Source organism: Cetorhinus maximus, chromosome 13 (genome assembly GCF_964194155.1).
Source record: "Cetorhinus maximus chromosome 13, sCetMax3.hap1.1, whole genome shotgun sequence".
In the NCBI taxonomy this organism is placed as follows: Eukaryota; Metazoa; Chordata; class Chondrichthyes; order Lamniformes; family Cetorhinidae; genus Cetorhinus; species Cetorhinus maximus.
Window position 1 is genome coordinate 66,837,842 of NC_135891.1, and position 144,179 is coordinate 66,982,020.

Here is a 144,179-nt window from a genome sequence, read left to right on the forward strand (position 1 = left end):
AGGTATAGGCTGTAATTTAATTGAGGGGTTCAGATGTTTTTTATATATGGAATAAAAGATTCCCAGGCATTTTATAGACTGGAATCTAATCAAGGGTTTTGAATGGGCTGTAATGTGATGGAATATATGGTTTCAAAGCTTGTGGTTTTGGGGTCAAACCCTAGCTGAAAGGGAAACTGAAGCTTTGGATTTCTGGGGAAACTAAAACTAAAACTGAAGCTGAATCTGAAACAGAAAATTCAGGTTTCTGGGAAACTGAAGCTGGTTGAAACCAGAAAAAAAGACACAGAGCCATCTGCACTCAGATCCCGGTGCTACAGCACAGACAGGCTGCAGGAACTCAAAGGCTGGACCTGGGAGCAGAGGTAAAGGAAAATAAGGTTACTGCCACTACAGTTTTTTAATTAATTCATGGGATGTGGGCTTCACTGGCTGGGCCAGCATTTATTGCTCATCCCTAGTTGTACTTAAGAAGGTGGTGATGAGTTGCCTTCTTGAACCGCTGCAGTCCTTGTGGTGTAGGTACTCCCACAGTGCTGTTAGGGAGGGAGTTTCAGGACTTTGACCCAGCAACATTGAAGGAACAGTGATATATTTCCAAATCAGGATGGTAAGTGGCTTGGAGGGGAACTTCCAGGCGGCGGTGTTCCCATCTATCTGCTGCCCCTGTCCTTCTAGATGGTAGTGGTCATGGGCTTGGAAGGTGCTGTCTAAGGAGCCTTGGTGAATTCCTGCAGTGCATCTTGTAGATGGTACACACTGCTGCTACTGTGCGTCAGTGGTGGAGGGAGTGAATATTTGTGGAATGGGTGCCAATCAAGTGGGCTGCTTTGTCCTGGACGTTGTCAAGCATCTTGAGTGTTGTTGGAGCTGCACTCATCCAGGCAAATGGAGAGTATTCCATCACACTCCTGACCTGTGCCTTGTAGACAGTGGACAGGCTTTGGGGAGTCAGGAGGTGAGTTACTCGCCGCAGTATTCCTAGCCTCTGACCTGGTCTTGTAACCACAGTATTTATATGGCTAGTCCAATTCAGTTTCTAGTCAATGGTAACCCCCGGGATGTTGATAATGGGGGATTCAGTGATGGTAATGCCATTGAACATCAAGGGCTGATAGTTAGATTCTCTCTTGTTGGAGATGGTCATTGCCTGGCACTTGTGTGGTATGCATGTTACTTTCCACTTGTCAGCCCAAGCTTGGATATTGTCCAGGTCTTGTTACTTCAGATATTTTCAAGGAACCAATTGATCAGAGCCGGCCATACATTGCACCAGATGTTACTGAGGGTTTGCATAAGGGTGTTTCTGGTGGGTCCACACCATCAAGATTGGTGTGAGCTGAGCTGAGGAAGTTCTGTGAATTGTGCCATTTTGGTGAAGGCTGACCCGTGGAACTCGTATTGGTTGGGAGCTGCTGTTGGAAATGGATCAGTGACTAAATCATTGAAGGAAAAGAGCTAGAATCCTTCCTAAGGAAGCTCAGAGCTTTGGAGGACTTTGTGGCTGAAATTGGAGCCATTTAACTGGACTCCCCAGTAAATCTATGAGATTTATCTTAGTTGTATCAGTTATTTAACCTGTAATTTATAGTTTATATTGATCGCAATTTGCCTGTTAATTCATGTTTAATTTATATTGATTTTGGTTCAATTGTTAAAGTAAAAGTTATAAAATCTTGTTCATTGGTTTTCTCATTGGTGTCATTCGATAAATTTGTCCTTTTAGCCTGTTGATATCCACTGAGGCCATAACAAAATTTGGGTCTCATCTGGGATCATGCTGAACAAGGCTGTGTAATGGGTTTACTGGAACTTTCCAGAATTTAAACGAACAAGATTTCACATTTAATTTTGCCGTATTCATTGGGGCATCAACATCTGCAGCATTGATGCTCAGGCCTTTGTGGAGAGGGAGGATTTGTCTCTCAGCGCCTTAGAACAGTCGAGAAATGATGATTTGAAGGCTAAACTAGAGAAAATGGGGGTCAGCTTAAAATCAGGAGCTCAGAAGGAGAGCTCATTGAAGAATTGTCTCAGCACATGAAACTTGAGGAAGAAGAATGTTTCTGACAGTACTCAATTAAAACTGCCAATTAGATAAAGAAAAGTTAGAATTTGGAGGGAAGTCTGTCCTTAACAGACACACGGCTTCAAGCGTGTAGCAAGCACACGGTCTCGAGTGTGTAACAGACACAGGGACCTGAGTGTGTAACAGACACACAGCCTCGAGTGTGTAACAAACACATGGCCTCGAGTGTGTAATAGACACAGGGACCTGCATATGTAACAGACACATGGCCTTGAGTGTGTAATAGACACAGGGGCCTTGAGTGTGTAACAAACACACGGCCTCGAGTGTGTAATAGACACAGGGACCTGAATGTATAACAGATACATGGCCTTGAGTGTGTAACAGACACAGGGACCTGAGTGTGTAACAGACACACAGCCTCGAGTCTGTAACAAACACACGGCCTCGAGTGTGTAATAGAAACAGGGACCTGCGTATGTAACAGACACACAGCCTTGAGTCTGTAACAAACACACGACCTTGAGTGTGTAACAAGCACACGGTCTCGAGCGTGTAACAGACACACGGCCTTGAGTGTGTAATAGACACAGGGGCCTGAGTGTGTAACAGACACATCCTCGAGTGTGTAACAGACATATGGCCCTGAATGTGCAACAGACACATGATTTTGAGTGTGTATGGGACACATGGCCAGATTGTGTAACAAACATGTGGCCTCGAGTGTGTAACAAACACATGGCCTCTGTAGCATAAGGGTACCTTGCATAGCAAGGGTCAATGTGGGACTGGGTACAGTACTGCCCATAGGGTGATGTAAAGAGACACATGGCCTGAGACTAGAGTAAGTTGTGGACCGGACAGAGACCTGTGTAGAAGCAAGCATGGAGTTAGCTTCTAGCTTGGACTATACCCTGTATATATGTGTTATCAATAAGCAGTTAATGTTCAACCGTACAAGATTCAGAACCTCTTTGTGAGACCTACTGAGCATACAACAATAGCCTCCAGTGTGTAATAGACACACGGCCTTGCGCGTGTAACACACACATGGCCTTGAGTGTGTAAAAGACATACGTTCTCGAGTGCTGCACTGTTGGAGATGGTGTCTTTTTAGATGAGATGTTAATCTGACACCTTGTCTGCCCTGGCAATTAGATATAAAAGATCCCTGGCACTATTTTGAAGTAGAGCAGAGATGTCATGCCTGGTGTCCTCAATCACTCAATCAACATTACAGAAACAGATGATCTCATTATTATCACATTGCTGTTTGTGGGAGTTTTCTGTGTGCGAATTGTCTGTCACATTTTCCTACTTTATAACAGTGGATACACTTCAAAAGTACTTAATTAGCTGTATCAACATCTTGTGGGTTACCATTGACCAGAAACTGAACTGGACCAGCCAAGTATGCGGCTTCGAGAGCAGGGCTGTCTTGTAATATGCCTTTAAGGGATAGCAGCATGCCATCACTAGAAGGGAAGTGTGACATGTGATCCAGCCTCAGTTTCACTTTGGCCTATGAGCAGAAAACAGCACACACAACTCTGCTGCTGATGTCTTCAAACTTTCTACTTTAGTATAAATGTTCCTATGTGCCTTGTTTAAATAAATGAACTCACAATGTGTTTACCAAATTCCTTATGAGTGATTGGTGCCTATGATATCATTATAATAACACAACATGGTGATCAGCGATGGTGAAAGACGGGTGGCAGCAGGGTTAAGTACAGGTACAATATGGTGAACAGCCTTGGATCATGCTATATGACATGGGACAACTCTCAACGTTCTAATCAGACCACAATGAGTTTGCAACATCAGAGAGTGTTGAAATTGCAGCATTGTAACTGCACAGAAAAGACACAGTGAGATAGTGCTCAAGTAAGCAGGCGGGTCCCTCGTGGTGAGATTACAGCACGTAGCCTGTCAGTTCCGTGAGTGGGATAAAGCATCGAGAGGGCCAGCACCGGGTTAGCTCAGTCAGGGAACGTGACTGACCAGGGTGTGGGCTGGATTGATAGCGCGTGAGGGAGAATCAAACAAAAAAACAACAAACAAAGCTGTCATAAAAAGCTGGCCAGAGAAGATTGTGACGGGTGGCTTCAGGAGTTCCAGAACAATAAATTGCAATAAAAAGGAGGAAAGTCAAAGGGATATTGCCAAAATGTCCACAAAATTCCCCAGTTTGAATTGGGATGCAGCTGACCCCCTATCCACATTCAACATTTTTATACAGCATACAGAGCTATGGTTTCTTGATTCCGATGTGTCTGAACCAGACAAGCAAACCATAAAAATCCACTTAGCAATTGAAGGATTAAAAGTAAAAGAGCTAAAGGAGCCCCAAAAGGTATGGACTACATTGAAAGGCCGGTTCAGAATCAGGTTAAACTTCCCTATTCATCGACCAGAGTTCATGTCATTTCGACAACAGCCTACAGAATCCTTCATCAGCAGATACAGATAAAAGGGCACATGCTGTGATTTTTCAAATACAGAGCTAGCAGACAAAACTGTTGAGTTGGCGATTGCATCCACTCTACTGGAAGTGTTCCAGAAAGATTTGCTAGATAAGCCCAAAACCTATAGCAGCAAAGAACTATGCAACAATGGACATAAGTATGAAGTGATCCTCGGAGGTCGATGAAGCTTACAGGTGCTAAGTACAACCCCAATTGTTGAGACACTCAGTAGAACAGCCAAACCTAGCAAGACATGCGGGAAGTGTGGCCTTCTGCATGCACCAAGGAAATGCCCAGCTTGCCATCAATTCTGAAAGGTATGTGGCAGAAGGGGTCATTAACAGTGGCAGTGTACTGGAGTAAAGGCTGATGCAGCTACAAAGATCTGTGCACTAATCCAAACAGGCCGGGTACGTTCAAGCAATAAAAATTACCACCCGGTATCCTGTAAGAAACACATACATGAGGTGGTTGACAAACAGAGAATGACAATAACGTGCGTGAGATGAAACAGCACTGATCCCTGTGGCACTCCACTAATTATAGGTTGCCATCCTGAAAATTCCCCCTGTATCCCAACTCTCTGTCTTCTATTAGTTAGCCAGTCCTCTATCCATGCTAACATATTACCTTCAACACCATGGGCTCTTATCTTATTAAGTAGCCTTATGTGTGGTACCTTATCGAACACCTTTTGGAAATCCAAATATATTACATCTACTGGTTCCCCTTTATCTATCCTGCTTGTTACCCTCTCAAAGAATTCTAATAAAATTATCAGGCATGATTTCCCCTTCATGAAGCCATGCTGACTCTGCTTGATTATATTATGCATTTCTAAATGCTCTGCTATTACATCCTTTATAATAGACTATAACATTTTCCCAATGACAGATGTTAAGCTAACTATAATTAGTTGACAGGCCTATAGTTACCTGTTTTTTGTCTCCTTCCATTTTAGAATAAGGGTGTTACATTGGGCGTTCTCCAATCCACTGGGACTTTTCCAGAATCTAAGGATTCTTGGAAGATTACTACCAGTGCATCCACTATCTCTCAAGCTAATTCCTTTAATATCCTAGGATGTAACCCATCTGGTCCAGGTGACTTATCAGCCTTTAGCCCCATTAGTTACCCTAGTACTTTTTCTCCAGTGATAGTTATTGTACTTATTTCCTTTCCCCCTCCAGCTTTTGCCCCTTGGTTATTTAGTATTTTTGGAATGCTATTAGTATCTTCTACCGTGAAGACTGATGCAATGTCTTTATTTAACTCTTCTGCCATTTCCTGGTTCTCCATTGTTATTTCCCCAGCCTCATTCTCTAAGGGGCCTATATTGACTTTGGCCTCTCTCTTCTTTTTTAAGTATTTAAAGATGCTCTCGCCGTTCATTTTTATATTACTTGCTAGTTTACCATCGAAGTTTATTTTCTCCCTCTTTATTATTCTTTTGGTAATCTCCTGTTGGTTTTTAAAACTTCACCAATCCTCTAGCTTACCATTAATTTTTGCCACATTGTATGTTTTTTTCTTTCACTTTGATATTATCCTTAACTTCCTTGGTTAACCATAGTTGGTTTATACCTTTCCTATAATCCTTCTTCCTCACTGGGATATATCTTTGTTGCAAGTCATGAAATATTTTTTAAAATGTCTGCCATTGTTCATCAACCGTTTTTTCTGCTAAACTGCTTTCCCAGTCCACTCCAGCCAACTCTGCTCTCATTCCTTTGTAATTGCCCTTATTTAAGTTTAGCAAAGTTGTTTCTGACCTAAGTTTCTCACTCTCAAACTAAACGTTAAATTCCACCATGTTATGGTCACTGTTTCCTAGGGGATCTTTTACTCTGAGTTCATTTATTAAACCTGCCTCATTGCACATTACCAGATCCAAAATAGCCTGATCCCTGGTTGGGTCCAGAACATATTGTTCTAGGAAATAGTCCCAAATACACTCCATGACTTCTTGCTCATGGCTACCTCTGCCAATTTGATTTTCCCAATCTACATGAAGATTAAAGTCACCCATGATTAATGTACTGCCTTTTTTACATGCCCTCATTATCTCCTAATTTATTCTCTGTCCTACAGTACAGCCACTGTTAGGGGGCCTATAGACTACTCCCACCAGTGTCTTCTTCCCCTTGTTATTTCTTACTTCCACCCATATGGATTCTACATCTTCCGATCCAAGATCATTTCTTGCTATTGTACTTATTCTATCTCATACTAACAAAGCTACCCCGCCACCCTTTCCTTCCTGCCTGTCCTTTCAAAAATTCACATACCCCTGAATATTTAGTTCCCAGCTTTGATCTCCTTGTAACCATGTCTCTGTAATGACTATAAGATTATGCCCATTAGCCTCTATTTGTGGCGTTAATTCATTTATTTTGTTCTGAATACCACGTGCATTTAAGTAAAGAGCTATTAATTATGCCTTTTTACCATTTTTTTCCCCCTTTGACCCAATTTGCTACTTTTATGAGATGAAGTCCCACCTTCACATTGAGGATACCCTCCATTATGTTGTGTGGCACTACCACCATGCTAAATGGGATAGATTTCAAACAGGTCTAGCAACTCAAGGCTAGGCATCCATGAGGGGCTGTGGGTCATCAGCAAAATTGCACTCAAACGCAATCTGTAACCTCATGGCCCGGCATATCCGCCACGCTACTATTACCATCAAGCCAGGGGATCAACCCTGGTTCAATGAAGGGTGCAGGAGGGCATGCCAGGAGCAGCACCAGACACACCTAAAAATGAGGTGTCAACCTGGTGAAGCTATAACACAGGACTACTTGCATGTCAAACAGCATAAGCAGAAGTGATAGACAGGGATAAGCGATCCCACAACCAACGGATCAGATCTAAGCTCTGCAATCCTGTCATATCCAGTCGTGAATGGTGGTGGATAATTAAACAACTCACTGGAAGAGAAGGCTCCACAAATATCCCCATCCTCAATGATGGAGGGGCCCAGCACATCATTGCAAAAGATGAGGCTGAAGCATTTTCTACAATCTTCAGAAGTGCCGAGCGGATGATCCATCTCAACTTCCTCCAGCGGTCCCCAGCATCACTGATACCAGTCTTCAGCAAATTCGATTCACTCCACGTGATATCAAGAAACAGCTGAAGATACTGGGTACTGCAAAGGCTATTGGCCCTGACAATATTTCGGCAATAGTACTGAAGACTTGTGCTCCAGAACGCGCCGCACCCCTAGCCAAGCAGTTCCAATGCAGCTACAACCCTGGCATCTACCCAGCTATGTGGAAAATTGCCCAGGTGTGTCCTGTACACAAAAAGCAGGACAAATCCAACCTGGCCAATTACCGCCCCATCATTCTACTCTCCATCATTAGTAAAGTAATGGAAGGGGTCATCAACAATGCTATCAAGCAGCACTTGCTTAGCAATAACCTGCTCACTGACACCCAGTTTGGATTCCTCCAAGGTCACTCGCTCCTGACTTCATTACAGCTTTGATTCAAACATGGACAAAGATGCTGAACTCCCCAAGGTGAGGTGAGAGTGGCTGCCCTTGACATCAAGGCAACATTTGACCGAGTGTGGCATTAAGGAGCCCTAGCAAAACTGGTGTCAATAGGAATCAGGGGGAAAACTCTCTGCTGGTTGGAGTCATAACTAGCACAAAGGAAGATGGTTGTGGTTGTGGGAGATCAGTCACCTCAGTTCCAGGACATCACTGCGGAGTTCCTCAGGGTAGTGTCCTCGGCCCAAGGATCTTCAGCTGCTTCATCAATGAACTTCCTTCCATCATAAGGTCAGAAGTGGGGATGTTCACTGATGATTGCACAATGTTTAGCACCATTCACAACTCCTCAGATACTGAAGCAGTCTGTGTCCAAATTCAGCAAGACCTGGACAATATCCAGGCTTGGGCTGACAAGTGGCAAGTAACATTCGCACCACACGAGTGTCAGGCAATGACCATCTCCAACAAGAGAGAATCCAACCATTGCCCCTTGATGTTCAATGGCAGTACCATCATTGAATCCCCCATTATCATCATCATTGGGGTTACCATTGACCAGAAACTGAACTGGACTAGCCATATAAATACAGTGGCTACAAGAGCAGGCCAGAGACTAGGAATCCTGCAGTGAGTAACTCACCTCTTGACTCCCCAAAGCCTGTCCACCATCTACAAGGCACAAGTCAGGAGTGTGATGGAATACTCCCTACTTGCCTGAATGAGTGGAGCTCCCATAACACTCAAGAAGCTTGACACCATCCAGGACAAAGCTTGATTGGCACCACATCCACAAACATTCACTCCCTCCACCACTGACGCACAGTAGCAGCAGTGTGTACCATCTACAAGATATACTGCAGGAATTCACCAAAGATCCTTTGACAGCACCATCCAAACCCACAACCACTAATATCTAGAAGGATAAGGGCAGCAGATAGATGGAATACCACCACCTGGAAGTTCCCCTCCAAGTCACTTACCATCCTGACTTGGAAATATATTGTCATTTCTTCATTGTCGCTGGGTCAAAATACTGGAACTCCCTTCTTAACAGCATTGTGGGTATACCTACACTACATAGGCTGCAGCGTTCAAAAAGGCAGCTCACCACCACCTTCTCAAGGGCAATTAGGGAAGGGTAATAAATGCTGGCCCAGCCAGTGAGGCCCACATCCTATGAATGATAAAAAAAAGTCCAGAATGCTTCAACTAAATTTCAGATTCAAGGGAGATGCAACATTACACTTGAAGGAGAATGCAAGTCCATCAATTGATCCACCACGTAAATGCAGCATCCACTTATAAGACAAATTAAAGGTCGAACTGGACAAAATGGAGAAAGGCAGTATCATTAGAAGAGTACAAGAGCACACTGATTGCTGCAGCTCAATTACTTGTCATAAAGAAGGACAGATCATTGAGAATATGCCTTGACCCATGACATTTAAATGCAGCTTTGAAACATTGCCCTCACAAAATACATTAAATCCAAAATTTGGATGTACAATATTCTTCTCAAAGCTTGATGTCAAGCATGGCTATGGGTCAGTACATCTTGTGGAGAAATTCCAAGAAGTTACTACATTTCGTACCACATTTGGACAATACTGTTCTCAACTACTTCCTTTTGGGCTATCTGTTAACCAGGATCTCTTTCAAGCTCACATGGACGACTTTACATGCATTGTACAAGGATGCTGTTGTGGGAAGAACAAATCAAGAACATGACCATAATCTGCACTTATTAATGCATGTGGTAAGTAATGAAGGATTGATTGTCAACAGTCTGAAATATGTCATAAACATGCAGCAGATCAATTTCTTTAGTTCTATTTATTTCAGAGCTGGCACATGTCCCAATATGAATAAGATAGAGGATATTAAAGCCATGCCAATTCCTGAAGGTAAGGATGGTTTTTGAAGATGTCTAGGTCTCTTTAATTTCTTGTCTCCTTATATTACCCATTTCACTCATAAATCTTCATCACTAAGGGAATTGTTGAGAAAGGATGCATCTTTCCTGTGGCACGAAGACCACCAATACCTTTTCGAAGCACTGAACAGTCATTATCAGAGGCATCAACATTGCAATTTTATGATCCTAGGGAGACAACTACCCTGGAGATAAATGCCTCACTGAAAGGTCAGTGAGCACACATACTACAAAAGAGGCAAACCGATTGCATTTGCTTCAAAATCTCTGTCCGTAAAACAATCCAAATACTCCAATATCGAGTAGGAAACATTTGGTGTTTGGAATCATGCGTCTACATACCTATCTATTTGGCAAATGATTTGTGGTAGAGACCATACACAAGCCCCTGGAGGTGATTTGGTGAAAACCATTGACCCGGTGCACCGCCAAGACTACAGTGTCTCTTTCTAAATATTCACAGTTACGACTGTGAGATCAGGTACAAGCCTGGGAACCCGATGGTCACATCAGATACACTTAGCAGATTACCTAACCCAGTGAAAAACAGAAGATATATCCTTAGATCAACAAGTTGGCTTCAATGATATTGGACTTGAAGATGCTCTCCAAATTAATCTGGTACATTTTGCACACACTAATCCCAGCAGCTACAAGAAGAAATGGCAAAAGATTCCACATCACAGAAGCTGTGGAAAGCCATCATCAAAGAATAGCCTAATTCAATTTAGTATGTCCACAAACACATGAGACCATTTTGGCCTTCTCAGGACGAGCTAGGCATCTCCCGGGGAGTCGTTTTTAAAGGCAGGCAGATCATCATACCGGAACCTTCATTACCTGATCGTTATGACACAGCAGTTGGTAAAGGCTGTTATTTAAAATCCCAGAGGGAAACTTTAAACAACTGTCATAACCTATATTTTAAGTGGTATGTTTGAGATGCAGCTCTAAATTCAGGAATCAGACCACCAGTTCTCGAGAGGTTTTTATATCAAACTACATGAGACATTTATTAATTTACACAAGTTAAACATATACACATGGCTACAAATTACTCCTATCATAACTTTTTAACAAATTCTCAAACTAATTTCCACTAAGGTAACAGCAACCCATAGAACTTTAAGCAGACACCAGGCAAAGCATTTTCACCTTACAAATTCAAAATGAGGTTCCTTTCACTTTGGTTCTATTGCAGACTGTTGTAGGCTTACAGCTGCTTTCATGTTACATTGCTTCTGCTCTGCACACATAAAACTGCTTTCTGTTATACCCAACACTTCTCTTTGAATATAAATTCTAATTGTATCACCAGGCCTTTTGAACTCCACCTCTTCTAACAATAAAACCCGTTTCATAGTACCAATTTTATTAGTAATATAAACATTGTTTAGTGTCTCCTAGCTAGGTGCAAGATTTCACTTTTGAATGCTCTATCCAACAAAATGCAAATGTACTCTACTTTACTGTTTACATCTCAAAACTACTATACATCAAAGCACCCAGCTGTCTTTAATCCAATTAAAACACACAGACACATCCACAGGCTAAACCTCTATTTTAAAAAAATAATTTCCAATAACATTATATACATTAATAGCTTCATGACACTGATATTCTTCAACAACTTGATCACTCATACATGGGCATAGACCAGGTGAGAAAACTCACAAGAGAGACAGTCTATTGGCTGGATATGAACAATGACATTGAAATTGTCATCAAGAAGTGTGAGGCATAGCAAGAGCGTATGCCAAGTCAGCACAAAGAACTACTGATTCCACATGAAGTTGCTACCCATGCTTGATCCAAAATATTATCTGTCCTCTTTCATGTCCATGGCACTGACTTCATCGTCACCATCGACTACTTTACCAAGTACCCCATTATTCAACAATTGCATAATGCGTCAAGCAGAACTATCGCGCACACTCTAAGTGCTATTTTCAGTCTATTTGGTGTGCCTTGAGAGATAATTATGGATAACGGTCCACAATTTATTGATAAGCCATTTCAGAGTATGTGTGAGAAGTGGAATATTGATCACGCTACTTCTTCTCCTCACTACCCTAGACCTAACGGCCTAGCTGAATAAATGATTTGCATGGTGAAATCCCTAATTCTCAAATGTAGACAGACCAAGCAAGATCTATACATTGCAGTATTACATCTGAGAGCGACACCTTTAAGTGCAACTATTCCATCACTGGCAGAGCTTATATTCAGCAAACCAGTGCATACCAATCTACCTATTCTTATCCATTCTACTTTCTCAGAAACTAGAAAGCAACTTTTAAAACTGCAAGAGAAGGTGACCAACATCCACAATAAAAATGCAGGCACAGAATCTCCAAGTTTATAGTTGGGTCAAGTTCACTTCCAGGATCCCACAGAAGGTACATGACAATTAATCAATGTGACAAGGATTTGTTCAGAACCAAGGTCCAATGAAGTCATTAAACACAAAGGTGCAACAGTGGGACGTAACTGAGGACAAATCAGATCCATTCCAGCTCCTCAACCACAAGATCCCAAATGCAATCAGGAACAAAATCCAAGGATGATAATCCCACAGATCACTGTGAGCAATTAAAGAAACCTCCAGACAAGGTTACCATTATATGATCTGGGCATACCAGCAGTTAACCTCTACGCTTTAGAGGCTCATTAATTCACCAGTCCTATACACTTATGTAATGGCAACTAAATATGTGCATGTATTGTAAATAGTTATACTTCTTTGTAAGGGGGAAAGTATCTTTAAAAAGAAAGGGGAATGTTGTAATATTCCTTTAAGGGGTAGCAGAATGCCATCACTAGAAGGGAAGTGTGTCATGTCATGTGATCCAGGCACAGTTTCACTTTGGCCTGTGAGCAGGACACAGCACACACAGCCCTGCTGCTGATGTCTTCAAGCTTTCTACCTTTGTATAAATGTTCTTATATGCCCAGGCGCCTTTATAACATTATAAAAACTAAACAGGCAGAGGCTAGGAATTCTGCAATGAGTAACTCACCTCCTGACTCCCTAAAGCCTGTCCACCATCTATAAGGCACAAGACAGGAGTGTGATGGAATAGTCCCCACTTGCCTGGATGAGTGAAACCCCAACAACACTCAAAAGGCTTGACACCATCCAGGACAAAGCAGCTGCTTGATTGGCACCACATCCACAAACATTCACTCCCTCCACCAATGACGCACAGTAGCAGCAGTATGTACCATCTACAAGATGCACTGCAGCAATTCACCTTTGATAGCACCTTCCAAACCCACAACCACTACCATCTAGAAGGGCAAGGGCAGCAGATAAATGGGAACACCACCACCTGGAAGTTCCCCTCCAAATCACACACCATCCTGACTTCGAAATACATCGCTGTTCCTTCGCTGTCGCTGGAGCTCTCTTTCCAACAGCACTGTCGGTGTTCTTACAGCATATGGACTGCAGCGGCTCAAGAAGAAAGCTCACCACCACCTTCTCAAGGGCAGCTAGGGATGGGTGATAAATGCTGGCCCAGCCAGTGACGCTCACATCCTGTGAATGAATAAAAAAAATTGCTTTGAGATGTCCAGTGGTCATGAAAGGATAGAAATATAAATTATATAAATGCAAATCTCTCTCAGGTGTACTTAAAAGATCCCATTGCACAATTTTGAAGAAGGGGTCCCTCCCAATGTCCTAGCCAATATTTATATCTTAACCAAGTAAAAACACTTGCCTTGTCATTATCTGATTGCTGTTCCTGGGTGCTTGTTGGGTGCAAAATGTCTGTGTCATTTCAAACATTACAACATTAACTGCATTGAAAATGTACTTAATTGGCTGTAAAGTGCTTTGGGACATCCTCAAGTTGTGAAAGGTGCTAAATGAATGCAAGTTCTTTCTTCCTCTTTGTGTGTGGGGGTAGTTCTTTAATCAGTCAGCATGAATCAATTTTAACACTATGGAATGACAAAATATACGTAAACAAATGTATTTGAAAATGAAATGAATGTGGGAGAAAGTTAAATTGCTCGCGTTATTAACAGGGGACTGGAAATTTGTTTATTGGTGTCATCTTTCAACTCAAATTTCCTTAAAGCCACCAGCTTCCTGGAATACTTGTAACCTTAATTAGCAAACCTACTGAATCACAACTTCACCAATTCCTCCAGTGTCCTTGTGGAAGTACATTGGCCAGGTGGAGTCAGTCATCAACAGAGATAGTGACCTAGGTTAAGGATATAAGTTTTTTAATGTATTGCTCTTGTGTTACAGAGTTTACAGCAAATGTCGGCTGTATGAACCCTAGCAAGGTTCTTCCTCCTTTAGGCCAGATGTTTTACAAATATAGCCAGGGCTCTTGTGATGTGACATTGCTGGAGATAAGTTTCAGGATTACTCACTAAATTATCATCACTGGGTTCTTGGTGCCCAGCTCACTGCCAGGAGAATGTGTTGCAAACCAACTAATGCCCTTACTTCAACTGGCCCCTCCTGGCAGCAATACTAACCAATGGAACTTGTAGAATAATGCCAATGAAACTTCATTATCATCCCATCCCTTTCCCTGCCCACAACAGTTTTCTCTTCTCCTCTCCCGAAGCTGCCAACTCATGTTGGGGATAGTTCTTCAGTTCTTTGCAATCTCTTCCAATTATCCACTGGGCCGAAATGAGGCCACCTCTTGCTGATTCTTGCTGATCCTTCCATCGACACACCAACACTTATCCACATCACAAAATCCTGGCCAGCAATCAGGATCAAGAAAACCAGCTTCCTTCACACTCCATCCCAGGGCATCCATGCACAGGGACCCATTCTCCACAAACAAAAGGAATATGTTCAAACCTTGCAAACTGTTTTGAATTATCCGGGTGCTTGGGGAGTCCATGGTTCCCTGTTGCTTTCTCCATAACAGCACCTCAGCATATCAGAATCAACTTGCCAACCAATCAGTACCCTTTTCTCCTGTAGTGTAAATTGTGATTGTATGAAATTTGGCATTCTTGCATTTGTCCTGATGAGTGCAAGATGAAAAGCTTTAGCAACATGTCTCTCTTTTCAACAATATAGATAGAAAGTCTGGAATATTCCTGGCTACTACAAGTAGCTTGCATTTTTAAAGCATTCTTCTTGACACACCAAAATGCTTCACAGCGAATGAATTATTGTGAAGAGTAGGGAGTATTGGAATGTAGTCATTTCATACACAACAAGGTCCCAAAAACAGCTCTGAGATAGTTTGTGGTAGTATTGATTTAGCAACAAATGTTGGCCCTTTAGGCCAATCAGATTGGCACTACCTTCCCACTCCTGCCACGTATCCCTACATTATATCAGGGGCTACATTTCAAATATATTTCACTGGCTGTGACGCACTTAAAAACATCCAGGTGTCGTGAAAGTTACTGAATAAATAGGATCTTCAAGTCAAAGATTTCTAACATAATAAAGGTGTGACCCTCTCACACTTTCCTCTATCCACTGGGAGACACTGGGAGGAAATTTGAAAATCAAAGAAGCCTGTCCAAACAGCCCATAAAAAGTCAGAGGAACATCTCTGGCAAGACTGAGCACAGCTCGGGGAATCTGGGTGGATTGTCAGACACATTAGTGTATCTGCTGGGGTGTCTAGACTCCATGGGTGATTGTAGTTTTGTCATGTGAAGGATCTACCCCATGGAAGGGTGATATGTTGTATTACAGGATTACAGGATTTCTAACTACGTTGACATGAGGAGACCTCAAGCTATGATTTTTAGCTCCTGCCGGGACCAGGAATGGAGGTGGAAGACTGTTAAAAAATTGGCACTGTCCTGGGGGGTGGCAGGGCTACATGCCTGTATACCGCCGTTGCCAATTACACTAATTAATAGACACTTACGGTTAGTGAAGGAGGCAGACTGGGATTTTCCAGTCAGTCTCCATGTTCCCAAAGGTGGCAGAGGGTAGTTTAGTTGCCTGGAGGTGGTTTTCCAGTGACAGACTGGGGTCCACCATTACTCCAGGCAGGTTTGGAGGCCCCCCCTACCTGACTGGGTGCAGCAGCAGCCATCCTGTTGAAGCGTTCCACCCCCCCACTCCCCTCACAGTATGGCCTGGTCTCAAGGCCAATTATTTATTTCAAATTTTAAGAAGTTGGAGAAAGGGTGCCTCAATTTTGAAGCACCCGCTCCCTCCCCTAACTGCCATGGCACCTTGTGGCTGCTCTCAAGCTGCCATATCTGAACTCACACCAAGCCTCTTCACCCCTTACCCCTGTGCGCACTGACCCACATTAGTCCCTGGTCCCACAATGTTTCGATTGTCATTCTTGTTTTCAAACCTCTCCATCCTCACACCTTCATATCTTTGTAATCTCCCCTAATCTTACAGCCCTTGAGATCTCTGCATTCCTTTATTTCTGGCCTCTTCTCTATTCCCCATTTCCTTTGGCCCATCATTGGCAGCCATGCCTTCAGCTTCCAATGACATAAAGCTCTGAAATTCCCTCCCTAAACCTATGTCTCTCGTCTTCTTAAATCACTCTTTCAACACTTAATGGTCAAGTGTTTGATCACCCGTCCTAATATCTCCTCACATAGTTCAGGGTCAATTTTTGCTTGATAATGCTCCTGTGAAGCAGCTTGGGACATCCTGCTATGTCAAAGGCACTGTGCAAATGCAAGTTGTTGTTGTTGTTGTTGTAGATATTAGGCCGCGGAAGTCAGCTCTTGAATGTAGCAGCGATGTGACCACATGTGGCAGTGACTGGCATCACTGAAGATGAGCAGGTCAATACTGTGCTGCATTTGTCACAGATAAAAGTCAACCATACAAATCCGAATGTTTGGTTATCCAATTGTGGGAAAGTTTTAAAAAGTAAGAAGGAATTGAAGGAAATTAATATTACTAAAAATAATAGTGCTGGAGAAATTAATAGGTCTGAAAGCCTATAAATCCCCAGTGCCTAATAATCTATATCCCAGGGGGCTAAAGGAGGTGGCCATGGAAATAGTGAATGCGCTGGTTGTCATCTTCCAAAGTTCTGTAGACTCTGGAACAGTGCCGGCAGATTTAAGGGTGGAAAATGTGACCCCACTATTTAAAAAAGGAGGGAGGGAGGAAACAGCAAATTACAGGCCGGTTAGCCTAACATCAGTAGTAAGGAAAATGCTAGAGTCTATTATAAAGGATGTTATAACAGGACACTTAGAAAATATAAACAGGATTAGATAAAGTCAACATGGATTTATGAAAGGGAAATCATGTTTGACAAACCTACTGGAGTTTTTTGAGGACGTAACTAGCAGAATAGATAAGGGAGAACCAGTGGATGTGATGTATTTGGATTTTCAGAAAGCTTTTGATAAAGTCTCACATAAGAGGTTAGTGTGCAAAATTAAGGCTCATAGGATTGGGGTTAATATATTGGCATGGATTGGAAATTGGTTAGCAGACAGCAAACAGAGAGTAGGAATAAATGGGTCTTTTTCAGAGTAGGAGGCGGTGGCTAGTGGGGTACCGCAGGGATCAGTGCTTGGGTCCCAGCTATTCACAATACACATCAATGATTTGGAAGCGGGAACCAAATGTAATAATTCCACGTTTGCTGATGAGATGAAACTTGGTGGGAATGTGAGCAATGAAGAAGGTGTTAAGAGGCTTCAAGGCGATTTAGACAGGTTGAGTGAGTGGGCAAATACATGACAGATGCAACATAATGTGGATAAGTGTGAAGTTATCCAATTTGGTAGGCAAAACAGAATGGCAGAGTATTATTTAAATGGTGATAGATTGGGAAATGTTGATGTACAAAGGGACCTGGGTGTCCTTGTACAACAATCACTGAAAGCAAGCATGCAGGTGCAGCAAGCAGTTAAGAAGGCAAATGTTGGTCTTCATTGCGAGAGGACTTGAGTACAGGAGCAAGGATGTCTTACTGCAGCTGTACAGGGCCTTGGTGAGACCACAGCTGGAGCAGTGTGTGCCGTTTTTATTTCCTTACCTAAGAAAGAATATACTCACCATAGGGGGAGTGCAGCGAAGGTTCACCAGACTGCTTCCTGGGTTGGCAGGATTTTCATATGTCAAATGGGCCGACTAGGCCTGTGCTCACTGGAGCTTGAAAAATGAGAGGAGATCTCATTGAAACATGTAAAATTCTGACAGGGATGGGCAGACTGGATGCAGGGACAAGGGGTCACAGTCTCAGGATATGAGATAGACCATTTAGGACTGAGATGAGGAGAAACTTCTTCACACAGAGGGTAGTGAACCTGTGGAATTCTCTACCACAGAAGGATGTGGAGGCCAAGTCATTGAATATATTTAAGAAGGAAATAGATTTCTGGACTCTAAAGGTGTTAAGAGCTATGGCGAGGGTGTAGGAGTAAGGCACTGAGATAGAGGATCAGCCATGAACATATTGAATGGCGGAGCTGCTTGAAGGGCTGAATGACCTACTCCTGCTCCTATTTTCTATGATTCTATGTTTCTAATCCGTACTGAAAGACTCAGCCATAGTCTGGGCTTCTGAAAGGGGCAGCTGTAATGAAGAGAGAGGTAATTGTATTGCTGCCTAAGGTGCCAGGGCAGGTTGGCCTAGAGATAGGTCCAAGTATATATCCAATGTAGAGGTTCATTCTGGAGCTAAAGGCCCCTGTTGAACTGTAGTTCACTTTAAAAATACTTCATTGGCAAGTCATGGTGCTCTGAGGGAGAGAACACATTGACCAATTAGCCCTGGAGCTTAGGAACAGGAGGAAGCCATTCAGCCATGTCCCATCATGCAATTAGATCTGTATTTTAACTCTGTCAACCCACCCGATATCTTGATCAACATTCAGTCTATCACCAACAGCATAATCATTCCGTCTCATTGTTGTTTATGCAATGTTGCCAGTGTAAATTGTCTGCCAAGTTTGCTTACTCACTAGGCATCAGGCTTGCTCCAGCAGGTAGCACTATCACCTCTACGTCAGAAGGTTGTGGTTTCAAATCCCACTCTAGAGGCTTGAGCACCAAATTCATGCTGCGAGAGTGCTGCACTGCCAGAGGTGCTGTCTTTCAGATGAAACATTAAAACAAGTTCAACCTCTCAAGTAGATATAAAATGTTCCATGACACTATTTTGAAGAATAGCAGAGGAATTTGCCCTGGTACCTTGGTCAATATTTTCCCCTCAGCCAAATTCATTAAAATAGATGATCTAGTCACCATAATGTTGTTATTTCTGGGAGCTTGCTGTACACAAATTGGTTGCTGCATTTCCTACATTCCAACAGGACTTATGAAAGTACTTCATCAGCTGTAGAGCTGAGATTGTGAAAGGTACTATAGAAATGCAATTATCTTCTTGCACCAAATGCATTGGAAAGATATTTTTGAGCCCACAAGGCAGGATATAAATGAAGTTTTATTAGGAAAGCTGGAGAAACAAGATTCAAAAACCTATCTGCCACCTCTTAGCAATACAGTTGAAGTTTTTGTGTTTTACTGATCTTTAAAAGCAAATATTTGATAGACATTTTGAAGACATTTTGGAGGTCTTGTGGCACAGTGGGTAGTGTCCCTGCCTCAGAACCAGAAGCTCTGGGTTCAAGTCCCACTCCAGTACTGATGGCCAAGCAAGGTGTGTTCATAATGCAGCCAAACAGGGTTAAGTATCAATCTGCAAATCCTTCCAACACACACCAATGGCAGGCGGCAAGAGCCAGAGAGATTCCTGGTCAGCCATGTGACAGAAAGAAATTGGAGTCTCTACCATCCCTTTTCACAGCCCCAGACTACATCTCGTATGTAAAAATGTATGTGGCCACCAACTTGGATTTATTGTGGGGGCTGATTGGCTCATTTGGCTGGATGGCCAGTGTGGATCAGATTGGTGCCACCAGCACGGAGTTTTATCCCCGTTCCAGCTGGGCTAGATTGGGGTCCTGCCTCCTTGCCCAACCAGTGATGGTGGTCATGGCGCTGTGGGTCAGGCCTGCCTTCAGGCACAGAACTGAAGAAAAAGGTCATTTTGTGGGAATAGGTTAAAGTGATTGATCAAAAATTTGTTTATGACGGTACAAATGTGGACTTCTCTCGTAGTGCATTTGGTGCAATCACATTAACACTGCTGAGTCTTACACAGCAGGCATGACCTTTGATCTGTTCAGCTTATGTATACAGCAAGGGGCACTCAAACTGGAGTGTCCCTAAGGTCAGAGAGGGTAAATACCAGATTGTGTCTCAATGATCCCTGTGCCAAGACTCTGCACTTGGATGGAACTTAATAATTGATCTTAATCTGATTAGTGATATAGGCAATTGCACAGAGTCATAGCCAGACCTCATCAGGAGTACTGTATCCAGGGCACCATTTCTCAAGAAGGGTGTATTCGAGTTGGAGGGGGTGCAGCACAGATTCTCCAGAATATTACCAAGGTTTAGAGGGTTGAATTATGAGGGCAGTTGGTGCAAACCTGGTCTTTATAAGGGTTGAAGGGTAATTTGGCTGAGGTATTTAAAGAATTTGATAGGGTATATGGATAGAAGCAATTTCTGCTGGCGAGGGAATTAAGGGCAAAGAAGACATTATCTTAAAATTGGAGCTAGACAGCTTATGGAATGAAATCAGGAAACACTTTCACATGAAGGGTAATAGAAATCCAGAATTCTGTTCTCCAAAAAGCTGGGGTCAATCAGAGTTCAAGGCTGAGATTGATAGATTGTTGTTAGGTCAAGGAACATGAAGCAAAGGTGGGTAAAACAGAGTTGGTATAGGTCAGCCATGGTCTAATAAATGGCACAGTAGGTTTGAGGGGCTGAATGGCCTCCTGTTGTTCTTATGATTGTTTCCCCTCTTTGCCCAAATAGCCTCCTTTCTCTCTTCCTTACGACTCAGATGTGAAGATTGATGTTTGGGTCTGGTAGTCCAATGCTGGCAGCATCATGGGATCCTATTCAAGTACAATGTGCAGTTCTGGTTGCCTCATTACAGGAAGGGTGTAATCGCACTCGAGAGGGTATAGAGGAGATTTACGAGGATGTTGCCAGGACTGGAAAATTGCAGCTATGGGGAAAGGCTGGATAGGCTGAGGTTGTTCTCCTTGGAACAGAGGAGGCTGAGGGGAAATTTGATTGAGATGTATAAAATTGTAAGGGGCTTGGATAGAGTGGATGGGAAGGACCTGTTTCCCTTAGTAGAGAGGTCAGCAACTAGAGGGCATAGATTTAAAGCTATTGGCAGAAAGATTAGAGCGGAGGTGAGGAAAAGGTTTTTCACCCAGAGGATGGTGGGAATCAGGAGCTCACTTCTGAAGTGGGGGTAGAGGCAGAAACCCACAACGGATTTAAAAGGTGCTGTAACCTGCAGGGCTACGGACCAAATGCTGGGTGGCTCACTTTATCAGCTGGTGCAGAAACGATGGGCCAAGTGGCTTCTTTCTGTGCCGTAAACTTTCCATGATTCTATACAAGTCATCCGTCATCAGCAGAGCAGGGTAAGAGGAAATCAAAACCTAATCTCTCAGCTGTGGGGGAGGGAAGACAATTAACATGCAGCCCTCCTTCTATCATCACAGCGACAGGCTGTGGCACCTCAGTGTACTGTTCTACTACAATAACAAACCACCTCAGTGCGAGCACAAAACAAATCACAGAACAGCCAATCTTTCATTTGATATTTATGTTCCTTTAATACAACATTGAAAACATTTTTCTCAGTACCTGCTACAGTCCGATAGGAATGCCGTTACATGTAATTGTCGCTTTGAGCCTAAAACGCTTTTGCTTTTTTTAAAAACATTTTTTTACAAAAAAAATTATTTAAAAATTGCATTTATAACTTAAAACTTCTCATTCATTTCAGCTGGGTATAAAACGTTTGGTATCCAAATCTATTAGACATCTAGTCAGTTTGCTTCTCAACACAGCAGGTGTTTTTACAGTTAGGAAGTCCCAGTTCCTTACAGGGTATCGGATAGAACACGAGATGAATACTGCACCATTAAATTGATAAAAATTACTGTCCTGTTCATATACAATTAGCTTTCTAAAAAAAGCTCTCTTTTAAAAAATATATACCCAAGTTGAGATGATCTTAAGATTAATTACAAAATTAAGAAAATAGAACAGTGTTCTGACTACAGAAATATTGCTTCCCTTCCAAAGTTTTTTTTTTTGCATATTGAAATTAATTAGCAACCTATTAATTTATAATCTACTTACAATAATTTATACATTGGTAGCTGAACAACTAGCTTTCCTCTTTCCCCAGTTGCGATTCACAGTTGATCGCAATAAATATTAAAAAGTAGTCACAATTTTATCCTCTGTAAGGTATTGATAAATAATAGGTTTTTATACAACAAAAATAGCGTTTTGTCTGTGTGTTCTTTTATCTCGCTGCATCATTTCTGCTGCAGTTCGTACCTTACAATAAACAGTCTGCTACTCTTTATTCTAAGAGGTGGTGATAAGGAGAGAATACATTATGTAATTGGGAGAAAGGGGCAGAGGTGGGTATTGAGAGGGTGAGAGAGAGAGAGAGAGAGAGAGAGAGGCTGACGAGAGAGAGGCAGAGAGTGAGAGAGACAAAAACAGAAAGACAGACAGTAACAGAGAGATAGAGGGAGGGTTGTCTGCTTTCCTGGCTTGTGATTAATGTTCAGTTTCTGATCAGAGGCACTTCTTTCCAGAAGGTAAACTGAAAGAGATGACTCATCTTCGAGGAGCCCAGGTTCCTGTCTGCCCCACTAATACTTCAAAACAGCTCTCCATATTCACCCGTTCAATGAGATCTCACAGTAATATCCCATTAATCGCCCGTGTGTCTTTCCACCTTAGAATAACAGTCCCAAGCGGATGATGTGAGGTCCTTTATCATTTAATCCTCCTCCTTCCCTTCCTCCATTTCCTTTATTGCATCCGGTCAGGTTGCAGTGGTTGAGGGGGATACTGTACGAAAGCGGCTGTGGCAGCAGCGGGACTCCCACCCACCACAGGCTGCTGCAGAGCGGAATAGCCGAATCCAAGGTAGCTGGCAGCGGGTGAGGCGGCGTATGGGTACTGATCATAGGTGGCATACTGCGCGTAGGTAGCAGAAGCTGTATAGTCAATGAAAGGAGAGGTCACTGACTGCAGCTGGGTTGGAAGGACGACTCCAGGCTGCACAATAGCTTGTGGGTATATGTACTGGGCAGTGAGCCTGCAAAAACAGAGAGGTATAGGTTAGAAAACATCCCTACAAGGCAACAGTAGAACAAACAAAAAGAAGTTAATTAGAAAGAGACTTATATTTCTATCACACCTTTCATGACGTCAGTATGTCACAAAGCATTTCAAAAGTATTTCATTGGCTGTAAAATGTAGGAAATACAGCAGCTAATTTACGCACAGCAAGATCCCACAAACAGCAATGCGACCATGAGAAATCTGTTTATTTGTCTTGGTGATGGCAGTTGAGGGATAAATATTGGCCAGGACACTGGTGAAAACTCCCCATTTTTGCTTCAAAATAATGCAGTGGGATCTTTTACGTCCACCGAGGGGGCAGGCAGGGTTTAGGATTAACAGCACCTCTGATACTGTCAGCCTAGATTTTGTGCTCAAGTCTCTGGAGTGGGGCTTGAACTCATGACCTTCTGATTCAGAGCAGAGAGCGATACAAGAACCATGGCTGACACCCAGGGAGAGGTAAGAGGAGACTTAAAGTTGACGCATTTATGCAAAACTTATCACTTTACAGCTGGGTAGAAGTGAACTGTAAATCTGTTTACAAGAGCAAATGTATTTTTATTTTAGGGGAATCTCTTTAGGCGCAACAAGCCTATCTCATTGAATATCCCCCTGCTCCAATTTAATTCTTTCCCTGCAGAAACTCAGCAGTCTCTTGCACCTGCTGCTTAATGACTTTTGTAATTCCTTCCACAATTCCATTCCACTTTGGTGAAAAAACTTCCTCGACTTCCTTTTTTGCATGCCTCAACTTCCTCATTTTCCTCCTTGCTCTTTGTACTCTCAAAAGGTGATTTTGATTTAACTTGAACAGAATATAATGCCCCTTGCTGCGACTCAGTAAAAAATGTGGACTGCCCCCATCTGCAGGCAGTTGCACTGCAATGTAGCGATGGGCAAGTCAGTCAGGTGAGCTGCTTCCCCTCCCTCATTCTTCTGTACACCACAACTAATTATTCAATCAGGAGGTAGAAATCGCGTCACACTGGGGGTGAGCAAGGATGCTCCAATCTCAGATCCTGAGTTAGGGACAGCAGCGCTGGGATCCAATGTCAGTGATTGTTGTGTGGCGCAGTGTGCCAGGTTTGACAACACCAGGCGTTAGAAAACTTGTACTGAATGGAGCAGTCATCTCCTCTGCCTTTGAAAATCAAACTTAAGCAGTTGAGGTCAAAATACAGAAACAAGCAACCAGTGGCGATTAACAAAGTGATAGGTGCTAGTAAGAAAAGGCAGAGAATACATCCACGGATACCAGTTACACCAGGGTGATCATGTTGGTAGGAGCATTGTGATGGTCATTCTCCTCTTATACAGGGGCTATCCTCTCCCCACAGAGCCAATTGAAGCTCATCTGCAGTGAGCTGTGCTATCAACTCCCACCGCACTCCCATTATAATCTCACTGGGGGATTTCAGAGGGAGGAGAGGAATCTCGTTCCCATTGGTGAAGATCCAGAAAAACCACAACTGCGAACACTTGGCAGCTTCCATGGAGTTGTGTCCGAGATTCTTCACCAATTCTTAACCATTTCTCCTCTCTACCTACTTGCTGCATCCATTCTTGTGTAGCCCCCTTCAGCCTTCCTTACCATCCTACCAACTCCTCAGGAGGTCAAATAACTCATTGTCTGCCTCTTGAAAAAGAGCAACAGTTATAGGACAATCCAGCAGAAACTTTGCACCTCTCAACAGATGAAAAGCAACACTGGGGGAATTAAATGATGCAGCCCGCCATTTTACCATGACGTGAAGTATAATGCTCAGCGATAAAGCCTCTCTTTTTTTATATTAGATTACATGGGCATTGCTGGCTAATCCAGCATTTACTGCCCACCCCTAATTATCCTCCAGAAGGTGGTGATGAGCTGCCTTCTTGAGCCGCTGCAGTCCATGTGGTGTAGGTACACCCACAGTGCTGTTAGGAAGGGAGTTTCAGGATTTTGACCTAGTGACAGTGAAGGAACGGCGATATATTTCCAAATCAGGATGGTGAGTGACTTGGAGGAGATCTTATAGGTGGTGAAGTTCCCATCCATCTACTGTCCTTGTCCTTCCAGGTGGTAGAGGTTGTGGGTTTGCAAGGTGCTGTCAAAGGAGCCTTGGTGAATTCCTGCAGTGCATCTTGTAGATGGTATACACTGCTGCTACTGTGCATCAGTGGTGGAGGAAGTGAATGTTTAAGGTGGTGGAAGGAGTGAATGTTTAAGGTGGTGGATGGGGTGCCAATCAAACAGGCTGCTTTGCCCTGGATGTTTTGTTCATTTTTTCATGGGACGTAAGTTTTGCTGGCAAGTCCAGCATTTGTTGTAAATCCCTAATTGCCCTCAAGTTTCTGGTCAATGGTAACCCCCAGGATGTTGATAGTGGGGAATTCAGTGATGGTAATGACATTGAATGTCAAGGGGCGATGGTCAAATTCTCTCTTGTTGGGCATTGTCATTGCCTGAAGCAATGTGTGGAGCAAATGTTACTTGCCACTTATCTGCCCAAACCTGAATATTGTCCACGTCTTGCTGCATATGGACAGGGACTACTTCAGTATCTGAAGAGTCACAAATGGTGCTGAACATGTTCAATCATCAGCGAACATTCCTACATATGACGTTATGATGGAAGGAAGGTCACTGATGAAGCAGCTGAAAATGGTTGGGCCGAAGGCACTACCCTGAGGAACTCCTGCAATGATGTCCTGGAACTGAGATGACTGACCACCAACAACCACAACCATCTTCCAGTGCATTTTGGTTTATAGAATGACCTCACTAACCGTGTCTCTCAACCCAAAGAAACAAACTGTCAAGCAACACCCTCCTTGCATCCTTTTGCCTTGAGGTGCATATCAACATAACAAATTCCATTTTTACATGCCCAGGTCATTAGCCTGACTGGCAGGGAGTTGATCCCATGGCTGAGGTGGCACAGAGGGAAGTAATTTCTCCACTCCCATTGGATTCAAGTATCCTGCTGGATGTCAATACGGTATCCAGGGAATAACACACCCATCTCCACTCCTCATAGTGCTAAGGGAGTATAGCTCGAACCCATAACCAACCGAATTGGAAACAGGAAATCTAGCAGTGACTCAAGGTGCATGCCCTGCCCAGCAGCGTTGAGAATGTAGCATCTTACTGAACAGAAGGAGATTGGCTCCTTGAAAGAGCTTTTCAATTAAAACCACTTCCCAACTCTTCCCCTATAGCCTTGTAAATGTTTCCTATTTAAGTATTTATCAGATCACCTTTAGAAAGTTACTTGTTGAAACCGCTTCCATCACACAAGGGCAGTAATTCCAGATCATAACAACTGCACACTAACAAGTATTACACAGTGACAGACCCTATCGATACTGTACCCCAGAGTTATACAGTGACAGACCTGTCAGGATACTGGGGATAAATCCTCTGCTCTTCTTTAAATAATGTCATTTTTTTTTTATATCCACTGGAGGGCAGCTATGGCTTCAATTTAACTTCTAATTTGAAACACGCCAACTCCAACATTGCAGCACTCCCTCAGTACTGCACTGGAATGTCATACTAGGGAATGCACTCAAGTCCCTGGGTTGGGACTTGAACCCATGACCATTTCAGAGATTAGAGCTATAGCACTGAGTCACAGTCTACACTTCTTAGCATCTTCAACTGGAACAAAACAAGGTAGTTGACTGATTGAACATTCTTCTAAGTTCAAAGGGTAAATGCATTGTGGAGTGTGTTACTGCTCAGGGCCCCTATGCTCTAATCATTGCTCTGTTATGGGGTTGAGGGAGGCAATGGTGGGAACACTACAACTGACCTCAGTTCACCTATGCTGGAGGGATATGACATGACCCAGGCAACCCCACCTGCAGGAGAATGAGAGATAGTGCCCCATGGTTCTGTTCCTCCAGCTGCCTCAAGTAGTTGAGTAGTATACAAACACACAGATTAGGAAGAGTAGGCCATTCAGCCCACTGAGCCTGCTCCGCCATTCAGTAAAATCATGGCTGATCTGATTGTCACCTCAACAGCACTTTCCGCCTACCCCCAGATAACCCCTTGTTAGTAAAGAAAGTATCTACTTCTGCCTTAAAAATATTCAATAATCCTGCTACCACTGCTCTCTGGGAAAGAAAATTCCACAGGCTGATGACCCCCAGAGAAAAAAAATTCCTATCTCCATCTTAGATATTTAAACTGTGTCCTCTAGTTCTAGTGTCTCCCACAAGGGGAAACATTCTCTCAGCATCCACCCTGTCAAGTCCCCTCAGCATCTTATGTTTCAATAAGATCACCTCTCATTCTTCTAAACTCCAATAGGTACAGGCCCAGCCTGTCCAACTTTTCATCATAAGATATACCTCTCATCCCAATATCACACAGCTAAATTAATCAGAGCACCAAAATACAGCAGACCCAGCTCCAATAGGCGAGGGAGTGGGGGCTATGGGACTGTACCCCAGGACCCAGCAACTACAGGAGAGGGTGGTGGGGACTATGGGACTGTACCCAAGGACCCAGCACCTACAGGAGAGGGAGTGGGGGCTATGGAACTGTACCCCAGGACCCAGCACCTACAGGAGAGGTCAGTGGGGGCTATGGAACTGTACCCCAGGACCCAGCACCTACAGGAGAGGGCAGTGGGGGCTATGGGACTGTACCCCAGGACCCAGCAACTACAGCAGAGGGAGTGGGGTCCATGGAACTGTATCCCAGGACCCAGCACCTGTAGGAGGGAAGAAAATACCAACTTCCATGAATTAACAAGGCTGAGTTCATCTCATGAACAGTACAAACTGTTTGAGAGTTTACACTTTGATATCAGAACTTTGGGTGTAATCATGTTTTACCTTATTATATATGACTTTTCACTGGGTTTTATTTTGTTTTTTTCTGTGAATGAGAGGAAATGGGTTTGGAAGGTTAGGGAGCTAATGACCCTGAGCTGCTGCCAGTGAGGTGACTGGACCCAATTACAGCCCTGTGGAAGTAACAGATTGACCCTGGGGAAGATAATAAAATGGAGTGGGAAAATTCTGTGTCACCTGCTGGTGTCCCCCAAAATACATCTCCTGGAAGTTCCCCTCCAAGCCACTCACCATCCTGACTTGGAAATATATCATCGTTCCTTCACTGTCGCTGGATCAAAATCCTGGAACTCCCTCCCTAACAGCACTGTGGGTGTACCTACACCACAGGGAATGCAGCGGTTCAAGAAGGCTGCTCACCATCACCTTCTCAAGGGCAACTAGGGATGGGTAATAAATTCTGGCCCAGCCAGCGAAGCTCACATCCAATGATGGAACTTAAAAAATAACAGTGACAGGGTGGTGATTGGGTTTTAGAGCAACCAAATCAACATTCTTCAATTTGAAAATAACAAAGTTTTATTTTTGAAATGAGTGTTTAGGTGACAGTTTGAAGAAGATCATGCCACCTGGACTGGCTTCCTTTCCTGAGAGTCACTGTGCGCGTTTTGAGGTCAGGTCCACCTGACCAGGCACTTCCTTGGTGATGTCTCTGCTCGCTCGCTCCTGCTTGTTTTGCAATCTCCTTCCCTCCCACTATCTCATCAAGCTGCTGAGCTGAAAAGCACCTTGCTCTCCTTTACAGAAACAATCTGACCTCAGGAAGCTGTGCTCAGTGTTCGACCTGCCTCACACCATATCAGCTGCTATTTACAGCAGCATTTTGGAAGCTATTCCAGCAGGCTTGCTCTGTTCAATATCACAGCCAGGTTTGTTAGCTCTGAAGTGTGCCGGCTCGCATGGCTATACAAGGCTCTGTAAAGCAGAGAGAATCAACAGCTGACTGGCTTCGCAAGAGAGATTTTCCAAGGAAAAATAAGGTATCTTTCCATTAGGCATGACAAGGGATTAAACCAGATTTAAGAGGGCAGCTGTCTATGGTCCATCCTGGATTCAGTACATAGTGAGAGTGAAACCGAGTCAGGGAGAAACACACATAAATACAGTGACAAAGAGGAAACAGACACACAGAGGCATGCAGACAGAGAGAGGCCGACACAGTGAAAATGGACAGAGATACAGACTCAAGCAGCCGGAAACCCATACAAACAAAAGAGAGAGAGAGAAAGCGCAAGAGAAATTGACAGACAGGCATGGAGCAGAATCTTGTTGAGGCTTCGGGGGTCTTGCCTGTAGCTGGACAGCCAGCGAGAGACCTGCACTGCCTCTTTTCCAGAAGGCCCGCCGAACCACAAGCCAATCAGGCAGTGGTGACGCCAGCAGCGGGCCTTGCCCTGGAATCAAGAAGCTGGGGATGGAAGTCTTGCCTACCAAGAGCTGGCAGCCAATCAGTGGCTGGTAGCTCTTGTCCTCAGCAGCGCCACTGGGTAGGTAGTGGCTGTTGCTGATAGGACAGGCATCAGAGTCCCAGGATCATGGAGCAACCCAGGCCACAGGTAAGTAATGTGAGGGGGGCGTTTTACAGGTAAGGGGTCGTGGCAAAAGGGGTGTAAGGGGGTCGTCAGCAAGGGCATGGGGCAACTCTCAGCAGGCCCCTCCCCTTCCCGATGTTGAGGCCCTCGATCAGGCATTGAGTGCCTTTGATCGAGAGACCTCCACCCCCCAGGAGGTGACAAACAGCTGCACATGTTTACTTGTCGTGCACACCACATGGTGACAAGCCCGTCTGCAGCTGGTTTAATACCAGCAGTGGTGGGATGAGGCCCTTAACTGGTCATTAATTGGCCTCTTAAGGGCCTCAATAGGCAGTGGGGTGGGAAGGTCGACCATGGGCCTTCCCACCCAGAACTTAATTCAGATAAAGGCGGGAAGGTGGTGGGGTTCTGAGATGCCACCATCCCACCTATGTACATTCCCTTCGAACTTCCAATCTTGGTACCAGCGACTGCACAAGATTCCATCCATGATGACAGAGAGATAGTGAGAGAGAAAGAGAGAGAGGCAGATAGCAAGAGAGACAGGGTGACAGAGAGCGAGAGATGGAGAGAGAGAGAGAGAGAGAATTCCAGGGGGTTTTGGATGTATGATGATCACAGGTTTGCTGCATTAGACAAACTATTTGTTCCTTCACAGGATGTTTCAGTGGGGTTACCGGATGTGCAGAGCTGATGAAGTCACATTTACACAGCAGCGTGTGCTCCCCTCGGCCTGGTCCTTGTTAAAATGCTTCAGCCAAACTCAGACCGACAGCTCTAAATTCCGAGTGGAAGCAACACCATCCCATAATTCAAAAAGAAAAAGTGAAGTTGTTCAAAAAATAAATATTAGATTTGATCTATTTCTGTTCAAAATTGCCATGGTTACTTTGCCATGAGTGCAAAGAAGAAGAACCAACCAATGAAATACAGCCACCAAAACACTGCATTCTACAGGGATCTCCTTGTTAATAATGCAGCTCCTCTCATTGAGTTAGTTCTCTGCACAGGTACTTCAAACGTAACTCTCCAGTAAAAAGAAAAACACAAGTTTTGTCCAGAAAGTGGAAATAATTTGTTAAAGTGAAAGTCAATGTTACCACAGGTCATCCAGTTTACTGAAGCGGGACAGTGATAATAGACAATGCACAAGGAATGCAATGGCCAACCATTTAGAATGCAAGAGGAGATGCCATTGGGGTCAAGACAATTTCTTCCCCACAAACCCCAAACAGTGTCTACAAAATATCCACAAGAGTCATACAACCCATCGAGGTTAGCTTACCAGGAAACCCTAAGCCCTTTCTTAAATGCTTCAATTCAGTACTTCAATGGCTGTAACACACTGAGATGTGCAGTGGTTAAGAAAAACGCTATAAAAATGAGTCTTTATTTTTGTGTTCTTAGGTATGTCCCAATAGCCAAGCTTCAATATTCTAATTGGTGTCATTTTAAATGGGTGTCAAAATAAACCCAATGGAATAAATCTAGACCAAAACTGCAGTGACTATCATTATAGTGAGGGGACGGAGGGGTGGGGGGGACAGGGGGAGGAGGTGAAAGGCTGGAGGGAGTGAAGGAGCATCGCATTTTATGCCATAGTTCATAAGAAACTTAATACCAGATCAATGGGTTTTACATCATTTCAGGGCATCTATAAACAAAGAAGCGGTGGGAAGGTAAACAAGAGAGGGGGTTTCAACTGTTTTCATGGGGACGAAGCCCCTTTAAGTCACTCACCTGGCAGAAGGAAAAAGATGGACTTTCCATTCAGCAAGTGTTCTACTGAGCTTAATGTGAAATAGATGCAATTAGAGGAGAGGACTCAGATATGAAGGGGAAGAAATGGAGGATAAGGATAAAAACAAGAAAGGGAATGAGGAAAGAAGTAAATGAAGAGGGGGGAAAAGGTAGAGGAACTGAAGGGAAGGAGGTATGTGCATCTGCAGTCAAATAGGTTGTTAACACTGACTGACTATCTAATGTTAAACAGCAAGAATGGTCACTTGGATTGGGTACTGGTTGGAGCCTATGGGACTATAACCCATTGGGAGTCCAAGTTCAAAATGAGTCGGGGCAAAAATGGGGAATAAAAGCTGTGATGCAGCTTTGATACATATTTATGTGACAGTGTGGTTAGTGCAGGCACAGCGTCCTCAATCAACACATTGTTACTTTACCACACGCTGTTATACATTGTGCATCTGCAGCACACACACTGACCTACAAAACACGCCATTGTCCTTCCCAAACAGCACAATAAAGCCTTTGAAGAAGAAAAAAAGTCTGTTGCAACCTTTGTGCGCATGACATCATCTCAGTGTCAAAGACAACCAAATCGGTCAGGGTCCACTTTCAGTTCATTCACAGGCAAAAAAAAAAGTCTCGGAAAAGGCAGAAATATTTCAGGCATCTGATCAGCCACACAAGAAAGGACCCATGAGTGTGCCAACTAACTAAATGCTCACATTCAGCAGTTTTACAGATGTTCAAATTGTTACTCAAAAGGAGGATATTCAAACATAACACTTTTTAGAATTTAAGTTAACCTCAGTTAGTGGCACATCACCTTTGCTCCACCAGAAAGGTCATCTGTACTGAGCACCTGCTTATTTTGGCAGGGTTTATTTTTGGTTTGGGCATATAGAAGCTAGAAGAGGTTACTATGGCAACAGCTGAGTCCGACCCCAGGTCACTGTGAGACTGCTTTCCTCTATCCCCTTTGCAAGAGTGAATGGGGGTTTTGTGTGCAGTGCTTCTCCGAGAGGAGGACAAGTGAAAAGTTGCAGAGAAAGGTGTCACGTTAGAAAATACCCACATGCAAGGATGGCCTGTCCTCCTCCAAACTCCCAGCATGACTAAGAATAATAATTCATGATTGCTCAAATCAGAACAAGCGAATTGAAAAGCACGCCCACACAGCGAGAATGGTTAATGTCAGAACCCACATAATTGATGGATGACTCTTAATCTGTAACGTCAAAGTCACGGTTGAGAGCACCTAGTCCTTGTCGTGCCAGTGATGTGTCAGGTCCTAGGGACAGGTATTCATCAACTGATCCAACAACCCAAATTTGGGATATTGCCATAGGTTTCACTCCAAAAAGGCCTGCGACTCCCAAAATATGTTAAATCACACTTGTGGCTACAGAATTTCCCTATTGACAGAAAACAGTGCAGCTTTTGCATTAAAAAAAATAGACAGTTCATGTAGATTGGGCAGGGAAAGTGGTCAAGAATCCACTGGGATTCTGCCCCAGTTTGGAGCCACATTGGCCCATCCATGTCCACCATGGCTATACATAGGGTTACAAATCTACAGTCTATTTGGAAGGAAGCAGTAGCAGAGATGAAGCTAAGAAAAAAAATGAACACACAGCTACTTGATAGCATGCTAACTCAGAGAAAGCACATAAAAGGAAACGGCTCAGATCTGAAGACCAGTTTAGGTCCAAAAACAAAGAGAAAGAGCTTGTCTGCTGTAGGCAAGCCAACATTCTTCCTCGTCCATTTAACAGCCTCATATCTACAAATTAAAAATAAAGAAAAGCACATAAGTTAGAAGCTTTGTCTAATGTTGGAGGCCAACCTGGATGATTACTGCATCAAACTGTCCCTCAGACACAGCTATCCGATTGATGTCATGCAAAAGGTGTTTTATAGATAGAATTAAAAGGAAGAGATGCTAAAGTGAAGCCTTGTCAGCTTACAGAAGATGGTGTTCTCCCAGCACCGCAGCCAACAACCCTTCCTCAAATGCTACCAACAAAAACAAAAACACAGAGCGACTGGTAAGGCATCTCATTGGTGTCTGCAGGAATTAACTGGGTGCAAAATGGCTATGTTTGCCTGTATAACAGTGACTGCATTTCAAAAGAATTTGTTGTAGGAGAAGCATTTTGGGTTGTTTCCAAGAGCAGTGATAAAACTCAGCACAAATCCAAAAATCTGTCTTTCTTTTCACAATGTACTGACAGCTCAAATGAAAGAAATGATAAACTTCAGTAGGTGGGCCAGAATAAGAGCTGTATTCTCAAATAGTTATTCATTGATATGGTTTAACTAGTGATTTGCTATCAAAACAAGAGGAACAGCAGCCCATAAAAATAGATGAATCTCCTTGGGTTTATTTTAAGAGTTGTTGGAAAGGACCACGTACTACATGCATGTGATGGCTGCCAACTTCAATGTTCCTGAGGGCTTCGGAGCATTGCTCAGGAGTTTGGTCTGCATTTTCAGTGATTATCAACTGGCATAGATTAATCAGGAGCCTCACAGGCACATTGGGAGATACAAGAACGCAAGTCAAGGAGATGAAGGAGGCTGGCCATTCAGCCCATTCATGTCCATTCTCTTTGGCTATGGTAAGGCAAAGTAGCTGTTGTTGGGGTACTATAATCCCGCCACCAGCAGGAGAGTATCCAAACCATTCAGGTCTTCAGCTACAGACATAAATGACCCTCACCAGTGGTTCAGTTGGTAGCATGCTCACCTTGGAGTTAAGTGGTTCTGGGTTCAAATCCCACTCCAGGGACTTGAGCACAAAATCTCTGCTGCTATTCCAGGCATCACTGAGGGAGAGCTGCATTGTTGGAGATGCCAAGTTCAGGAGAGGTAAAGCACAAAAATGAATGTAACAGATCCCATGGTACTATGAAAAGGAGGTAGCTCTGGTTAGTATTTATGCCTCAACCATGAATGAATTCAGTGAAGCAAATAAAAGCTAGTCTCAGTATTGTGATCATGGAGCTACCAGATTGTTGTAAAAACCCATCTGGTTCACTAATGTCCTTCAGAGAAGGAAATCTGCTGTCCTTACCCAGCCTGGTCTACATGTGACTCCAGGCCTACATCAATGTGGTTAACTCTTAACTGCCTTTGAAATGGCCTTTCAAGCCACTCAGTTCAAGGGCAATTAGGGATGGGCAACAAATGCTGGCCCTGCAGGCATTGCTGACATCCTGTGAATGAATTAATAAAAAGGACACCATGCAGTGAGCAAGTTACTTAATGTCGAAGAAGCAAAACTTATCAAAATAATAGAATCACTGAATGATGCAACAGAGGATCTGGCCATTTGGTCCATTGTACCTATGCTGGCTCTTTGAAAGAGTACATCCATAGCCCTGCAAGTGTTTCCTTTTCAAGGATTTAACCAGTTCCCTTTTGAAAGTTATTACTGAATCTGCTTCCACCACCCTTTTAGACAGCATGTTCCAGGTCATAATAACTCGCTCCTTAAAAACTCTTTCCTCACATCACATCATTTACCAATATCTTAAACCTGTATCCTCCAGTTACAAACCCTCCTGCCAGTGGAAACAGTTTCTCCTTATTTACCCCTAATAATTTTGAATGCCTCTATCTAAACTCCTCTTAATCTTCTCTGCTCCAAGGAGAACAACCCCAGTTTCTCCAGTCTCTGCACATAACTGAAGTCCCACATTACTGAACGTCACCAGTATAAATGTTAAAAAAAAGGTTCCTATTTTTGGATTGTGTGTAGCAGCAGCAGAGCCAGTTAACAGTGAGAGCGAGCTCTCAGGAACAGCCATTTTTGCACAACAGACTTGTTGCGGGTTTAGCAAATGGAGGTGTAACATCCTGACTTCAAAACGCATCTACAGAATGGAGATACACCCAGAGTGGAAAACCTCAAATCAGTTGGTTTCCATGGCAATTGTATTACTGGTTAGAAAATGTTTTACACTGGCACAGAGAGCTGTGTGCATTGCAGAATGGGGGGAGGGGCTGTGTGTTGCCTGCTCGGTCATCAATCATCCCCCAGATCTCTGAGCTGGCTAGCTATATTTTTTTACAAGATAAGAAGTCCCCATTTTCCTCTCAGAGTCCTGCAGAGCAGTCTGCAGAGGGATCAGGTAGGAGCTCTGCTGCCTAGTTTCCCTGGACCAAGAGGAAACTAGACATGGGAGGAGAAGGAGCGCTCCCTCCTGCCTCGCCTACAGGCCTCAGCTAGACCTAGTCTAGGGCAGGTGCCGCTACCTCTCCAAGGATTAAAGATTAACCCCCTATTGCGAGCAACCCAGGAGAAAAATCATTGGGGTAATAAAGATAGTGATTTTCCCCCATTTTCTTTGAACACTTGTTTATTTTTTTAAAAATTGAAGATGAAAAAACACTGTGGGTCATTGGAGGTGAGAGGTCATGTGAATAGACCTTGAGGAATATGTCGAACCAGAGATGAATTAGCAGATGCCTGGGAAATCCCAGGAGCCCAGTTTTGACAGCATTGACCTGGTGCAATGGATCGCCACCCCCATTTCCCCTCCTTGCTCCACCGGAGAGCTCAATGTTCCTCAAGAATGAATAAGAGAACCTCCTGCTGTAACTACACAAGTTCTTCCTGTCCATCAACAAGAGTCCCTTTCTCTACATTCCAGGCCTAAGAAACAAAGAGGCTTGGTCAATACCGAATCAGATGGCCCCATGTGTCAATTCAACATGCCTAGGGTAGAACAAGAGGTTGACTGGACAAGGTCCAGATACAGGATAGAGCATTGAAGAGTCTGTCACATATACAATGCCAGAGCAATGGAAGGCCAAAGGCACTCTACAAGGGGAGTGGTCATGGTGACATGGACACCATGCACAAGTGGAAGGAAAAATGCACAGAAGATAGGAGGTTAATTAACTCTGCAACACTGAGCCTGGGAGTATTAATGAAGATTAATATTACACGTTGCTGATTAGGCAATAAAGACTCTGTGGGCAAGTGACCTTCGCAGCAAACTGACAAAGGCAGCTGCTCTCCCCGGTCCTTCAGCCCATATATTGTGCAGTCCAAACATCGTCCTTGTGTCCTCACAGATAGCAAACCTTGTGTGCAGGCCTCTGAGAAACTGGGCAGGGCAAGAATTCTCTGCCAGTCCCCATGTCATTATCTTCCTTCCCATAGCCAGTCACTGCCATGCCTCTGTCAGACACCTCGCTCACTCCCTTCAGATCTTACAAGCCACAATGCACACGGCTGTGTGGACTCCATGTTCCAAGTCTGTTCCTTCATACGCCAGACCTCAGATTCCACTGTTCACTGGGTATCCATCGCTGACACTGTCAGGTTTAACAAAACTCCCTTTCACCTGCAGGCCAGCATGGCTAGCTATCCAGTCTGAATGTCCCCTTCTTTGTCACAAGAATGCCCACCTGTTGCAAGGCATCCTCCCCTCAAAGAAGCTTACCAACATTCGAGATGTCAAAAGCTACCTCCAAGTTGCTACCATTGTACTGGATGGCTCACTCCTCATTCGGCACAATGTTCCCCTTGCCCCCTCCAGAGAATTGATGATCATTCCACATGATGTCCTGACAAGCCTTATCACTGCTCCCCACCTACATCTTGGTCACCCATCATATTATCAACTCAAATCAGTCACCCACCGATATTTCTATGTACTTGACATGGACGCCTCCACTGAACGGGTCACAGCTAGCTGCCACACTCGCGCTGCTCTCTAGACCATCCTGTATACTGTCGTCCCCTTGTCTTCAAATGACCCTCTAGAGGAGATTGGCATCTCAGTTGTTGCTGACATTATCAAATCTGAACAATAATTCATTTCAGTTTTTCGAGAGCGTGTCTTTTCATACGCAGCTGTTTTCATCATTGCCAATGAACACCTTGAGGGAATGCTCTCCTCCAGTTGCGCATTGGGTTTTGTCCACTATATGGATTGATCCTGCCCCTGGGTTTCCCACCCCATTAGGAGACACGCTGCTTCAGGAACACTGCACTGAAATTGAACTCGGGGATTGAAGAACCTCAACAAGAACCCGGTAGTAGAGAAGGCAGTATGGGAACTGGAGGGTGAGCTTCTACACCACGAACAACATGAAGACCTGTTCACACCTTTCACCCTATCCATCGCCACTACAAGACCCTACTCATGTTTTCATTCCCAGGTCTTTCTGCGAGAGAGTTACGGACACAGGAAGACCAGTTCACCAATGTTCAGATTCCCGTCTAACCCGAAAGGATTATTGAGATTCAACATTGGTTCCACCAGGTCAACTACCCATTTGGTCAGAAATCCAAGGCCCCCCCTAGGAATGCAGCCAACACTCACCTCAGTTGATGTTGGTAATCTGGTCTACCTTCATGCTGATCACAACAATTCACAGGCCCGCCAACCCTACTTGGTTACCTCTGTCAATGACAGCTGGTGCAATATTCGCAAACTCATCAGTTCCCCGCTCTGTAGCGCAGCTTATCGAGTCAAGAGATCGAATGCTACAAGGTCAATTCCTTCTGCCCTGGCTCTGCAATCTGCTCCACGTCCGGCTATAGTTATACCAGCCACAGTGAATACTCCATCCATCCAGCCCATTCCCAAAAACCTTAACATACCGGATGAGTTGTCTACGCCTTCCACAGCTCCAGTGCTGTCAACTATGGGTTCAACCACACAAACTCCACAACCTGCGATGGGGCCCTCGATCCTGTCTCAATCACTGACCTCGGGACACATCCCTGATGCAGTGACGCCAATACAAGCATGGTCTTTATCGCCTACTCCAGTCCAGGCCCCTCATTCGCACTGGCCTTTAGCACACCTAGCTAGCTGTCCACAAATACCTTGTTCCCTCAGTGCCTGCTTTAAAGGTGCACAACTCGTCAGAGACGCCTCTGAAACATCCAGCAGATTTTATACTTCAGGATTAATGCTTATAATGGGGGCAGAATAAACCCCAGTGGCTGGAGGGTAATCTAGCCCTGTGAAATGTGTTTGTGTGCCCAGTATGTCTACCATTTGCAGTGATCGCTATGCATGCGTTTGGAATTGCCTTTCACATAGGTATTTTTATTTCTTATGTTTTTAATGTTGCATTCTTTAGACACCCATGTTCACTTGAGCGCTCATTTTGATGCTAAGAAGCTGTTTACATATATTCATCTTGGATTTTTTTCGCAATATTAGCAAATATAAGGTGGGAATTGGATGTACAGGGAGGAGCAAAAGAGGTCACGCCATTGTGCGTTATCGCCCTCTGGTGGCTGGGAGGCATTTCCCATGTGGGCTCAGCCATTTTGTAACGTTTATTGTACAGCTTGATTTCATGGTTGCATTAAACCACAATATGTTCACCTAAACACTGCTGATATTGTGATCCAACCTGAAGGTAAACACAGTCCACTGGCAGAGATTGGATGATTTGATGTGGCTCTGCACTGCTTCCTAGCTGTCAATAACATTATTTGTTCAATAGTTTATCCTCTTACAAAATGTTTCCAATGTTACACATATTTACCCCATCTTCTGAACTGAACTTTACACACTGGGGTGAAAGTAGATCCCCTCCCTCTGCCTTGGTACACAGTATGACAATGCCCCCCCCATCCAGGGTGCATGCATCCCCATACACACCTCCCCCCCACCCCCCCAGGATGCACTTGTCCCCAATACCACCTCAGCGTGCATGTGCTCCCACTCCCTCTGGAGTGACTACGTCCATGGTAAACACCTGCCTGATCTAGATCCCGTCCTATTTTCACTCTGTTGATTTCGCTGGCCAGGCTCGAGAACAGGCGGGTGACCCACTCCCTCAGCTGGAGAAAAAAATCTCCCCCTGAGCAGTTAAGTTGACAATACCAGGGGATTTCTTCCTTAGTAACACACTACACCCATATACTGAAGCCCAGGGAGTGAGGGGACAGTGCACCAAGGCCAGTCATTGCAGCAAGGCCAGAATTAGCAGCGTCAGGGCAATCTAGAATCGAGAGGACAGTGAAGGCACATTAAGCACTCAGGAACAGCAGTAGTCCATTCAGCCCCTTGAGTCTGTTCGCATGCTATAGTCGGTCTTTCCTTTAGTTAGAGTCACACACACATGTTGACCTGTCGCGACATTGTTCCTGGAATCCTTACCCTCCACAGCCCTGCTTTAAAAACTGTTGCTTAGACTAGACATGAATGATGCAAAGCAGGGCCAGCAAGTTGCAGTGGGACAGGGAGGGGCAGAGGGTGTGAATGGATTGGTAGAGACATTGTGGGTGGGGAGGGCTAAAAAGGACAGTGTGAGTGGAGGGAGTTGTGGTAGTGAAGGACAACACCCTCCACTTGATGATGTCCTGGAGCACAGCTTTGTAATGTCAGAGAAGGAGCAGCATATAACAAAATGGCAGCTCCAGGGATATTTCTTATAGGGACTGATTGAGCCATTACCTTTGAGACAAGACGGAACAACTAACTTCCTCTTTAAATTCATGCTGATTTACAGGAGCAACAGCACAATACTAGAATGTGCAAGGTTACGGGGAAGGAGGGGAGTGGCACGAGGTGAATTTCCCATTCGGAGAGCTAGTGCAGACATGATGGGCTGAGTGGCCTTCTTCTGTGATTCTGTGAATATTCAGGCCCAAACTGTGAAGAGTGTAGGCTCCATGTGGGCAGTGCAGAATATTTGAAAAAGGTCTGACGGGTCTTTGAAAGTCTGGAATGGCTTTCAAATCCCCTTGAGAAGACGCCTGATGGTGCTGACAGGAATAAACAACAGGTGCCCAAGAAGCCACACTGGGGCCTTGCTGGCAGTTATAGCCAGACTGACAGCACAAGCTGCCAAATCCAAACCCTAGCTCCTTGACAAAGCATCAGACTGGAAGCTGAAGTGTTGGGCAACAGCTGTAAGCAGCCAACTAAAGGTAAGATTGACTGAGAAATCAAAGGAGAGAGAGAGGGCGAAGAGCAGAGAGAGAGACACACAGAGAGAGAGAGGGGTGGGCAAAGTACAGAGAGAGAGTGAAAGAGAGAGAGAGAGAGAGAGAGGGAGGTGAAGGGCAGAGATGGAGAGAAAGAGAGAAAGAGGATGAAGGAGAGAGAGAGAGAGAGAGAGGGGGGTGTGCAAAGGAGAGAGAGAGAGAGAGAGAGGGGCGTTGAAGGAGAGAGGGGTTGAAGGGCGGGGGGTCGAAGGGCAGATAGAGAGAGGGGATCGAAAAAGAGGGGTGAAGGGGAGAGAGAAAGAGAGGAGGGCGTAGGGCAGAGGGGGGGGGCAAAGGGCAGAGAGAGAGAGGAGGGGTGAAGGGCAGAGGGTGAAAGAGAGAGAGAGGGAGGCGAAGGAGAGAGAGAGAGAGAGAGAGAGAGAGAGAGAGAGGCAAAAGAGAGAGAGAGAGAAAAAGAGGGCGCGAAGGGCAGAGAGAGAGGGGTTGAAGGGCAGAGAGAGAGAGGGGGCGAAGGGGGGAGAGAGAGGGAGGCGAAGGGGAGAGAGAGAGGGAGGGAGGCAAAGGGCAGAGAGAGAGAGAGAGAGAGAGGGGGTGAAGGGCAGAGAGAGAGAGAGAGAGAGAGGGTGAAGGGGAGAGAGAGAGGGAGAGAGAGAGAGAGAGGGGGCGCGAAGGGCAGAGAGAGAGAGAGAGAGAGAGAGAGAGGGGGGGGCGAAGGGGAGAGAGAGAGAGAGGCGCGAAGGGGAGAGAGAGAGAGAGGGAGGCGAAGGGGAGAGAGAGAGAGAGAGAGAGAGAGGGAGGCGAAGGGGAGAGAGAGAGAGGGAGGCGAAGGGGAGAGAGAGAGAGAGGCAGGCGAAGGGGAGAGAGAGAGAGGGAGGCAAAGGGGAGAGAGAGAGAGAGGGGGAGGCGAAGGGGAGAGAGAGAGAGAGGGGGAGGCGAAGGGGAGAGAGAGAGGGGGAGGCAAAGGGGAGAGAGAGAGGAGGAGGCAAAGGGGAGAGATAGAGGGAGGGGGCGAAGGGGAGAGAGAGAGGGAGGGGGCGAAGGGGAGAGAGAGAGGGAAGGGGCGAAGGGGAGAGAGAGAGGGAGGAGGCGAAGGGGAGAGAGAGAGGGAGGGAGGTGAAGGGGAGAGAGAGAGAGGCGAAGGGGAGAGAGAGAGAGAGGGAGGGAGGCGAAGGGGAGAGAGAGAGAGAGAGAGGGAGGCGAAGGGGAGAGAGAGAGAGAGAGAGAGAGGGAGACGAAGGGGAGAGAGAGAGAGAGAGGGAGGCAAAGGGGAGAGAGAGAGAGAGAGAGAGAGGGAGGCGAAGGGGAGAGAGAGAGATAGAGGGAGGCAAAGGGGAGAGAGAGAGAGAGAGAGAGAGAGAGGGAGGCGAAGGGGGGAGAGAGAGAGAGAGAGAGGCGAAGGGGAGAGAGAGAGAGAGAGGGAGGCGAAGGGGAGAGAGAGAGAGAGAGAGAGAGAGAGAGAGAGAGAGGGAGGCGAAGGGGGGAGAGAGAGAGAGAGAGGGAGGCGAAGGGGAGAGAGAGAGGGAGGCGAAGGGGGGAGAGAGAGAGAGAGAGAGAGAGAGAGGGAGGCGAAGGGGAGAGAGAGAGAGAGAGAGAGGGAGGCGAAGGGGAGAGAGAGAGAGAGAGAGAGAGAGGGAGGCGAAGGGGAGAGAGAGAGAGAGAGGGAGGCGAAGGGGAGAGAGAGAGAGAGAGAGAGAGAGGGAGGGAGGCGAAGGGGAGGGAGAGAGAGAGAGAGAGAGAGAGAGGGAGGCGAAGGGGAGAGAGAGAGGGAGGGAGGCGAAGGGGAGAGAGAGAGAGGGAGGCAAAGGGGAGAGAGAGAGAGAGGGAGGGAGGCAAAGGGGAGAGGGTGACAAGCAGAGAAGCACACAGAGAAGAGAGGGAGGAGTGAGAGCTCCAGCAGCAGACACGCACAAAAAAGTTCAAACTTGTATTTTAACAGCTGGGGGAGTAGGAAGGCAAAGTACATCTGAAGACCTTTACAGGAGGTGAAATCTGTGCAGAGTTAGAGCATCCAGGGGTGACACTACAAATAAAACGATGTGCAGCACAGTGCCTATGAAGTCTGGCAGTGAATCTCAAACACATGCACGAGATTTGCATAACTGTCTTTGTACAAAGATTCAGGCAGAGTAGCTTGTTGGTTTAGGAGGAAGGAGCAGGGTCATTGAATTCACTTTAAAGGGACTGTTACTGCTTCAGAAAACATAGGAGGTAACAATCCCGCTCTGGATTCCTGGGAACGCTAATGCTGCCCCTTTCGGGAATCACCATTTCTAATTCTGAAATGGCGGCAGTGTTTCGTCCAGTGAGAAAGAACAAACAAACTTGCATTTGAATAGTACCTTTCATGACCTCAGGACATCCCAAAGCACTTTACAGCCAATGAGATACCTTTGAAGTGTAGTCACTGTTGTGATGCAGCGAGCGCAAAAGCCAACTTGAGCACAGCAAGATCCCACAAATAAACAAACAGATAATCTGTTTTTAGTGATGTTGATTGATCTCACCAGGGAGATCTTTCCTGCTCTTTGAAACTGAGCCATTGAATCTTTTATACCCAACAAAGGGGACGGACTTAGTTTAACATCTTAACACAAAAGACGGTCCTGCTGACAGTGCAGTGCTCCCTCAGTGCTGCACTGGAAAGTCAGCCCAGATTTTGAGCTCATGCCTCTGCCGTGGGATTTAAACCCACAACCTTTCTAACTCAGAGGGCCATGAGCCACTTTAGTTCCAGCTGTGGCTTCACTACTGGAGCAGGTAAAGTTAAACTTTTCTCCACCATCCTTATCGCCAATGTTGTTATCTATTTTATACGTCTCAAGAGCAATGCAGAAATGGCACTTAGTTTCCAAGTGTGCAACAGGTTTATTTACAAGAATTTAAAAATATCTCTGCAATCAGAAAATGTCTGCACCATGCTTATAGCTCAGCTCCTGTGGTGCCCTTCTTCTTTGCACAGAGTCCACATCCAGGCTTAACCAATCAAGCACAGTGAGCATAGATCAGTTACCAGTTTCACATAATCAAACACAGGACAATTGAACATTTCAGATCAGTTACGTCACCCACTCAACCAACAGGTTAAAAGGAAACTGGGACTGGTCCAATCTTTGGATGAACAGCAATCCCAGCAGGCCCAAACCTATACTGATAAGTCTGGCATCCTTGTTAATAAAATAATGCTGCAACACAGGGCCACAGCAACTTACTACCACCCATCAGAAGGGAAATCTTGATTTTCAAGTGTCTCAGAAGCCTTATGAATAGAGCAGATTCACAGCAGTTAAGACATGATGAATTGTTCCATTCTGCCAGCAGTAGAACTGGTTACCATCTGCTCAAACATTTCACACCCACAGTAGGTGCTGAAACATCTTCCTTGTGCACTGGTCAGCCTGATACTGGAGGAGTGAGACATCGAGTTGATGAAAGAATCCCTCAGCAGTCTTCCATCATGTTCTAAGAGGTGAAAAATACTCAGAACAAGAGCAAAACCTAAAGTTAATCAATGACTGTGGTCAAGAGGGGCAAAAGTGAAAATGGGTACACTCCTCTGGGACTGTTGTCTGTATCTGGACCCCAGGTGGAATTCATATGTGCTCTCTGGGATAAATCTGACTGTAACTCTGACTGTGCAATAGTACAATACCATGGCCAATGAATCAGGCACCACTTTTATGTTGCTTTCCATTTTGCTTTGAGTTGACATCAATGCAAAATAGGAAGAGAATTAAATGGACAGCCGATTCCCTAGCACCTATTTTATACGATTTCACAAAGTTAATATCTTCCCTTACTCTCAAGTTAATGGTGTCCACCATCAGTAGTGCCCACAGTTCAAGCATAAACTGGCAAACTCACTCCGATACGTCAAGTGAGGGATGTGGAGAGGTCACTCTAGTGCAGTAAGGAGCATTCTTCTGTTGACGGGACTGAGGGATGTTGTTGGTACAGATCAGAGGGAGTTTTATTGATCCTGAACCCCGGCATACCAAGCGGGGAGTGCTCGATGGTATCACCAAAACCCAACTGTGTCACAACATTATGCAAAATGGCCCATTGCGGTTCACATACTGACACTGTCTACTCCATCATTCTCCAGCTCCCATTCAGCCCACATGGTTCTTAAGCCAGCACAGTTTCAGTTCCAATTCTGACAGCTGGATGCCTATCAGGTGGTTCCTAGACTTCACACTGCTAAATCCAGCTGGAAGATCCTAGACACTGGAGGCTGGATTTTGTATTTTGGGTCAGGTCCCCAATGCAGTCAAACGTTGGTCCCGACCCCGCACTGTGACATGAGCAACAACCTGACATTGATATTTGCTGAATTGGACAATTAGTGGCCATCCAATTAATGGGGGGTCCTACGGGCCGACTGGAAAATTCCAGTCAACCTCTGATCATTGGCCTTTTAGTTATCTTGAGATGCTACCCGTTGCCTCCAGTCTGCCCTGCAGGAAAAGGACTCAGGAGTCGAATAATGCCAACAATCAATACACCAGCCAGCGGCGCAAAATCCATCCACCTCAGTTTCTGCCCCCATATAGGGCATAAGTCCTGCCCTGGGTCTCCCTCTAGAATATGGAAGCCCAATTTAGCAGTGTGAATGACCAGAGCAGGCTCAGGAAAGTCACCCTCCCAGGACTGCAATTCCAACCATGTCAGTATAAAACCGTAGAAGACATGAACCCTTTGAGGCAACGGTTTATATCCAGGGCCACCACTAATAGCATCAGGTTGTTTCAAATACAGCACGGAAACAAACTATTGAACCCACGGGGCATCCTCCCAGCATTTTCCAGCCAGTTCCATCAGGTTATCACTCTCTTCCTTTCTCCCTATTGTTTATCTATCTTCCCCTTGAATGCAACTTTCTTATTTGCCTCAGCCATTGGTACCAATGTCCCCATTCTCACCACTCCCTGGGTAGAGAGCCTTCTCCTGAATTCCCTATTGAATTTATAGGTGACAATCTTATAGTTAGGTTTGGTTTCTCCCACAAATGGAAACGTCTCCCATACATTTACCATATCAAACCCCTTCATAATTTTAAAGACCTCTATGAGGTCACCCCACAGCCTTCTCTTTTCAGGAGGATGGAGGCTCAACCTGTTCAGTCTTTCCTGATAGTTATAACCTCCCAGTTCTGGAATCATTCTTGTGCATCTTGTATTTATGGAAGCAGTTATTTACAAAAGGTAATTAAATGCAAAAGCAAACAACAATTGTTTTAGAGTTACATTTGAAACAGTAAATGGGCCAAAGATTTGCATTTAACCTGTAATTTGAAAACACTGGTCTGATGATTCTAACTGATTGAGGCACCAGTATGGGAGATGCATCTTGTCGCCACCTCTCCAGTATCCAACCTAAGTGAGCATTCTTCAAATTTGAGTTTAAAACCAGGAATATCTGCAGGCTATTCCATCATGGGGTGCATCACAGTGTTTCCACTGTTTTTTTGAGGATCCAGTTCAAGAAAAACAGGAGAAGAAAATGCCCCTATGATTTTTTTTTCAGTTGCTCCCAGGAGCATCTGCGAGATTAATCTCTTGTTCAGCAAGAGCTCACAATCCTTGCTCAAAATCTTAGAGAAGGTCTTAGGCCCATAACCTTCTAACTCAAGGAGATAAGAGTGCAACAACTGAACCAAGCTGACAACATAGCCCAGGCACTGAACCTGGGGCTCTCCCAGTCTGAATGAGTCACTGTTGAACACTTCAGGTGCCAGTCAGAGGGAATAGCCAAGAGTAAAAATTTGGAACTATTAGCCCATAAATCATTTGGAGTCAAACTTGGCAGCAGCACAAATGGAAAAAAAAATCAGAGAGCTCAGCACATACAAATTAGAGGGAAATGTGCCATCCTTCCCTGATCTGGATTACATGTTACTTCAATCCCACAACATAGTTGACTCTTAACTGACCTAGTAGGCCATCAGTTATATCAAACTCGAGGTAACTAATTATCTCCTTGATAAATAGTTGAAAAGGAAATTATTGCAGGGTTATGGGGAACGAGCAGGGGGACGATTGGATAGCTCTGCTTCAGAGCCAGCACAGGCATCATGGGCTGAACAGCCTCCTTCTGTGATGTGTCATTCTGTGATGCTATGAACTAAGATGGGCATTAAATGGCAGTGACGCCCACATCCTGGGAATTAATTTTTTTAAAATTCAACCATGGTTGAAAGTAGTGATCCTCTATGAACTGAAACAAAGACACCTACACACACAATGCAATGAATTCCTAGTTACAAAAATACAGTGGTTGTAAACAGCACAAGCCCCTTCCCCCAGCCACCCACCAGCACAGACTCGGGTGACATTGTGATCCCCTTGTACTCAGCCTGCCCACAAGACAGAGCAGAGAGTGAAAAAAGACAGAAGGGAACCCAGAGAAAGAGGCAAGAGGAAAAGTGGAAGGAAAACAGATTGAAATGAAAAAGGCTGCCATATGAACAGAGATACCTACAGCTGCAAACACAATTCCCCAAATGTATATTGCAGATAAAGCCATTAATAAAAAAACAAATTTTACAAATAGAGGCAGAGAGTTCAAGAGTCAAGAGGCAATGATAAATTTGTATAAAACATCACTTAGGCCACATTTCAAGGATAGGGTTGCCAGCCTTTCAGCATTGGCCTGGAGTCCCCAGGAATTGAAAGTCAATCTCTGGGACACTGCTGTGTGCAACCCCAGAGAAAAATCATCAGGACATTTTTTAAAAATTGTTTTTCTTTGTCGTTTTCTTTGAACGTTTCTTTTTACCAGCTATAAAATATTGAAAATGGGAAATAAAGGCTGTTTGGCTGACAGTCGTGCATCATCCATTTGGCTAATGAGTCATTTTGCTTTCCAATTGATGTAGGAAGGCAGCACGTGACAAGGATGGATGTGTTGGCCGATTAATGGCTGGAGCATGAGGGAAAGTCATGTGTTGAATCCTCCAGAAATACATTTAAGCACATTGGGCAACCCTATCACAGGCGTCTGTTCCATTATAGAAAGGACATTAAAGGAACAGGGAGTGTACAGTTTTAATTCAGCAGGGATGATGCCAAGATGGGGAAACTATATGAGGCGAGACTTGAGAGACTGGGGGCGGGATTTTCCAGCTCCTCTTGCCGGTGGGATCTTCCGGTCCTGCCAAAGTCAACGGAGATTGGAATAACTCTCCACCGCCGCTGTGGGGAAACCCGGCACAGCGGAGGCCGGAAAATCCCAGCCTGGATTATTTCCCCTGGTGAGGCCGTCAAGAGGTGATTTAATGGTCGTTTTTAAATTATGCAGAATTTTATTTGAGTGAATACAGAAAGATTATGCTGTCTGTCTGATTGAGCAGTCAGTGACAAGGAAGCATCAATTTGAAATTATGAGAGTGAGGATGTTTTGCCACTGGGAATTTTTGAGACAGAGACAATTGCATCTTCTGAAAAGAGAAAATTCGATAAACATATAAAACAAAGGAAAATGTAGGGTCATATTGGAAAGAATATGGGACAGTGGGCTTAGCTTTGTCTAGCTCTAATAAAGGGCCAGCACAGGCACGATGGGCCGAGTGGCTTCATGTATATAAAATTGTGTGGTTCTTCCATGTAATTGTAAGGAGATTTGCCTTTAGGAAGTATTCATTTAAAGATATAGAACAGGAAACTTTAAAAGAAAACAGACACTCATAGCAGCTTCCTGTTGTCATGGAAACTGTAAACAATATCACATATCAGATGGGGCTGGACGGAGTGAATCAAATCCTTGTCACTTACCCTGAAGTGAATATAAGCAGAAGAAAAACCCCACAGAAAATATTTGTCAAGAGGTGTTATAGAGGCTGCTGCCGGGGCATCAAGACAGCAACTTCAAACTACACATCAATACCTATAGTTCTAGCAAGTCAAACACATTCAGAAAGAAAAATCTGAAAGAGATGTCGATAAAGCAAATATGGATTTTCAACCTCAGTGTCCATCAAACCCTACAAAAATCCCATAGTCTCACCATGCGTAATATTTACATAATCCCAGGTCATGCAGCCCATTTCCACAACGATTGTGTTTATTTGGCCTGCACCAGCATAGTGCAAAACTAGCTTCTGTACTCCGAGGTGTCTTACATAATGGGAACCAACTTTATCGAGGACGCAGATAAAAGCCATGCTGTCGAACTAGTGAAGGGGCCATTCCTCATCTTTCTATTGTACATTGTCACTTCCTCCTTCCTTGGACTTTATTTGTTTTTCTTTCTCTACATTTTCTATCTTAACCATCCCCCCACTTCCATTTCTAACACTGGGCTTTCCACAGGCATTTATTACAAACTCACCAACCCCTACAACAACCTGGGATTATGCTTCCTCCTAGAAAACCTCCAATCACTTTCTCCTAGCTTCTCAGTCATCATCACACCTGCACTCATGTCTCCATTTTCCATTCCAGACCTTCTGGCGTGCTCCCCATCCCCAACCCACACTACACCACCTCAACCAAGGATTCCCCTCAAGCAATGGTTGGCAGCATCCCATGGACAAAAGTGCTCCTTTTCCCATCTCCCCACTCTCACCACCCCTATCTTTCCCCTCAACAATAACAGGATCCCCATGCCTTCACCTTGCATCCTACCAGCAGTCACGATCACAAGATTTTCCACCATTTTCAACAGCTACATGATCTGACCAATACATACGTCATTCCTTCTCCTGGAGGAGTAGTACCCGCAGTGATGTACAAACCAAACTTTTGCTACCTCACCCCAACTTCCTCTGGCCTTATGCAACCACACAAGAAGCAGTGTCTATCCACTCACTTTCCCCAACGTCCAGGGTCTTAAATGTTTCTCCCACGAGGAGAGGGGTTTACTTGCACCTCTAATCTTGTAGCTGGTGTCACTACACAAAGTGAGCTCTCCTCTACATTGAGATTGTATGCCCAACATACAGTGTCTTCATCCACCATTTCCATTCTGTGTGAAAATATGACATTGAGTAATAAAAATTATATTTAATATTTATGACTCAAGCATATGAAAAATATTGCAGCTAATTTCAGCCTTATAGAAGGTCAGGGCAATATTCATTCCGTGGATGCGACTGGAAAACGTCCAACACAGCTTTCTGGGTTAAGGAGAACGGCTAATCCTGATCGCAGACGGTAAGAAAAGACATCTTTCTGTCACATCTTTCATGACCTCAGATGCCCTGAAGCACTTTACAGCCAATGAAACACTTTTAAAGTTTTGTCACTACAGCAGTAAAAAGAAAGGCTTCAGATAATTTTACATATAGCAAGGTCACAGCTATGTGATAGCCATCAGATCGGTTTTAGGTATCAGTGGATATCTAACGCACGCCGACGTCACCACGCGTCATTTTACACGTAGGCAAGTGGGCCCTGCCCCCACTCGCCGACCAGAAAATTAATTTGACTTTGGCACAGATCTAAATCATTGTTGGAATTCAGATTTTGAAATTCCCATTTTCACAGCAATACTCCTGAACTGATCTCGTTCATTATCTGCTTTGATGCCTGTCCTTATGGTGTCAGCCATGGTTCAGTGGGTAACACCATACTCTCTGAATCAGGAGGCCCCAGGTTCAAGTCCCACTCCAGAGACTTGAACCGAAAAATCAAGGGCTGAGACTCCAGTGCAGTACTGGATGAGTGAGTGCTATTCCACAAGGGCTGAGACTCCAGTGCAGTACTGGATGAGTGAGTGCTATTCCACAAGGGCTGAGACTCCAGTGCAGTACTGGATGAGTGAGTGCTATTCCACAAGGGCTGAGACTCCAGTGCCGTACTGGATGAGTGAGTGCTATTCCACAAGGGCTGAGACTCCAGTGCAGTACTGGATGAGTGAGTGCTATTCCACAAGGGCTGAGACTGCAGTGCAGTACTGGATGAGTGCTATTCCACAAGGGCTGAGACTCCAGTGCAGTACTGGATGAGTGAGTGCTATTCCACAAGGGCTGAGACTCCAATGCAGTACTGGATGAGTGCTATTCCACAAGGGCTGAGACTCCAGTGCAGTACTGGATGAGTGCTATTCCACAAGAGATGCCATTTATTTTGGATGAGCTGTAAATGGAGTCTGACCTCTTGAAGAAGAGGAGTTCACCAAGGTGTCCTGGACAATTATTTATTCCTTAACCACCATCAGTAAAACAGATAGATGTTTGTTAGATATATAAAGGGTAAGAGAGAGGCAAAAGTGGACATTGGGCCGCTGGAAAATGACGCTGGAGAAGTAGTAGTGGGGAACAAAGAAATGGCGGAGGAACTGAATAGGTACTTTGCGTCAGTCTTCACAGTGGAAGACACGAGTGACATCCCCAAAGTTCAAGAGAGTCAGGGGGCAGAGGTGAGTATGGTGGCCATTAACAAGAAGGTGCTAGGAAAACTGAAAGGTCTGAAGGTGGATAAATCACCTGGACCAGATGGATTACACCCCAGAGTTCTGAAGCAGATAGCTGAAGAGATAGTGGAGGCGTTAGTGGTGATCTTTCAGGAATCACTGGAGTCAGGGGGCTCCCAGAGGACTGGAAAATCTCTAATGTAACCCCCCTGTTTAAGAAGGAAGTGAGGCAAAAGATGGGAATTACAGGCCGATTAGCCTGACCTCGGTCGTTGGTAAGATTTTAGAGTCCATTATTAAGGATGAGATTTCAGAATACTTGGAAGTGCATGGTAAAATAGGGCAAAGTCAGCATGGTTTCATCAAGGGGAGGTCATGCCTGACAAATCTGTTAGAATTCTTTGAGGAGGTAACGAGTAGGTTAGACAAAGGAGAGCCAATGGATGTTATCTACTTGGACTTCCAGAAGGCCTTTGACAAGGTGCCGCACAGGAGGCTGCTCAGTAAGATAAGAGCCCATGGTGTTAGAAGCAAGGTACTAGCATGGATAGAAGATTGGCTGTCTGGCAGGAGGCAGAGAGTGGGGGTAAGGGGGTCCTTCTCAGGATGGCGGCCGGTGAATAGTGGAGTTCCGCAGGGGTCAGTGTTGGGACCACAACTTTTCACTTTATACATTAATGATCTAGATGAAGGAACTGAGGGCATTCTGGCTAAGTTTGCAGATGATACAAAGATAGGTGGAGGGACAGGTAATATTGAGGAGGCGGGGAGGCTGCAGAAGGATTTGGACAGGTTAGGAGAATGGTCAAAGAAGTGGCAGGTGGAATACAACGTGGGGAAGTGTGAGGTCATGCACTTTGGTAGGAAGAATAGAGGCATAGACTATTTTCTAAATGGGGAGAGAATTCAGAAATCTGGAGTGCAAAGGGACTTGGGAGTCCTAGTCCAGGATTCTCTTAAAGTTAACTTGCAGGTTGAGTTGGTAGTTAGGAAGGCAAATGCAATGTTGGCATTTATTTCGAGACGACTAGAATATAAAAGCAAGGATGCGCTGCTGAGGCTTTATAAGGCTCTGGTCAGACCACATTTAGAATATTGTGAGCAATTTTGGGCCCCGTTTCTCAGGAAGTATGTGCTGGCCCTGGAGAGGGTCCAGATGAGGTTCACGAGAATGATCCCAGGAATGAAAGACTTAACATATGAGAAACGTTTGAGGACTCTGGGTCTATACTCGATGGAGTTTAGAAGGATGAGGGGGGATCCGATTGAAACTTACAGAATACTGAAAGGCCTGGATAGAGTGGACGTGGGGAAGATGTTTCCATTAGTAGGAGAGACTAGGACCCGAGGGCACAGCCTCAGAATAAAGGGAAGACCTTTTAGAACAGAGATGAGGAGAAACCTCTTGAGTCAGAGAGTGGTGAATCTATGGAATTCATTGCCACAGAAGGCTGTGGAGGCCAAGTCATTGAGTGTATTTAAGACCGAGATAGATAGGTTCTTGATTGGTATGGGGATCAAAGGTTACGGGGAGAAGGCAGGAGAATGGGTTTGAGAAACTTATCAGCCATGATTGAATAGCGGAGCAGACTCGATGGGCCGCTTGGCCTAATTTCTGATTCTATGTCTTATGGTCTTATGTCAGAATAGATATCAGATATCAGAACTAACTAGTTTGCAATTACATAGAAATGTTCACATTATTTTGACATCTCAAAGCACTTCAGAGTCAACAAGTTACTTCTGAAAGCACACAGTCACTTGTTTTGGGCAATGTAGCAGCCAATTTGCACACAGTAAGCTCCCACAAACAGCAAGGAGATGAGCAAGGCCTCAATCTAATATTTTAAGCATAAGACAGCACCACCAACAGTGCAATACTCACTCAGTGCTGCACTGGATTATCTGTCTACATTAAGTGCTCAAGTCCCAGGGTGAGGGTTCAAATCCACAGCCTTCTGACTCAAGTGGCAAAAGTGCTACCTCTGAGTCAAGCTAAAACTTGGGGCAGAGATTTCCCTCCATCAGGGAGGTTTTGCGGGGGCGGGCATGAACCCGACTGGCACCCCCAATCAGGGACGCGCTGCCATTTTACATAGGTGGGCCAATTAAGGCCCACCCAGCATGACGCACGCCCAGAAGCGCTGAGCGTTCCCTGAGTCGGGGCCTGCGCGTGAAAGAGCGCAGAAATCTCCCTGAGGCACAGAGGTGCCTCAGGGAGATTAGTTTAAGGTTTAAAAAGTTAAATGAAGAAAAGAAAATATTTTAAGACATGTCCCCTCATGTGAGTGTCACATGATCTGGGACATGTCAATGCATTTTTTCAAAGTTTTTTTATTAATTAATAAACCCTTCATGAAACCTCATCCCACCCGTGGATGAGGTTTCATGAAAAATGTGAAGGCCGCCTGGGCTCTTCGCCTGCCCGCTAACCTTAAGGTTGGACGGGCAGTATGTTTAACAACTTTAATTACTTTGTTAATGGCCTTAATAGGTCTTTGACAGTTCGGCGGGTGCACAGACCAGGCAGCTGCGCACCCACTGAACTGAAAATCTAAATGCCACACAGTGACGTCGGGATGCACATCCAATGCCACCACGCGTCATTTTACCCGTCGGCGAGCAGGCCCCGCCCTCCCGCTCACCGATCAGAAAATTCTTCCCTTAAACTTGGATCATTTGAATCAAAGCGCTTTGAATAAGAGACACGGTATTGGGGTCATGATTATTAGCAATCCCTCCAAATGCTGCCACTCTGTCAGACTTTGTGACAGGGAATTCAGTCACTGCAGAGTTCCAAGATCCTGCTCATTTTATTTAAGATATCAAGTGCAGAATTGGACTCCTCAACTAGAGGTTGTTGCACTTTTTAATTGAAATTGTACAGGGAGTGCTGTTTGATGAAAACAGATTGAACAAAAACACAAGAGAAACATCCACTAATTACTGATGTGCTACCGAATCTGCCAAATCAGATGTGTAATCCTCAGCCCAGCCCCAGGCCTCTGTCAGTCCATCTCCTAGCAACAAGGCAAGTTATTTACAGCATGGTATAGATAGCAGGCTAATATTCCTCAGAGTTCAAGTCCATGCCAAAGGCACAGGATTGGCACTGGCATTTCCACACTGCCACAAGTTCCACAGTACTTGCCCCGCATTGCTAATTAGTAGATTTGTAAAATAATACCTCCAGGTCTTTTTTGTAATTTTTCATTTTTGGGGCAAGGGCAATGCTGGCAAGCATGGCATTTATTACCCATCCCAATTGCCCTGAAGACTGAAAATAGTCAAAAGCCATTGGTGTGGGACTGGGCTCATATATTGGCCAGACTGGGTAAGGATGGCAAGTTTCCTTCCCTAAAGGACATTAGTGAACCAGACACTCTCACATTCACTTTTACTGAAGCCAGCATGTTTTGTATTATTATTCTGAAAATTAATTTACATAGATTCTCAAATATGGAGTTAGCTTGCAGATCAGCTATGATCTCAACAGGTTTGATTGGGTTAAATGGCCTACTCCTGTTCCTATATTCCCAAACTCGCATTCTCTGGATTACTAGTCAAGGCCTATGGTGCACTAGTCCAGTAATACAGCCACTACACCACACCCATGTAATATTTTAAACCACACTGCATGTCTCCACAGCATTACTCAACCATATACAATGCTAGAAGGGATTAAAATTTTCTGAAACCAACTGAAAATTACCCAACACTAAATATCCAACCAGACATAGATTAATGAAGAAAATGTTGGTAAAGAGCTTCCTCAGCCAACATGTATACCCTTCCTCTCCAAGGAGGCACATACCTGCCTGCTTCCCCCCCAACCCCCTACTCTGTTCAGAAACACAAACTGTCAAAACAAGGTCCCCTAAGTGATACAATGGCAGTCAGAATACCATTGCAAACAACTCCAGGGCAGATTGAAATATGCTTTGCATTCAATCTCAGAAGGTTGGCATCACTGGCAAAGCTGGCATTTATTGTTCATCCCTCAATGCCTTGGGAAGGTGATGGTGGGCCTGCTGGTTTATCACGGTGGTAGTCTTTGGCCACCCACAAGGTTACACTGGGCACTAGTTTTTCTTTTTAAACAATCCAAAACTTCAAAACTGGTTTGCTGGCAGAGTGTTCATCATCACCACATTTCTGAGAGGCAGTCTAATGGTCATTGCACTGGACTAACAATCCCAAGATGATGAGTTCAAACCAAGATAAGTTGGACATTTAATGGACTGGCACCAACATAAACTCTGTAACTGATCCATAGTCCCCTTCAGGGGAAGAGAATTAGTTGCTCCCATCCCAGCCTGATCGACACAAGACCAGAGTCTCACATTGACTCTACTGATGGGTGATAAGTTCAGCTTTGCCCACATCTCAGGGACATATTTTAAAAAGCGACAATATTGCTGAAAGAAAAAAAAATACTGTTGAAGCTTTTTGTCCTGCAAGAACGCCAAATCTCATGCATCTGTCCTGATGAGTGCAAGACGAAGAGCTTCAACAGTTTGTCTCCTTCTTCAGTAACCCCCAAATTCTGTACTACCAAACAACTAAAAAAACTTGAGATTCTCAATATATCATTATGCAGGAAAAAGGAAACAAGGAACAAGTCCTCAAACAGGTATTGTAAATGCTGAGAGAGTTCACAAATCTTAGGTAGACTAGTCAGATAAAAATTAGTGACAATTCATTCACATGACCTCCACAAGGAGTGTGCCTTTGGTTAATGGTAGCAGAAGGTTGAGTTAAAATAGCTCTAAAAGCCAGGCTCGAGAATACACAGCCACCAAATTTCACCATGAACAAATCTGGAATAAGCAACAATTCCTTGGGAATAAAGCATGGGCTAGCATGGCACAGTACAACCTAACCTTTAGAACCAGTGCCATGAGAAGCTCTACTCAGACTGGCAGGCAGCATAAATAATGGGAAACTCTAGCTCACACACAGTGCAACTTGGAGGCCCTGAGGTTTGGACTTTGTTTGGTTAAGAAGCCAGGTGACCAGCCAACGCCCATCATGCAGGACATGCCAAGCTTGAAGGGAGCAGGAAAGATAGGAAGAGGGTCATATGGGTGACCACGATCTTGTGCTTTAAAAAGCTGTAGATTGCAGGGAGAAGGAACGATTGCCTGTATGATTAATACAATACCGAGAGAGTTATGGACCATTTTACTGTGAGTCGTATTTCAATTGGCACCACCCCACTCTGTCTCAGAGTCTGAAGGTCAAGGGTTTGAGTTTGAGGGACTGCTTTCAATTAAGGCATTAAATCACAGACCCGTCTACCCTTTCAGCTGGATTTAAAAGATCCCAAAGCATGAGTAGAAGAGCAGGGGGTTTCTCTGGGTCCTGGCTAGCATTTACCACCACCCACCCTCCTTCAGCATCAGCAGAGACAGATTAACTATCATTTATCTAATGGTGGCACTCTGCTGTTGGCAAGCAGTAAATTAGCTGTTATACATTACAAGAACAACTGCATTTTAAAAGGCTGTAAAGTGCTTTGGGATGTTTTGAGATTGTGAAAGGCGTTACGTAAATGCAAGTCCTTTCTTCCTTCCATGAATATGCAGTTGGATGGATGCCCATCCCTTGACAGGAATTTCCACGAGTTGAATAATCACCTTGGCTGAGCCAATGAACTGGACTGGATAGGATCTTACAGCACGTCCAAGTAGTATCATTACTGTTTCCAAGGCAACTCACTCCAAAGTCTGATGGTGAATCACTGACCGGAGGGAGGAGCATTTGCTGCACTCACATCAGGATTTTTATTTAAAACTACCCCTTTCCCAATTTTCAACTCAGATTGGAGACACCAAGACGTCTTTGGGAACTGGGTATCAACCCTGTGGTAACTGGCCCCAGGAAATATTCTCTCTGCTCACACATGAGGAATGAGCGTGTAGCAGGGTATTCGACTGTGACACCATCACAGCAGAGCCCAAGAGACTCACAGATACACATGCAAGGGTCAGTGGGTTGTCATCAGCAGCAGGAACATTAGCTGTTCTCCCCACTTGTCACACCACGTCCCGTAGCCCACAGATGCCCCTGCTGCAGCATCTGGACCTTGGTCCCAGCCAAACCAGGAATTGAGCTGGGGTTTTCCTGACAATTATGGCTCAGCACTCCGCAGCCAGGGCACTAAACGTCAGAAGCTCTGTAATGTAACAGTCAGAACCATTGGGAGCAACTCCGAATGGATTCTCCGCCTCTGAGAAATAGCACAATATAAAAGGAAAGGAAGATGGATTAGACAAACACACAAGAGACTCCACAGAATTCAGTCTGTACATTCCTTCTGCCTGAATATCTAATGCAATGTGAAAGGTTCAGTTTAGTGTGAATTCATCCGAACTTTCACTCAAAAACAAGGGATTATCCGGCTCCTTTGGGAATGGGAAGGCAGTGCTGTGTACTCAGTGCTAATAAAACTGAGCAACTATTTCTCATCAAAATTAAGAACAGAGAGTGATAGAGAGAGAGAGAGAGAGAGAGAGAGAGAGAAAGAGAGGGGTGGGAAAAAATGAGCAAACATATCTGTGAATGGTATTGCTGAGATAAGGGGTATGTTCGAATAGATAGGAAAAAACAATTCTTCTGCTGGAAGAGTACAGAATGAAGGGGCACAACCTTAAAATTAGAGCCAGGTCATTCAGAGGTGATGTCAGGAAGTACTTCTTCACACAAAGGGTAGTGGAAATCTGGAACTCCCTCTTCCCGAGATCTATGATGTTAGGTTACTTGAAAATTCCAAAATTGAGATTGATCGATTTTAGTTAGGCAAATGTATTAAGGGGTATAGAACCATGGTGGACCAACAGAGCTAAGATACAGAGCTGCCATTATCTAACTGAATAATAGACTCGATGGTTATTTCTGTCCCCAGGGCCTCAGCTTGTCCCCTGATTCAGCTACAACTCAATCGTAAGGCCATGTTTTGTATTTGCTAACAGCTGTAAATGTGTCAACCATGACTGAGGGAGTAGCATTCTCACCTCTGAGTCAGAAAGTTGAGAGTTAGAGGCCCATTCCAGGGACTAAAGCACATTATCCAAGCTGGCACTCCATCGCAATACAGAGGAAGTGCTACATTGTTGGAGGTGCCACCTTTTGGATTAAACTGAAGCCCCATCTTACTTTTTTTTCTCATTCTAGGAATGTGGTCAGCATTTATTGCCCATCCACAAAATAAGCAGGTGGTGCTGAGGTCTTGCAGGGGTGTAAAAGATCCCGTGACATTATTCAAAGATCAGAGTTCTCCCCAATGTCCTAACCAATGTTTATCCATCAACCATCATCACTAAAACAGACTGTCTGGTCATTATCACATTGCTGTTTGTGGTATCTTACTATGTGCAAACAGGCTGCTGCATTCCTTACATTACAACAGAGCCTGCACAAAAAAAACCTCACTGGCTGCAGACTACTTTGGACAGCTTGAAAGGCGCTAAATAAATGCAATATAGAGCCATTAAAACAAATGTTTTTCTCCCTTACCCAAGGGGACGCTGGATCAGAGCTGGGTGAATCTGCTGGACGCCCAAAGCAAATCCTGAAAACAAAATAGATCAGATGTGAATAAAACTTGCAGGAGAGAACAATGCAATACAGTGAGACAGAGCCAGACACATATTTGTGGGGGTGGGAGGGGAGGGGTTGCACAATGGAGGGGTGTTATGGAATAAAGCTCTTCCTACTCTGGCCCCAATCTTGATTTTTTTTTCATGGGATGTGGGCTTCGCTGGCTAGACCAGCATTTATTGTCCATCCCTAATTGCCCTTGAGAAGGTGGTGGTGAGCTGCCTTCTTGAACCACTGCAGTCCATGTGGTGTAGGTACACCCACAGTGCTGTTAGGGAGGGAGTTCCAGGATTTTGACCCAGCGACAATGAAGGAACGGTGATATATTTCCAAGTCAGGATGGTGAGTGATTTGGAGGGGAACTTGCAAGTGGTGGTCTTCCCTTCTATCTGTTGCCCTTGTCCTTCTAGATGGCAGTGGGAATGGGTTTGAAAGGTACTAAGGTGCACTGGTGACTTCCTGCAGTGCATCTTGTAGATGGTACACACTGCTGCTACTGTGCGTCAGTGGTGGGGGGAGTGAATGTTTGTGGATGGGGTGCCAATCAAATGGGCAGCTTTGTCCTGGATGGTGTCAGGCTTCTTGAGTGTTGTGGGAGCTGCACTCATCCAGGCAAGTGAGCAGTATTCCATCACACTCCCGACTTGTGCCTTGTAGATGGTGGACATGCTTTGGGGAGTCAGGAGGTGAGTTACTCACTGCAGGACTCCTAGCCTCTGACCTGCTCTTGTAGCCACAGTATTTATATGGCTGGTCCAGTTCAGTTTCTGAGCAATGGTAACCCTCAGGATGTTGATATGGCTAGCCCAGTTCAGTTGTTGGTCAGTGGTAACTACCGGTATATTAATGGTGGGGGATTCAGTAATGGTAATGCCATTGAACGTCAAGGGGAGATGGTTGGATTCTCTCTTTTTGGAGATGATCATTGCCTGACACTTGTGTGGCGTGAATATCACTTGCTGCTTATCACCCCAAACTTGAATGTAGCCCACATCTGGCTGTATATGAGAATGGACTGCTTGCATTTGAGGAGTCGCAAATGATACTGAGCTTTGTGCAATCATTAGTGAACATCCCCAATTCTGGCCTTATGATAGAAGGAAGGTCATTGATGAAGCAGCTGAAGATGGTTGGGCCGAGGACACTATCCTGAGGAACTCCTGCAGTGATGTCCTGGAACTGGGATGATTGACCTCCAACAACCACAACCATCTTCCTTTGTGCTAGGTATGAATCCAACCAGCAGAGAGTTTTCCCCGATTCCCATTGACTCCAGTTTTGCTAGGGCTTCTTAATGCCACACTCGGTCAAATACTGTCTTGAAATCAAAGGCAGTCACTCTCACCTCACCTCTGGACTTCAGCTCTTTTGTGCATGTTTGGACCAAGGCTATATGGGGTCAGGAGCTGAATGGCCCTGATGGAATCCAAACTGAGTGTCAGTGAGCAGGTTATTGCTAAGCAAATGCCGCTTGATAGCACTATTAACAACACCTTCCATCACTTTGCTGCTGCAAGTCCCAGTGTTAATGCCCCTCCAAACACCTTGTCCCACACCAGCTATCCTTGATGCCTCTCTGAGCTGGGTTTGAGATAGCCTTTTGTCAGGGATCTGCAGCCATAGGACACTGTGGCAAAAATGCCTCAGGGCTCCCACACACATAACACTTAAAACCAGCAGATAGGGAGGATACCATCTCCACCAGTCTGACTTGCATTCAGGCCCTAGAGATGAATGGAGAAGATGTCAACTGACTGACCTGCACGGGTAGGATTGTTCAACTCTGATTGGGGTGTAAAGCAGACAGCAGATCTGAGGTCACTCATTATACAATGGTGCTAAAGGTAAACATTTCCGGCTTCACACAAAATTGCATGTTCTCATGACCCAGGTATCTACGGAATTCATTCAACCTGTGACCTGCTCCATAAAGAGGTGCTCCCTGGGAGGAGTCTAGATTCCTTTAGCCAAGAGAACAGTCTGACAACTATCAAGAAAGTTCACTGGGCGGGGAGTAGGACTGGTGAAAAAGGTTCAGCCAGTTAGGTAAGGGAGTCTCATTGTATACAACATATCTCAGACTCAGGGATGCACAAGATGAGTTCTTGTATTCAATGTTCAGGAGGGCAGCTGCTCTGTACAGAGGCTGGTTACTCACCAGTTTGTATGGCTCTTGGTTTTGCTCCCAGGTAGGCTAGATTGACATTGGCTTTTCTGCCGTCGATGATGGGATTGGGATCTTTACATGCTCGGTCTGCTGAGACCCTGTCTGCCATGGTGACCTGCGACAAATAAATAAATAAACAAACAAAACTGTTAGTCATTAAACCAAACCAGTGCGCGCAGCTCCCTTGGTAGATCAGCTGGTAAAGGTATTAGGAAATTGAGCCATGCCGATCCAGGAAGGCCTGGGCTGGATTGTTGACCGTAGCTGATCCAGGCCCAGCAGGAGTGTGTTAACTAGCCTTACAAATCTTGGGCTAGAGCAGAGACGTCAGCAACACCAGTCCGCCAAGGCTCTTGACGCAAGCTCACACAGAAATAAACCATTCTTTGTGCAGTGCAGAGGATGACACTTCAGCCTCCAATGAACTATGTCCCAACACTAGGATAGTGTGGGGACAGAATGAACCTGGACCATCGCATTTATAGAGTGAGTCTTTAATACCAACAGCCTCCAGTTCTTTATATAGAGTCTTTCACAAACTCAGGTTGTCTCAAAGCGCGTCAACAGCCAATTTGTTTTTTTTAGGCAAACGTGGCAGCAAAATTCTGCGAACAGCACTGAGACAAAAGAGAGGATAATCTGATATAGTGATATTGGCAGAGGGATAAATAGCGGACAGCACAGCCCATTGTGCTGTGGGATCTCTTACACCCACCCAGGAGGGCAGATGTGGCCTCGGTTTAACAACTCCCTCAATACTGCAGTGAAGTGTCAACCTCTGGTGTGGGGCTTGATCCTGTGAACTTCCAATTCAAAATTGACAGCGCTACCCCTGAGCTAAACACTCAAATTATATGAATTTTCAAAAAGCATTTGATAAGGTTTCACATAACAGACTTATGGCAAAGATAATGGCAACTGGAATTAAGAGGAATGTGGCCACATGATAAGAGAGGTGGGTGAAGCACAGAGTGAAATGTGGAGGTATAAAAAAAATTAACTCGCATTTATATAGAGCCTTTCATGACCTCAGTACTTCCCAAGGCACTTTACAGCCAAGTATAGTCATTTTTGTAAGAAACACAGCAGCCAATTTGTGCACAGCAAGACCCCACAAACAGCAATGTTATAATGACAAGGTAATCTGTTTTAGTGGTTTGGTTGTGTTGCAAATATCTTGTTCATAATTCTTTTTTAGAATGTTAACTTTTAGTTTTAGGAATTAAAGTTTTAGCTGTAGAAAATGGGGGCATCTGGTTAAGAAACTGATAAGCAACTCTGATCTAAATGCAACTCAAACAAGCCTGGGTTTATTACACTTGTGTTTATACGAACATCTGAATTAGGAGCAGGAGAAGGCCATGCAGCCCCTTGAGCTTGTTCCGCCATTCAATAAGATCATGGCTGGTCTGAATGTAACTTCAACCCCACATTCCTGCCTCAGAGAAAAAAAACTTCTCCTCATCTCTGTCTTAAATGAGCAACCCCTTATTTTTAAATAGTGACCCCTAGTTCTAGGTTCTCTCACAAGAGAAAACATCCTCTCCACATCCACCCTGTCAAGACTCCACAGGATCTTAAAGGTTTCAATTATGTCACCCCATACTCTACTAAATTCCAGTGGATTCAAGCCTAGCCTGTCCAGCCTTTCCTCATAAGACAACCCGTCTATTCCAGGTATTAGTCTAGTAAACCTTCTCTGAACTGCTTCTAAACATTTATATCCTTCCTTAAATACTCCAGATGTGGTCTCACTAGTGCCCTGTACAACTGAAGCATAATCCCTCTACCTTTGTAATCAGCTCCCCTCACCATAAATGAAAACATTCTATTAACTTTCCTAATTACCTGCTGTACCTGCATACTAGCCTTTTGTGATTCATGCAGTGGGACACCCAGATCCCTCTGAATCTCAGAGCTCTGCAATCTCTCACCATTTAGATAATAAGCTTCTTTTTTATTCTTACAGTCAAAATGAATGATTTCACATTTGCCCACATTACACTCCATTTGCCAGGTCTTTGCCCACTCACTTAACCTATCTATGTCACCTTGTAGCCTCCTTCCATCCTCTTCACAACTTACTTTCCTACCTATCTTTATGCCATCACCAAATTTAGCCACCATTCCTTTGGTCCCTTCATACAAGTCATTTATGTAAATTATAAAAAGTTGTGGCCCCAGCACTGATCCCTGTGGCACACCACTCCTCATATTCTGCCAACTAGAAAAAGACCTATTTATGCTAACCCTCTGCTTCCTGTTAACCAGCCAATCTTCTATCCATGTCAATATGTTACCCCCTACATCATGAGCTTTTATTTTCTGCAATAGTCTTTGATGTGGCAATTTATCAAATGCCTTCTGGAAATCTAAGTACACTACATCCCCCTTTATCCATAGCACATGTGACTCCTTCAAAGAACTCTAATAAGTTGGTTAAACATGATTTCCCTTTTACAAAACCATGTTGACTCTGCCTGATTGCCTTGAACTTTCTAAGTGCCCTGCTATAGCATCTTTAATAATAGCTTCCAACGTTTTCCCTATGACAGATGTTAACTGGCCTGTAGTTTCCTGCTTTCTGTCTCCCTCCCTTTTTGAATAAAGGAGTTACATTCGTTATTTTCCAATCTAATAGAACTTTCCCCGAATCTAGGGAATTTTGGAAAATTAAAACCAATGTATCAACTATATCACTATCCACTTCTTTCAAGACCTTAGGGTGAAATCCATCCAGACCTGGGGGTTTGTCAGCCCACAGCCCCAACAATTTGCTCAATACCACTTCCCTGGTGATTGTAATTTTCCCGAGTTCCTCCCTCTCTTCCATTTCCTGATTTACAGCTATTTCTGGGATGTTACTTGTGTCCTCTATAGTGAAGACTGAAGCAAAATACCTGCTTAATTCATGTGCCATCTCCCTACTTTCCATTATCAATTCCTCAGATGCACACTATAGGACCAACGCTCACTTTGTTAACCCTTTTCTTATTTAAACATCTATAAAAACTCTTATTATCCGTCTTTATATTACTAGCTAGCTTTTTCTAATTTTTCTCTCCTTATTAATCTTTTTGGCATTTTTTGCTGTTCTTTATATTCTTTCTAATCTTCTGACCTGCCACCTGTCTTTGCATAATTATATGCTTTTTCCTTGAGTTGATACTGTCTTTAACTTTTTTAGTTAATCACGGATGGTGGGCCCTCACCTTGGAATTTTTCTTTCTTACTGGAATGTATCTATTCTGTGTAATCTGAAATAACCCTTTAAATGTTTGCCACTGAACCTTTATTGACATATCCCTTAACCTCATTTGCCATTTCACTTTAACCAACTCTGCTTTCATGCCCTCATAATTGGCCTTATTTAAAGTTAAAATGATAGTCTTGGACGCACTCTTTTCTCCCTCAAAATGAATGTTAAATTCAGTCATATTATGATCGCTGCTACCTAGGGGTGCCTTCACTATGAGATTATCAATTAATCCTATCTCGTTGCACAATATCAGGTCTAGTATAGCCTGCTCTCTGGCTGGCTCCAGACTGTGCTGTTCAAAGAAAATATTCTGAAAACATTTTATGAACATCTCATCTACGCTTCCTTTGCCCATCTGATTTTTCCAGTCTATATGTAGATTAAAATCCCCCATGATTATTGTTGTACCTTTCTGGCAAGGTCCCATTATCTCTTCTTTTATACTCTGTCCTAGCATGTTGATACAGTTAGGAGGCCTGTACATCACTCCCACAAGTGACTTGTTACCTTTATCATTCCTCATCTCAGCCCAAACTGCTTCTACATCCTGGTTTCCTGAACTTAGGTCATCCCTCTATAATGTGCTAATACCATAATTAATTAACAGAGCCACCTTTTCCTAACTTCTTGTCCTTTCTAAATGTCATGTACTCTTCAATATTCAGGTTCCAATCTATGGCGTCCTGTAGGCATGTCTCTGTAATGGCTATCAGATCATATTTATTTCTTTCTATTTGCACTACCAGTTCATCTTGCAAGGTCAGTGGTAAAACTTAAACAATGATAATCCCATCTCTGGGTTTGGTGGGAAGAGGTAGAAGGTCTTGTGTATATAGTTCCCAAATCAAAAGAAGGTAAGAACAGGTTGTAAACAGGAGAACTCCTTAACAGGGTCTGCAATTCTGGACAGAGGGAAATAACATCAATTAGCAATACAAATTAATCATATGAGTTATAGAATCAAAGGGTTATGTTGAAGATAAAGTAATACGTTTGCATTTCTGGTTGAATTATCCCAAAGAATGCCACGTTGCCATGGGGATAGCAATTCATGGTGGAGCCATGCCTAGAAGGTTAGTTTGTTTAATTTATCTGTAAGGATTTATTGACAGAAGCAAGTAGTTCAAATTGGGTTTTGTGAGGGAAAGGCAGCTGAAAGATTTGTTCTAGCTTGCAGCTAGTGAAAGAGATCTACAGTGGTCCTCGCAGAGCCTTTTGGCAGAAAGTAGTTAGCAGAGTTAGCTTGGAAAGCTGTGGGAAAGCAATTGGAAATCTGCTGGCAGCCTGAACAAGTAGCTGAGAAATCCACAATCGTGAGGTCGGTAAAGGAAAAGCTGGAGGGTAGAGTATAGCCAAAAAGCTAATGGAAGGACCCCCATGGAATATTAAATCAGAATAGGTGGAATACTAAGGAGAATTAAAGTAAATTCCAGAGGGCTGTGGCATACCTTTGGGGCTGGGTGCAGGAAAAGTAAATGAACCTTCAAGATTTTGTTAGACAAGGGAACTCTTGGGCAGAAGTCGTTGGGTAGGTGGGGCAGGGTGGGGTGTGGGGTAAATATAAAGTAGAACTGGGTTTGTAGCATAAGTCTTTATAAGCTAAAGTGCTAAATTATCAGTGCTTACTTTGTTTAATTTTTTGATATACAATAAAGCTTGCTTTTGTTTAACAACATTAAATCTTGTGGTGTTGTTCTGTTGGTTGATTGTTGGGTATTCGGATTTCTTCTTTTAAGCGTTAACGGTCCATAACAGTTGAGGGATAAATATTCTGAAGAATCCGGAGAAACCTCCCTTGCTCTTCTTCAAAATAGTGTCACAGGATCTTTTACGTCCACCTGCGGGGAGCAGACAGGACCTCGGTTTAACATCTCACCTGAAATACAGTGCAGCACCCTCTCAGCATTGCACTGAAGTGTCAGCCTGGATGATGTACTCAAGTCTCCAGAGTGGTCTTGAACCCACAACCTTGTGACTAAGTGACAAGAGTGCAAACCACAGGGCCAGGAAAGTTTGTCAAAAAAGAAACTTATGGTAAGTGATGACAGGGGTCAGCAAGGAGGCCACTCTATCATAAGTGATCTGAACTTGAGGAATTGAAGGAGCAATATTGAGGTTTGCTGGTGACGGCAAAATTAGAGTGTTGGACAAACCGTGAAAGACCAAAGGAGCCCATATACGCTGGGATGTTGCGCAGGTCAAATCAAGTTGGACCAATAGCATGGCACTGTGCTGCCAGTGTCACCAGGACACAAGTTGGCACCATAAGGGCCCCGTCAATCCAAGGAGCGCACCACTAATAAAACAAGCTAATGTGAGGTCCAACCGAGCTAAAGGAAGCATAGTGTCTGTTATAGAGTTGATCTTCAGACAACTTTTCTTGGTGGACACATTTAACTTTATTTATAAGACAGCAGCAGCAGTTACATGTGTGTATCAAACTCTATAACTAAAGAAGAACTCTCTCCTAAAGATTCCCCACACTGCTCACACATTGGTGTGCACAGATCATGTGATCTTACAACACAGGATTATTCTTAAAGCTACAGTCCTACATTTCCCAAAACTATAATTACAGTGTCGAAGTAGCGCAGGGTCGAACAGCTGCAGTCAAATTATTCAGTTTACATCCTGTGCTGCACACCGGTCACAGAAGGTTTTACAGTCAATGCAGCTCAATGTCAAAAAACTGAAAAACAGGGAAAGAAATGGGCTTAAAAGAGGGGAAAAGCAAAGATGGATAGAAGGCAACAGAGGAAGATCAAGGTGGTGGATCATTCCCATTAACTGAACACATTGTAACAAGGGTACAAACTATCAAATAGGGGAGATTGAAAAGTATTTTACACAGGGAATCTCTGCCTCAAACCACTGCTGAAAGAGTGCATAATTTGTTGTGAAAGAGAATTAGGTAGCTAGAGGAATATTATAAAATACGAGAAGAACAAGCAGGAAAGCAAGATTAGATGAGCTAGCTCATATGGAGGAAATCACCAACAGAGACTGAAGGGCTGGATGGCCTGTTTCTGAGCTGTAATATTCTAGGGTATCTAGGAACACACATTGCGTTTAGTTTTCCCACAGAATCTCGCTCAAAAGTGCAAAGTGTGGGGAAGGAGAGTGCTCGCTCTGGCTGCCTGCCTCGCTTCCATAGCCTTGTTCGAGCATGGGTGGCCTTGGAGAAAAAGCATGCAGTGTCCTGATGCATCCTTGATGCCTTCCACAAGCAGTGGGACCCACAGGGATTAGAGTGCAGAATAGACAATAATAATATGATTTAGTTGTTAAGTTTCCTTTGGTGTTGTTGGAGTGGGAGCTTGCTGCTTTATTTTAAACATCTCAGTTTGATTAGACCTCATGGTATTTTATTATTTTAGTGGTGCCACTTCTATCAGATGACAATGGGGCAACTCAGAGCCATCTCTTTAGGTTCATTTAAAATAGGCCCACAAAATCTCTAAATAACCATGTCACAACCTCAGCTGCTGCTGCCTTATCCAGTAGTTGCACTTATTTAGGTTCACCAGCAGCCCACACAGGCCAGTGACTGTGCTGTGAAGAGTGCTGTACAGTGTACTGCGATACAAGCCTCTTCTGTTCAGGCCAGATAAAGGCCTGATGTGCAGAACAGCTAACACCCTAAGTGCAGTCAGCCCAGTCAGCATAACAACCTGTTAACCATAACAAAAAGGAAGCAGCATGAAGTCTCAGCTGCCTTGCGTTCACCACTACAAGCTGTGCAAGCTCTGATTTTTGAAGTGTAGTCACTGTTGTAATGCAGGAAACACAAGAACAAATTTGCAGACAGGATATTAGAACAATGAAAAGTTTTAGAATATTTTCACATTTTTCTTTAGCTTCTTCCATTGAGAAGCTCTGCTTAGCAAGTGTAAGGTCAAGGAGTTGTGTTTGTGTCTGTATGACTTTCAGAAACCCATTGAAGGAGGTGCGATCCCAAAGAAGTGACTCTTTGCGGGACCTTGTTGTGCACAAATTGGATGCTGTATTTCCTACATAACAACAGTGGATACACTTCAAAAGTACTTCCTTAGCTATAACTTCTGGGACATTCAGAGGTCATGAAAGGCATTGTATAAATGCAAGTTCTTTCTAAAACAGTGCCCTTTTAAGGTGGACCCCTCTGTACGAATAGTATCTCCAGCAAGCAAGTGGTACCTGAGAAGGTAATGTGTGGAAAGATGGCACAAGAGACTTTGCAATCCATTTACTGGCCTAGTGGATCAATTAACCTTCAACGCTGAATAAACCGATTTGGGCCCCGTGCCTAGCTTGGGCCTAGTTCTAACTAGCCCCTGAAGTTTTCCTCAGATAACTGCAGTATTTGATTCTAATCTTTAAAAAGTATTTTTTAAAATATGAAACTCAGGATTATTGACTATTGCTGGTAGAGAGCCATAAAAATAGAAAACAAACAACATCCTTTGTGTGACTTTCTTTGTGTGATTTTATATTTGCACAGCAGAAGTTGACAACATAAGGGAGGCCAGATGACCAGAACGGGGCTGTTATTCTGCCCAGTCTAAGTAAGCTGAATAAATAGCTCCAAATTAGCTCCAAAGCACCCAGCGCCACCGATAGAATCTCTACTTGTAAATCTAATCCTCGTGCATTGACTGGGACTCAGTAACCCTTCCCAACCTATGTTACTGACTGTCCCTCCACGTTAATCCAACTCCCAGCCACTGCTGAGTTCAGTCAGCTCCTCCCAGTCCGTTCCCTGGAGACATGACTTAAAAAGGAGATTGCTGGGCATTTTCTCAGTCACCATCTGTATTTATTTATTCTATTTTGAAGTTACTAATGGATATATTTGCTCAGAGTGATTGGAGGCAGCAGAAGTACAACAATTAGCTGATTCAATCTCAGTTTCACTAAACTCAAACAGCACATCTGAATAAACTGCTTGGTAAACCTCCAAACAATGAGACACGTTCTCCTCTCTAAACAAGGCTCCCTCCCATTACCTTAAAGAGCATTATTACAGGGAAACACTCAGTTTAATGAACTTTCTCCATTTCCCCAACACCTTCTGAAGGTAGGGGAATATTTGCGCCAGGGCCAACGACCCTTCTTCAGTAATCATTCATCACATGCAAGCATAGACAGTTATCGCAAGAGAGTATATATACCACTGTGGGGTGTAGCGCAGATGTGCACTTTCTAGTGAGAAGTCATCGGACAACCATTTGGAGCAGGAATCACTGGTTTCTTTCCCTCACTCCTCTCTAATCTGTGGGTGTGGAGGTCAATTAGATCCCTCTCCTGTTTCTCTGGCAGGACTCAGTGCACTGAGCACAGGCCAGGTACTTCCCCTTCTCTGATACACCATACTGTTCTTACCCACAGAGTCATGAGGAAAGCTTGACATTGTTCTCTGAATGTTTGTCAGACCCAATGGCACCCAGGTCAAGTAGTCACCAAGCATTGCCATGCTCAGAGAGCAGTTCTATTTATAAGAGAAATTTGATCCCTTTGTTCTTAGGCAAGGAGAAGGACATCAGAACATGAAGGAGTGCCAAGTACCAGACTGGCCACTACATTTCAAATTGTGGCTGAGCTCCTGGGATTGAATCAGCACTGTCCCTGATCCTCACCTGGTCTCTGAGGGGGAAATGAGCCACACCAACAGATCACTGTCCTTCCATAGTGAGACTGTGGCCATCAGTGTTTGTGGTCACTTGGCTCACCTCAAGGATAACACTTCAACAGTGGTGCCCTCTCATCCCCCACAGCATGGGTCATCAATACAGGCAGCTCCACACTAACCAAGACACCATTAGAGGAGCCCCTCCCTAGCTGAGGATGGCTGCTCCTCATCCTGCCCCAACACAATCAGAGGTCTGCACTCCTCGCACAGCCACCAGAGAGCAGGAACAAAATAATGTTAAATATAGACCTGCTCACCGCATGCTACCAGCAGCTGTGTGTTTACCACAGAACACAGATTTACTGCCAGAGAAAAAAAAAATCAACCTGCATGTTACATGGAACAAATTTAAAGATAATTATAGGATTTGCTGGTGGGGTGGGGGGTGGAGCAAAATTAAATCAGGAAGTGGAACTTTGAGGCTTTCCATGCAATTTATAAGTTTAGTCAGCCAGACTGGGTTAGTGTGAGAGTCTCTCTCTTTCATATATTACAGATTTCACTGTAAAAAACACCTGTTCTGTTCTCTCAGGAGTTAACAGACACAAGAGTTACTAACTCCATGCTAGCCCCAGTCCTATTTCCTGACTAAGTTGGCAGGTGTTTTTTTTAAAACTTCTCATTTGACTATTAGCTTCAAGAGGTGGTAGTTTCTCAAAGCAAATATCACATCGGTTGAGAATCAAGCAGCCACTTCTGCATTTTGGAGAAAGGAGAAGTAAGCGGGTTTCCAGCAGAAACTATTCAGTGCAGTTAACATCACCGGTGGCAGACTCAGCTGCGGGCCAGGCACTCACAATAATCGATGATAAAAATGACTTCACTGTGTCCAGTCCTGCGATCAGTAGGAAGGGAGTTGGACACAGCTCACTGGCTGCTGGGGTCCACCAGTAAACCATCCCCCATTTAAACAGGCTGCTCGTGTTTATAAATCCTCAACCCACCCCACATCGTGAGAGGGGAAACATTTAGTGGCACCACTGAGCACAAAGTCCCTGGTTAATCCCCCTTTAAAGGCTCTGTAAGTGCACCCCATTCCCCAGATACTTACAAAGCCGTAGCCCCGGGACTTCCCCGTCTGCCGGTCAGTAATCACCACCGCCTCCTCGATGTCCCCAAACACCTCAAAGTATTTCCTTAAGGACGAGTCAGTAGTGTGATAGGGCAAGCCGCCCACAAAGATCTTGGTAAAGGTAGTGTCCTTCTGCAGGGTGTGCATGGTGTCAGGGTCGATACAGGCGAGAGGAGGCTGCGAGAGCATTTAACAGATAAAGACAGAGAGTCCGGGCTGGAGCAGCTTCAGCCCCCGCTGCTCAACACAGGCAGTCCATACAGAATCACACAACAGCTTCTACAGCTAGTGCGCTCGACTCAGCACAGACTGCAGCACTTATAGGGGCTTATAGACTGAGCGATAAGCTCCACCTTCCAGCTACTTCATTGGCTCTGCCTTATCTGGCTAGCTGAATATGGGAACTGTAGTCCTTTTATATCAAAAAAATAGGGGCCGTGCCTGCAGCAAGTGCATTTGTATTGTTCAGCAAAAGGTTCCTGGAAATCCCAGACCAAGGTAGGGAGTGCCCTCCAGGCCAGGCGGCGACAACAGCCGACTTTTAACCCTTTGGGTCTGGACCCTTTACACGAGTCCCAGTCCCCCTCCAGCGGACTGTACCCCAACATTAAAAAAAAAGGCTTTCATGATCTCAGGACATCCCAAAGCTAATGGAGTACTTTTTTTTGAAGTGTAATCCCTGGAGTAATGCAGGGAATGCATTGCAGCGGCCAAATTGCGCACAGCAAGATCCCACAAACTGCAATGTGAAAAAGACCAGGTAATCTGATTTTGTCATGTCGATTGGGGGATGCAGATACAAAAATAAAGTACTGCGGACGCTGGAAATCGGAAATAAAAACAGAAATTACTCAGAAGTCTGGCAGCATCTGTGAAAAAGACGGAGTTAATATTTCAAGTCAAAACACCCCCTCAGTACCGCATTGGACTATCAGCCTGGAGTTTTTGTGCTCAAGTCTCAGCGTGGGACAAAATAGTTACTAACTGAGCCACAAAGAACACCTTCACTTTTCTGGTTCTGGTCTCTTGAATATTCCTCCCTCAGGTCAATTCAACTATTAACACTGGTACCTTCACCTGCCCACTCATACTCTAGAATTCCCTCCACAAACTCTACTGCCTCTCCAGGTTGCTCAACTTCCTGATCCACCTCTTTTGACAATGAACATACCTCTATTACCTGGGGGAGGTTGGAAAGCAGGGCACTGCACCCCAACCTAGCACCATGCTCGGGGGAAGCTGGTATTGGTAGCTCACCCTGATGGAGTGATCAGTGATGATGGAATAAATAGTGGGATGATGAAAGGTCACAGACCTGAAACGTTAACTCGGTTTCCCTCGCCGCAGATGCTGTCTGATCTGCTGAATATTTGAAACATTTTCTATTTTTATTTCAGATTTGCAGTATTTGCAGAATTTTGCTTTTGAAAGCAGTGGGACATGTTTGGCTTCCGAGAGCATGTGTGTGTGTGTGTGTGTGTGGGTGGCTCTATCAGAAAGCAGCTCAAAGTTAGTAAAATGGAGATGTCATTAAAAAGTTTACAATGGTCCCATTCTCTTTAAATTCCTTTTCAGTTTCGTCCCTTCCTCTCCTGAAAGTGTTCACCTGCTCTGATTGTTCTTCAGTACTGCACATGAGTGACTCTTGTTCATACATGAACCTTGACAGTAGATGTCAGCTGTCTGCTCAATGACAATGGCATCAACAACAACTTAGGGCCATTAACATGGAGAAGCGATTTGAGGTGCTTCACACAGCTGTGACTAGACAAAAGTGAACACTGAGCCAAAGATGGAGATATTAGGAGGGAAAACCAAAGGTTTAGTCAGAGAGCTGGTTTAGAAAGAAGCACAGCGAGGTGGAGAGACAGTGAGCTTTATGGAGAGAATGCCAGAGCATGGAGCATGGGTGAAGGCACAGCCACTGGTAGAGTGATGGGAGCGAGGAATACTCAAAAAAAACAGTCAGCAAAGTGAAGGATTTGTGGAGAAGTTAGAGGGCTGGAGGAGGCTACGGAAATGAGGCAATGAAAGGGTTTAAACATAAAGGTTAAGAATTTCAAATGCGAGGCATTGTCGAACGGTGAGCCAACGTAGATCAGAGGGCACAAAGGCGATGGGTGAACAGGACTTGGTGAGGACTGAGATATGGGACACTGAGTTTCAGATTAGCTGAAGGTCAGGGAGGGTGGGACAGGACGTGAGACCGGCCAGTACAGCATTGAAACCGATGTGTTTGAAGGTCACAAATGAATAGTTAAGTGTGCAAGTAGCAGAGAGGTGAGGGCAGTGATGGATGATATTACAGAAGTGGATATATGCTGTCTTTGAGATCAACATAGAATGCATGACAGGCAAATGTCATTCTGTCACCCTGGGGTCCACATGGGCACCTAAGCCTGTAAGGATGCTCCCTTCCTAACCCAAGTGACTGAGAGCAGCTGTAGTGCCAACCCCAATTCCTCCCCAAGTCAGCACAGATTATAGATTGGATTTGAAACCTGCCTGGCCTGTTTATCTTGAAGCTAGTCAGCCAGCATCAGGGGGATAGGGCATAGCCCAGACTGATATTAGTCAGCAAAGTCAGCACAGACTTTGGACCGTGACCAGGACCTCCTGTGCTGCAGTTACCCAGTCAAAAAGCTCTTTGAACCATTGTGAGTGCCAAGCCTTGGGAGGAGCACTGGAACCTTCCCTGGCACCTCAACTTGGTCTCAATATCTCAGCAAAGTCTGAATGGGGACCCTCAAGTACAAGATGGGTGAGACAGAGAGTGAGAGAACAAAGAGTAAGACAGTTATTTTAATGATCTTTCCACTAGTTTGCAGTTGGTGTTTCTTTATGTGTCTGAGGGCACCAAGGGTGAAGCCAGAGCTTAGTGATGGAACAGAACTGAAGCAAGAACCATTCCAAAATCACCAGCCAGTGGATAATGCCACAAGTTTGATGATTATAAGCCTGTTAAACAACAGTCTGTTGTAAAAAGCAGCAATTTAAGCATATTTAAATAGAGGCAGTTGTTGCAAGCATCATGTGCCTATGTCAACACATTGATGTAGATGCAGTTCATTGAGATTTAACAGAATTAGTGCCTGGTAGTCAAATAGTGTTTAGTTCTATCTTGATTTTGATAAGGTTCCCAGGCAAATGGGTTGTGACTAACAAGAGACCCCTTGGGAAAAAAGAGAAAGGTCTGGAATGGATAAAGAATTTTCTAGATAAGAGCAGACTAATGGATAGTTCTATCTGAGCTGCTGTAACCAGCAAAGTGTTCCCAGGATTAGCCTGGTCTCTCCTCTCCTCCAGTTGTGAATTCTGACCTCATCAAGGCCCCTTCTACTCTGCATCAGCCCCAACCTCAGGAAGAATCCCTCTAAATGCACTGGGGTGACATCCCCATTTCCCCACACTCCTGTAGTCTCTCTGAGTGAGATTTGGTGCCAGTTTTGTGCTTAGGCCTCTTCTCACTATGAAGTGGTTTGAGCCGGATCAAACACCTCATAGATGAACCCAACAGAGAGTCCCCATTGGCCTGAGCTTCAGCTGAACTCAGACCCATTGGTGAAAGGTCAGTGTTTAGTCCACTCCAGTGTCCACTTGCTCCACCATTCTCTTGCTGAGGGCACTAAAGGCTGGGGAACTGTCTGGCTGGGTCAGACAAGTCTTCTGTCAGAATTACTTTGCTTGCTCTCTGAAGCAAAGTAGGGTTTGTTCCTGCTTAGTACTTGGATGGAGGAAATAATTAATGAAAGAATATTTCAATCAGGGGATGATAATAAATTATGTGTGAGGGTAGAATGTTGAGAAAAGGGATGAAATTGAGAGTCACAGACTGTGTAACTGTGCAATAAATTTTTTAATTGACAAATACAAGGTAATGCACATTTGCGCTAAAAGATGAAGGGCATTTGATTAAATATAGAGGCCAGGATTTTCTGGCCACGCCTGCCATTGAGATCTTCCAGTCCCACCGATAGTCAATGGAGTTTTGGCTGGCCTGCTGCATCCCGTGCGGTGGGTCCTGCCATAGCGGCTGGAAAATCCCACCTAGAGTGTCAGGAGGAAGGCCCACATTTTATAGTTGAACAAATAATGAAGTGTTTTACAGATCATGACTGTGGCTGTAATATAAAAGCAAAATACTGCAGATGCTGGAAATTTGAAAACAGAACAGAAAATGCTGGGAATACTCAAAGGGTGGAATTTTACGGCCCCATCACGGTGGGGACGGGGCCGTAAAATGTGGCGAGCCGCTCAAAAGTCCATTGACTTTTCCGGAACCGTAAAATCCCACTGGCGTAAAATTCTGCCCAGAAGATCTGGCAGCATCTGTGGAGAGAGAAATCGAGTTAATGGCCAAGAGTAAAATGAGGCACGGTGATGTCGGGCGAGTGTCCTGATGTCACCGCTCACCATTGCGATATTTAGGTGGGTGGGTGCACGATGTTCTCGGAGGCGTGCCCACCATTAATTAATTACCTATTTAAGGCCCTTGCGGCAGCAATTGTCGGGGATTTTTCAGGGCCTGTGCTATCTTCAGGGCGTCGCACGGGCGCAACGGGCAGGTGAGTAGGAGACATTTATATAAACCTCATCCACGGGCAGGATAAGAGGGGTGAGTGGGGTCGCGAGTGGTATCTGTTAGACATCTAATTGTGAAAGTTACTGCTACTTACCTGTGTCAGCAGGAATACTTCAAAACTCATACCAGCTGCTTGGACAGGAGTAACAGCCTTCAGATCAGGAGTCTACAGTAAAGATCATTTTTGGGGCCTGCAGCTTTCAGGAAGCCTTCCCTTAGCCTGGGAATGAGAGTTGTGCTCGCCACTGGAGGCACCTCCTTTGAGGAGGAAGGGAGGGCCAGAAGGGGGAGGAGGCCAGGACTGCACATTCAGCCTCCAGGGGAACCACCTTTAGGAGGAAAGGCACAGGCACAAGGGCGCAGGACCAAGAGGAAGTCCAAGGTGGAAGTGGCCGCAGAAGACGCCACTATCCTGCTGCCAGGGTTTACAGGCAGCGAAGCAGCTACCTCAATATGACTGAGCTGCAGTGCCGAAGGAGGCTCCGTCTCTCAAGGGAGACAGTCACCTCCATTTGTCAGATGATAGGCCCTGAGATCTGTGCCAACTGTGTGGGCGGGCACCCCATGCTAGTGGCGCTGAAGGTCAAAGCTGCCCTCAACTTCTATGTCTCCGGCTCTTTCCAGGGCTCAGTGGGTGATCTTTGCAGAGTCTCCCAGTCAGCTGTCCACACTTGTGTCAAGCAGGTGACAGATGCTCTGTTCAAACGTACATTGACCTTCATTCACTACTGCTGGCACGAGGCCAGTCAGACAGAGCGAGGCAGAGGCTTTGCAGCCATTGCCGGCTTCCCCCGTATCCAGGGTGCAATAGACTGCACACGTGGCCATCAAGGCGCCAGCAGGTGAGCCGGTGCCTCCGTCAACAGGAAGGGCTTCCACTCCATGAACGTGCAGATAGTGTGTGATCACAGGATGCTGATTCTACAAGTCTGTGCAAGGTACCCAGGCAGCTCCCACGACACCTACATCCTCAGACAATCCCAGGTGCCGAGGCTCTTCAGTGCTCCAGCCCGGCTGGATGGATGGCTGCTGGGTGACAAGGGCTATCCCCTCAGAAGGTGGCTCATGACGCCCCTCCGCCATCCAAGAACAGAGGCTAAGCAGCGGTACAATAGCAGTCACGCCTCCACAAGGGCTGTGGTGGAGAGAGCCAACGGTCTTCTCAAGATGCGCTTCCGATGCCTGGACTGCTCAGAGGGTGCACTCCAATACCCCTCAGATCATGAGTCACTGATAGTGGTTGCATGCTGCGCTCTCCACAATCGTGCACTGGAAAGGAGGGACGCAGTGGACGATGAAGACGTCGACGCAGTGGCTGCGGATGCACACGATGAGCCCAGCAATGAGTCTGAGGATGACCATGCACAGGGAAATGCTGAGGGGGTAGACGCCGACCCGGGCATACTCCAGGGAGGCAGGGACACCTGGGAGGCTTTAATCCAATGAACCTTCAGCTAGCACAACACATGTGGACCTTCAACACACGTCAGGGGTGCAGGCTCCATACTTGATATCTGTGAGCAAAATCTGCCTGGTCAGGAACATTAACTAAGGCCCTTGTCAATAAAGCTCAATGTCAAACAACTCACTCATAACATCATGGTTTCCCGTCCACCTGCAGAAGTAAGGAATCACCCTGAGCCACGCTTACATATCAAATTTAATGAGATTACAAAATGAACTTCAGAAACCAAAAAAAAAAGGTGTTTCACATCACACCAAGTCTTAATGAACTAATAGTGGGGCAACATAAAAGCACCAGTGAGAAACCTGTAGTGTGCCTAATGTGCCTTAAGTTTACGCTTATAGGTGCTACATCTAGGTGCTGTCCCCTCATTGGCACTGGCATCTGAGACAGCCTGCTCGCTGTGCTGTCCTGTTGGCCTCGATGATCTTGGCGGTCGTCCTCTGGCCCGTGGAGCCTTTGCTGGCCCTGCCTGGGAGGGAGCTGCCAGTTCCACAGCTGGCATCTCCCCAGTCGCTGCAGCCTCATTGGATGCAACGGTCACTGGCAGAGAGGCAGAGGAGCTGCTGCCCTCATTCGGAGCGCCCTGAGAGGAGCCCACAGAGACAACAGGCAGCTGCTGCGCTGACGTGAGGTCGCTCCGGACCTCCCTGCTCACCATAGATGGATCGGCACCGAGTTGGGACACTTGGTGCCCAAACCATCTCCCACATTGGCACTGACCAGCTGAGGTCAATGCTGCTGGGAGGGCTTGCAGGTCCGAGCGCCCTGATTGTTCTCCTGGAGGAGCCTTTCCACGAGAGTCACCGTTATCTCCATGGAGGAATCATGGCACTTGGCCATGAGACTCATTGCATCAGTGATCTCCGTGTGGACTCCAGCACAGGCACCACGCCACACTTGGCCTCATGTATCTCCGCCAGATCATCCCGCATATCCTGCTGCACTTCCAGCATTTGCTGCCTCATGGACAACTCCAGAGGCACATCATCAGCCACTGACCGAGCATGTGCCTAGTTCCCAGCAGTCCTCCGACTGCTGGCGCCATGGGCACTCTGTCTGCCCGCACCTCAAGCAAGTGTGAAGTGCCCTCACCACTGTGCCCTGGGACACTAGCCGAAGATCTAATTCCCACCATGGTGCTAGTATCTGCGTTGGTGTCTGCCTGGCAGAGATGGTGTGAAGCTGGTGAGTGGATTTCCTCTGGGCCCTCAGATGTGAGAAGGGGCCCCTCTGCCTCCTCCTCCCGGCCCTGCCCCGGTGATGCTGAAAGGAAGAACAAGGACATTTGATTAGTTACAGTACAGATAATGTCAATGTGCATCCCTGTCCCCCAGATCATTATGCGCTCATCTTTCCATAATCAATGGTCAACCTGTGTTGCAAACTTCAATCACTGAACATTCAGCACTGCCATGGCTGCTGGGACACACATGGTGACCTCAGTGCTCGGCAAACATACCTCCCCGCGGCACCCCAGCCTCACTGCCACTGGTGGACCTGGGCGCATGGCGCCTCTCCCGATCCATGGCCTGCTGTTCAAAAGGAGTCAAGATGGCCAACTGGGCCTGGCCTCCGCCAGTCCGCATCCGCTCTGCGGAATTGTGCGCAGTCTTCTCCTGAAAAGGAAAGAGGAGCACTGATTAGTCCACCCTGTACCTGGGTTCCCATCACATCCCTGCCACCCCAGCCGGAGTGGGACATTGCAGGACTCCAGTGATTCGTCACCCGCAGTTGCCGCACACTCACACCAAGAAGCCAGGGCTGACCCCCACCATTGCCCAAATGCTGCCTCCATCACATTTGGCACCACACGGTCTAACCTTGCAAAGCAAGGAGCCACAGGCACGTGGAATGCCAAGGGCAGCAGATGGATCGGTGCCCCGCCATCTGGAAGCTCCCCTTCCAGCATGTTAGCACCCTGACTTTGACATGCTTCACTATTCCAGCACTGCATCTAGGTGCAGATCCTTGAATTTCCCCTCAATTCTATACCCTGGGCGTCAGTGTCACACATGCTGCGGGTGCAGAACCAATCCTAGCTCAAACCTCTCAGGGTGAACTAGGCATGGGCAATATCTGCTGACCCACCCAGCAAGGGGTACATGCCGTGAAGGATTCAATGCTGTAACTGCACTCAGAGTTGGGGGGTTGGGGGGGAGGGACGTGCTTTGGGGGAAAGGTCGCCGGCTGCATTAAGCGACCTCAGCCAACATGGTACTCCCCCTTCCCGAGCGCAGTTGAATCTTTTGCAGCACTGGACCCATGTGCATCACACCACATCATGGGAGCTTACACTCTCAGCCACCTCCTCCCATGCACGTTTGGTCAGGTGGGGAGGCCTCCGCCTCCTGTGCCTCGGAAGCAGGACCTCCCGCCGCGTTGTCACCTCCTCCAAACCGGCAGCCAGGCACTCATCCGAAAACCGAGGGGCATGCTGCCCCGCTGCCCTACCCTCTGACCTGGCCTGCTCACCAGAAGCCCTCTGGTGAGCCCTTCTACCAGCCATTGTGAGCAGCCTTGCAAAGGCTGCCAGCGCTTCATTTAAACAGGCCGCCAGGTCGCCAATGGACCCGACAGTCAGTGCACGCCCGCCGCCACCCGCCCACTCCCGCTATCCTCGGGAGTTGAGAAATACTCTGGGGGGGCCTTAATTGGTCCGCCTGTGTTAAATGGCAGCACGGAACTGATCATGGATTGGGTCCGCACCCTCCCCCACCCGCCCAACATCGGGAAAATTCTCCCCCATGTTTCAGGTCCAACATGACTCTTCTTGGGAAACAAGAATGTTAATATTTAATGTTTCAGTGGCTAGAGACAGAGAGATGGAATACAAGTGGAAGGCAATATTACTATAAAATGTATAAAATGAGAATGCAGTCATTTGTGGTTAACATATAGCAGTTGCGCTTGATTGGGGAATTTTTGAAAGGATACTGGGAATAATAGTTGTTATGAGTAGTTCTATAGAGGGTTTGAGTGACGCTGTCCAGTCTGAAGCCTGAGGATTTTCCGTGTGTATGCATGTGTGCACGCACCTGTACATGTGTGTGCGTGCATGCATGCACCTGTGCATGTATGTGTGCGTGTGTACACGCACCTGTGCATGTGCGCATGCATGTGCGTGTGTGTGTATTCATGTCTGTATGAGTGTATGTCTCCAGAGGTTAAGTCAGTGGCAGAGTCAGACCACACACCGTCCCATGGCGTGTTCTTACTTTTAATACATCTGCATGCCATGAATACTCATTATATTAAAACTTTATGAAATTGAGTCCTATCTTTAAGAGTAGAGGCACACAGGAACCTTGTGGCACCCAGTTCACATTTGTTTAAAAGTGGCAGGCAACAGTCATGTTTGTGAAGTTGCATCTGAAGCCAGCGGTTTGAATTCTGCGGCACAAGAGCAGGAGAATGGCAGCTTGTATGGAGGCTTGGGACTGGCTGTGGTGTGTCCGCAATGGGGGCTGTGTGGTGTGGGGTCAGGGGGCATGAGGAATGACCCAAGGAAGGACAGAGGGTGGGGCTGGGGGCATGGGGGATTTAGGCCGGAAAAGCCTGGCATTCTGGATGTGTTGGGGGGTGGTGACGATAGTCATTCAAGGTAAGAAAATGGGAAACCTAATGGGTGGGGTCAGTACTGTCCACATGTGGGTCCATATGAGGGTATTGGCTCACAGTTGGATCATTTACAGTCACAGGGGAAGGTCGAGTCAGTATGGGTGCAAGTCCAATATGAAGTTGGGATAATTGAATGGATCTAACAAAAACTCTAAGGTTGATGCAAAGAGGGCCTAGGATCAAAGGCGGAGTGTCGATGGGGATGGGTGTAGGCTAAGTGGAGAGAGATGGCATTTCCAGTTCAAGGATGACAGGGTCCAGGGTAATGGGGAGAGGTTGATGAGGTATAAAGGGAAGGTGCATAGTGATGTTGTGAGGGACAAAGCTGGTGGAGACAAGCGTGAAGGTGACAGGAGAAGGGTGGAGGGTAATGGCTTCTAACACTAACCTTACAATTCCCATTTTTACCAAGCACATGTGGGTTTCAGGCTTGGAGATCGAAGTGGGAGGAGCCAGGTGTATGGTGGGTGGAGTTTTGGTGATAGACAATGGAAGGTTTTAAAATCTCATTGCTCATCAGTTCTATGGGCGAAATCCATGGACACACATGTTCTCACCTCATTGTCTGCCTTCTTCACACAGTTCAGTTGCTGGAATACCTTTTGGTATCATACACCCAATATTTTTGCACTCTCGGGAACAAGAGCAAAGGGTGTGACAAAGGAGGGCTCTTGCCAGCAGCAGGCAGCACCAGAGGAGGCGACTAGTCAGGATGCAGCCATCCAGATAACTCATCATAGAGGACAGGCACTGGCACATTATCATATCTTCAGGATGAGAACTAACTACCTGCAGGTGCTGGAGAGGCAATGCCAGGGATGCCTGAGGCTGTCCTGGGAAGTGGTCACTGAAATATATGGGATTGTGCAGCAAGACTGCAGCCATGCGGATTTGGTGGGAACCCCATGCCAGTGGCCTGAAAGGTGACTGCAGTGCTCAACGTTTTTGCCACCGGTCCCTTCCAGCACTCCACAGGCAACATATGTGGCACATCACGGGCTTCCACTTAAGGGTGCATAAAGGAGGTAACCAATGCCCTCTTCCATCATGCAAATTGAATTCATCAGTTACTCCGCTGATGAGGAGAGCCAGGCGGCAAAGGCATTGAGCTTTGGGGTGATCGCTCATTTCCCTAGATTGCAAGGGGTCTGCAGGTGAGCTGCAGGAACAGCCAGCCACTTGGAAATATAGCATGATGATAATGGAAACCTGGCTGAAAGAAGGGCAGGACTGGATGTCCAGGAAAGATAGGGAAGAAAGGAATGGAGGAGGGGGTAACGGTATTGATTTAGGATAGCATTGCAGTGCTGGAGAGAAAGGATGTCCTGGAGGGATGAAGGACAGAATCTATTTGGCTAGAGCTAAGGAACAAAAATGGTGCAATTACATTGCTTGGTGTAGTCTACAGGCTACCAACTTATTGGGAAAGATATAGAGGAGCAAATGTGCAAGGAAATTACAGAGAAGTGCTAAATTATAGAATAGTTACAATGGGACCGGGATAGTAATTGTGTGAAGGGCAGAGAGGGGCAAGAGTTCCTAGAATATGTTCAGGAGAATTTTCTACATCAATATGTTTCCAGTCCAATGAGAAAGGAAGCATTGCTAGACCTGGTTCTTGGGAATGAGGCGGGCCTTGTGGATCAAGTGTCAGTATGGGAATACTTGGAGGACAATGATCATTGTAACAAAATGTTTAGGTTGGCTATAGAAAAGGACAAGGAGCAAGCCAGAGTAAGAATAATTAACTGGAGGAAAGCCAACTTCAATGGGGTGAGAACAGATCTGGCACAAATGAATTGGAATCAAAAATTTGCAGGCAAAACTATAACTGAACAATGGGCTGCCTTTAAAGAGGTGACAGTTCGGGTATAGTCAAGGTATATTCCCATGAGAGGATTAGGTAGGGGAAACAAATCCAGAGCTCCCTGGATGATGAACGAGATAGAGAGAAAGATGAAGCAGAAAAAGGGTGATTAGGACAGATGTCAGGTGTCAATTGAGAATCAGGATCAATTTAGAAGGTTCAGAGCAGAATTGAAAAAAACAAATAAGAAAAGCAAAGAGTGAGTATGAGATGAGACTGGCAACTAACGTAAAAGGGAATCCTTTTGATTGGCATATAAATAGTAAAATGGTGGTAAAAAGAAGAGAGGGGCCGATTAGAAACTTAAAAGGGTATTTAAGCATGGAGGCAGAAGGCATGGTTGAAGTATTAAATGAATATTTTGCATCTGTCTTTACCAAGAAGAAGATGCTGCTGAAGTCATGATGAAAGAGGAGGTGGTTGAGATACTTAGTGGGTTAAAAATTGACAGACAGGAGGCTTTAGAAAGGCTGGCTGTACTTAAAGTTGATAAGTCAACAGGATCAAATGAGATGCATCCAAGGATACTGAGAGAAGTAAGGGTGGGAATTACAGAGTCACTGGCCATAATTTTCCAATCCTCCTTAGATATAGGGATGATGGTTCCAGTGGACTGGAGAATTGCCTTGTTTCAAAAGGGTGTAAAGATAATCCCAATAATTACAGGCCAGTCAGTTTACCTCAGTGCTGGGAAGGCTTTTGGAAATGGAACAAAACCAGCACACCCCTGGACAGACATAGGTTAATTAAGGAAAGCCAGCATGGATTTGTTATGGGAAAATTATGTTTAACTAACTTGCTTGAGTTTTCTGATGAGGTAAAAGAGGGGGTAGATGAGGGTGATACAGTTGTGGCATATGTGGACTTCCAAAATACATTTGATAAAGCACCACAGAACAGATTTGTGAGCAAAGTTAGAGCCCATGGAATGAAAAGGGCAGTAGCAGCATGGATATAAAATTGGCTAAGTGACAGGAAACAGAGAGTAGTGGTGAACAGTTGTTTTACAGAGTGGAGGAAGGTTTGTAGTGGCGTTCCCCAGGGACTGGTGTTCAGGCCTTTGCTCTTCTTGATATATGTTAATGACCTTTAGTTTATCAGGGCACAATTTCAAAATTTGCAGTTGACGCTAAACTTGGAAGTGTTGTGAACTGTGAGGACAATAGTGTTGAACTTCAAAAGGACTTAGACATGATGGCTGAATGGGCAGACAGGTGATAGATAAAACTTAATACAGAGATGTGTGAAATTCTTCATTTTGGTGGGAAGAACAGGGAGAGACAATATAAAAAAGAGGGAACAATTCTAAAGGGGTGCAGGAGCAGAGAGACCTGGGTGTGTATGTGCACAAATCATTGAAAGTGGCAGGGCAGGTTGAGCAAACAGTTAATAAAGCATATGGGATCCAGGATTTTATAAATAGGGATATAGAGCACAAACGCAAGGAAGTTATGATAAACTTGTATAAAACACTGGATTGGCCTCAACTGGACTATTGTGCCCAGTCCTTACATCAGTATAAGGTACTTAGCAAAAGAAGCAATGGCAACACAAGGAAAAACTCTTTCACGCAACGAGTGGTTAAAATCTGAAGTGCATTGCCAGAGAGTGTGGTGGAAGCAGATTCAATCGTGGCTTTCAAAAGATACTTGAATTATTTTCTGAAGAGGACTAATTTGCAGGACTATAGAGAAAAGGCAGGGAAGTGACAGGAGGTAAATTGCAGAGAACTGGCACAGACACAATGGGCTGAATTGCCTCAATCTGTGCTGTAACAATTCTATGATTCTATAATTCAACACACTCCTGTCTGGTCTCCACATTCTACCCTCCATAAACTTACAGTCATTCAAATCTCTGCTGCCCATGTCTTAACTCGCACCAAGGTCTGTTCACCTATCACCCCTGTGCTCGCTGACCTACATTATCTCCTGAACGAGCAACATCTTGATTTTAAAATTCTCATCCTTGTTTTCAAGTTTCGGTTTCCCTGTAATGTCCTTCAGTGCCACAATCCTCCGAGATATCTGTGCTTCTCTAAGTTTGGCCTCTTGTGCATTCCGGATTTTAATCACTCCGCCATTGGTGGCTGTGCCTCGGGTTACCTTGGCTCCAGACTCTGGAATTCCCTTCTGACACTCCTCTGCTCTCTACCTTGCTTTCCTCCTTTAACCCACTGCTTAAAATCTACCTATTTGTCCAAACCTAATGTGTCTCAGAGGCATATTTTGTTGTATAATGCTCCTGTGAAGCACCTTGGGACATTTTATTGCATTAAAGGGTTATATAAATACAAGCTGTTGTTGTAGTAATTGCGTGGGTGAGTGTGGGTGGCTGGACCACATCAGGTGCAATCAGACAACATTCCCCTCTGTGAATACAGCTCATTACATCAGCATCATCCTGGAGGGCAAAGAGAAAGCCTGGCTTGTTTTCTCTACTACCAACACACCTCCTGAAACTCCTCTGCCCTGCCCTCTCCACCGTCAGCTCCCAACAATTGTAAGGCATTCATAGATTTGTCACACCGACACTGAAACATGCACACATACACAATTTATGAGAGAGAGAGAGAGAGAGAGATGCACTCACAGACACATGAATGTGCTTGTGTCCTTCAATGTAACAGCCGGTTGAAGATCTTATACAATGTTTTCAGTGAAACAGTGATTCAAGGGGAGCAGTGCAATTGGATTGTGATGTGCCTGAAAAAATGTATCATTGCTGTTTGATTCAAGGACTTCAATTGGTCACGGATTTTGATGGCTACTCAGTGTATTGAGGGCAGAGGATCCAGACCACGCATGTCCAAAGGCTTTTATTAGCACAGTCATTCCCAAATTGGGGTCCGCAGAGACCTTCTAGGAGGTCTGAACGTAAGGCCAGCCTTATGGGTGGGCGAGGAGAACAGCTGCCCAGGTACTGTGGCCAAGAGTAAGCAAGTCAGCAGTGACCATAGGTGTGCTCTGCTCTCCTCACACTCTACTGTCCTCATGCTCTGCTTTCCCCCTGTTGCTGCTCTCTTCTGCTCCTGCTCTCCCCTGCTCTCCCCCTGCTTTCTCTGTGCTCTTCTCTGCTCCTGCTCTCCCTTGCTCCTGCTCTCCCCTGCTCCTGCTCTCCCCTGCTCCTGCTCTCCCTTGCTCCTGCTCTCCACTGTTCCTGCTCTCCCCTGCTCCTGCTCTCCACTGTTCCTGCTCTCCCTTGCTCCTGCTCTCCACTGCTCCTGCTCTCCCCTGTTCCTGCTCTCCCCTGCTCCTGCTCTCCCTTGCTCCTGCTCTCCCCTGTTCCTGCTCTCCCTTGTTCCTGCTCTCCCTTGCTCCTGCTCTCCACTGTTCCTGCTCTCCCCTGCTCCTGCTCTCCCCTGCTCCTGCTCTCCGCTGCTCCTGCTCTCCCCTGCTCCTGCTCTCCCCTGCTCCTGCTCTCCCCTGCTCCTGCTCTCCGCTGCTCCTGCTCTCCCTTCCTCCTGCTCTCCCCTCCTCCTGCTCTCCACTGTTGCTGCTCTCCCCCTGCTCCTGTTCTCCCCCTCCTCCCGTTCTCCCCTGCTCCTGCCCTCCCCTGCTCCTGCTCTCCCTTGCTCCTGCTCTCCCTGCTCCTGCCCTCCCCTGCCCCTGCCCCTGCCCTCCCCTGCTCCTGCCCTCCCCTGCTCCTGCCCTCCCCTGCTCCTGCCCTCCCCTGCTCCTGCCCTCCCCCCCCATCCCCCCCTCCCCCACCCCTCCCCCTCCCCCTCCCCCCCTTCCCCTCTCCCCCCTCCCCCCTCCCCTCCCCTCCCCCCCTCCCCCCTCCCCTCCCCTCCCCCCTCCCCTCCCCTCCCCCCTCCCCCTCTCCCCCCTCTCCCCCCTCCCCCCCCCTCCCCCCCTCCCCCCCCCACTCCTGCTCTCCTCTGCTCCTGCTCTCCCCCGTTCCTGCTCTCCCCTGACCCTGCTCTCCCCCTGTTCTCCCCCTGCTCCTCTTATACTCTTCTCATGATCTGCTCTACTCATGGTCCTCCCTTCTCCATGCCCCTAGCATGAATGGACAAATTTTGCAGTAAGAAGCAATCCCACACATCTCATTCATAACTGTAAGTTACATACCAGCTTTCTTGATTGCATTATTAAAACACTCTTTATATGCTTTCGTATTATGAGTATGATGTTGTATTATAATTTAGGTCGTATTGGAGAGTCTGTGATTGCTAATCCATTTGAAAAGGAGTCCCTCAATCAACAAGGTTTGAGAACCACAGTCTGAGCACATCATCTAGAACAAATGCAACACAAAATACTAAATTAATCCACAGGTTCTGCAAATCTGAAATATAAACAGAAATGCTGCAAACGCTTAACAGGTCAGACAACAACTTTGGAGAGAGGTGGTTAGTTTTAAAATTCTCACTCTTATATTCTAATCCCTCCATGACCTATCTCTGTAATTTTCTCCAACCCCTTAACCCTCTGAGATATTTCTGCCCTCTAACTGTGGCCTCTTGAGCACCCTTGACTTGCTTTATTCCATCATTGGTGGCTATGCCTTCAAATACCATGGCTTCAAGCTCTGGAATTCCCTCCCTAAACTTCTCCACATGTCTTCCTCTCTGTAAGACACTCCATAAAACCTACCTCTTTGACCAAGCCTTTGGTCACCTGTTCAAATATCCCCTTATGTGACTCAGTGTTAACTTTTGTTTGATAATGCTCCTGTGAGGTGCCTGGAAATGATTTGCTCTGTTAAAGAATCAATGTAAAAGCAGGTTGTTGTTGAACTGCCTACAAGGATGAACAGACACATGGGCCAGGATTTTCCCCTCAGCGATTTGGGGGCGGGGCCCGGTCGCCGAGGGGAAAATGACACGGGATGACGACAGGAGGAACCCCCGACGCCATCCTGGGCCATTTAAATTTTTAGGAAGGCGGGCAGATAGCGAAATCAGCTGTCCACCCGCCGACCTGTCAATGGCCAATTGGGGCCATTGACAGGCTAGTTAAAGTACTTAAAGACCTGCCCGGTCAACCTTAAGGCTTCTGATTATTCATTAAACTTCATCCACCGGTGGGATGAAGTTTCATGTCCGTTTTGAACGAAAATAATAAAGTTTATGTGTTCTTTTTTAACATGCCCCATCTCGTGTGACATTGTCACATGAGGGGGACATGTTAATAATTTTTTATTGTTTCTATTTTTAAAGTTTTTTCCAATGTCACTATTCTCCCTGAGACAGGACTTTGCCTCCGGGAGAAGTGCGTTCTTTCGCGCGCATGCGTGAAAGAGCGCACTTTGACAGCTGGGGAATCCCTCCCCCCTCTTCCTGTCCGGGATGCCGCTGGACAGGCCTTAATTGGCCCGCCCACTTAAAATGGCAGCAGGCCCTGTTTCAGTGGCGGGGGTCAGCTGCCCGCCCGCTGACAAGCCGGTGGGGCCCGCCCGCCATCCAAGGGCAAGATTCTGCCCATGGTGAGGGAGGGAGGAAGGAAGGAAACCTATGATCAAGTGGAGAGCAAGGGATGATTAAGACAAGAGGAATAATGTGTAGGGCTATGGGGAGAAGTAGGGGAGTGGCACTGGGTGAATTGCAGAGACATGATGGGCTGAATGGCCTCCTCTTGCTGTAACCATTCTGAGTCTATATGAAATTAAGTGGAAAAAAAGACAAAAGAAGTCAATGAATGAGTGACATAAAGAGATAATGCTTTTTTCTAAGATTCAGAGGATGTGTGAATGGTCCCAGCAAAAGAGCAGAAGGGAAGAATGGAAATCTGACAAAGCGTAGAAGACCCCCCCCTGGCCCGGGAGTGCTCTGGAAGAAAATTCAGATAACACTAGGAGTGCAGACTATCCTGCCAGTGGAGTAGCCCATTCCCATTTCCATTTCCATTCCCATTCCAAGCACCAGCTCATAATCTGTCCATTACCAGAGGCACTGGCGCATCTATTTATAGGCTGTCCTTTTCCCTGTGCACACCCAATTCCCCAAATTACTTCCTGTATGTATGACTATTTAAGGAAATCCTTCTCTCTTCTACCAAGATGGAAGGTGGATAGCTGAGAAGGTTAAACCAGGTTCATTTTTTCATATTGAAGATAGTTCAGATAGTAGAGGATATCAGTTTAAAATTCAGAATTAGGAGTCTATGGTGAATTAAACAACAACTGTTCAGTTTGTGTCTTCTCTTAGTCTCTCTCTCTCCCTCTCTATCTCTGAGAATCTGTAAAAAATTTACAAATGTCAGTCAGCCATTTTAGGTTTGTTCATGGTGGCCATTTTACGTGAGCACAGCATTGAGACATTTATGAAAGAGTTGACTCCTCAGTAAGGTAATGTTAGTACTTTAAATGTGACAGAGACACAGCTATGCAAACACAAACGAGTGTTGTGCTCCCTGGAATTTCGAAGGATTGGGGACGATTTGATCAAAATTTTCAGGACAACAATGGAAACTGATAGGGTAGATAGAGAGAAAGGTCTCTTGCTGGTTGTGGAGTCTAGGACCAGGACCATAGTTTAAAAATCTAACAACAGTCTGAAACCCTTTCGAGAGTGAAATTAAGAAACACTTGTGGACACAAAGGGTGAGAGAAGTTTGGAACTATCTTCTTTAAATGACCCCTCCCTATCTCCTCCAGTCCCACATCCTCCGATATCCGTTTTCCTTTAATTCTGGCTCCCTGAGCATCCCCAATTTTTATCATTTCACCATTGGTGGCTGTGCCTTCACTGACCTGGGCTCTAACCTTGGAATTCCTTCCCTAAACCTCTCCCTCTCCTCCATTAAGCTTCTAGAAACAATTACTCGGGATAGAATTAATAGTCACATGGAAAACTGTGCGCTAATTCAGAAGAGCCAGCATGGAATTCTTAAGGGAAAATCGTCTTTAACTAACTTGCTGGAGTTTTTTGAAGAGGAAGCAGAGGATTGATAAGGGTAATGCTGTTGATGTGGTGTACATAGATTTCCAAAAGGCATTCAATACAGTACTGCACAACAGACTTGTGAGAAAAGTTGTAGCTCATGAAATAAAAGGGACTGTAGCAACATGGATACACAATTGGTTGAGTAATAGGAAACAGTGAGTAATGGTCAATGGATATTTTTTTCAGGTTGGAGGAAGGTTTGTAGTGGAGTTCTCCGGGGTTCGGTATTAGGACCTTTGCTATTCCTGGTATATATTAATGATCTAGATCTTGGTGTGCGGGGCACAATTTCAAAGTTTGTGGATGATACAAAACTTGGAAGTATTGTAAACTGTGAGGAGGACAGTATAGAACTTCAAAAGGACATGGACAAGTTGGTGGAGTGGGAAGATAGGTGGCAGATGAAGTTCAATGTGGAGAAGTGTGAGGTGATTCATTTTGGTAGGAAGAACATGGAGAGACAATATAAAATAAGGGATTCAACTCTAAAGGGTGTGCAGGAGCAGAGGGGCCTGGGTGTATATGTGCATAAGTCTTTAAAGGTGGCAGGACAGGTGGAGAGAGCAGTTAATAATGCATACAGTATCCAAGCTTTATTAATAAGGGCATAGAGTAGATAGGGAGAAACTGTTCCCTCTCATAAGAGGATCGAGAACGAGAGGGCACAGATTTAAAGTCATTTGCAAAAGAAGCAAATGCAATGTGAGAAAAAACTTCTTCACACAGTGAGTGGTTTGTGTCTGAAATGCACTGCCTGGAAGTGCAGTGGAGGTAGGTTCAATCAAGGCATTCAAGAGGGCATTGGATGATTGTTTCTATTTAAATAATGTGCAGGGTTTACAGGGAGAAGGCAGGAGAATGACACTGGGTCATAATGCTCATTTAGACTGGGCCAAATGGCCTCCTTCTGCACCTTAACAATTCTGTGATTCTGTGAACTAACAAAGAAAACACCCAAAGTGCTTCACAGAGGTGTAATCATAAAAAATGGATGCCAATCCAAAGTGGAAGATATTAGGTGTGGCGAACTATTTCACAAAATTTGATAGAAAATAAGTTACCAGTCTTTGTCATCGGCTGTCCCACGATTCGAGGGTGACGTCCACTCAGGGTCGAGAGTTTCTGCCATGGGTCTTCATGTGACTGAACGGGTCAATTCTCGACCCACAGATCTTTGGGCACATGGGGCAGGACGTTTCACGAGATAGTGGGAACCGGAGTGCAGGATTTGCTTCCTTTTCTTTCTTCCTCTGCCGCCGCTCTGCTCATCATTAAAATGTTGTGACACAAAGCGTGATGCAGCTTGATGGACAAGTTGTCATCATTTTGAACAATTGGTAGCAAGCTGCTCCCAGTCATTAAGGTCAATCCTGCCCTGCTTCAGGGAGAGCTTCAGAGTGTTTTTGAAGCATTTTCTTTGTCCTCCCCTGGAATACTGGCCATGTGAGAGTTGAGAGAGCGGGATCTGGTGGAGAGACTGTTTTCAACCGTCTGGATATTGTGTCCAGTCCATTGAAATTGATTTTGCAGGAGTTTTCCTTAAATGCTTGTGAAAATAGTTTTAAGAAGGACACTAGGGTTTCTTCAACAGTCCTCCCATTGGATCTGGAGGATGCAGCGGAGGCACTGTAGATGGAATTTCTCTGGCACTCCTGTATGTCACTGATATACAGTCCAGATTTCACTGCAGTACAAGAGTGTGGGAATGACAACTGTTCTGTACACTAGGGCTTTTGTTGGTAAGATCTTGGAAGTAACCAGCAGAATGGTTTCACCAGACAGCTGAATATATTTTTGGGAAAGAAGGTTGAGGAGATGGTAAGAAGGAAGGGAAGGGTTGACATCGCTTGAAAAAAGGTGGATTTGTTGGGCAAAGGGACTTTTCACCTCTAATGTCAGCATGGCCAAGTGGTTGTAATCTCATTACTGAGTCATAAAGTAACTGGATCAAAGCGCACACCAAAGATTCAAACAAATAATCCAGGCTGACATGAGTGCAACAGCAAGGATACTTCAGTTTTCAGACAAGATATTAAACAAGATGTTAAACACAGCTCCTGTCTTCTTGAAACATAAAAGCTTCCCATGGCACAATTCAATGAAGTGCAGGAGAGTTCTCCCTAATGCCCTGTCCAATATTTATTCCTCGATCAACATTTCCAAATCCAGGTTATCTTGTCATTTATCTCATCGTTGTCCATGGGATCTTGCTGTGTGCAAATTAGCTGCTGTGTTTCCGGCTTTACAACAGTGATTACATTTCAAAATGCACTTCATTGGCTGTAAAGAGCTTTATGACACCCTGGGGATGTAAAAGGCGCTATAAAAATGTAATTTTATTTGCCACACTCTCAAACTTCCTGTGTTCCTAATTCTTCCCCATTCAGGGGAAAACATTTCTATTCAAACTTTATTTCACTGCTGAAGAGTTTGCTATCTGTGTTGATTCTGTGAGCAAAAGGTTTGTCTTTGTCAAAATAAATTAAGTACAGTAGTTTTAAAATGTGACATTGAGGCAATAGTTCATGGAGACTAATGGAGTACACTTGTCAGCAGAATGCATTCAACTCTGCCATCTCGCTTGTAGAGTGGGATCTGATGCAACTTCTATTTCTAATGTTGGTGTTATAACATGAACTCATAATTCACTGCTTTCACACAAGGTCATTGCAAAGGTACAAAGCAGCTTCCTTAAATCTTTGTTGGTTTAGAAAATAGACACTGAAAAATCACCCCACCCTCCCCCTCCAAATAATGAACCCATTGTATTCTCGGGAGTGAGTTAAAAGCTGGAATCTAATCAATGGTTTTGGATAATTTATATCCAAAAAATTGAGATATAGGCTGGAATCAAATCAAATAGTTTATACATAAAATAATACATACCCGAGAATGAGTTACAGGCTGGAATCTAATCGAGGGGTTCGAGTGATTTATATATAGAATAACAGATACTCATGAGTGAGTTACAGGTTGGGAATCTAATGGAGAGTGTTGGGTGCTTTATATATAGAATACCAGACACCTAGGAGTGACTTACACTTTTTCTGATAAGTCACATTAATTCTCTGCCTCACTCCCACTCTGACCTCTGTCCTTGGCCTCCCACACTGTTCCAATGAATTTCAACCTAAACTTGAGAAACACACCTCACCTTTCAATTAAGCAGCCTTCTGAACGCAACACTGAGTTCAACAATTTCAAATTATAATCTCTACTTTCATTTTTTGTTCGTTTATCTTTGGATGGCAGCTGTTGGTTGATTCTGCGTTTTCCCATTAACACCACCTCGAGATATATCCATTGTTTCTTTAATTGTCCCACTACTATCCCCTTTTGCAACTCACCATCATCTGTTTGTCATTTAATCTCTCCATCCTGTCCGCCCTGTCACAGGGTTTCCCTTTATTATTTTCCTCTCTCCTTGCCTTTCCCTGCCTCTGTACTTGCTGACATTTTCTAGTTCAGATGAAAGGTCACAGATCTGAAACGTTAACTTTGTTTCTCTCTCCACAGGCGCTGCCAGACCTGCTGAGTATTTCCAGCATTCTCTGTTTTCATTTCAGATTTCCAGTACCTGCAATATTCTGCATTTGTGTAAAGCTGCATTGGTGTTTTATCTACAGAGTCCACTAGTCTGATCCCATCTTCATCACTCGCTAACTACATCCTTCATCTTTTTCAAGCAACTAACTAACCTCCTTACTTCCACAATAGTCAGAAACACAGAATATTCTAAATTCCAACCACTTTCTATGTCTGATGAGTCAGTTTGCAACATTGACAATTCTATTTGACCCTATGCTTAGCTTCTGACTCCATGGGGTGGGATTTTACAGACCCGCCAAGGTCAATAGACTTTTGAACAGCTTGCCGCATTTTACAGCCCCGCCCCCACCGTGCCGGAGATGTAAAATTCCGCCCCATATCCTCTACACCACCAACGCCAATAACTTCCACCTCCTTAAATTTGAACCTTACTGTTACTATCTCACCAACCAATGAAAACAGCAGAGCACTATTTACCATGTTGTAACCTTCCATTATATTGAAGGCCTTTGTCAGAGTTGTGCTGATTCTTCCCTGTCTCAGCAAATGGCTCTAATTTCTCAAATCTGTCTTCATAAGTGAAATGGTTCAATCCTGCTATCACCCTTGTCAGTAGAGAACTTGTCCATGGGCCTTTAGTGTGTTGTTGTCTCAGCTGAGGGTCACAATCTGATACCTGTAACACTGTGCCGCCAATTCCCTGCTCTTGGTCTCCTTCACTGTTAGTAATGGAACATAATGGAAGTGTGGCTATCTCAGCATCCCAAGCAATAGCAAAAACACTCTATTAAGACTAATGGGTATAAACAAGAGCTTCCATCATCACTATTGCCTGCCTCCAATCCTTTGCTCGAGCCCACTCTCACCATCTATCCCTGACCCTCCCTCTCTCTCTCTCTCTCTCCCCCCTCTTCTACCCCTGCCTTTCTGTGGTAATCTGATGTGTAATATACCTTTAAAAAGAATGTTACAATAGATCACATGACCTTATTATCCAATGACAGAGTAGCGCAAGCTACCTAAGTAGTCTGTTGTCAGTAGTCTGTAGTGAGTAGTCTAGGGTAAGAGTCTGTGATGTAGAGACAGGTTTTGAGTTGTAAGCACACAAGTGTAGCTGCTGAGTTAATTTGTAAATAAATAGAATGCGTTCTCCCAAAGAACTGTCTGCTGAATGGCTATGTCTATGGTACCAACTCGGTCATCCCGAAACAAACCATTAGTCCGTCTAAACTAGTGACCAGGATCCAACAAACTAGTGACGAGGTGAAAAAAGCAAAAAAAGGCAAGGAAGGAAATCAAGTGATCCGAAATCAGGCCGTACCTCGCAAGGTAATTGTAAGTTGAATTTCCGTCCTAATCGTTGAAGCAGTCCCCTCGAAGCATGCCCAGTTTGGAAGAGTTAATCCTTTCGACCCAACAGTGGACAATTGGTCTCATTATGTTGAACGCTTCACGTTCTTTTTCCAAGTGGGGGAGGAGAAGAGGCATGCAATCCTCCTATCCACGTGTGGGAGTAAGACTTATGGATTTGATCCGAAGTTTAATGGCACCCAGTGCCCTGGATTCGAAAAGTTTTGATGATTTAGTGAACTTGGTGAAGAATCATTACCAGCCCAAGCCCTCGGTAATGATGCAAGGGTTCAAATTTAACTTAAAAAATAGAGCTCCGAAGGAGACATTTGCTTGTTATGTAGCAAGTCTGAAACAGTTAACAGAATATTGCGAGTTTGGTACATCTATAAATTAAATGCTTAGAGATCATTTGGTGTGCGGTACAAATGAAGTTTCAATTCAGAAGAGATTACTGTCTGAAACAAATTTGGATTTTCAGAAGGCGCAAGAAATAACACTGGCTATGGATGGTGCAGTGAGGGACTCAAAAGGGAGCGCAAAATGGCGCCGTCCTCCATATTGGGCAGGAAGCCCCAACGAAAAAGGACACGAAAATATACAGCTCTGATGAGAAGCAGGAAGTAGCCACCACTTGCAGACAAATAAAAAGAAATGATTTAGCAGTAAAAACATGGGATAATGGTAACAGAGGTGGAAGCAACCACCCTTGTAATGAAACAATGTTTTAAAAAATCAAATGTTTGCACTGTCATTGAAACTGAGACCTTATGAGGCATTGCAAGGATAGAATCAGGCAGACTTTCAATCAAAAGAAAAAAACCCATTGAGATTCATAACAAAGAAGAGCCTGAAGTAGCAGATTCAGATATTTATTCATTGTATAATTTAAAGGTTGGAAGAACAGAATCTGTCTATGTAACAGTGAGGGTGAATAATAGGCCTATCAGAATGAAGGTGGATACAGGAGCTTCCACTACAGCAATAGGTGAGCATACTTTTAAATACCTGAACCATGGGGAATGTAAATTAAATTTGGAAGGAATGAATGCCAAATTGAAAACTTACATGGAAGATGACATCAAAACCAAAGGCATAAGCAGGGTTACTGTACAGTACGGAAGTCAATCAGTGAAATTACCCTCGATGGTGGCAGCAGGTGAGGGGCCAAGTCTCCTTGGACCAAACTGACTGAAAGAAATTAAATTGGATTGGACTGAGATCTTCCGACTGAGAGCCAGTGGGCTACCTGAGCTATTACAAAAATACGCCTGTTTTCCAAGATGAACTCAGGAAGATCCAAGGGCTACAAGCAAAAATTCATGTGGACACAGATGCTACCCCCCGATTTATGAAGGCAAGACCAGTACCTTATGCAATGCGGGGAAAAAGGTAGACACCGAATGGGATAGATTAGAGAAACTGGGAGTGATACGACCTGTGCAGTTCTCAGAATGGGCAGCACCAATAGCCCCCGTACTTAAGCCTGACCAGAGTGTTCAAATTTGTGGAGACTACAAATTGACTGTCAATAAAATGGCTAAGTTGGACAGACATCCTATACCAAAAATTGAAGACCTGTATGCTAAGTTAGCAGGTGGGACTGCCTACACGAAGCTTGATATGAGCCATGCTTATCAACAATTGGAGTTAGAGAAGGCCTCCCAGAAGTTATTCCAATTAATACACACAAAGGGTTGTACCAATATACCCATTTGCCTTTTGGTGTATCCTCTGCATGCGCCATATTCCAGAGGAAAGAGAAAATTTACTGCAGGGATTGCCTCACGTTGTAGTTTATATGAATGACGTTCTGGTGACAGGGACTCACTGAAAAGGAGCATTTGGCAAAGCTGAAAAAAGTTTTGAAACATTTTTCACAGGTGTGTTTAAAAAAAGAAAAGTGCATGTTCCAAGCGAAAGAGGTAGCCTATTTAGGTCACAAGGTAGATTCACAGGGCCTCAACCCAGTTAAAGAAAAAGTGAGAGCCATTAGAGAGGTGCCAGGACCAAGGAACACCTCCGAGCTCAAATCATTCTTGGGGATGATCAATTACTATGGACGCTTTTTGCCTAATTTATCGACAGAACTGGCACCTTATATTACCTACTCAAGAAAAACCAATGTTGGCCTTGGCAAACACCACAGAAAGAAGCTTTCACAAAAATGAAACAACAGTTGCACTCATCCACCCTATTAGTACATTTTGACCAAAGGAAAGAGTTAGCTCTGACATGTGACACATCTCCTTATGGAGTGGGAGCAGTATTCTCCCATCGAACAGACGATGGCTCAGAACAACCTATTGGATATGTATCAAGAAAGCTCAACACAGCGGAAAAGGGGTACTCACAGATAGAAAAGGAAGGCTTGTCCATCATCTTTGGTGTCAAGAAATTTCACCAGCATGTACACGGTCATCATTTTACTATCGTTTCAGACCATAAGCCATTATTAGGATTGTTCAGCGAAGACAAGGCTATACCACCCTTAGCCTCAGCAAAAATAGAGAGAGGGGCATTGATCCAGGCAGTGTATGAGTATACTTCCATCCACAGGCCTGGAAATCAGATTGCAAACGCTGATGCACTTAGTTGTTTGCCTTTGAAAGAAAACGATGAGGGTGTCCCAGTTCCTCAAGAACTCATTTTATTATTGAACTTAGATTCATCACCAGTATGTGTGAGGCAGATCAGAGATTGGATAAGTCGAGACCCAGTCTTATCCAAAGTGCAAGAACAAGTTCTTCACGGTTGGTCACAAAAACAGAAATCTGATGAAATGAAACCATATTTTCACAGAAGATATGAGGTAACCAGCCAGGATGGCATCTTACTGTGGAGAGCTGGAATGATTGTTCCTCTAAAAGGATGAAAGCCTTTGTTAACTGAATTACATAGTGCACATCCAGATATTCCCTGAATGAAGACCACAGCACACAGCTATCTATGGTGGCCTGGAATGATGGAAAAATAGTGAGCTTAGTGAGAAGTTGTATGCAGTGTCAGCCAGTGCAAAAGTTACCTCCAACTGCTCTGTTACACTCATGGGAGTGGCCAGGAAGGCCACGGGTGCGATTACACATTGACTATGTGGGACCTTTTAGGGGAACAATGTTTCTCATTATTGTTAATGCTCACTCACAATGGATGGACGTATATGAAGTAAATTCACCAACATCTTCTACTACAATTGACAAGCTACGACAAAGTTTCGCCATCAATGGACTTTCAAAAGTGGTCGTATCAGACAATGGCATGGTATTTACGAGTGCTGAGTTTCAATAGTTTATCAGTCTCAACGGTATTACTCATGTAAAAACTTCACCGTACCACCCTCCTTCGAATGGACTGGCCGAGCGAGTGGTTCAAACACTCAAAAATTGTATGAAGAAATTAACCAGAGACTCCATAGCACCAAGTTAGCATGTTTTCTTTTCCATTATAGGACCACCCCTCACATGACAACAGGTGTCACACCTGCAGAATTATTGATGAAACGCCGTCTCAGGACAAGATTGATCTTAATAATGCCGAATTTATGGGGGAAGATGGAAAGGAGTCAGGGAAGCCAGAAAGTTGTGCATGATTGGCATAGTCATGACAGAAAGTTTAGCATAGAAGAGAAGGCATATGTGAAAAATCTTGCTGAAGGACCTAAGTGGTTATCAGGTGAATTAAGTGCAGTCACTGGACCTCTTTCTTACCACTTGAAAGTGGAAGACCGAGTCATACGGAGACATATAGATCATATGAGGAGAGAAACAAAGTATCAGGAGATGAATCTCCCAGTGTTCACGACTGCATCAACTTCTGTTTGGAAAACACCAGAAAAGCAGGTTCCTGACGGAACATCTGAAGCTGTAGAGCTGAGACATTCTACACACGTAAGGAAACCCCCAGAAAGACTGAATTTGTAAATTATTTACCTGTGTAATTGTAATTGTAACTGTAAAATATATTTCTGAGTAAACGGGGAAGAATGTAGTAAACTGATGTGTAATATACCTTTAAGAAGAATGTTATAATGGAAGATCACATGATCTTATTATCCAAAGACAGAGTAGTGCAGGCTTCCTTAGTAGTCAGTAATAAGTACTCTGTAGTGAGTAGTGAGTAGTCTAGGATAACAGTCTGTAATGTAGAGACAGGGTTTCAGTTGTAAACACACAAGTGTAGTTGCTGAGTTGGATTGTAAATAAATAGAATGTGTTCTACATAAGAACTGTCTGCTGAACTGCTATGTCTATGGTACCAACTTGGTCATCCTGAAACAAGCGTGCAACCCGGATCCATTAGTTCAACTAAACTAGTGACCAGAATCCAACACTCTATTTCTCTCCTATCTTTCCCTCTCTCTCCTTCACTATCTCTCTTCCTCCCCCCTCTCTCCCTCCCTCCCTCTCGTTCCTCCTTCTCTCTACCCTCCCTCTCTCTTGAGCAGTTTAAGGTTGCCTGGGAGGACTGAAGGAGAGAATAAGGTAAGAGGACCAGAAGCAGAAATGGAAGAGGTAAACATTCCCATCACTTGGACAGCCCCAAGTGCCCATGATGTAGTTAGCTGCTTTTATTTCACATGCAGGAACGTATCCAATGTGCATTCTGAGATCCACACTCAGTGCCATGCGCCGCCATATGAACACACTCGACCTCTCCCTCCAGCAGAACCGCTGCACCCTATTTCTAAGCTGCGCGTGCCCCCAGTTTCATTTTATTCTTCGTCTCATCCGACGCCTCAACAAGAAACTTTGACTCTTTCTTTCAGGTGCAAAGGAACGCTAGCTCCAACAACTCATCGACACCAACGCCCATCCAGGACCCTCCACCCCTGCCTATCCCTCTGTCCCCATCCCATCTTCCAATCCCAGCCCCGGCTGTGTATTCACCATACCCCCTGACCTTCCTATCTCTGATGCTGAACGTTCAGTGCTCAGCAAAGGACTTAGTTTCATACCCTTGTGCCCTCATCTCAATGAATTTCGGGCTCGGCACAATGCTGAACTCTTCTTCAGCTGCCTTCGTCTCCATGCTCACTTCTTTGGGCAGGAGTCCTCTCCCCGTTCAACGGATCCTTTTACCTGCCTCCAATATTCTCACTCCGCCTGGACCCCTCCCTCTGGATTCTTACCTTCTCTTGATCTTTTCATTGAGAACTGTCGGCGTGACATTAGTCATCTCAATTTCTCTGCTCCTCTCACCCACTCTAACCTGTCTCTCTCTGAACTTGCTGCACTCCGTTCTCTCAGGTCCAACCCTGACATTGTCATCAAACCTGCTGACAAGGGTGGTGCTGTTGTTGTCTGGCGCACTGACCTCTACCTCGCAGAGGCTGAGCGTCAACTCGCAGACACTTCCTCCTAGCTCCCCCTGGACCATGACCCCAACACTGAACATCAAGCCATTGTTTCCAGGACTGTTACTGACCTCATCTCCTCTGGAGATCTTCCTTCCACAGCTTCCAACGTCATAGTCTCCCAACCTCGGACAGCCCGCTTCTACCTCCTACCCAAAATCCACAAACAGGACTGTCCCGGCAGACCGATCGTGTCAGCCTATTCCTGCCCCACAGAACTCATTTCTTGCTATCTTGACTCCATTATCTCTCCCCCAGTCCCTTCCCACCTACATCCGTGATTCCTCTGACACCCTACATCATATCAACAATTCCCAGTTCCCTGGCCCCAACCGCCTCCTCTTCACCATGGACGTCCAATCCCTCTACACCTCCTCCCCCACCGGGATGGTCTGATGGCTCTCCGCTTCTTCCTCGAACAGAAGCCCGAACAATCCCCATCCACCACTACTCTCCTCCGTCTGGCTGAACTTGTTCTCACACTGAATAATTTCTCCTTAAACTCCTCTCACTTCCTCCAAATAAAAGGTTTGGAAATGGGTACCCGCATGGGCCCCAGTTATGTGTGTCTCTTTATGGGGTACGTGGAACATTCCTTGTTCCAGTCCTACTCCGGCCCCCTCCCACAACTCTTTCTCCGGTACATCGATGATTGCTTCGGTGCTGCTTCATGCTCTTGTCTGGACCTGGAAAAATTTATTAATTTTGCTTCCAATTTCCACCCCTCCATCATTTTCACATGGTCCATCTCTGACACTTCCCTTCCCTTCCTTGACCTCTCTGTCTCAATTTCTGGTGATAGACTGTCCACCAATATTCATTACAAGCCTACCGACTTCCACAGCTACCTCGACTACAGCTCCTCACACACCGTTTCCTGTAAGGACTCCATCCTATTCTCTCAGTTCCTTCGCATCTGTTCTGATGATGTCTCTTTCAAAAACAGTCCCTCTGACATGTCTTCCTTCTTCCTTAACCGAGGTTTTCCACCCACGGTGATTGACAGGACCCTCAACAGTGTCCGGCCCATCTCCCGCCCATCCGCCCTCACACCTTCCTCTCCCTCCCAGAACCATGATAGGGTCCCCCTTGTCCTCACTTATCACCCCACCAGCCTCCGCCATTTCCGCCTACTCCAGCATGATGTCACCACCAAACACATCTTCCCTTCACCCCCCCTGGTGGCATTCCACAGGGATCGTTCCCTCCGGGACACCCTGGTCCACTCCTCCATCACCCCCTACACCTCAACCCCCTCCCATGACACCTTCCCATGCAACCGCAGAAGGTGCAACACCTGCCCCTTTACTTCCCCTCTCCTCACCGTCCAAGGGCCCAAACACTCCTTTCAAGTGAAGCAGCATTTCACTTGCACTTCTCTCAATTTAGTCTACTGCATTCGTTGCTCCCAATGTGGTTTCCTCTACATTGGAGAGACCAAACGCAGACTGGGTGACCACTTTGCGGAACACCTTCGGCCTGTCCGCAAGCATGACCCAGACATCCCTGTCGCTTGCCATTTCAACACACCACCCCTGCTCTCATGCCCACATGTCCGTCCTTGGCCTGCTGCAATGTTCCAGTGAAGCTCAATGCAAACTGGATGAACAACACCTCATCTTCCGACTAGGCACTTTACAGCCTTCCGGACTGAATATTGAGTTCAACAATTTTAGATCATGAACTCTCTCCCCCATCCCCACCCCCTTTCCGATTCCCCCCCTCTTTTTTTCCAATAATTTATATAGATTTTTCTTTTCCCACCTATTTCCATTATTTTAAATGTATTTCCATCCATTGCTTTATCTCTACCTTTTAGCCTATTTCGATCCCTTCCCTTCACCCCACCCCCACTAGGGCTATCTGTACCTTGCTCGTCCTGCTTTCTACCCTTAATGTCACCTATTAGCACATTCCTTAGATAATATCACCACCTTCAACACCCCTTTGTCCTTTTGTCTATGACATCTTTTGGCTACCTCCACCTATCACTGGCCCTCTATCCAGCTCTACCTATCCCACCCCCTCCCCCCCCCCCCCCCCCCCCACTTAAACCAGCTTATATTTCACCTCTTTTCTATTTTTCCTTAGTTTTGTTGAAGAGTCATACGAACTCAAAACGTTAACTGTGTTCCTCTCCGCAGATGCTGCCAGACCTGCTGAGTTTTTCCCAGGTATTTTTATTTTTGTTTTGGATTTCCAGCATCCGCAGTTTTTTGCTTTTATCCAACGTGAAGGTTGTGTCTGACATGTTGACTGACAGCTGGTCTGTGAACTACAACTCCCAGCCTCCACTGCCATATTTTGCACCTGACCCTCTGAGATCTTTTGCCACTAATGTAATCAGAATGACAAAGTGCCTCTTAGCGTTGTGTGATTAACTTTCACAAACTAACACTTCACAAAACTATTGAAAATAATAAGAATAAAAAGAGGAAATAACAGACGCTGAGCAGGGTGGAGCTGGTGTCAGCTACACAGACACTGGATCAGCAGGGCTCCTCCAAGCAGACATCGACCTGAGGAGTTTTACACATTAACCCAGTGAAGTTTCAGATCTGAACCCAGGAAAGCTCCACACATGAACGCAGCTCCCTCCTCCTCCACCCAGCAACACCGCGTGTACAGAGCTCTGGATTGACAAGAGCTTCCTCCAGACTCTCATGAACGAGCGTCGCCACCCGGTGGTCATGGCAACCACTGTAACAGAGCAGAATGTAGGAGCCTGTGATACATTAAAGCAGAGTGACAGAGGAGCCCCACATTGCCACCTCCAACACAAGTGCATTTATTGGGGTCTGTCACAATCTCAAATTACCAGATTGTGAAAAAAAAACAAGGGCTTGCAATGCCGATTGGGCCCAGAGATCAAATGTTTCCATTTAAAATGAGCTCTTTTACTGACAGGAACTGGCTCTGTCTCCTGCGGGATTTATTGCCGGGGTTAAGGACAGAGCTGAGCTGTTATCAGTGACTCCTCACCTCGAGTGTCGGAATGAATGGGGATGCGATTTCCCTGTCCCATCTTAGGGAAGCTGGTATCTCTCTTTCTCTCGCCCCCGTCTATCCGGCCAGTTCAGGGAGAGATGGAGATAAACCAAACACATTTAACACTGAGCAGTCTGCTGAGATAAACGGAGAATCCTGTATTAAAACAGAGAATAAGCAGGGAGTGCGCTTTACAACCAGCAGGAACAAGATGGCCAAAGGGAGTTTTAAAGGCTGTACTATCCTTTACCTTACACTATTCCTGTTCCTTGCATTTAACTGGGGCTGTCACGACTGGGAAATTGGCAAATTTAAAGAGTGAGATAGATCACAGACTCATTGAAACACAGGGAGCTGGCTCATTTTTAAGAAAGAGAGAGAAATATTACCGGGTCAAAAGTCAAACCGATGAAGCCTTGATCTTTTTAATGGGGATTAAATTAATTGGGGATTCAGAGAGCTGAACCCAGTGAGCACCTCTCCATTCATTTCCCAGCGCGGGATTGTGTTCATTTGTTGCATTTTGGGTTGGTTCCGGCCAGATAAATCCCTTCTAAATCTCTCTGGGATTTTCTTCCCGCTCTAGACTCTGTTTCTGAGGGAACTTTCAGGCCACACCCCCGATTTTATCATCCCAGCTTCAAACTAAAATAAGCAATTCAGGTATAAACAAAAGGGATGTCAGTGGTGAATTCAACAGAAGCGGCAAGGCCACGTCAGGAACACGATCACCTCCGAGTCACACACTATCTTGCCTTAGAAGTGCCATTCCTTCATGGTAGCTGGGTCAAAGTCATGGAACTCCTAACCCAACAACACCGTGGGAGGACCATCACCATACAGACTACAATGGTTCAAGAAGACAACTCACCAGCACCTTCTCAAGGTTAACTAGGGATGGGCAATAAATGCCACCCTTCCCAGTGACACTCCCATCATGTTACTGTAGATACTTTCTAGCCAATATTTAACCCTCAACCAATATCACCAAAACAGATTATCTGGTCATTCATCTCATTTAATTTTCTAATTGAATGGTAGAACAGGCTGGAGGGGCTGAATGGTCTCCTCTGGTTCCAGTGGTGCTAATTGGCAGGCCATGCTGTGGGGCCAAGGCAGGACTGGTGTGAGGCTGTCTTTAACTGAACACAGCACACACAATAAACTCTGGGCTGACACTGTATCTGTATCGATGTTTATTTACACTGTTAAATGTTTCAGAACTGACCACTGAATGACACTTTGCTCTGACCTTTCACCCGGCGAGCTGCCCCTTTCACAGCATTAACAACCAGTGAACAGCTTCCCTTCCACCATCCTCCATCCAGGATTACTGCTGACCAGTGGAGCAGCTGAGGAGTCTAGTGGGAGTGGTGGAGTGGAGTTAGGGAGTTCTGAGCTGGTGATTCAGGAATGAGATGCTGTTCCCACACGCTGCTAGATCAACAATCAACCCCTTCATTCATATAAATTGTTTGTAACAGAAATTTTAAAAATGCAGAATATTACACTGAATGAGTTCACAATATTATAAAATTATTATACCTACAGCATGAGTTGACATAAGAAACAACACATTAATTCTTTGGGGTGCAATAGTTTATGGTATGATGTGCTTTACGTCCTGCAGGTTTTGTTGCTATTGGGGTAATTTGAGAGTAATTGATTGGCTGTGTTATCTGTAGTCTATGTACTGGTCTATAGAGGGGCTGTGTTATCTGTAGTCTGTGTATTGCTCTATACAGGGACTGTGTTATCTGTAGTCTGTGTATTGCTCTATACAAGGACTGTGTTATCTGTAGTCTGTGTACTGCTCTATACAGGGGCTGTGTCATCTGTAGATTGTGTATTGCTCTATAGAGAGGCTGTGTTATTTGTAGTCCGTATATTGCTCTATGGAGGGGCTGTGTTATCTGTAGTCTGTGTACTGCTCTATAGAGGGGCTGTGTTATCTGTAGTCTGTGTACTGCTCTATAAAGGGGCTGTGCTCTGTAGTCTGTGTAGTGCTCTATAGAGGGGCTGTGTTATCTGTAATCTGTGTATTGTTCTATAGAGGGGCTGTGTTTTCTGTAGTCTGTGTATTGCTCAATAGAGGGGCTGTGTTATCAGTAAGCAGTGTACTGCTCTATCGAGGGGCTGTACCGCTCTATAATCCTATCACTTTTTATAAAATGATGCAGTACCTGAGCCTCAAGTGACCTCATTTACGAGTTATGCACCTTTGTGTTCAGTGTTTGGAATCATTCCCGCCACTGCTCACAGGTGAAGCTGGGTGAATGGCGGCAAAAGGAACACACCTGTACACACCTGGAACACAGCCAGGACAGGGGAGGAGGAAGGGAGGGAGTTGGCTGTGTGCCACTTGGCACTAATCTTCACAACCACCTCCTCACAATACACACAACTGACTAGCAATGTCAGTGTTTGTGCGAATGCAAGCTTTTTGTTCATGTTAATGTTACTGCTAGTCAGATGATTAGTGTTAGTGTTGGAGCTAGTGGGGCTGTTCGTGACACTGTTAATGTCAGTATTATTGTTAGGGTTAGTACTGAGGTTAGGGTAGTGTTAGCTGTACTCTAGTAGTAGTGTTAGGGTTAGTCTAAGATTAGTATTCATGTTAAGATTAGTGCTAATATAAATATTTAGTGATATTGTTAATGTCAGTGTTAGTGCTACTGTTAGTGTTAAGGTTAATGTTATTGTTGGGAATAGTATTAGTGTTAAGGTTAGTGTTAGCATTACCTCTAACTGTTTGCATTTGTGATAAAATTAATATTAGTGTTAGTACTTTGGTTGGAGCTCATGTTAAGGTTAGTAAGTGTGTCAGTTGTGGCTCATTTGGGAGCCCTTTTACTTCTGAATCACAAGGTTCTGCATTCAAGTCCCACTCCAGAGTTTGAGCACAAATTCAAGGCGGACACTCCAGTGCAGTGCTGAGGGAGCATTGTGCTTTGTAGTGCTGCCTTTTGGATGAGATGTTAAACTGAGGCCCAATATGCCTGTTTGGATGGATGGAAATATCACGCAATACTATTTTGAAGAATAGCAAGGAGTTATCCTTGTTGTTCAGGTCAATATTTATCCCTCAATCAACATAAAAAAACAGGTGATTTGGTCATTATCACTTTGTTGTTTGTGGGAGCTTTTTGTGTGCAAAATTGACTGCTGCGTTTCCTACATGATAACGGTGACTACACTTCATTATCTGTAAAGTACTTTGGGATGTCCGGTTGTTCTGAAAAGCGCTAAATAAATCCAAGCTTTTCTTTTACTAGTAATGCTAATGTCAATGCCCTTGTTAATGTTAGCTTTAGTGTTATAGCTAACCTTAATGGCTTTATATTAATATTAGTTGTGGGGTTAGTGATAATACTATTGATAGTGCTGTGTTTAATTTTACTGTTAATGTTAGCTTTAATGTTAATTTTAAGGTTAGTTTTGATGTTTTTTTAGTATTAATGTTAGTAGATTAACGTTAGTGTTAGTATTGGAGTTAGAGTGGGTGATGACATTATTGTTGGTGTTAGTATTACGGATGTTAGTGTTAATGCTGGGGTTAGCACTACTGTTAATGCTAAAGGTGTGTTGGTGTCATAAATTTAGGATTAGTGTTAGGAATAAAGTTAGTGCAAGGTTTAGCATTACTATTAGTTTTAAGGTTAGTTTTAGTGTTAGGGTTGGTCTGTGGTTTAAGAGGATTGTTAATATTTGTGTCAAGATTAAAAGAAGTTTTTGTGTTAGTGTTTGGGTTAGGTGTATTACTGAGATCAGAGTTGTTGTTAGGGCTGGGATCAAAATGAATGCTGGGCTGAGTTTCAGACTCTGTCCATGGGTCTTTCCCCCTAGCCCCTCTCTCAAGTTTCTCCATTATCACCAGCCCCAATCCTAGTCTCCCCAGGATTCTGCTGAAAGAGGCTGGCAATTGGGAGAGCTGCCACTTTTTCTGATTACACCTCTGTGAATTGCCTTGTGATGTTTTTCTGAGCTAAAGGCTTGGCAGAAATGCAAGTTGTTGTTATTGTTGTTGTGAAATGGGGGAAGTGTTAGGGCTGGTCCTGAAGATCAAAGAGAATGAGACAGATCACAAATCCCTTTCCAAAATGGGTTGGGTTATTTTTAAGAGAGGCATGTAAACAGTTGCAGGTCTTAAACTGAAAGAATCTTCTAACTTTTATTCTTGCAGGTTAAGGAGTGCTGTCTTGAGTGACACACTCTCTCTCTCGCTCTGTGGGTTTGTGTCTAGTCTTCAATCTGTGCAATCCCAAACGCAATAGGGTTCCTGAGATTTGAAGATGATTGAACAGAAATTACATGCCTCGGGGAGCAGTGAATGGGGGCAGCCTATGTGCTGTGTTCACAATCTGTTCCTTCTCAAAGCCATCCTCTTCGCCTTCTTTCCTCCCCTGACGGCTCTGTCCTTTGCTGAAATGCCATTCTATAGGGACTAGAAATCTTTACTAATTCACCCAAACAGCCATCATGAGTCAGAGGTCGTGGGTTTGACTCCCACTTCAAAGACTTGAGTGGATAAACCAGGCTGACGCTTCAGTGCTGAGAGAGAACATTGCATTGTTGGAAATTCCATCTTCTGGATCAGATGTAAAGATGTAAAAGATCCCAAGGCACTATTTGAAGAGGAAAGGGATGCTCCCTGGTGTCCTAGCCAATCTTTATCCCTCAGGGTCTGTCACCTCCTGCTCTTCCACCACCCATCTGCTAAAACGTATGTACAGCCCGAGACGTAACAACTAGGTTCATGACCTATTTTTCTCCCATCTACCCTCAGGACTACTAGATGCAGCAGCTAATGGAGGGTGACAGATTAGTAGGGGTCTATTGCACCTTCAATTCCCTTTATCCTTTCAACTCCTTGTCTGCTGAGGGCTTCTGTCTCAGTGTTAAATTTTCCTCCATCCACTTCGACCATTATTACAGTAGTCTAGTGTAATAATTGTAAGTTAATTCATTTCTTACTGTTATAGGGATCGTATTGAAGAATCAGCCCTAAGCACAGGGAATCTTAGGGGCGGAGCTTTTTAGCCTTAGTCTGGGAACAAGCGTGTACTCTCACTAGGAGTCTGTAAATAAAATTTACTGTTTCTTACAAGAAACCAGCCCTGCATTCCAAATTTATTACAATTGGCGACGAGGCTAAATCGCGCCAACGCAGCACCTCACCTCATGACTGTGAATATTCTGATATTTTAAGAAAAGAAGTATACTCACCAGCAATGTCTCTCTTTGGTAGAGTTGACCCCTACAATTCATCCATCGAGGACTGGAGTCAATACATTGGGCGATTAGGTTTCTACTTTGTAGCTAACAAAATAACGTTGGAGGAGAAACGGAAGGCAATTCTCTTAAGTGTCTGCGGGAGCAAAACCTATAACCTAATCCGTAGATAGATGGGTCCGAATGCGGCAAATTCCAGATCCTTCACCGAGCTAGTAGACCTCATGAAAGGACATTTTCAGCCTAAACCCTCAGTGATCATGCAAAGATTCAAGTTTAACTCTCGAATAAGGACCCCCGGTGAGTCAATCTCAACGTACATCACGAAGTAAAAACAGCTAACAGGGCACTGTGACTTTGGTGATACTTTAAACGTCATATTGCGAGATCCTTTGGTTTGTGGCATAAACAATGATGCCATTCAGCGCCATTTACTTGCAGAAATTGAGATAGACCTGAAGCGCACCATGGAGATAGCGCTAGCAATGAAGAGTGCTGAGAGGGACTCACAGGCTTTGTAGAGTGTGCAACACGGCACCGTTTTGCAGCTAGGGCGGGAACCTGCCACCAGGTGTGTTGCGAAGATCAGGGAGGCTACCACGAAGTGGGACACGGTCCTTACTGCTCGTAAAATAAAAAGAAATACTGGAAGTGGCTCACCAGTAATCCAGAAGTTAAAGTGTTATCGTTATGGGGGATTCATGTACCCAAAATCTGCAGATTTAAAGAGGCAGAATGCCACTACTGCCACAAAAAAGGGCATGTTATTGAACAGTGCAGAATGAAATCAAGACAGCCATTCAGACATCAGGTTTAGTTAAATGAAGTGCACAATATAGATGGGTCAGAAGCTAGTGAGGCTGATGTTTATTCCCTACACAACCCGAAGGCCAGGAAAACTGAACCAATCACTATTACACGTCAAGTAAATGGAAAGCCTCTGCCCATGGAGGTGGACACAGGAGAGTCAACCACAGTGGTGGGAGAACACATCTTTAAATTCCTCAGAGAAGGTACCCAGCCATTAAGTTTGGAGAAAACTGCTGCTCAGTTAAAAACATACACAGGAGAAGCCACACAGGCGAAAAGCATCGCCTCTGTACCTGTATCATACAGGCAACAGACAGGTCAGCTGCCAGTAACTGTTGTACCAGGAGAAGGAGCTAGTCTCCTGGGCTGTGACTGGTTGAAAGAAATAAAACTAAACTGGTCAGAAATATTTCAAGTCCGAGCAAGAAGAAATCCTGAGTTGAGAAGAGAATATGGTGGTGTCTTTTGGAATGAGGTGGAAGAACCGAAAGACCTTCACAGGAAGCAAGGATCCCTCAGGTCAGAGTTAGTTCCACAGGGAAATCATGAAAAGAAGCTAAACGAATACAGTGTCACTCTGAACCAACTGAAGAAACAGTTGGAAGAAAAAACCCAACAGTGTTCAATGTTCCAAGAGGAAAACAAAAGATACAAAAGAGAGACAGGAGAACTGAGGAATCAGATGATTGAGACAAAAGAGGTATTGGAAGGAAAAATCATGGAACTTTCCAACACTCAAATGGGTAACTTCTCCACCATTTCCGTCAACTCCAGCATGATGCCACCACCAAACACATCTTCCCTTCAACCCCCTGGCGGCATTTCGCAGGGACCGTTGCCTCCGGGACACCCTGGTCCACTCGTCCATCAGCCCCTACACCTCAATCCCCCCCACGGCACCTTCCCATGCAATCGCAGAAGGTGCAACACCTGCCTCTTTTCTTCCCCCCTCCTCACCGTCCAAGGGCCCAAACACTCCTTTCAGGTGAAGCAGCGCTTTGCTTGCATTTCCCTCAATTTGGTCTACTGCATTCGCTGCTCCCAATGTGGTCTCCTCTACATTGGAGAGACCAAATGCAGACTGTGGAACGCCTTCGGTCTGCCCGTAAGCATGACCCAGACCTCCCTGTCGCTTGCCATTTCAACACACCACCCTGCTCTCATGCCCACATGTCCGCCCTTGGCCTGCTGCAATGTTCCAGTGAAGCTCAACGCAAACTGGAGGAACAGCACCTCATCTTCCAATTAGGCACTTTATAGCCTTCCGGACTTAACATTGAGTTCAACAGCTTCAGATCATGAACTCTCTCCTCCATCCTCACCCCTCTTTGATCCCTTTTTTCAAATATTTATCTTTTAATTTTTATATATATATTTTTTCCCACCTATTTCTATTATTATTTTTAAAATGTTTTTCCATTCATTGTTTTATCCCTACCTTTTAGCCTATTTCGATCTTTTCTCCCACACTGTCCCCTTTCCCCACCCCAACCCCATGAGGGCCAACTGCCACTTGCTCATCCTGCTTTCTACTCTTAATGTCACCATTAGCACCTCCTTTAGCCAGTATCACCACCATCAACACCCCTGCCACCTTTTGTTTATGACATCTTTTGCAATCTCTCCTTTGCTCCCACCTATCACTGGCCTTCTATCCAGCTTCACCTGTCCCATCCCCCCTTAAACAGTATATATCTCACCACATTTCTACTTCTCTTTAGTTCTGAAGAAGAGTCATATGGACTCGAAACATTAACTCTGTCTTTCTCTCCACAGATGTTGTCAGACCTGCTGAGATTTTCCAGTAATTTTTGTTTTTGCTTCAGATTTCCAGCATCCGCAGTATTTTGCTTTTTTGCTTATTTACCGTGTTTGAAGTAAAAAAGCTCCATCAATATTTGCACGGCTGACACTTCACCGTGCTGTCAGCTCACAAACCGCTGTTAGGGCTGTTTAGTGAAGATAAGACAACCTCTGCTAGAATTCAAAGATGGGCCTTAATTTTGTCAGAATATGAGGACATTTTCATGCACCATCGTGGTATGCATATAGCAAATGCAGACCCCTCAGTCATCTCCCTTTGCCAGATAGTATTACGCATGTTCCAATACCTCAAAAGGTAATGCTTATGTTGAATTTCTTAGACTCCTCACCAGGCTGGACGAGACAGGTAAAGGATTGGATAAACCGGGATCCAATTTTAGCAGGAGACTATGAACAAGTATTATGAGAATGGTCAAATGCACAAGTCCCTGAAGAATTAAAACCATTCTTTGTACATAGATCCGAACTGAGTTGTCAGGATGGTATCTTGTTATGGGGAGCAAGAATCATTATCCCTGTTCAAGGAAGAGAGCCATTATTGGAAGAACTTCATAGTGCGTATCCTGGTATTTCGAAAATGAAGATGCTCATATGAAGTTATATCTGGTAGCCAGGTATAGACAGTGATATAGAAAAAATGGTGAAACACTGTCTCCAATTCCAGCAACAGCAGGCGTGGCCCGTTTCAGCCTCACGGCATCCGTGGCCTGGTCGACCCTGGGTTAGGCTACAAATAGACTATGTAGGTCCATTCCTAGGTTCCATGTTTCTGGTGATTATTGACACACATTCCAAATGGATGGACGTGTTTGAAGTGAGATCACCCGCTTCATCTGCAACCATTGAAAAACTGTGCCAGTTTCAGCATTCATGGTTTACCTGAAGTTTTTGAGTCTGATAATGGTACTGCTTTCACCAGCAGTGAATTCCAAAGATTCGTGAATCTAAATGGGATTAAACACATCAGAATAGCACCTTATCATTCCTCACCCAATGAGTTAGCAGAAAGAACAGTGCAAACCTTTAAAACAGGCATGAAGAAACTAACAGAGGGAACATTAGACAAGCAAATTTCAAGATTTCTGTTCAGCTGTCGCACAACTCCTCATGCGACCCCTGGTTTAACATCTTCAGAATTATTAATGAAGCATTGACTTTGTACAAGATTGGGTCTAGTATTCCCTAATCTAGAGGGGAAGGTGAAAAGAAACCAGGATAGTCAGAAAATGAATCATGATGTTCATAGTAAAGGTCGAGGGTTTGTTGTGGGAGAGACAGCTTTTGTTCAAAATTTTGCAACTGGACCGAGATGGGACCCTGGTACAATCCTTTCTGAAACAGGACCTTTATCTTATCGAGTCCAAGTGGAAAACAGGATTGTTAGGAAATAGGATTGTGGATCATATCAGCAGTCGAGAAACCCTCCAACAACCAGTTATTCCACCTGAAAGCGAAGCCAAAACTTCAACCCTGAGGTGCCAGATCGACAAAGAATAGACATACCGATGAGATAAATAATTCTGAACAGCCATTGTCTAAGGATATCCCTGATGCTGCAGTTCCTGCAGCAAGTTGATCCAATGGAAGAACCTCCAGTTGTTGAGTTGTGTCACTCTACACGAATCCGAAAACCTCCTCAAAGACTAAATTTATAATGGCATGGACTGTATATAATTGTATATAATATGGGTTAAGATTTTTTGTAAATAATAAGGTAAAACAAAATAAAAGGGGGAGGAATGTAATAATTGTAAGTTAAACCATTTCTTACTTTTATGGAGATCATGTGACTGTATAGATGAATCAGCCCTAAGTGTGGGGAATCTTAAGGGTGGAGCTTTTTAGCCTTGGTCTGGGAACAAACATGTAGCCTCATCTGGAGTCTGTAAATAAATACTGTTTCTTAAAAGAAACTAGTCCTGCACTCTAAGCTTATTACATCTAGCTAGTAGCAACTGTATTTTGCTGGGACAAGTGGTGGGTTTCCACAAGCTGCTGAGGATACTCCCAGGTGTCAGTCAAGGATAAATGATAATTTGTAACCCAGAAAATTATGTCATGCCAAGGTTGGAGAGGCAGATGGAAAAACTCCCCTGGGTGTCCACAGGCCTTTTGACCACCACAGTGAAGTCTAATTCTGTCTTAACTCAATATCCAACAGATGGATTTTCAGAAGAGGCCAGAGGATCAGATATTAGGAGCAAGAAATCAGCTGGTTTTACTGTCTGTCGCAACTCGAGGCACTTGGGCCAATCATTGAATCCCTACAGCCAGTCTGGGTGTGATCAGCTGCCCCAGGAACAGAATGTGGGACTTGCTAGTCTGTCACATACTTTGAAATTACTCAACCGGACAACTGACAAGAATTCCGATTGAGGCCCTTGTCTTGCACCTAGCTCAAACTTCCTGTTTGCCACAGTTACTTCCTGTGTCATGATTCTGTTATGCATGGGCATTACTATTAAGTGTTGGGTAGGTAACTTGCCAGGACACTTACCATTCAAACCTCCAACCACTAGGTGACACCGCTGGTTCGCCAAGGTCTATCTCCCAGCACACTGCTAGTGGTGTTGCAGCCATTCAGTCCTATATTCTCATTCAGTTCAGTTTAATTTAAAACTAAATTTAATTTTAAACTTACTAATCTGCTGCTAACCCTCAGGCTTCACCTTCTTTCTCTACCTTGAGCACGCTGTTCCCCTAGGGTCACATCCACCCTCACATATATGTGGAAAAACCAGTAAAACTTGAAAAGGAAGGGTACCAGTAAAACTTGACTGAACTGGTCTTGTATACCTTAAAATGGAACTCCAAGATTGGTGGTGCCAGTATGACTGATTTTTACTGGGATTTGAAAATTTTGAACTGGTTTTTCCTTCTGTTTTGTCCACCACATGGGGTTGTCACTCACTAGCCATGCTCTTTTCAGGCGCGAGATGGGGCAAACCTGGGTCGTTCCATGAGGAACGACTGCTGACTGTGTGGGGCCTGCTTCCACCCCCAGTCACCCATTCTTCCATTGCTCCTCTCACACACTCAGCCACCCTTGCCCTGCCCCCATCTGCCTGGGCCCCTTCATCAAGGGCCAGCAAATTGTTTTTTAAGAGACGAGTGTTAACTATAGCTCAATGGTAGCACTCTTGCTTCTCATCAGAAGGTTGTGAGCTCCTGATCCACTTCATAGACTTGAGTACATAATCTGGGCTGACACTTCAGCACAGTGCTAAAGGGGTGCTGCACTGTCAGAGGTACAATCTTTGAGGTGAGATGTTAGACAAAAGCCCTGTCTGCCTTCTCAGCTGGATGTAAAAGATCCAATGCTGCTGCTTAGAAAAGTAGAGGAGTTATTTCCCAACCCCCAACGTACTGGCTGATATTTACTTCTCAAGCTTCAAAAACACATCATTTCGTCAATATTGTTGTTTGTGGGACCTCCTGTGTGTAAATTGGCTGCTGTGTTTCCAACATTACAGCAGTGACTACACTTGATTAGTTTATTACACTTGATTATTGGCTGTGAAGCGCTTTGGGACTTCCAATGGTTGTGAAAGGTGCTATTTTTAATGCAATTCTTTTTTTTCCTCTTGGTTTCTCTATGGGATCAGGATTCACAGGTAGATTAACAATTATAGGGCCAATCTTGAGCACCCCACCCCCTCAGCTTGTCTTTGTAACTTCAACAAACAGAATGCTGACTTCACACAAGCTACGATGGGGGCAGCAATTCCAAGGTAATCTCAAAAGCTGGGCCTGGTGTTCTCTGTTCACTTGAAGTCCCTTGTCCAGTGCTAAGTGAACTGAAACTAAAAGGCAGACACTGAGTGCAGTGCCTCATGTACACTGTGTGCACTAATTAAAGTGTTTGTTTACCAAGGAAAACAAGGTAATTACATTGTTAAAAGACTGTGGAGCAACTATCAATTATCAAACCCCAGGATTTATAGCCTCCTGAATCAGATTTACTTCAGCTCAGCTTCCTTGTGTTTGAAACAGCTTTATAATGAACACTGTTGTTTAGCAGGTGGTGTGAAATCCTGGGCTGGATTATCCTCTGGGAATGTTCGCCTTTGCAGATGTTCCTAAAGCATTGCAGGATAATGGGGGAGTTCGGGGGAGGGAGTTAGGGGTCAGTGGAGATGTATAATACAGTGTGCTCACCCAGAAAATGTTACTTCACTGTAACCCTCTTCTCTGCCCACTATTGGAGTGGCGGGAGGCTTCTTTATCTTTTGTTTGTCTCCTGGCCCCATCTGCATGGAAATGGCCTAATTTTGAAAATTTGTTCTTGGAATGTGGGCATTGTTGGCAAGGCTGACATTTAATACCCATCTCTAGTCAACCTGAGAAGGTGGTAGCGGGCCTTCTTCATGAATCACTGTAATGTATTTACTGTAACTTTGTGTGGGTTGCTCACTTACTTGAGAGGGCTATCAAGATTCAGCTAAATTGGAATGGGCCTGGAGTCACATATAGACGAGACTAGGTAAGGGTGGCAGGTTTCTTTCCCCAAAGTAAAGTTTAAAAGTTTTAAGTAAAGAGTCATGGTTGGGCCCAATTTTAATGGCACACCCTGGATTCCAGCTGGATACAGTAATTGTAGTGCAATGGGTTAGTTGAATGGATATGCTAATGAGTGATGTTGATGATGATTTGTCAGTTACATCATCATCATGTAATAGGCTCTTTCAAGAGAGGATGGAACACTCTGTACTCAGGAGAAACATGCCTAATCTGTAACCTGTCTTATATATAGGGCTAACAAACCTGTTTAAAGCAAGTACCAGAGTAAGACTACAGTCAATCTAGGGGGGATAGGTCATGCATACCAGAAGCCAGCAACCATGCCAAGAGTATATTAGACATGTAGCATCGGTGGTGACACCAATCTAGCCACAGATTGGTGCCATCGATGGAATCACGGCAAGAGAATGAAGGGAAACTTGGTAGCAACACGAATTTACAAACGTACCGAAGGAGGGAGCAAGAGGAGAGAGATAACGATGTCCATACCTGGTGAACAGTCACAGCCCCTACCTCGCCCATTTGAATGTTTTGAGAGCCCGCAGAAAGGCCAAGATGGGGTTATGGAAAAAGCACTTCCTCTGAATCGAGCAGCATCGGGCCTTCATGCTAAACAACAGAAACGTCAGGCCAGTTTGTTTCTTTATGCCATGGGTTCAGTAGTAGATGACGTTCTCCTGAGGTAGAGGTTGGAAGAGTCCTCTGCAGACTTTGACGTCATTCTCAAAGCCTTCAACACATATTTTAGCCCAAAGCAAGACTTAGTGATAGACTGGGCGCACTTTAACCAAAGGTCCATAAGGCCAAGGAATCAGATGTAGTATTTCTCACTGACCTATATCGTCTAGCTAGCATTTACAGATATCGGGTACTGAAGGACGAGCTCATCCGCAACCACACGTCACATGGTGTGACATGTGCATGTGTGATATTAATCTTTAATTTCATCAGCTGATCAAATATACATCGAACTGCTCTAAAGGGACTTCTAAAAAGCAAGCTAAGACACAGACTTAAGATGGCTGCCACAAGTCACCTGGCTAGTATTCCAAGTTAACCAGTTTCTGGAAAGTTCCGATGTGAATGACAGTTGAGACATGCCAAAACAACCTCATATGGAATTTCACACCTGCTGATGTCAAGAACTATCACAAAAGATGAACTGAAACTGTGGGGCTCTTAACATTTATATTTCTATAAAGCTATCCTTCAAGTAGAGACAGAGGGTCTAGTGGGACAACGGCTATATACAAGATGGAGGATGAATCATTCAGGAGTTAATGACTGGGACATTAAGGGAACAAATCGCCTAGGCCATAAAACAATAGAGCCACAGTCTGTCAGACATGAGCTAATCAATTACCTTCTAAAATCACTATGGGAGAGGTCATATGACTAGAAAAACCATTGTAAAATGTATTTTATTACAATACCAAAGCTGTTAAAACAGGATTCTGGAAGAAATCTGCCAAATGAGCAGTAACACCAGCTCCCTCTTGCTCCACTCTCTCAAGTTCAAGCCCTATCTCTATTACAGTTTGAAATCCAGCACAGAGATAGAGAATTTCCATTGAAAGGAACATCAAGTGCAATATTATCAACTTTTGGAGAAGATGGAGAAGATATCTAAAAAAATTTAAAAATTCACTGTCTCCAGAAATTGTAGTTTACATTAGCTTCAGCTCTACTAAAATTTCAAGACCACTGTGGAAAAACTTCTGCTTCAGCCACGGATGCCAGCAAAAGACTCATAAACAGGGAACTCTCTTTTTTTTTGCCTTTTATCAGTGAACTTTAATTTGGCAAGGAGTAACTTCCTACTGTAGAGCTTGTAATTTTGCACGCTTTGTGTGTGTGTGTGTGCGTGTGTGTGCGTGTATGTTTTGTGAAGGTCAGGAAATGGGTTTTCCTTTTTAAATGTCTTTATACCTTTATCTTGTTATGACCAGGTGAGAATAGGTGAACTGGCTCACCTCTCTAAAACTCCTCAGTTGGTCATAACAAAGGTTTAAGATTTTTTAACGAGGAAATGCCTTTTCCCAATCAGAATGCATTTAGTTCTTTAAGCTGTGAGCAATAAGGAGCCAATCAAGCAAGTCAAAGAGCAAATTTATTAACAATCAAATGAAGACAAATAATAAAAATATGACATCAAGCATTTGGCCCTCATGCAGTCATTCAGCACCCCCTCCACCCCAACACACACACACGTATCAGAAATAAGAGGAGTTAGAGTCCAATAAAAAAACGTAAAAGAATATACGGTTAAGTGTCCTTTGATTGTCCTTGAGGCATAGATTTAAAATGCTGTGACCAATTTGGGTTAGCTGGTTTCCTGGAAGTGGTCAGAGGTAGAAGATGTAGCAATTATTATGAGATCTCGGTTCACTGGGAGGTTTCTGGTAGAGTTGTCTTCTTGAATGGGGTGATGCATTTATTCCAAAAAAGAGAGAGCAGCCTTCAGCCTGTTTCCTTTGCTGAAGACTTTCTTGACAATGCTTGTGTCATTTGCAATCTCTCTCTAGTGACTGAGCAGCATTGCCTTGAAATAGTTCACCCGTTGTGTATTTCCAAGAGGTTTTGGGTGTGTTTGTCTGTGGCAGCCATTGGTTCAATACCCAGTACTTTGCATTTTTAACATCTCTTCCTTAGACGGTAACTTACTATTTGCCTTCCTGATTGTTTGCTGCACCTGCAGGCTAGCTTTTAGTGACTCATGAACAAGGTCACCCAGGTCCCTTTGGACACTTGCGCTTCCCAACCTCTCACCTTTTAAGAAATATTCTGCCTTTCAGTTTTTTCTACCAAAGCGAATAACTTCACCCTTCATATAGTATTCCATCTGCCATGTTCCAGCCCAATCACTTAGCCTGTCCAATTCCCCTTGAAGCCTCCTTGCATTCTCCTCACAACATACATTCCCACCCAGTTTGGTGTCATCAGCAAATTTGGAAATATTACAATTGGTCCCCACATCCAAGTCATTTATATAGATTATGAACAGCTGTGGACCCAGCACTGATCCTTGAGGCACCCCACTAATAACAACCTGTCACCCTGAGAATGGCCCATTTATTCCTACTCTTTGCTTTCAGTCTATTAGCCAATTCTCAATGCATAACTAGTGTGTTTTCCCCAATCTCCTGCTCTCTAATTTTATTTACTAATCTTCCGTGTGGGACCTTATCAAAAACCTTCTGAAAATCCAAATACATCACATCCACTGGTTCTCCTTTATCTATGTTACAAGTAACATTCTCAAAAAATTCCAAGTTTATCAAAGATGATTTCTCTTTCATAAATCCACATTGACTCTGCCCAATTTTATCATTCTTTTCTAAATGTCCAGTTATCACATCCTTAATAATAGATTCTAACATTTTCCCGACTACTGACATCAAACTAACAGGCCTATAGTTCTTCATTCTCCATCTGTTATGATGTGGCAGATGATGTGTGCCAGGTGGATCAAATCCACGAGGGGAACTTGATCACGCAGTCACAACTGTTTTGCAATTTGGATTTTATTTTGAGATGCATGCCCTGAATTCAGAAGTAATAAGACTACCACGACCTTAGAGGTTTTAGAAAACTAAATTAAACATTTATTAACAAAAGAAAAGATTTCAAGCACGTACATAGGTCTACAAATTACTACCAAAATAACTCGTGAAACCCCTAATCAATCTGGCTTCCAGTTACACCCCCATTAAGGCAACACTAAAAAAACAATTAGTTTTAAACAGACCCAAGCAAAGCAATACAATACCCTGGATAGGAGAATTCAAAGTGAGTTTATATATGTATATATATGGGGGTGTCATGAAAATATAATAATTTTCATAATATTATTATGATTTATTGTAAAAGTGGGTTAAAAGTGGGGTTTAGATATTTTCTGTGGGTGTGTATGTGTGTGTGTGGGATTTAATTGAATTGGAGACAGCTAGTCTGGAGGCTTTGAGTTATCCAGTTTCATCTTCTTGTAATAGTACGGCCCCAATGCCTCTATCGCTTACATTAATGGCCAACTTAAAAATTGCTTGGCATAATTGAGTACTGCCAAAACTGGTATCGCAGTCAATACAGTTTTCAAATTGTCAAATGCCTTCTGGCACTCCTGTGTCCATTGAAACTTCTTGTTCTTTTTTAATATTTCAGTCAATAGAACAACCACTCGGCTAAAATTAGGTACAAATTTCCGGTAAAATCCACTCATGCCCAGAAATCGCAAAATCTCTTGTTTTGTTGTAGGCATGGGGAAATCCATAATAGCTTTGACTTTCACATCTCTCGGAGACACCTCGCCATGTCCAATGGTATAGCCTAGATGTGTAACTTGCGCTTGAGCAAATTCACTTTTAGCCAAGTCCCTCACCAAATTAGCTCCTTGTAGTTGACTAAATAATTCTTCCAGGTGTTGTAAATGCTCCTCCTACGTCTGACCGAAAACTATCACGCCGTCAATATAAACAGCACAATTGCTCAGTCCTGCAATTACTTTGTTTGTCAGTCTTTTAGAAGTTGCAGGTGCATTTTTCATACCAAATGGCATGACTTTAAACTGATATAGTCCATCTGGCGTCGCGAAAGCCGATATCTCCTTTGCTCTCTCTGATACCGGTACTTACCAATATCCTCTTAGCAAATCAATCTTTGTGATAAACCTTGATTGTTCCACTTTCTCAATGCAATCACCCAACCATGGTATAGGATATAAATCTGCTTTTGTCACCGCATTCACCTTTTGATAGTCCACACACAGTCTTTGTGTTCTATCCAGTTTTAGTACCATCACAATAGGCAAACTCCAGTTACTGCAACTAGACTCAATGATATCATTTTGAAGCATTAATTCAATTTCTTTCTGTACTTGATATAACTTTGCCGGATTTAATCTACAAGAATGTTGCCTTATTGAAGGTGAAACTTCTACACACACGTCATGTATAGCTAAATTTGTCCTCCCCAGCCTATTCCCACAAATAGCTTTGTGTGACTAAAATAGCTTCTCCAAATCACTTTGACATTTATCTGGAAGTAACTCAACATTACATTTAAATTTTCAAGTACCAATTATCCAACTTGATTTGAGGAAAATCAAATTCAGAATCCTTCATTTCTACCTATTTCTCTTTATCTACCACCACTAATATCTCCTTTTGGTTCTCTTCCCTGTCAAAGTACTTTTTAATCATTTTTACACGACACACCCTCTGCTTCTTTCTTCTATCTGGAGTATTTATTAAATAATAAATTTATTAAATAATAAATTATTATCTTTCCAAAGCCCCTTGTGATCAGGATGATAAGCTGTTGACTTAAACTGCTTTATGCCCAAACTGTTCATTATTTCCTTAATTGCTGTGACATGAAATTTGAACCCTGATCTGATTGCATTTCTTTTGGAAAACCATATGGCCTAAATTTTCCGTTAGGCAGGCGGGCGGGCGGATCTGAAGCTGATGTGGGTGGCCACAGATCCGATTGCCGGCAGTGATCAGGCCCGCACTGCCATTTTGTGCAAGCAGGCCAATTAAGGCCTGCCCAGTGCATTTCCCACTCCCGTGGAGAGCAGGAGTCTTAAATTTGCGGCGGGCGTGTATAGACCACCGGGTCCAATGGCGACCCAGCAGTCTGTATAAAAAAAGGCCTGGCAGCCTCCTTTACAATGGCCAGCTACAGGTGGCACCACAGGGGTCTGCACAGCAGGCCAATGTAGAGGGAAGGCCAGAGGAGGAGGGCAGACTGCAGGATGTGGGCCAGGAGCAGGGCAGGCTGCAGGGTAGGTAGCGGGGGGCCAATGTGCCCCTCGCTTTTCCGATGACTGCTTTGCTGCCCTTGTGGAGGAGGTGGCAGCATGGCGGGGGGTCCTGTTCCCCAGGATGGTAGGAGGAGGGCCCCCCACATGATGAAGCGTGCCTGGGAGGAGGTGGTGGAGGTGGTGAGCTCCCAGGACGTGCTGCGCCGAACCTGGATCCAGTGCCATAAGGGGTTCAACGATTTGTTGTGCTCTGGAAGGGCGAGTACCATGTTGGCCTTGGCCATTTAACCCAGCAGGTAGCCTTAGACTTTGAGGGCCCTCCCCCCACCCCCACGCCCACGTCTTAGTGTCGTGACCACAATGACTCATGTTGGGCATTTGGCGCACGCTGGGTGGTCAAGCAGAGCGTCACCATGCTTATATCAGCCTTAGCGGTTAATGAGAAGATGGGCTGTCCCTGCACCATGTGTTGGTCTTAGTCACACTTGTGTATTCTGGGGGCAACCTGCAGGAGAGACAGCTAGGTGCATACTCAGAGCTCCAACACATGTCCTATTCATGGTGATGAGATGGTGGAAGGGGACCCTCAAGGTGTCGTGGCCAAGAACCATCTGGTGGCCTCGGCGCCGCACCTGGTTGCGCCTCCTTGCCATGGGAGCTAAGACTGTGTGTTTCTGAAAGTGATGGACGCAGAATGTGTCCAAGGCGGCCATTGGGAGGGCGGGTTGGGAGCAATCAGCCTCTATAAATGGTCTTCTCTGTTCAGCAGGAGAAAAATGTGCATAATGCGCATGAATGCTCGTGCACTGGATGCAGCCAGGCCCAGCTTGTCATCTTGAGCCGTTTCGAACAGCAGGCACTGGAGTTGGAAACCCGCCATGCGCCCAGGTCCACAGGTGTCGGTGAGGCTGGGGTGGAGCGGCCAGGTATTTAAGGCCCATAGTCCCATCCGCTCTGTCTTCCCACCATCCAAAGCACTGATGGTTGTTGCTATCATTAATGCAGCAACACTGCTCATTCACAGACTGATAGAGTCAGACGTGTGGGTCATAGACAAAGGTCCCTCAGCCCTTCGAAGATGCACATCTCTAGCACCTTCCAAAGTCGCCTTATCCCATTTCTGACCACTATCCCCATGGTCTTGTATGCCATGGCATCGCTACTGCACATCCAAATACTTATTACAACTTATGAGGGTTTGTGCCTCCACCGCCCTTTCAGCCAGTGCGTCCCATATTACTCTGTCCAAAGGTTCCTCATCACCTCACCTGTCAACCTCATGCCATTAACTTAAATCAATGCCACCAGGTTAGTCATCCCTGCGCCAAGGGGAAATGTTGCTTTCTGTCCACCCATTCTATGCTCCTCATAATGTTATGAAGCTCAATAATGTCACCCGTCAACCTCCTTTGACCATGGCAAATGTCACCAGTGTATTCTGTGTTTCCTCATAACTCCAGCTCTCCAGGCCAGTATGCATTCTGGTCACGAACCTCTGCACTCTCTCCACTCCAATCACATCCCTCCCATGAAGCGCTGAACACAACTGAACGCAGAAGTGTAGCTGTGGCCTCGACAGCATTTTCTGCACTTGCAACATGACCTTCCTTTTCCTACATTCTATTCCTCAGCTAATAAAGGCAAGTATGGCTTTTACCTTGTTAAACGCCTTATGTTCCTGTCCCGCTACCTTAACAGACCTGTCGACATGCCCAGCAAGGTCCCTCTAATCATCCTTACTTTCCACGGTCCTACTAGTTCTCGTGTATTCCTGTACATTGTTTGTCTTGCCCAAGTGCATCACCTCACACTTATCCACATAACATTCCACATGGCATTCCTTAGGCCATCTGACCAGCCTGTCTGTATCCACCTGTAATGTTTGGGCCTCCTCCTGACTATTTGCCACCCCACCAATGATCGTCTCCTTAGGTTCTGGAAGGTTGAGCGCATAATGGGAAAGGGATGAATTGTGTTACTGAGTGCACGCTAACTGATCCACTGTCCTTGTTGTTAATTTCAGCATCATCAGAGCCTGGCTGCCAGGAGGAAGTGCAGATGCCCCCTCTCACACCTGAGGGGCACACCATTTCAGCGAGCCAGGCACCAGCACAGCGACTACCACATCGGTAGGAATTGTAACATCGGCTAGTGTCCCGGGGCACAGTGGAGAGGAATCTTCACAATCGCTGGAGGAGCTGGCAGAGACAGAGAGTGCCGATGGCACCAGCAGCCAGAGGACTGCTGGGGACCAGACACATGCTGAGTCGGGCCGTGATGATGTGCCTCTGGAGATGTCTGCCATGCAGCAGCTGCAGGAAAAGCGGCCAGGTGTGCGGGAGCATCTGGGAGTGCTGCATGAGAGTGTGCTTTGCTTGGTCTCCGTGGTGGAGGAATCCACGCAGAACGTGAGTGATGCCATGAACCTCATGTCAGAGCGTCAGGCTTCCTCCATGGAGAGATTGGAGACTGCCCTGGAGAGGGGCTTCCAGCAGAACAACCAGCTTCTTCTGGGGATATGTTCGAACCTACAAGCCCTCACAGCGCCAGTGGCCACAGCTGGTCATTGGCAATGTGGGAGATGGTCTGGGCACCAAGTGTCCCAGCTCGGTGCCCATCCATTTACGGTGAACAGGGAGGTCCAAAGCGACCTCAAGTCGGCGCAGCACCTGCCTGTCGCCTCTGCGGGCTCCTCTCAGGGCGCTCCGGATGAGGGCAGCATCTCCTCCGCCCCTCTCCCAGTGACCGTTGCATCCATTGAGGCTGTGACAACTGGGGAGATGCCAACTGTGGAACTGGCCACAGCTTCCCAGGTTAGGCCAGCACAGGCTCCACGGGCCGGAGGACATCCGCCAAGGTCATCGAGGCCAACAGGACAGCAGAGTCAGCAGGCTGTCTCAGAAGCCACTCTGAGTGATGGGGCAGCACCAAGACATAGCACCCGTAAACGTAAGCCTAAGGCACGTTAGGCACACCACGGGTTTCTCACTGGTGCTTTTGTGTTGGCCCTAGATTAGGGAATTTATATTTTTTGACGTTGTAACAACGTTAGGAATTAATTTTGTTGCATCATATGATGGATGAAAATAAAATCCACATGTGTTGCCATGGCTGAGGGTGGCTCCTTTGTGCTGCGTTTGTATGTTTCACAGATATATCATGAGTGTTTGAGTGGACATTGAGGTTTATGTACAAAGCCCTCAGTTGCAACTGATGAAGTGGAAGATGTAGCACTTGAGTGCCGCGTGTGGAAGCGCCAGGCAATGCTGGTCCTGCAGATCCATTTGTGTGGAGCTAGCTGAAGGTTCATTGGATTAAAGTGCCCCGAGTGTCCCTGCCTCCTTGGTGTAGTTCCGGGTCGGTGTGCAGCCCCTCATCATTGCCCTGTGCTTCCTCATCCTCTGAACCACTGCTGGAGTCATCGTGTGCAGCCTCATCCACTGCGTCAAGGTCTTCATTGTCGACTGCATCCCCCCTTTCCAGTGCAAGATTGTGCAGAGCGCAGCATGTTACCACTATCACAGAGACACGATCTGGGAGGTACTGGAGTGCGCCCCCTGAGCGGTCCAGGCATCGGAAACGCATCTTGAGAAGACCGATGGGTCTCTCCACCACAGCCCTTGTGGAGGTGTGGCTCCTATTGTAGCGCTGCTCAGCTTCTGTTCTTGGATGGCAGAGAGGCGTCATGAGCCACCTTCTGAAGGGATAGCCCTTGTCATCCAGCAGCCATCCATCCAGCCAAGACGGAGCACTGAAGAGCCCCGGCACCTGGGAGTGTCTGAGGGTGTAGGCGTCATCGGAGCTGCCTGGGTACCTTGCACAGACTTGCAGAATCAGCATCCTGTGATCACACACTATCTGCACGTTCATGGAGTAGAAGCCCTTCCTGTTGACCAAGGCACCAGGCTCACCTGCTGGCGCCTTGATGCCCACATGTGTGCAGCCTATTGTACCCTGGACGCGGGGGAAGCCAGCAATGGCCGCGAAGCCTCTGGTTCACTGTCCCTGACTTGCCTGGTCGCAGCGGAAGTGGATGAAGATCAGTGCATGCCTGAACAGAGCATCTGTGACCAGCTTGACACAAGTGTGGACAGCTGATTGGGAGACACTGCAAAGATCACCCACCAAGCCTGGAAGGAGCCAGAGACATAGAAGTAGAGGGCAAATGTGACCTTCAGAGCCGCTGGCATGGGGTGTCCGCCCACACAGTTAGGAGAGATCTCAGGGCCAATCATCTGACAGATATAGTTGACTGACTCCCTTGACAGCCAAAGCCTCCTTCGGCACTGCACTTCAGTCATATTGAGGTAGCTGCTTCGCCGCCTGTATACCCTGGCAGCGGGATAGTGGCATCTTCTGCGGCCCCTTCCACCTTGGACTACCTCTTGGCCCTGCGCCCCTTGTGCCTGCGCCTGTCCTCCCAAAGGTGGCTCCCCTGCAGGCTGATTGTCCACTCCTGGCCTCCTCCTTATTCTAGCCCTCTCTTCCTCCTCGGAGCTGCCTACAGTGGAGATGTCAGAACCCATACCCAGGCTAAAGGGAGGCCTCTAGAAAGCTGCAAGCCCGATAAAGATTACTGACAGCAGAGTGCTGAGATGAAAGTTCAAAAGACACAGAAAACTGCTGGAATTCGTTCTGAACTGCTACAGATCACACAGGCAAGTTTAAAACACTTAATGCAATAAATGCTTCACAGAATAGGTTGACAACCCCACTGAGCCCTCTTATCCAGCCCGTGGATGAGTTTTGTTAAAAAGTCTCTTACCTGCCTGCCCATTGTGCCTGCGCGCCAAACTGAAGATCGCACGAGCGCCTGAAAATTGGCATCGATTGCTAAGGGCCTTAACTAGCCCTTTAATTAATGGCGGGCATGTGTCGCACTTCATTGCGCGCCCGCCCAGTTAAATATCGTGCTGGCGCACGGTGACGTTGGGATGCTCACCCGATGTCACCGCGTGCCATTTTACGCACTGACATGCGGGGCCCGCCCCCCACACATCACCCTAAAAATTCTGCCTGATAGCCAACTCTTCCACAAGTATTGTTATGTAATATTTTTTAAAGGTATCGCTTCAGGAAATTTTGTAGACTTATCCATTATTGTCAGTAAGTACTGATTTCCTCTTTTAGTCTTAGGGAGGTGTCCTACACAATCAATCATGATCCTAGTAAAAGGTTCTTCAAATGCTGGAATTGGAATTAAAGGTGCCTGCTTAATCACTGCTCGTGGTTTCCCTATCACCTGACATATGTGACATGCTCTACAGAATTTGACTGCATCTCTATGCAATTTAGGCCAATAAAAATGTTTTGTAATTTTTGTCTGTCTCTTTCTAATTCCTAAATGTCCCCTCCATTGGAATTTCATGAACTATTCTCAGGATCTCATTTCTATATCCAAATGGTGTAATAATCTGATGCACTTCCCTTCAGCTTTCATCTGCTGAAACATGATGCAGCCACCACTTTCTCATTAACACATTATCCTTAAGTTAATAACATTCTGGAATACATTCTGCCTCTGTTTCTGACTAAGCTGTCTGATATAGCTGTCTTATTTCTGTATCCTTTTTCTGTAACTGTACTGACTGCCTTAAGCTAAATACCTCAGCTATATTATCCTCCATTTTTTCTCCCTGAACAATCTTATCAAAAACAGTGTCAGCTAATTGAACTTCAACACCTTGTCCCTGCCTTTTAACTTCCTGTTCTTCCTGTTTTAACCTATGAGCCTGTGATCTTGTTATCACACAATCTGGAAACAATCCAGGATGCTTTTCTGCAGCAATTCTGTTGCTCTACAGACTGCTAAACTACCATAGGCATCACCCACATCTGTGACCCAGCTATATCATTACATAAAATAAATTGAACCCCTGCAATAGGCAATTTTTCCACTACTCCAACAATCACCTCACCTGTTTTCCACTTACTCTTTAAATTTACCGTCCACAATGGAATAGGTTTAGCAGCTCCATGAACCCTGCTTATAATCACCTGTTCCTGCAATACTCCCTCTGAACAACAAATATCACTATCCCACAACATTAAGAATTGAATATCCCCTGTGTCTCTTAAAATTTTAATATATTTACCTACTCCATCCTGTACAACTGGAAAGACTTCCCCTTCACATACAAAATCCTTAAACATTTCTGCAACCTGCTCCTCAGAACTCCCTTGAGTAAATTGTGAACACATTCCCACTTTTTATCTATCACTGATTCTTCATGTTTTACCTGTACACAAACCACTGGTTTCTCCTGTGCCTGAACCTCAGAACCCACAGTACTTTTATTTCCAGAACTTTTCTGCATCCCAATAATCCCAACAGATTTTCCCTATAATTTCCAACATACTGACTTTGTGTGCCCAACTTTATTATAATGAAAACACCTGAATTTTCGAATGTCACTTCTACCCTCAGCACCTTCCTTTTTATTCTGGGAAATAAACTTTCTGGGAATTTTCACCTACACCTTCTCTTCCCTGAATATCTACCTTCCTTTCATCTTCCCACTTTCTATCCTTCTCTGATTTAAAATGGTGACAAAAAAACCGTTTAGATCTATGAACTAACTCATAATCATCATCTATCTCTGCTGCTTGTCTTACCGATTTAACCCTCTGTTCCTCCACGAGTTCTAATTACCAAAGGAATAGAATCTTTAAATTCTTCCAAACGAATTACTTCCCTAAGAGCTGCATATGTCATCTCTATCTTTAATACCCATATCCACTGGTCAAAATTACTTTGTTTTACTCTCTCAAACTCAATATAAGTTTACCCAGGCTGTTTTCTCATATTCCTAAAATTCTGCCTGTATGCCTCAGGAACAAACTCATATGCACTCAAAATAGCGTTTTTTACCACATCATAGTCCACTGACATTTCTTCTGACAGTGAAGCATAAACCTCATGTGCTCTACCCACCAACCTAGATTGTAACAACAATGTCCAGTTTTCCTGTGGCCATTTCATCTGTTTAACTATCTTCTCAAATGAAATAAAGAGCGCCTTCATGTCTCTTTCCACAAACTTCGGAAGAGCTTGCACAAATTTAAACATTTCCCCACTAATTTTAGATCAAAGGTTTTTTCATCAAAAGAGCTTTCCTCAGCATCTGAGGTCTCCTTTTTAAAATCCATCTTTTTAAGCTGATACTCTTTTTCTTTCCTTCTCTCTTTCTTCCTTTTCTAACCTCGCCATTTCAAATTCCCTTTCCTGTCAGGCGCAATGTATGTACATGTTCTTTCTGTCTGCAAAGAAGAGTGCCCTGTATATTAATATATGTAGCTTCCAATATACTTAAATGTGCCACATTGTGAGATTGACTGACGATCTTAAATTGGTTGTCAGCGTAATTCTTAGCACATTTACTAAGACTAATTTCGTTAGTTCCTCAGTTTCACAAGTCTCTTGGTCACCTAGCATTTCTGGGAGATTTTCTGTAGCTTCTTCCATGAAGACAGATGCAAAGTAACTATTTAGTTTCTCCGCCATTTCCCTGTTCTCCACTATGAATTCTCCTGTCCCCACCTGTAACGGGCTCACATTTTTCCTAGCTAATCCTTTCCTTTTCATGTACCTAAAGAAGTATTTACAGTCCATCTTTATGTTCCTGGCTAGTTTGCATTCATATTCCCTTTCTTCATCAGTTTCTCGGTCCTCCTTTGCTGGGTTCTAAATTGCTCCCAATCCTCAGACTTAGCACTTTTCCTAGCATCCTTATAAGACATTTCCTTTGATCTAATGCAATCTTTAACTTCTTATGTTAACCATGGTTGATTTACTTTTCCCTTTGGGTGTTTGTGCCTTAGAGGAGTGTATTAATGTTATAGACTATGTAGTCTTTCTTAAATACCAGCCATTGTCTGTCTATCATCAAATCTTATAGTTTATTTTCTCTATCCACCATAGCCAACTTGCCCCTCATACCTTCATAATTTCCTTTCTTCAGATTTAAGACCCTAGTTTCAGAATGAATTATAACACCTTCAAACGGAATGCAAAATTCTAAGATATTACGGTCACTATTTCCCAAATGCTCCTTTACAGCAAGGTTATTAATTAGCCCTTTCTCATTACACGACACAAAGCCTAAAATAGCTCAATCCCTAGTTGGCTCCTCAACATACCGCTCTAGAAACCCATCTCATACACATTCCAGGAATTTTTCCTCTAGAGTATTAGTGCTGATTTGGTAAACCCATTCTATGTGTAAATTGAAGTTGCCCATTATTACTGTATTACCCATGTTACATGCATCTCCAATTTCCTAATTTATACCATGCCCAAAATTACCAATACAATTTGGTGGCCTATAAACAACTCCCACCAATGTTTGCTGCCCCTTGCTGTTTCTTAGCTCCACTCAAACTGAATATACATCTTGATCCTTCGATTGAAGATCCTCTCTCACAAATGTACCCATCTCATCCCTTATTGAGAATGCTACCCCACCTCCTTTTCCTTTTTGCCTATCCCTATCAGTTTCCAATCTTAGTCGCCCTGTAGCCAGGTCTCTGTAATGGCAATTAAATCATACCCATTTACCTCAATTTGTGCATCCAAATCATCAATCTTTTTGTGAATGCTACGTGCATTCAGATAGAGTGCTTTTAATTCTGCCTTTTTAACTTTATTCTCTATTCTGATCCTATTTGATGTTTGCCTATGCTTCATCTGTCTTCTGTTTTTGCTTTCTACTTTTCTACTTCCTTTTATCAGTTTCGCTTCCTTAGAATCTGAGCTCCCTCTCAGGCTCACATCCCTTTGTCAATCTAGTTTAAACCCTCCCCAACATCACTGTTGCTGGGTCAAAATCCTGGAACTCCCTCCCTAACAGCACTGTGGGAACACCTACACCACATAGACTCTGCAGCGGTTCAAGAAGGCAGCTCACCACCACCTTCTCAAGGGCACCTAGGGATGGGCAATAAATGCTGGCCTAGCCAGCGAAGCCTACATCCCATGAATGAATTAAAAAAATCTAGCAAATCTCTCTGCGAAGATGTTAACCCTGGTCCTGCTAAGATGCAGCCTGTTTATCTCATACAGGACCCACCTGCTCCAGAACTGATCTCAATGCCTCAAAAATCTGATGCCCTCCCTACTACACCAGTTCTCTATGTTCAATCGCTCAATTCTCCTATTTCTATGCTCATGAGCTGATGGGACTGGAAGTAATCCTGAGCTCACTGCATTAGAGGTCCTGCTTTTCAATTTCCTTCCCAGCTCCCTGAAATCTGCTTTCAGGACCTCATTCCCCTTCCTACCTAAGTCATTGGAACCCTGGCACCTGGGAGGCAACAAACTATCTTGGAGTCACATCTACAGTCACAGAGCCACCTGTCTGTTCCCCTAGCTAACAATTCCCGATCACTACTGCTCTTCCCCTCTTCATCCTCCCCTCCTGTACAGCAAAACCACCTGTGGTGCCACAAACTTGGTTGTGAATGCACTCCTCCGAGGAACCAAAGCCCTCACCAGTATCCAAAACAGAAAACCGATTAGTGAACGGGACCTCAGGGGACTCCTGCACTTCCTGCCTGTTTCTCTTGGACTACCTGGTGGTCACCCATTCCCTTTCTACCTCTATGCCCCTCGCCTGTGGTGTGACCAACTTTCTGAATTTTCCAACCACATGGCTCTCAGTCTCACGGATGCGCCACAGTGACTCCAGCCGCTGCTTGAGCTCCAGTTTGCTCTGCCTCAGTTCAACTTGCAAAATTTCCAGTCAGTTGAAAGTTGAAAAATCATATTTTCAAACAAAAAAGAGGCATGGTCTCATGATGACCTGGGTTGGTTTTTAGCTTAATAAAAATTAACCCCATGTGTTTTAACTTCGAGAAAGCCTGTCAAATTTATTTCTTTGCAATTAGCATGTAAATGGTTAAGCACAGATATTGAATTAATACCTTCATCCTTATATATTACATAAAACCTTGTTACGATCAGTTGAGGAGTGAAACAAAAAGGGCAAGTCCTGACAAGTGTCCTCAACGGTCCTAACAGAAATTTGGGGGCTCGAGTCCGGGTTTGAATCCACAGGCAATGAGAGTAATTGGAAATGGGAACTAAATTAATTCCTAGACATAAATGTAATAAAACATCAGTCCAGGCTTTCTTGTGTACAGTGCTACAATACCAACATCCATGTCCACATTTGATGCCGGTTCCTTCATAGACCAGATCAGAATTACTTTTGAGAACTTAAAGGTTCTGTCCCTTGAGGAGTTGAAAAGTGTAGCTGAGGAGTTGGAGTTAAAGCCAGGAAATTTGAAAACTGATGGCCAAAGAATTGGATTGCAAGCCTGAGAAAGTTGAGAAAGAAAAACTAGGGGGAGAATTTTCTCCCCGTTGGGGGGGCTGAGCGGTAGCGGGCGTGGGTGGGTGCGCAGCCGGCTCTGGCGCGCGCCTGCCAAACTGAAGATTGGAATAACGCGGGGTGACATCGGGACACACAGCCAACGTCACCGCGGGTCATTTTACGCATTAGCAAGCGGGGCCCGCCCCCGCACACCGACCAGACCTAGATTTAGTGAAATGCAGCTAGAACAGAGACGACTAGAGCTAAAAGTCCGAGCAAGGGAAAGACAGAGAGAAGAAAAACTACATACACTGCATCGGGAAGTAGGGGCAGTTGAGGCAGGCTGGAGAATAATACCCTCAAAAAGTCAAGGACAGACAAGAGTGGCTGAGAAGGCTGGAGAGAAAGCCAGCAGGATTTGCTGATGTGCAGGGAACCGAGAGAGGTTCAAAAGCCCTACAGGGGTGATAGAATCTGTGAGGGTTGGAGTGCCTAGGGAGAAACCGCTTGCATTTAAAAAGGCCAGATCCAGGCCAGTAGAAGTAAAAGGAGTCAAGATAGGCACAGAGAAAGTTAAAACCACTGAAGCCAGACCAGCAGAAGTAAAAGAGGTCCGTGAAGGGCCGGTAAAGGTTAAAAAGAATTAAGGAAGAGGGCCAGTGTTCTGGTTAGCAGACACTTTCATGGCAGATTTAAATGGGGACCAAGGAAGTTCCCAAATAGACCAAGAAAAAGCGTGATGCCCCACTTGGTTGAAGAGCCACCAGAGCATACAGAAAGAGCTGAACATGCACTTGGGGCAGTAGTGTTCCAGGGGACATGGAACAGGTTAGGTTCCAAAACAAAGGAGGAAGGCAAGGAAACACACCCCAAAGCAAATAACACCAGTGGAGACCACAAGGGGAATATCAGTGAAACTTATGCAGGGTTAAACACTGGTACGCAAAACGAAACAGACCAAGTTGTAAACTTCAACAAGCCTAGCAGTGTTGATGGAAAATTCACCAGAACGCAGTACTGGACGCCAGTCCAGAATTACTCCAGGAGGCAAAATCAAAATACCACCCACTAACCTCCTAGAAATCAAATTTATAGAAGTATCTGCCTTTGAGCTATTAAATTCACAGATTATAACGGTGGACAGCAAATTAAAACTGTTCAGCGCAGACCAGGCTAGCAATCAGGAAAATTTGCATACTAGGAGCCACTGTGCTAAGCAGCCTGAAGGCAGAGCCAATGGGAGGTACAGAATGCCCCTGGCCCTACAGGAACCAGGAGCAGTTACCAGCAACCTGGGAGCTAACAGCCATGTAAAAGGACCAAAACCTTTAGACAACACTTAATCTGAAGGTACAGCCGGGAATGGGCACAGGGTTTCTGACAAAATGATCTGTCATGCCGACCATCAAAAAATAAAGCAAGTTCAAAACACTGATGCAAGATTGACCTTTTCCAATGAAGTCAGGTTTTGTTTGTAACCATCAACTGAAAGGAAAGAGCATGCTTCCCAGTCTAATTCAGTGTAGAATTATCTAGGTACCAAAACCACAGTAGAGCATAATGGATGCAATTAGATTAAAAGTGTGAATGGGTGCGCATGTGTTATGTTTAATTCTCTTAATATTTGGGCATTTGTAATGAAACGATCATTGAAATTTATGTTTCATTCCTCATGAGGTGGAGGTGTCATGATGATGTGAGTGTGCATGTGTGATATTAATCTTTAATTTCATAGACTGATCAAATATATATTGAAATGATTTAAAAGGACTTTTTAAAGTAAGCAAAGACACTGACTTAATATGGCTGTGGCAAGTCACCTGACATCTGGTATTACAAATTGACCAGTTTCTGGAAGGTTCAAATGTGAATTATAATTAAGACATGCCAAGACAACCTCCTATGGGATTTCACACGTGCTGATGTCAAGAACTACTTCAAAAGATGAACTGAAACCATAAGCCTCTTACAATTTGCATTTCTATAAAACTACCATTCAAGCAGAGACAGAAAGTCTACCAGGACAATGGCTATATAGAAGGTATCCTTCCTATCTCATCAAGATGGAGGATGGATCATTCAGAAGTTAATAGCTGGGATATTAAGAAAACTAATCAGCTCGATCGTAAAACAGTAGCCACGGTCTGTCCAAACACGAGCTAATCAATTAACTTCTGAAATCACTATGGGAAGAGAGGTCATGTGACTAGAATAACCATTTTTATTACAATACCCAAGCTGCTAAAACAGAAGTCTGGAAGAAATCAGCCAATGGAACAGTAACACCAGTTCTCTCTTCCTTCACTCTCTCAAGTTCAAGACATTATCTCTGCTACAGTTTGAAATCCAGCACAGAGACAGAGAATTTCCATTGAAAGGAACATCAAGTGCAATATCATCAACTTTTGGAAAAGTTGGATTACATTTAAAAGATAGGCTGTCTCCAGAAATTGCAGTTTACATCAGCTTCAACTCCACTGAAATTTCAAGACTACTGTGGAAAAATTCTACTTCAGCCATGGATGCCAGTGAAGGACTTATGAACAGTGAACTCTCTATTTTTTGCTTTTTATCAGTGAATTTTAATTCAGCCAAAGAGTAGCTTCCTACCGTGGAACTTGTAATGTTGCATGATTTTGTGTATGTTTGTGTGTGTTGCGAAGGTTGGGACCTGGGTTTACCTTATTAAATATTTTTATATCTTTACCTGGGTGGATTTTTCACTCAATAAAAACTATCCCCTTTGCATTTTAAATGCAAGAAAGCCTGTCAGATTGCTTTCTTTGCAATCAGGATGTAAATGGTTAAGCATAGACATTGAATTAATACCTTGATCCTTATAAATTACATGAAGCCCTGTTACAATCAATTGTGGAGTGGAAAAAAGGTCAAGTCCTGACAGATGTCCCCACCGGTCGTAACAATTGTTGTTGGTGTCCGTGATGAAAATCTCTCCCACTTTCAACAGACCAAGGATAACCACACTTTAGATCAATCAGTCCAATGTGCGATGTAGGCCAAACTCAGATAAATAAACTGGGCTACAATTCGTTGAAACTCCGAGGCTGTAATTGACTCCATTAACTGATCAACTGGAACTCTGAAGAAGAGTCAGATTGGACTCGAAACATTAACTCTGCTTCTCTCTCCACAGATGCTGCCAGGCCACTGAGCATTTCCAGCACTTTCTGTTTCTATTTCAGATCTCCAGCATCCATAGTGTTTTGCTTTTATTCCAGTGCCATTCATGATGTGTCTGCCTGATTGTCAGCCTCATGGAATTCACTGCGCACATCAGATGCACACATACCTTAATCTTTCGTGCCACCCTCGCAGAAGAAAGCACAGAATGCCAAGGAGAGGATGAGGACTGGAGACAGATCTTGACAGAATGAACAGCTTTACCAGGTGAAGGAGATTAGCAGAATTTCTGCCTCTCTAAACATCTGTCATGGCATAATTGGTGATGCATTGCATGACAGTGAAGTTTATTTTGGAGACTTTATTGAGAATAATACTGAAGGGCACCAAAGGCTTGCCTGATGATGCATCTGGTTACCATATGGTTTACTTTGTAATGCTCCTGGTGTACATTGGTGGGACTCCCCTAAGGCGGCATCAGCTGGCTTTGAGAGGGTTATCTTTTGTTAACTACCAGTCACCTTTTCCAAGTGGATTCCAGTTCTGAACGTGTTGGCGATGTTGGATTGCTCCAATCTATGAAAGCAGCATGGCAGCTCCCAGGGAATCTGGCACAGATCTGAATGTATCTTTTCTTGTGGTTACACAGCAGCTGAATATTGATGGAGTAAAATTCCTTGCAGTTGATGAATGTTCCTGATTGGTAAGAAGTGCTTGGATTATCACCTGTGTGCACCCGATGGCACTCTGCACTGTTGGAAACCTGCCAGAAACGCAAGCTCAAGTGACCACTTATTCTGTCTATTCTCATCAGAGAGGAAGTTTGCATAACTCCCAGTTTTGGTAAATAATCCATCAGTCACCTGCCTTCTGCAAATTTTAAGTGCAGCCAACTGGAAGACCCCCGAAATGTCTCCAGCAAAACCCTGGAATGAACCAGAGATTAAGAAATTGAAGGTGGTGGTAACTTTCGTAACCACTGGTAATGCATTGCTACCAATTCCAATATTAGCTGATCATTCCGTAGAAGGTTGCTGATAGCTTGACATACTGTAACAATTTCAGCCTTCAGCCCTCTGCCATGTGAAGGAAGCTGGGCCTCTGTCTGTAGACCCTGTTAGGTGGGTAGGAGCTCAGCTCACTGTTGCTGCCTTTGTGACTGGCTATCTGCAGCTCTCTCCACCACATGCTCTTGCTGCTGTTTGTCCTCATTCTCCTCCCCTTCCTAAGTCCAACTGAGGACATCAATGACACCAGCTGTCCAGAACTTCTATGTCTGAACACCTGCAAACACTCCAGATAACATTCAGACCAAACTCTCACCAAACTGCGTCTCAGAGGGAGGAAGGGTGTTCATTGACATTGGGCCTCCTGACCTTTAACCACCTTGATAAATAACCAAATAATCTCACCTGTTTCCCTGATGACTTTCCTGATGCCCTGGAAAACCCAGACAGCACCAGGGAATTCCATATTGCTCTCCCAAATATATTACAGGAGCCCAATTCAAATATATTAATGACGATCCTCCTTCTCAATGGCAGGTCACTTGGACATCTCAATATCCACCGCTATTAAAAGGCAACAGATGTGTGTGTGGTGCGTTGAATCACACCTTGCATATTGTTAATACACCCTGACTCTCTCCTGTGCAACATAGGGGAAGTTAATATTGAGGCCTTGAACCCATGTTCTCTGAATTAGAGAGTAACATGACCACAGTATTGTACCCAACAATGTTGCTTTCTATCGTTAAATAGTTTTAAAGTTTTCTTTAAGTTTTAATCTTGGAGTTTGGGCCTTGAGGGGAAAGATGAGGTCTTCCTTAGGTCTCCCAAACCCTAGTATAATGAAGAGGAGAAAAGATGAGAGGAGCTAACCCCCATTAGTGTTTCTGGAGTCACATAGGACAGGCCTTCCCATTAATGAATCAGATGGATTTTTAATGATAATTCAACAGCTTCATTGTCACTTTTACTGAAGCCAGCCCTTTATTTCCAGAGATTTTAAACTGAATTTAAAATTTTAAGCTACCATTGTGAGATTGAACTCAGGCTCTTTGAATTATTAGTTCAGGCCTCTGGTTTACTAAATCCTTAATTTTCCATTAAAAAATACATGGGTCTGAATTTTACCTTTGGCAGGCACACATGATCGGCGGTCCCAGGAGCGGTTGGGGGAAATAGGCCCCGGACCGCGATTTATGCTGGTTGGCCAATTAACGGCCAGCCAGCGTGAAATGCGCGCTGAAACGCTGGGCGCTGCCGGGGTGGAGGAGGGAAGAGGGTGGGCGATGACATTTCTGCGGGTGTGGGTGAACACTGTGAGAAAGCTCTCTGAAGGCAGACAGCTGCCTCAGGGAGATGCAAGCCTGAAAATGCTCAAATAAAGGTTTAGAAAGCTGCAAAAACGTGTCCTTGCATCACAATCAATCACCTGAAAATATAGTTGATGAAAATGCTGTCCACAGATATTTATTTTAATTTTATTTCTTAACAGAAATTTCATCCCGCCCTTGGATGAGGTTTGATGAAAAATGCAAAGGTCACCTGGCCGATTCAGCCGTCCGCCAACTGTAAGGTTGGATGGGCCACGAGAAATTGGAGACAACTGCGTCGTTAATGGGCTTAATTGCCCTCTTAATTGTCAGCGGGCGCACTTCCAACTTTTGTGCGCGCCCGCCGAGCGAAATATCGCACAATATTGCACGATGCGTCAGGACACTTGCCCAAGATCTTCTCGCGCGATTTTACGCGGGTGCATGTCCGCCCATGGGATGTAAAACTCAGCTCATGATCTCTGCCTCACCCACTCCCTGTGATAAAGTATTTCATGCTCCTACAAACAGCAAAATCCTGTGCTGGGGTTGGGTTTAACGCCCCCTGATTGAAAGATAAAGGCCAGGGAGAGTAGTTAAAATCAAGTGGCTCCATTTCCTGATTTTAATGCCACTGGATTTTCATAGAATCTCAGGTTGTGGTATCATTGGCAAGGCAAGGTGGGCGATTGTTGTCCTTGAGTGATTCACTAGGCAACTTCAGAGGGCAAATTAAGGGTCAGCCACGTTGATGTGGGATCAGAGTGACATACAAAACTAGAGTGGGTAAGGGCAGCCAATTTCCTTTATGAGGGGCATTAATGAACCAGCTGAATTTTTCTATGGCAGCTTCATGGTGATTTTTACTGATACCAACTTTTTATTTCCAGGTTTAAAAAAAAATTAAACTCTGGAACTGCCATGGTGGGATTTGAACTCACATTCTCTGAATTATTAGTCTAATAACATAACCTCCACACCTCCATCCCTGTGGTTACTCTTGTGCAGCCATGCTCCATGCCATTCTGCACATGGTCCACCAGTACAACACCAACAACTTTCATTTATGTAACACCTTTAACAAAGTAAGACATCCCAAAGTGTTTCACAATTAAGCATTTAAACTTCCTACTGTTTAGGAGCATTGTGCTTCCCTTGTTACCTACTCTTGTGCCTCCATTCAGTCCAGTGCCAGGAGGTGGCTGACTCCTTGAGAGTGAGTTGGAGAGTTTGTCCTTCCTTGTCTATTCTAAGTGCTGCCAACCTTTAAAGTTCCCCTCTTTATCTATTTTTATCCTATCCATTTTTTTCTACAACTTTTCCTTTACTGTGACATTGCCAGCATCCTCTTTAGTAAAGAGAGAAAGTACTCATTTAGCACCTCGGCTATGCCCTCTCATTTTGGTCCCTTCTTTTGCCCTTCCTTTGACTACCTTTTTACTATTCATAAGTTTATAAAATACTTTCGAGTTTTCTTATATGTTACATGCTAATCTATTCTCATGCTCTCTCGTTGTCCCTCTTATTTTCTTTTGCTGTTCTGATCTGTACTTTCTGCATTTTCTTGAATACAGGAGCAAAGATGTCTTACTGCAGCTGTAGAGGGACTTGCTGAGACCACACCTGGAGTATTGTGCGCAGTTTTGGTCTCCTTACCTAAGAAAGGATATACTTTCCATTGAGGGAGTGCAGCAAAGGTTCACCAGACTGATTCCTGGGATGGCAGAATTGTCATATGAGGAGAGATTGAGCCGACTAGTCCTGTATTCACTGGAGTTTAGAAAAATGAGAGGAGATCTCATTGAAACATATGCAATTCTAACATGGTTGGACGGACTGGATGCAGGGATAATATTTCCTCCAGCTGGGGGGTCGATAACAAGGGGTCACAGTCTCAGGATATGGGATAGAGCATTTAGGACTGAGATAAGAAGAAACTTCTTCACTCAGAGGCTGGTGAACCTATGGAATTCTCTACGCCCGCAGAAGGCTGTGGAGGACAAGACATTGAATATATTTAAGAAGGAAATAGATTTCTAGACTCTAAGGGCATCAAGGGGTATGGGGAGAGCACGGGAGTACGGCATTGGGATTGAGGATCAGGCATGATCACATTGAGTGGCAGAGCAGGCTCGAAGAACCGAATGACCTACTCTTGCTCCTATTTTCTATGTTTCTATTGAATTATAAACCTGACATTTATTATGATCTTACTTTTTCTGTTACATATTAATTTATATATTTTTGGTCATTCGGATCCTCCTTTACCCCTTGTGGGAATGTGTCTAGCCTGTACCCAAACTATCTCCTTTTCCAATGCCTTCCATTACTCATTTACTGTTTTACCGGCCAATGTTTGATTTAAATCCCTCTAGGTCACATCGCCTTTCAACTCACTGAAATCAGCTCTCCTCCAGTTGCGTATTTTTATGTTTGATTGTTTCTTGTCCTTTTCCACTGATCCCCAAATGCTCTCCAAATGAAACGTGCTCCATTTGCTCCACTTCATTTCCAGAGCAAGATCCAGCAATGTTTACATTCTCGTTGGGTTGGAAACACATCGAACAAAAAGTAAGTGCTCAGTGTTTGAAGCATGGTAGAGTGACAACATAACCGTAACACCCAGCTGGCCCACTTAAAGGACTAAAAATTATTAGTTACTGGGCCGGTGCTTGTTGCCATCACAGCACCAGATGCGGCATTGGCAGTTGCAAGGATCTCATGCCCCATTGTAGACAAGTATAGAGCTGTGTCCAACTGCAGAGGCTCCAGTTAGAGAACAGCCATCATACTAGCTCCTGATGGTGGGTTAGCATCTTGTGGAAACAGCAGACTAAGTTTTAGACAATGAATGTACCAGCTCTCTTTCATCATACCTATATCCCAATTCAAATGTAACCTGGTTAAGGACTTTGCTTCCTCGTACCTGTTTGATGGTAAAATTGGTTATCTCAGTTAGGAAATGGAAAGATATTAAAAAGACAAAAGAATGTATGCATCGTAAAGGTGGTAAAAAGTCTGGGAAAAAAGCATCCTTTTGTCATGGATTAGATTAGGATAGAAGACAGGGAAGAAGTGAAGGGGTGCAAAATTGAAAAAAAGTGATGCAGGAAGTTTGATATGAAAGTCAGAAATCCTGGAAACATACAGTAGGCCTGTTGGTTCTGACCCTTTGCGACCCCTGCTAAAGCTGCATTCCAACAATTGGAGAGGGGGTGTGGGGGAGGTGGGGGTGGAATTGGGAAATCCTTTTCCATGACCCTGCCCCAAAAGGAGGCAGAAGTGCAGTTGCAGTGGCGAATGTTGAGGTCTACCTTCACCACAATGCCCCAACCGGGAGTTCCCATTTGGCAGCTCCTTCCCCACTGGCTGAATGCAAATGAAATTGGAGAGACTGATGCCCTGCGTCTCCACATCATTCCCTCCTGTCCACCACACTTGCTGCTGCTTCCTGGGTCTGAGGTATGGAAGATGGAGGGAAAGGACATTGTGGAGGTCTCCTCCCACTCCAGGCTAGACTCAACATTTGATGGCAGATGCCCTTACTCTGGTCGAGGTCTACAGTAGGTATTTTGAATCCAATCTTTGGCCTCCATCTTCCTCTTTCAGGTCCCTCAATCAAACCTACTGCAGGAACACTGAAATATCCTCAGTTACATGGTGGTCACCCTCAGGATCATAGAATTATTGAATGATACAGCGCAGAATGCAGACATTCAGTCTTAGCCTATCACATCTGCTAGAGCTATCCAACTAGTCCCACATCCCTGATCTTTTCTCATTGTCCTGCAAATGTTTTCCCATCCAATATTTTTCCAATTCCTTCTGAAAGTTACTATTGAATCTATTTCCACCACCCTACCAGGCAGTACATTCCATATCACAGCAACTCCCTGTGTAAATAAATATTTCTTCATGTCACCTCTGGTTCTTGTGCCAATCATCTTAAATATGTGTCCTCTGGTTACTGACCTTCCTCCCACTAGAAACTGTTTCTCCTCATTTACTCTATCAAAAGCATTCATGATTTTGAGCGCCCCTATCAAATCTCCTTTTAACCTTCTCTGCTCTAAGTAGAAAAATCCCAGGTTCTCTAATTGATCAATTCAACTGAAGTTACCATTCTAGTAAATCTCTTTTGCATCTTTGTAAGTTGTTGACATCCTTCCTAATATGTGGCGCCTAGAATTGAACACAATGGCATGGATATTGCATTGAGCATAGTGGTGAGGCTAAAATGACACAGTGATTAAGGAGTAAATCGGACAGCAGCTTCTGCAGTCCTCTTATGCACAGTTAAACGTGGAAATCCAGAAGTCACTGTCCAGTTTACCATGCTGCTCCACCTAAGCTGAGCTACAGCAGTATCTCACTGAGATCCAAATAAGGTTGTGAAGTTGAGATACTTATCCACTAAACATGTCAGAAGAATTTAGGGCTGGTGTATTCAAGTGTAATTATAGAATCATTACAGCACAGGAGGAGGCCATTCGGTCCACTGTGTCTATGCCGACTCTCTGCAATAGCAACTCAGCTAATCCCACTCCTCCGCCTCTTCCTTGTAGCCCTGAAAATGTTTTATCTTCAGATAATTATCCAACTTCCTTTTGAAAGCTACAATTGAATCTGTCTCCACTGCACTCTCAGGCAGTGCATTCCAGATCCTAATCACTTGCTGCTTAAAAAGGTTTCTCTTCATGTTACGTCTGGTTCTTTTGACAATCAATTCAAATCAATTCTCACATCCATAGCGAATGCCTTCTGGGTTGTGCGGTTATTGGCTCGCGGTGCTGCCTACCCCTGGGGAATTACCATAGTTTGTCTAGTGCTGCTTGAAGTGGTGCTACGCAAATGAATTTTTTCTCCCATGTGTCTCTGTGTGGGTTCTTCAATCTGTTTGACTGTTGCTTGCCCTGCTCACACAAGCACCTGCTGAAGGCACCATGCTGAAAATGATCCCTAAATATCGCGGGGTGGAAATTGGCTTGCGCTGTTTTTTGGGCAGGTGTCGCAATTTGCGACCTGTCCATGCCTGTTGGAGATGGACAGCATACAAATTTGGTGCTGCCACTTCATTACCTCGATTGTAGCCTTGAACCGAGTGGGGCCCATGCAGCCAGCTGCCTCAGTGCTCAGTAGGTGACCACGCCATGTATGCTGATTCCACATGATGTAACTAGCCTTCTGCTCTTAAAGACAGTCTTTCCATCCTAAAGGGAAGCTGCACTGAAGCACAGGCGGTTGCTACTAAATATTATTGTTGTAACTGTAAACAAGGGAAATGGGACACCAGGGGACTCCTGAGTCAAGGACGCAGAGCTGGGGGAATGAGCATGGGAAGTGGACAGGAGGAGAAGCGCTGTCGTTCTGTTGGGGGGTGGGGGGTGGGATGTGGACGTTGAAAGGCATCAGGGACTGCACTCGGAAGGGAATGGGAGAAAGTGGCCAGGGAAATCAATTCCCAGCTTCTGAATGTGAGGATCTGGCACCAGTGCCACACTAACTCTAATGAACTCACGCGGGTAGTCAAGATCAGTGAATGCATCCTCACATGACATCCCCTACCCACTGTTCCACCAGCCTCTCTCAATACTCAACGCAACACAGTTTAAACCCTGCCCCACTGCACTACTTAACCTTTCCTCCAGGATATTTGTCCCAGCTCTTGTTGAGGGGTAAGCGCTCACTTTGAACAGGTCCCTCCCATCCCAGAACTGGTTCCAAAGCTCCAGGAATCTGAAACCCTCCATCCAGCCATGCATTAACCAGTTTTATCCTACTATTCCAATGTTCACAAGTGTGTGACACTCAGACTAATGCAGAGATTACTGCCTTTGTGGTCCAGGTCTTTAATATCCTCCTGAAACTCTGCTGGAACAACCTGAACTCTCTTCTTTCCTATATCATTGGTTCGCACATGAATCACAATTTTTGTCTGTTCCCTTTCCCGCTCAACATGCTCTGCACCCTCTCTCAATGGCAGTAATCCACTGAGAGCCCACAGCACATGTATGGAATAAATTATGGCCTAGGAAAATTGGGGAAGACATACAGCAAAATAGATGCGAAATATGTATTGTTTTGTGACTTGTACATAAGAGCATAACTGTCACAGAAAATTAACGCAATGGCATGTGTGGCATTCTTGTCTAATGATGTGTAATATGATCATGTATAATATGTTGTGGTGTGATATGAACAAATATCAGAGAGAGCAATACTGTCTTTCTCAGCAGGAGGGCATTGAACTGAACGCATCTCCCTCTCCCAGCAATGCTGCACTCCACCTTAAGTGCCCCTGAGGCAGACCCGAACTGAAGCAGGTGAGAAATACTTGAGATGAGAGCTAGCTGATCGTTCAGCCCACTCTTTCTGACAGAGCCAGAAGCACTGCGATTTGTATAACACATTCCCATTGAACTTAGGCCAGGTCCACAGCTTCCACAAGTGCGAGGATTCAAATAGCGAAGCCCATGGATTGGATAAAGGAAGCAAGAATTTGCATTTGTACAATTTTTTTCACAGACTGCCTAAAATGCTTCAGAGCCAAGGAAAACATTTTGTAGTCATTGTTGGTGTGTTGGCAAATAGCAACTAAGTTGTGCACAGCGAGTTCCCACAAATAGCAAATTATGTAAATGTCCAGATTTCGAGATGTTGCTTGAGGGATAAATATTGGCCACCGCATTGGGGATAACTCTTCTGCTTTTCTTCAAAATAATACCATGGGATCTTTATGTCCAACTGGGAGGACGTTGGTTTAATATCTCTCCAAAGTCAGCGCCTCCAGCAGTGCCACATTCCTTCAGTACTGCACTGAATTGTCAACCTAGATTTTGTGCTCAAGTCTGTGTGGCGAGACTTGAACCTGCAATCTTCTGCTTCAGAGGCATGAGTGCTAAGATAAGATAAAATGGATATACCCTCACCAAGGTGTTTTTTTTTGCATTTGGAAAGCTCCAGATAGTTGAGTACTGATAATGAATAGATTAAACTATGAGGGACATGAGCCAGTGGTTGTTGCCATGTGTAAGAGCTAACATCGACAATGAATGAGTATATGTACCAAAAATACCACATGGTCTGATTGTGTGCAGAAGGGAAAGTTACACTGAGTTTTGTTTGTCTGGTAGAAAGCTAATCTCCTGCCATTGTCCAACTGATCACAAGTGTGTCAGCACAAAGGCTGGACCTTTATACTCCAATTACATCACTTCTGTACTGAGATGAAAAGTAAACTGCTTAGCTCAAACTTTTCAATTCAACTGAATCTAATCAGCCAGATTCAGCCATTAACCAATTGTTATATTCTATGCACAACAGTCAATGCATAGATCTGTGTGTGATCTTGTGGATATGGCAGCCAAGTGTAGAGTTCATCACAAACAGTGAATTAAGATGGCTTTCCTCATCCAGGGTATCTTGATTGATTGATCAGTGTGTAAAGACATTCCAGCACTGAGCTTTTCAAACAAAGAAAATTATATATTTATTTGGACCTTCTACATCCTCAGGATCTCCCAAAGAACTTCATAGTCGATGAATTACTTTCAAAAGGCAGTCACTGTCCTTTTGTAGTGAAACATGGCAGTCAAGATTGTACAAAAAGCTGCTGAAAAAGCTGTGAATCCAGGATGGTATGTTGTCTCTGGTGCTAGAGTCAAGGATATCACTGAGCAGCTGCAGAGCACCTTGAGGGGATAGTGTAAACAGCCAGCGGCTGTGGTCGATATCAGTACCAACAACATACTAGTAAGTAGGAAGAGGTCCTGTAGGCAAATTGTAGGGACCTAGGATAGAGAGGAAGAAGCAGGACTTCAAAGGTAGTAATCTCCAGATTACTACTGATGCCATGTGGTAGTGAGTATAGAACTAGCATAGAGCAGATGAATGGTTGGCTGGAGAGATGCTGGAGGGAGGGTTTTAGATTCCTGACATGTTAGGACCAGTTCTGGGAGAGGCGTAACCTTTACAAGCCAGAAGGGTTTTACTTAAACAGGGGAACAAATATTCTCACAGGGTGGTTGGCTAGTGTTGTTGGAGAGGGTTTAAAGTAACTTGGACGGGGGATGGGAGCCAGTATGTAGCCTTAAAAAGGAGAAGCAAGGTCCATGAAGGTCCTCACAATCTATACCAATGATTTGGATGTGGGGACCAAATGTAATATTTTCAAGTTTGCTGGTAACACAAAACTTGGTGGGAATGTGAGTTGTGAGGAGCATGCAAAGGGGCTTCATAGAGATTTAGACAGACTAAGTGAGTGGGCAAGAACATACCAGGTGGAATTTAA

At 44.7% G+C, this 144,179-nt stretch overlaps 1 protein-coding gene and 1 long non-coding RNA gene across 3 annotated transcripts; both read right to left on the reverse strand.

Moving 5' to 3' along the window:
• Positions 1–21,562: 21,562 nt before the first annotated feature.
• Positions 21,563–70,628, reverse strand: LOC144688667 (RNA-binding protein 38-like). 2 transcript variants are annotated; one of them, XM_078555491.1, is made up of 4 exons: positions 70,283–70,628; positions 60,296–60,419; positions 58,054–58,108; positions 21,563–23,098 (listed from the first exon to the last, which is right to left on the reverse strand). In XM_078555491.1, exons 1-4 carry the CDS (start codon positions 70,490–70,492, stop codon positions 22,810–22,812), a joined length of 678 nt encoding a protein of 225 aa, XP_078411617.1. In that variant the 5' UTR covers positions 70,493–70,628; the 3' UTR covers positions 21,563–22,809. The 2 variants fall into 2 exon arrangements, with proteins under 2 accessions (XP_078411617.1, XP_078411618.1); XM_078555492.1 differs by lacking the exon at positions 70,283–70,628 and adding an exon at positions 65,190–65,357.
• Positions 70,629–74,198: 3,570 nt separating this feature from the next.
• Positions 74,199–107,689, reverse strand: LOC144689204 (uncharacterized). Its single transcript, XR_013578596.1, has 3 exons — positions 107,194–107,689; positions 85,912–86,077; positions 74,199–74,350 (listed from the first exon to the last, which is right to left on the reverse strand). It is a non-coding gene; the product is annotated as an uncharacterized LOC144689204 (long non-coding RNA).
• Between the last annotated feature and the right edge of the window lie 36,490 nt (positions 107,690–144,179).

Excerpts from the sequence above, each read along its gene's own strand:
- LOC144688667 (XM_078555491.1), bottom strand. The coding sequence starts at position 70,492 with ATGCTCTCGCAGCCTCCTCTCGCCTGTATCGACCCTGACACCATGCAC. Across the intron at positions 60,420-70,282 it reads AGTCCCGGGGCTACGGCTTT|GTCACCATGGCAGACAGGGT; the intron begins GTAAGTATCTGG and ends TATTTGTCGCAG. Across the intron at positions 58,109-60,295 it reads ACCAAGAGCCATACAAACTG|GATTTGCTTTGGGCGTCCAG; the intron begins GTGAGTAACCAG and ends TTTTGTTTTCAG.